Raw genomic sequence first — 144,179 nt, 5'->3', positions numbered from 1 at the left:
GCCGCGACACATGGTCGGGTGTGCCGCGGGGAAAGTTCCCCAAACTATGGTGCCCCCTGTGTTATGATTCCCAGCAATGCGCAGCGATGTAAAATGAGAAATACTATAGTCATGAGGCTGGAGTACTACAAGTACCATCTCATATGAGTATATGAGCTGGCACTTGTACTCTGGCCTCATGGCCATAGTACTTCTCATAGTACCCCTTTATTTTGCAGTATATGAGCCACATAATAATCAGCACCATAAACTAAAAACAGGGAGAAACTGAGAACTGTTGAGGAAGAGGTTTCACACTCACTCACTGAGTGAGTAAAATAAATTTAGAATCTATATTATTAACTATATGTATAATATGACTGTTTTAGTGTCATTTTGTGCTATTTTGGTTGGTGGTGTGCCCCAGGATTTTCTAAGTATAAAAAGTGTGCCGCGGCTCAAAAAAGGTTGAAAACCACTGCTCTAGAGTATTATGTAATCACTGTGTTGTGCCTGTCAGGCAGAAGTAATCAATTGCTGCACCATCCCCCAGCTGCTGTGTATAAATGATCCAGCTCAGGTTGTTCAGATGGCTCCATGTAATGTGTTTATAAATGAAAGGCTGAATGCAATGCAGATTTCCCAAGGTCCTGAATGCTATAATTGTTTTTTTTTCAGCAAAACCACTCAATTCAGGGATTTAAAACAAGATATGTTTCTGCATCAGTGTAGGAACAGCATTCTCAATGTAGGTTTGGTTCATAATGCATGAAATAAAATTGTAGATTTTTTTTAAGGGGAAAGATTTTATTACGTAAAGTAATTAATCAAAATTAGAATGGTCTTAAATATCCTTGAAGACATTGGCCCATCTTTCCAAACTTTATTAACCTATTCAGTCTCTTCACATATTTTGGCTTTTATCATTACATTTCCTCCAAACTTGCTCTTCACTCTAAAATGTCTAGATTTTATATGGTTCGCAAGATGAGTATAAGTTCACCCAGTTGTCATATTAGGTAGATGTTCAATGAAGAGGGGAAGGGGGGAACAGTGAGTCTAACTCAAATACTTAAGACTATTAAGACTTTTCCCACCTCTAAAACTATGCACCTAACGTGGGGCATTTATAAGGGTTTGTTGACCAGTAAGCTTGTACGCCAATTGCGATGATTTACACTAAGTGGGCAGGGAGGGATATGAAGGGGGGCACATCTGGCGGCAGAGTGGGATGAACCAGGGATTTCCTGTCTCATGACTAGCTATAGCCTGTGGCCATTTAGAAACCTGGCACCACGGAGGGATGGTTGGAACATCATGCGCCCCCTGAGCCCCCATTACTACATTCCCTGATCGCACATATAAAGATCTACCAGCAATGAATAAACAGCATGCATAAAAATATCCTGCACAATTAAATATATCTCGATAATAAATATACTGAAAACATAAATATATAGAAGATGAAACAAAAATATCCTAAAATAAATAAAAATATATTTTCAAAATTGAGTTTCTGTAGATATATATATATTTTTGCACTTCTGATTACTAATTCATAAGTAAAAACTATTTCAGAATTTAACTGACAGCGTGGAATCAGTTGAGGAGTAAATGCATTTCTTAATACAAACTATTAGCTCCTCCTGGTGGTTATTATCAGTAAGTATATTTTATGTTTAAGAAACATTAATATTTAAAAACCAGCTAAACATACAGAGAAAAAAAGTAAGATATTTGTTACCTAAGTTGGGCCAAATTATGCCATATTTCTCTCCCTTAAACTTAGCCAATTGATAGGAGGTATAAATATATTTATATTAAGCATTAGACACTTTGAGAAATCTGCGAAGAACAGTGAAAACTGTACTATGTGCAGTTTGCCAGTGTATAGTGCAGAGTGCGCCAGATTCAGGATTTCTGGCGCAAATTCTGCAGGAATCTGGTGCCCTTTGCACTGCCCCGACAAAGTGCACCACTTTTTTTGGTGTAATCAGATGAATGCTTGTTCATGTCCCATGGTGGAACTAATAAAAAAAGTAAAAAAAATGTGTTAAATATGTTTAAAATAAATGTCTTAAATACAAATAAATTAATAAAAATGCCCATAAGCGCCATAAACATACAAAGAGACATATAACGCAAAAAAGTCTAAATCGTAACAAACCCCACATGTGTAGCATCACCGCATCAATAATGACCCATAGATTTAAAAAAGATCATTATTGAACCCACTTGATGAACACCATAGAAAAAAAGCATTAAAAACCCACCAAAAATTATGATTTTTAACTATTTAGTCCCACAAAAAACACTATAAAAAGTGATCAAAAAAACATATGCAAGAATGATACTGTTGCAAAGTCCAACATGTCCTGCAAAAAAACAAGCCATCAACCAGCTCCGTAGCCAGAAAAGTAAAAACGTTATGTCACTTGTAAGATGGAGATGCAAAAATGATAGATTTTCCCCACATTAGGGTTCTACTTGGCAAATTTAGTAAAACATAAGAAAAAATATCTATGCATGGTATCTCCGTTATCATATTGACCCATAGAAAAAAGATCACATGATTATTAGGCTATACGGTGAACACCAAAAAAAAAAAAATAATCCAGGAATTGATCATTTTCTACTGCTTCCATCAAAAAAAAAGTTCATACATTTTCAACAATAAGGGATACCAACCCCAAAATGGTAACACTGGAAAAAGCATCTCCTCCCGCAAAAAAAATAATGAAAAAGCTAAAATTTTATAGCCTACAAAAGGAGCCAATGAGGAAACTAAAATCCTGGCAGCTGCAGGGCGCTCCTTCTCTTCTGCATCTCGCTGTGCGCCCATAAAACGAGTAACGGCCACATGTGGGGGGGGGGAGGGGCTTTGTACTCAGGAATAATTGCATAACAAATTTTAAGATGGGTTTTCTCTTTTTATATTTTGGAAATGTGTAACTTTTAGGGCTAAATGAGCGTATAACCGACAAAATTTGACCATTCTAAATTTCACCTCCATTTTGTTTTCATTACTATGAATATATGAAGGGGTTAACAATCTTCCTAAAAGCTGTTTCTGATAGTTTGAGGGGTGCAGATTTGAAAATGGGTTGATTTCATTAAAAACAGTAATTATCCCCAAAATAGTAAATTCTGAAAATACGGAAAACTGATTTTCGATTTGTAAGCTGCGTGACATAAAAATGAATTAAACAGACATTTCAAGAATTATGAAAATGTAAAGTAGACATATGGGAAATGTTATTCAGAAACTTATTTAGGTGGTAAATCTATCTGCCTGAAAACGCAATGATTTTGAAAATGGCAAATTTTTAAAAAAATTCATCACTTTTTATATTTTTTATAAACACAAAACTTATCAGCCATAATTTATCACAAATGAAATACAACATGTGAGGAAAAAACAGTGTCATAATCTCTTTGATAAGTAACAGTGTACAAAAGTTGTAACCATATACAGCTGCGCATGTCAGAATACTGACATACTGTGTCCTTAAGGGGTTAAATCCCTATTTGTGTGTAAACCTCCGCTTTCATGTGAGTTTTATGTAAAAACATTCACTCACCGGCCACTTTATTAGGTACACCTGTCCAACTGCTCGTTAACACTTCATTTCTAATCAGCCAATCACATGGCGGCAACTCAAACCGAGCATCAGTATGGGGAAGAAAGGTGATTTGAGTGCCTTTGAACGTGGCATGGTTGTTGGTGCCAGAAGGGCTGGTCTGAGTATTTCAGAAACTGCTGATCTACTGGGATTTTCACGCACAACCATCTCTAGGGTTTACAGAGAATGGTCCGAAAAAGAAAAAACATCCAGTGAGCGGCAGTTCTGTGGGCGGAAATGCCTTGTTGATGCCAGAGGTCAGAGAAGAATGGGCAGACTGGTTCGAGCTGATAGAAAGGCAACAGTGACTCAAATCGCCACCCGTTACAACCAAGGTAGGCAGAAGAGCATCTCTGAACGCACAGTACGTCGAACTTTGAGGCAGATGGGCTGCAGCAGGAGAAGACCACACCGGGTGCCACTCCTTTCAGCTAAGAACAGGAAACTGAGGCTACAATTTGCACAAGCTCATCGAAATTGGACAGTAGAAGATTGGAAAAACGTTGCCTGGTCTGATGAGTCTCGATTTCTGCTGCAACATTCGGATGGTAGGGTCAGAATTTGGCGTCAACAACATGAAAGCATGGATCCATCCTGCCTTGTATCAACGGTTCAGGCTGGTGGTGGTGGTGTCATGGTGTGGGGAATATTTTCTTGGCACTCTTTGGGTCCCTTGGTACCAATTGAGCATCGTTGCAACGCCACAGCCTACCTGACTATTGTTGCTGACCATGTCCATCCCTTTATGACCACAATGTATCCAACATCTGATGGCTACTTTCAGCAGGATAATGCGCCATGTCATAAAGCTGGAATCATCTCAGACTGGTTTCTTGAACATGACAATGAGTTCACTGTACTCAAATGGCCTCCACAGTCACCAGATCTCAATCCAATAGAGCATCTTTGGGATGTGGTGGAACGGGAGATTCGCATCATGGATGTGCAGCCAACAAATCTGCGGCAACTGTGTGATGCCATCATGTCACTATGGACCAAAATCTCTGAGGAATGCTTCCAGCACCTTGTTGAATCTATGCCACGAAGAATTGAGGCAGTTCTGAAGGCAAAAGGGGGTCCAACCCGTTACTAGCATGGTGTACCTAATAAAGTGGCCGGTGAGTGTGTGTTTTCATGGCATTTTCAGTGCATTTTTTGTTTAATAATTTGTGTTTGTCACAAAGTTACGTGAGGTTGGTACAGGCTGTCAACTGTTGATCAATGCAAATGCAATCGCCTGGTTGTCTGTTTTCAAAGAATATATAGGGTTTAAGGGTGTCTTTACTTTTTAATCTGTTTTATTGCCGTATTTTGCAGGTTGTGACTTTTCTTTCTGAAGAGCAGATATTTAGTAATTTCAGTTTTGATGATTTATTAATTATGATGATTTATTTATGTCAACATATGATTTTGCATTATCTGTGAACTCTACACATGTTCATCTATTACATTTTGGAGATGTGAAGGCAAATATTTTCTGTTTGGAGCACATTTTTTGGCTTTAAAGTCTAATTTTATTATTTTTTGTAAACTTTGAATCAAAATTGCATGAAGGTGCCTATGTCTATAAACTCTTTAATGCAATTTTGAAATTGGGGCAACTGTCTGCTTTCAGAAAATATATGGTTTATTGGGGTTTACTATAATTCTTTGTGCTGTAAGTTAGGTTTTATTTGTAGACGCCAAATTTTAAAAATTGCTCTGGCCAATGACGCAATAAAATTTCCAGAAATGCCTGGCAGTGAAAGGGTAAATGCAAGACAATGGGGCTCATTTATTAAGGGTCCGTGGTCCGCTTCCGATGTGCGCCGCATTTAGAAAGGCGCCGGCTTTCACGCGACACAAATCAGGGGGCGGGCCGTTGGACGAACCGGTAGATTCAGACTATGTGCGGGCTTTAACAAAGCAATTTGAGTCACAAGCCAAGCACTTACATGCACCGGGAGGAAGAAGGTGAACTCTGGCGGACCTGATCGGGGAAGCGACACATGCAGGTACTCGGGCGTACGATCTTCATGAATCGCAGCAGATGTGGATTCCGGCGGACAATGCACCTCGGGGATCGTGCATGGACCAGGTAAGTAAATGTGCCCCATTGGGTGCTGGTTAGTGATTGCATGCACTTCCATAGAAACGCATATGCAATCGGGCCCAGACCCACCCCGGCTGCTAGTGTTGAATTTGTAGACACAAGGCTAGCGCTAAATGTGACTACACCCTAAACCAGTGATGGCAAACCTTTTTGATACAGAGTGCCAGAACTACAACCAAAACCCACTTTTATGTCGCAAAGTGCCAATATGCCAAAAAGTCTCAATCGTATTGGCGCCCTGAGGTCACAAATACAATAGAAAGCAGGAGACATTTGGACTGCAGCTTCCCTCCAGGGTCCCCTGAAGAGGAAGAATCAGGGCACCCAAAGCAAGAACTCCATCGTTAATCCATCTCTGCCCACCTTTTCACTCCTCCTGTAGTCCTGGCAGCCAAGTAGGTGTCACTTTAAAATAGCCCTGACCGTGGCGTGCCCTGGGCTGTCTTTGACTGCAGGAGGAAGCCTTGAGTTCTCTCTGGTAAATTCTGTGCTGGGTGCCCATTGAAAGGGCTCCGAGTGCCACCTCTGGCACCAGTGGCATAGGTTCGCCACCACTGCCCTAAACATACCAAAGTAATTAACAGCATGCAACACTATTAAATGATGTAGCACAATTTGCACAACATGAGTGCAATGCACAATGCACCCGTTTTCATAGATTTGGGCAAATGTGTTAACATTGAGTAAATATAAATGTTAACACAATGGGGCAGATTTATCAAGCAGTCTGAAAGTCAGAATATTTCCAGTTTCCCATAGCGACCATTCACAGCTCAGCTTTCATTTCACCAGTGCTCATGAATATTTTAAAGGGGAGCTGTGATTGGTTGCCATGGGCAATTGGAAATATTCTGACTTTCAGACACTTCACAAATCTGCCCCAATGTTATTGGGGAAATCTCCCAGCTGTTGTATTGGGTCTCAAAACGAAAGTTTATATATTACATATATTCTCTTTCTGCTGTGTTTTTGGATTTTAGAAACACCATACAAGTGGTCCTAATCTTTTGCCAAAGGGTTAGTGAGCATATTACAGTAAACCCATACATGTTGCTGTAACATCCGAGCCCTGTCTGTCTCTTGTGGAGTTTACTGTGGTTTAAAAAACTGTTAAGTTAGCTGTGATGGGCAGAATCTTCCAAACAAACAAAAAAAAAAGACAGCAACCCATGTACGGTAATTACCAAAAGTAGTTTTGTTTGATGAACACAGCCCAGGGTCCTAGTGTGCAGAATCCATAGTCCAAGACAAAAAAAAGAGAGAAGGCCACAGCATCCAATATGATGAAAAAAGGTTAAACCTTTATTCACACAGGCATAGAAAAAACTGCAGTTTTTTCTATGCCTGTGAGAATAAAGTTTTAACCTTTTTTCATCATTTTGGATGCTGTGGCCTTCTCTCTTTTTTTGGGCAGAATCTTCCTCCACTCACATTTCAGCCCTGTCTAGATGTCTGGGACTGGGACTTTGACATCTCATAAATGGTTTGCTGCCTATTTCCTCATAGGCTCCATTTTGAATAATTGACATTTATCTTGACTTTTGTATTTTGGATTCTTTCACACTTTGCCTGGTTACTGACTATTCATTTGACTATTGATTCTGTCATGCACAAAAATGGGAACTAAAAGCTGAAAAGTTTGGGTACCCCCAATCCCACCCCATTTTAGCACTGTCCCCAGGATCCGTTTTGGTGTCATTTCCATTGGTAATATAAACCTGGGTGTTGCCCAATGTTGTCTTTCGAAGTGTGTTTACGTTCCTTATAATTCCCCTCTATGCCACTGTCTTCTGTACTTGGCGATTTTTAGGAATGCATTGTCACACGGTACAGTATATGAAATAGATATATATATTTACATATAAGGGGTTAATTTTTCGGGGGAGAGATATGTAATTTTCATTGCATTTTGGGGGATCTTTAGCTTATTCATGAGATTTTATTAACTTTTGAGTTTTTAAATTTTTGGGGGTGCTCTTCAGAATACTGTAATATGGAAATACCTAATTTGTTTAGTTTTTTGATAAAAATCTAATTTTTTTTGCATCACTATCTTTTCAGTGGCATAACATTTTTATTTTAACAAACCTGGTTAAGGGCTTACTTTTTTGTGAGCAGAGTATTTTTGTATTTCAAATGGATGATTCAGTGCTAGCATGGCTGCAGACTGGTATTATAGGATTGGGAAAGCCCATAAATTTTAGGCTCTCCCATCCCAGTAATATCAGGCCGCTTAGAGATAAGGAGGGTCCCCAGTATCGGTTTTGTTCAATTATCTATTTAAAAAAAATTAGGTGGGGTCCTTTTTATATAACTTGACATAACTGTGGTGGGCGTACCCATGGTTTTTGGACCTTCCTAGCCCAATACTACCAGCCTGCATCCACATCTGTAGATTGGGGGGCCAATAGACTGTACCTAGCTCTTTTTGGCACCCTTGGTAGCAGTAATTCTGGGGTAATGGTAAGGGGGTTAGCATTAGCATATTTTTACCCTGGCCTTAGAAATTGGTGCCGTCTTTTAGCACCATTAAAAAGGTGAAATTCAAGCTACAAAAACACAGTTAAAGGCAACCTATCATCATCTTAACCTAATCCTATGATACTTTCTAAATTAAGCTAAACTTTATCTACCAAATATGTAAATTTTACAGAGAGGTTACTGGGCCATGGAGTAGCCTTTCCAGAAAGTGGGAGCAAAGGCTACAAAGGCAGCTCTGTAATCCCTCCCTACCTGTGCAATCACTGCATGATCTTCTCTCTCGCTTGTCTCTCACTGTTCTCACTGTTCACTGCTCCATCGTAGCTCTGCGCATGTGCAGTAGATCTGGCAAGAGTGTCAATGCGCACGAGTATAGCAGCGTTCCCATCGGCAATTATGTCAGAGCTACTGTTCACATAATGAAGCCCCTGTAGTATCTAGCCTGCCTCCCCCTCTGGCATATGGCCCATCAACCCCCTCTGGCATATGGCCCGCCAACCCCCTCTGGCATATGGCCCGCCAACCCCCTCTGGCATATGGCCCGCCAACCCCCTCTGGCATATGGCCTGCCAAACCCCTCTGGCATATGGCCTGCCAAATCCCTCTGGCATGAAGTGTCTGTTTAGAGAATCCCCGCCCACACTCAGTAATTTTACACTGACATCACTGTGTTAAAGGCATTAAATCATTAATAAAACTGAATCAAAATGGTAAAGTAAAGGGGTTAAAAATTATCTTTATTGTGTAAACGTCACTAGGGTATTAAAATTTGAGAACTTTCATGGGCAAACCCCTTTAAGTTTGGTCCTTATAGGGTTAATAGTCACAAAAAGCTACCAGCCTTTCTGCAGCCATAATCCTTAACATAATCCAGGTCTGGTGTAAGAGTCTGGTTGGTCTATATATTTTTGTCTATGTGAAAATATCTTATTCTTATCCTATCTTATTCTCCTATACACGTACTCCATGTAATATACAGTAGCCGCTTAATGAGATGCTAACATTAATTCTATATAGTCATTATAATTTTCCTGAGATTGTTAACAATTACAAATTCATAAAACAATTACCTGTGTAACTCATTGGTATAAATAAAAAGGGCATTTTCTTGAAAAAATCAATTAAGAAGATACCTTAAGAATTTAGGTAGAATAATAAACTCATGAGTTACAAAACCAGAAAACAACAGCTATTAATGTATTTTTCCTTCTTGGAACAAAGTCATCGTAGTCTAAAATAATGTGCTGTCATGGCTAATTGCTATGTGGATGAGGATGCTTGTAAATTGCAGTCCACAGTAAAGTGAACTAACCACATAATGTGCTCAATTTGTGGAAATACTGTGATAAAGGAACTTCTAGTCAAGATAATAAACCTAGGAAGCAATAAATGCTACAAACTGTATAATGGCCCCAAAAAGGTTTTTTTTCTTTAACTATGCAAATATATGGAATAACAAAACAAAGGCGTTCACATAAAGCTGATGTATTGTGGTTTTCGTGAAAAAATACATTACTTGTGCAGTAATATTCCTAAAACAACTTCAGCAAAGAATTGTACCTAAACGCAGGGCAGTTAGTTTAAATTTCCTATAAATGATAAAGTTTGAACACGGAGAGAATTCTTTCATGAACCGTGACTATATGAGTTGTAGTCGTGTAGCTGTGTCTACTGTACTTTGAGATAAGTGACTATATTGTATACTTAATGGACTATAATCTGTGCAGCAGTACTTATGTTCCTTAAACAGCCTGTTCAGGTGCTATGTAATTCTTTTGATCCAGCAGGAGGGGGGAATTATCTTGCTAACTGATCACTGCTCATTGTCACAATAACCACCAGTAATTTTTTTTTATTTCTCCTGCTTCCTAGCATGAATAGTTTTGTGTTTTCAGAAAAGCACAGTTTGTTATCTTTGCATTGTTCACATAAAATTTTTTGTAGTATGTGTTTCTAAGGACTATTTGTCTATGCAAATTATGTGAAGCTTAATTAACTTGAGACTCTTTTAATCTTTTAATTTAGATATGACTTCGAAATGACTGAAGTTAAACTATAAGGAGAGTTTGAGTAATACAGTTGAACCTTTAAGCCCTTACATCATCATTACATGTACATCATTGTGCTATTAAGGGTGTAGGACAGTGGTGGCGAACCTATGGCACGGGTGCCAGAGGCGGCCCTCGGAGCCCTTTTTGTGGGACCATTGCCCCAGCACTCCAAATAGGCACACTCAAAGAATCTTCTTGCAGTTCCAAGCAACTTAAAAGATGCTGCTTTCAGTCATATTTTGATACTTACTTCGCTACTTGGGACTGTAGGAAGAGGGAGAATTAGACAGGGTCGAATTATTTTTGGAGGACCTCCTGCTGGACCCATGATTCTCTATGTACAGAGGGGAACTGGAAAGAAGCTAAAATTATGAAACTTTTCCATCTTTCTACTGTGTTGCTGTCCTCAGGAGGCCAATATGATTGAAAGTTGTGGAACAGGGAGCAATAAGTTACTGCTTTAATTTTTGGTTGGCACCTCGCGATAAATAAGCAGGGTTTTGGGTTACAGTTTGGGCACTCGGCTGCTAAAAGGTTCGCCAACACTGGTGTAGGGTGTAGGCCAGCACTAATAACAGCAGTTAATCTCTTGTATGCCGGGGTTGAAATCGACCACGGCACCAATTCATCGGCGGAGCAAGGGTCCTGTCCTACTGGCGCCTCCCCTTGACATCATTGGGGGTGTTGGTTAGTTGTCATGGTAGCCAGGAATCTCTCAGAGGCGCAGAGTCTAGTAGAATCTCAAACTTGTATCATAAATAAAAGCAAAAAAGAAAGTAAAGCTCACCTCTTAATGCACGGAGACCTTTCAGTCAAATATGAACCACGAAAGGTATCCAGCAATCACAGGAGATATTGTTCGAGTACATTATTCCTTTAACCCCCTAAAGGACGAAGCCATTTTGTAGCTTAAGGCTCAGCCCCATTTTTTGTATTCTGACTTGTGTCTCTTGTTGGTTATAACTTTTGAACTCTGTTACTTATCAAAGCAATTCTGAGATTGTTTTTCTTAACATGTTGTACTTCATTTTAGTGGTAAATTTTGGCTGGTAAGTTTTGCATTTATTTACAAAAAAAAGAAAAAATGATGAATTTTTTGAAAAATTTGCCATTTTCGAAATCATTGCTTGTTTAGGCAGATAGATTTACTATGTCTGGATAATTTCTTTTGCTGTCACGCGGCTTACAAATAGATTATCGATTTTCCGTATTTTCAGAATTTACTATTTTGGGTATAAATACAGTTTTAAATGAAATTTTACATATTTAGACATATTTAGCCAGTTCCATAGCCAAATGGAGGAGGTTTTAGGAACAGTACCAGGCCTTTCTGGCGCTGTAGACCTGTGACTCTGAAATATCCTGGCTATTTACATAAATGACATGTACAGGGTTCCCCAATAAACAAGGAGAGGGGAGAATGGAAAAGTGCCCCTTCGGCTTAGGGACATAAATCGCAGGCATGATGTTTATCGTACCACCTCTCCAGCCGGGAAGATTTCTTGGCCTTCAGAGTCCAGTTGTAGGTGTAGTGGCCAGGGTTGCTGTCTCCTTGGGCTTTTGGTCTATGGGGTCCTGCTGTAAAACCTCAAAAAACTGTTCTATGGTAAACAGCTGGCAGTTGCTAAATATCTGCTGGAAGTTAGATAATTCCTGTGCAGATGTCCACTTCTTTTAGAGGGGCCCAGCTGTCAGCAGACTCCCGCTGTAAATTTCTTCTGGTAGGTCTCCGTGGTCAAGTTGTACTGACAGTCTAGAGTCTGCTGGATAGCGTCTTAGTTCAGGGTGGTCTCGCTGGGAAAATATCCAAATATTTCTAATGCTTATACTTTCACAAGGGTCATAGTATCATAGTATATAAGGCTAGAAAAAGACGCAAGTCCATCAAGTCCAACCTTTAAGAATTAAATAAATGTTTTATCCCCATAACCCGTGATATTTTTGCTCTCCAGAAAGGCATCCAGTCCGCCATAACAAGCTCCTGCGGCAGAGAGTTCCATAATCTCACTGCTCTTACAGTAAAGAACCTTTGTCTATGGTGATGGTAGAATCGCCTCTCCTCTAGGCGTAGAGGATGCCCCCTTGTCCTGGTCACAGGCCTAGGTATAAAAAGATCTTTGGAGAGATCCTTGTACTGTCCGTTCAGGTATTTGTACATTGTAATAAGGTCTCCCCTCAGTCGTCTTTTTTCTAAACTGAATAATCCCAAATTTTGTAATCTGTCATTGTATTCTAATCCCCCCATTCCCCTAATAATCCTGGTTGCTCTCCTCTGCACCCATTCCAGCTCTACTATATCCTTTTTATACACTGGTGCCCAAAACTGGACACAATATTCCATGTGTGGTCTGACCAGCGATTTGTATAAGGGCAAAACTATGTCTTTATCATGAGAATCTATTCCTCTCTTGATACATCCCATAATTTTATTTGCTTTGGCAGCAGCTGCCTGGCTCTGGTCACTAAAATTAAGTTTACCATCCACCAATACCCCCAAGTCCTTTTCAGCTCCAGTTTTACCAAGTAATTGACCGTTTAGAACATAATTATACTTTTTGTTTCCATGGCCCAAGTGCATAACTTTACATTTATCTACATTAAATCTCATCAACCATTTCTCTGCCCACTCCTCAAGCTTCCACAAATCCCTCTGTAATGCTAAACTATCGACCTCAGTATTTATTACTTTACACAGCTTAGTATCATCTGCAAATATTGAAACTTGACTGTGTAAACCCACAAAGAAGTGGCCCCAGTCTTGAACTTACCCCCCAAGGTCATCAGGTCTGTGTCACTTGTCCTGTCACCACTACCTGTTGGACTGTGTAAACCCACAAAGAAGTGGCCCCAATACTGACCCCTGTGGCACTCCACTAGTAACCTCAACCCAATCTGAGTCATGCCATTAATGACGACCCTCTGTTTTCTATCACTAAGCCAATTACTTACCCAAATACACATATTTTCTCCTATTCCCAGCAGTCTCATTTTATATACCAACCTTTTATGTGGCACGGTGTCAAATGCCTTTGAAAAGTCCAGATATACAACATCCACAGCGTCCCCAGATCCAGTCTTGAACTTACCTCCTCGTAGAAACCAAACAGATTAGTCTGACAGGACCGATCTCTCATAAACCCATGCTGACGCTGGGTTATAAGGTTGTGCCGAGTGAGATACTCCAGGATAGCATCTCTAACAAACCCCTCAAATATTTTCCCCACCACAGAAGATAGACTCACGGGTCTGTAGTTTCCAGGATCGCTATTCGATCCTTTTTTGTATATTGGTACCACATTTGCTATGCGCCAGTCCTGTGGAACATAACCAGTCCTCAGTGAATCTTCAAATATTAAAAATAACGGTCTGTCTATCACGGTACATAGTTCATGCAGAACCCGAGGTCAAGGTACTGAGCCCACTGGCCTGCAGTCCATTCTCCCGTGTTTGCATAGGTTTCCTCCAGGTTTTCCGGTTACCTCCCACACTCCAAAACATACTGGTAGGTTGATTAAATTGTGAGCCATATTGAGGACAGGACCAATTTGGCAAGCTCTGTGCAGTGCTGTGGAATCTTTGTGCACTATATAATTAAAGGAATTATTATTATACCTTTATCCAGCAAGGAAAAGTCCTCGGTCTGAAGCTTTTGTATTTGGTTCTCAAAAAAGCCTGGACTAACTGGGATAGACTCTCGTAGCTGGAGCATCTACAGCTGGTATTGGGCGTATGTGGTTCTCAGAAAACCCTGGAATAGCTGAGGCAGATTTTAGTAGCTGGAACATCTGCAGCTGTTGTTCACACTACAGTTGCAGTTTTGCTATGGTAGGGAGGCAGTGGGAGGCACTTGTGTCCCAAGTGAGGAGGAGCACAGCCAAGGCTCACCAAGGAGCCAGTAATCAGTGGTCAAACCCACAGTCAGTTTGTTTCGGTGGCCATCTGCCAGTCTGCCTTGACCAGGATCTTCATAGCTGCGGCAGAAGAGTGGGAGCGAGTTGAAGCAGCGGCTGCAGAACTGTAATTGGATTGTGAACACCAGCTGCAGATGCTTCAGCTATGACGGTCCAAGTTTACCTGAAAACCATGTTCCAAAGCTGCAGACTAAGGACTTCATACTGCTGCAAGGTCGGATTGGACAAGCCGTGTGCCTATTTGGGCCCCGACGCCTATTAGCTCTGCCCCCACCGTTTGATGACTCCGCCTCCACCCGTCGTGTCGGGACTTTGACTCCATCTGTGTCCGGAGAGGGCACAGATAGAGTTGAATAACTGGATGGTGCAGAGAGCTAATAGCTCTCTGAATCATCACTGTTCCCCTGTAGCTGTGATGCCGGCAGGCACGGAGTGATAATTACATCATCTGTCGGTATCACAGCACAGAGGAGGATAAGACATGGAGAGCTGCTGGGGAACGGGGACAGGTGAGTATAATATAGATGGATATGAGAGGAGGCCTACATATTTGGGGGGATATGAGAGGGGACCTGCATTATGAGAGGTATATGAGAGGGGGCTCAGATTATGGATGGTATTAATGGGGGCCCAAAATATGGAGCATATATAATGGAGAGATGAGAGGGGCAACAATATGAGGAGGAGATGAGAGGCCACACTATGAGGTGAAGGATGAGAAGAGATTACAATATGAGAGGGGATTAGAGAAGGCCACAATATGAGGGGGATATGAGAGGTGGCCACACTATGAGGGGGTGTGTTCACATTATATGTTTGCATTGCATTTTAAAATACAATGTTTTATTACTATTATTAATATTGATGTGTTTAGGTATTTTACCTCATTGCAATGAAAACGTTTTTTGTACACATGGCCTTAATGTACACATGGAATATAAATGTAATATTTCTATGTAGCAGCAGGTGCGCCCCTAGAATCAATTTGCTGGTCCCTCTGCCCTTCTGTATAAAGGTACAGACTTGGTATTATTGACAAATCTTTTTATAGGCCAGCAAGAAAGAAACCATGTGCCTGAGGAACAGTGGCAAGGCCCTTGTAACCTTTGGATATTTGCCCAGTGGGAACACTGTGACCTGTGGGGTTTTTGAGCAGACTTTGGTCAGTCAGTACCAATTGACCTTTGAAACCTACGGTAAGAAGCTCTGGAGTTTACAGCAGGGGTCTGCTGACAGTTGGGTCAATCACATGATGGCCCTCCTAAGAGCAGTGACCAGTGGACCTCTGGACTGGGACTAATCACATTCCAGCAGCTGAAGATAAAAATGTATAATATTGGAGGGGCCCTTGCATCTGTACCATAATTTGTTATGATGAAAACACCACTTAGGATAAACAGACCACAAATATGGCTCGCAACAGTTAGTTTTCAATGTCTGTCTCAGGACAGAGTGTGCCTGTCTGCCTTGGCGACTGTGTCAGAAGCTCAGAGGAACTGTTACAACGACCATTGCTGTTTTCCCATGCAGTCAGAGCTCTGAGCCATCTTAGAAGGCAACTGATTTCCTCCTTTCCAACCAGCGGCTGTCAAGTTCAATGGAGGCCAGGAGAGATACTGGGTAGAGAAGAGTAGGTTGGTCAAAATTTGGAACACAAGCCCCAATGAAGTTAATAGGGAACAAATTTTAAAATCCAAAAATGTCTTTAAAATGGGACTGGTAAGGGCTAGAGGGCTAAATGGTGTGTATAACAAGGGAAAATACTTAAGAAAAAAAATAACAGCGATTGAAAGAGCTCTTGGTGTTCAGACCAAGTTATTAACACAGAGAAATAAAGAAGCAATGGGTAATCCACATACCCTTCCTCTCACTGTGGTTAAAGGCACTCTGGGTGTTCATATCTAGTTAGTGATTCTCATAGGAGTAAAAGAAAAAAAACACATACCCTTATTCTCACTGCAGTTAAAAGTGCTCTGGGTGTTCAGACCCAGTAATCTGAATTTGAAGTTCCAGGAATGCGGAATAAAAAAATGTGAAATTAAAGTTTTGGTAATGCGGAATTGAAAAATTTCAAGTACAAGTTCCAGGAATGTAGAAATAGGGCAGCACGGTGGCTGAGAGAGTAGCACTTCTGCCTTGCAGCGCTGGGGTCCTGGGTTTGAATTCCCCCAGGTCAACATCCACAAAGACTTTGTATGTTCTTCTCCATGTTTGCGTGGGTTTCCTCCGGGTACTCCAGTTTTCTCCCACACTCCAAAACATACTGTTAGGTTGTTTAGATTGTGAGCCCCATTCCGGGCAGGGACCAATTTGTGCAGCGCTGTGTTATCTGTGTGCAGATAATCCTCCACCTTGTGACATGTCACATTCCACCTCCTGGTACTACGTGCCACATCCAATGGTGGTGGAGGCTAAGCAGAAGTCAACATAGCGTACTCCTTCCTCTCATGGTAGAGGTATGGGAGAATGCACAGGCTGTGGGACGACTCCCTGAGTCCTGGTATGAGGCAGGTATTGCCCTGATTGGGAAAAAGAATAAAGATCTAGTAGAAAGAGAATCCTATCTCCCAATCTCGCCCTTGTATGTCGATGCAAAATTGTTGGCCAAACTGTTGTCTAATAGATTGAAATTGGTGGTCCCATTCTTAGTACATCAAGATCAGTGTGGCTTTATGGGAGGGCGCCACATTGGCACCAATATTAGGCGGCTCTTTATGAGCTTGCAGATGGGTAAAGGGGGGTCCCGCACCATCCTGTCGTTGGATGCTTCTAAGGCCTTCGACAGGGGGGAGTGGGACTTCCTCTGGGAAGTATTAGATAGGTTTAGATTGGGAGATGGATTCATGGAGTGGGTTAAATTGTTTTATGTTGATCCTAGAGCCTGTATTAAGGTAAATAGAGACTTTTCCTCCTTTTTTTCCTTAACAAGGGGCACTAGACAGGGGTGCCCCCTGTCCCCTCTATTATTTGCCATGTTCATTGAACCGCTGGCAGTGAACCGCTGGCAATTAAGATTAGGGCTAGCAGAGAGATTGTAGGGGCAGGGGCTGGAGGCCCAGAAGATAAGATATTCTTCTCTGTCTCAAAGATTCGGGGGAATCAGTTCCGTCTGCATTGAGATTGATCAATGAGTTCGGTAGGTATTCCGGCTTTGAGATCAATGTTCAAAAATCTATATTGACGTTCCTTGATGAGGATTCATTAATTAATTTAGGACAAGTAGACCTGAAGGTTTCTCCAACTTTGGAGTACTTAGGTTTAAAGATCAGCCACAAAGTGGGTGATTACATAGAACTGAATTTGGTTCCCCTATTGACCAAGCTGAAGTGCAAGGTTAATACCTGGAGCTCCCTGTCTCTGAATAGAGCAGAGAGGGTTATCCTAATAAAAAGCATACTATTACCACAACTGTTATATGTGCTGTGTAACTACCCATGTTGGATTGATAAGAAATGGTTTGGCCTTATTCGGGTCATTATTAATAAATTATTATGGGGGAGGAAAAAAGTACGTATCAAACAAGAAAACTTGATGAGGGATAAGAGTAAAGGAGGTCTCTCTCTCCCGTCTTTTTATCACTATTTCTTAGCTGCTCAGATCCTGTTTCTAATTGAAAATAATCATAGTACGTTGTTTGGGTCACTTTCTAGTATGGTGGGGAGGCGATTTAAATCTATTTTTGCCTTGTTGGAGTCAGGACAATTGAAGACGCTCAATAGGAAGGAACTTCCAATTGTAGCATTAATGATAAATACATGGAGAGAGGCGAAGAGGATCCTAGGGATTGAAGGGGGCTTTAATTTTACACCTTTATGGGGTAATCTCAATATGCCAGAGTTTTATAAAATGGAAGAAGTCATATTTTGGGAAAAGAGGAATATTATCTCTTTGGAGCACTTGGGGAGGAATGGGGAACTACCTTGTTTCAATACTGGGTGGATAAGGGTGTCCTTAAAGAAGGGGATTTATTTAGATATTGGCAGTTTGCTCACGCATATAGAAGTGAAAAAAAACCAAGATATATTTAAAGGTCATCAGGTCTGTGTCACTTGTCCTGTCACCACTACCTGTTGGAGCAGCTCACAAGGATCCTATCCCAGCCTTTATCTAGTTATTTCATACATTAATCATTGTAAAATCATCTATTCTTTATTATGTAAATGAGGCTGGTCACATGGTCAGAGGCAGTGATGTCACCCCTGTTACCCCTCCCCTCTCCTCCCCCTGCTCATGTCTGTGTAATGTATAGTAAAGCATGGCTAGTGTGTGCTGCATCTGCTGACATGCTGCATCCCCCTAATACACATGTGAGAGACACAGACACCAGCTACACATGAATCTGACATGTTCTGCTGTAACATGGCTGCCTGGAGCTGTTGTATCTCTCCTAAACACACACACATGCACACACAGGCTGCAGGGGATGTGGCCACCAGCACCAGGAAGCACATCATTATACAGCCTCACATCATTACACAGGCTGTCAGTCATGCACTGGGGGTGTGTCTGTACCTCCCACTCATGAATAAGGTGGACAGCTTGAATATGCTAATGCTTCATTGGACATTTCACAGGTCATTTGCATACAGCTTTAGGACCTCATTGCTTAGGTTTACAGGCATGTAGAGGGACAATGAAGGGATAGAGGCAATGCTCTATAATGGCAGTTTATGAAAACATATTTAGTTTAGGGGGGTTATGTTGCATGACGGGTTCTCTTTAAGGTGGAGGGTAGTAGCAATTTTACATCACTGATAGAGTTAGGAGTAATTCCAAAAAATTTAGCCAGGCTATATCGTTTTTTTCGGAATAATATTGATAAGGTAATGGGTCACACTAGTCAATCTAAGTGGTCCAATCAGATTGGAGTGATCACTGAAACACAATGGGGGGAGATTTATAAGAATGTTATTAGGAGCACTATAAATCTAAATCATAGATGCACACAATTAAATATATTATATAGGACACTTTTTTCTCCACAATTTATGTTTAAGATCGGGTTAAAGGATAACTCTAATTGTATGAGATGTAGGACACATAACGCTGATGTTCTCCATGTCCTTTGGGACTGCCCGAGGATTGGGAAATACTGGAATGAGATCTTTGAGTATGTTGATGCTCGGGCAGTCTGTTCTTTACCACGCATAGCAACCCTCGGTGTCCTGGGACTAATTCCAACTAATATAGGCTCGAGATGTAAGAGAGATCTGGTTTTAAAGGTTTTGTTTTTGGCAAGACTGGTTCTGATTAAACATTGGAAAGACGCTAAGGCTCCAGCAGTAAAGGAATGACATCACATAGTTGAACGTATAAAGATATATGAATGTGCATATGAAAAACGTTATAGAAGGAGAAGAGGTCTTAACGAACTATGGGATCAATGGAATTCATGTTGAAGAAGAGGAATATAGGATTAAGGAATAGAGGAATCCGACCTTTTTTTTTTTTTTTTCCCTCCCCGACTATCTCCATCGTGGGTTACATGGGTGGGAGAGGGCGGTATTGGATAAGTAAAAGAGGAGTTATGACATATATGTGGTTGAATATTTTTTTATATGAATTAAGATCTGATCAGATAATAGATTAGTATTTAAGGGGTAAGGGATGGGTATGAGTTCACAATTTGGCTGGATCACTTGTCTGTCTGATTTTAATGTTTATTAAAAAGCACTATGATGATTGTATAATTAATTAGAAGTGGGGAAGTGGGGGGGGGTTATGTAATAATAATGCTGATTATCAGTGGCGTAACTAGAAGAGGCTGGGCCCCATGACAAACTTCTGCATGGGGCCCCCCTTCCCCTTAGGGCGACGTGTGCACGGCGGGCACACGGGACAGGAGGAGGGGGTGAGCGCTGCTGATGGGCCCAGTCTCAATGGCGACCGCTGCGACCGCGGACGGTACGCCACTGCTGATTATATACTCTATTGCTTTTAAAGAAATGATTGTAGAATGTATTTTTTTATTATGAACTTGGAAAATAAAAACTAAAAAAAAAACAAAAAACAAAAAAAACATAGCGTTCTATATTGTGGCCATGGTGGTCTTTCTTCTACATTTAAAACTTCTTTCTCCTCCTCCTCGGGCTGCCACTGAGCTCTTGTCGTATGGGAACTCTTCAATATGGCCTGCACCAAAGTGCACTTGTACTCCCTCATTTTAGTCTCACACAATGAAGGATGATACGGTGTACTTGTAGCGTCGATCCAGCAGGGGGGCCATCCAGTATTTGGTACTGTTTAGTATCCAGACAACTCGGGTGTCAGTGTGCAGGCACTGGAGCATATATTGGCTTACGTGGCTCAGTGAAGCCCAAGAACTTCTCTGGGTGTCACCCAACTCCTCCGCCTCCTGCTGTGGTCTCTCACCCAGAAGAGATTTAGGTTTTTTTAGAGCGGCCTACTGCCATTTCCCCATACCGTTGCTAAAAGTGGTGCTGTGGTGCCGCGCTGACAGGATGAGAAAGCAGAAGAGGAGGACGTGGAGTAGGAGCAGTATGCAACTAGAGTCAAGGAGTGATGTCCAGTAATCACTTTCTCTCCATGATTTGGGGGATGGAGAGCTAAACATATGGTGTGATGTGGCTTGGTGATGTGGTGGCTAGTGGTGGTAGCGGCGTCTAGGGAGGCAGTGGTAAGGGCTGGGCCAACTGAAGCAACGGGTGTTTCCAGGATTTTTGGTGTCTCAGCCACTGCAGTTCATGTTTACTCTGCAGGTGCTTAGTTATACATAAGGTGTTCAGATTGTTAAGGTTTTGGCCATGGTTTATAGATTGGTGGGACAGGGTGCAAATGTTCTGTCTTCAGCATTCTGTGAGAAAAAAATGGCTTTGTTTCCTGGGTCCCTGGGCATGGGCAGAAGCAGTTAACAACTTGGCTATGGGCTGACCGCCTTCACCCCCTTTTGCTTGTTCTGCTGGCTTCTATTGGCTTCCTGGCTACCACTACCATGGTTATACACAGACAACAGAACTTTTATGATACACTTATAAGTGTGCGCTTTTAAAGTGGATCATAAAAGTTCTGTTGCTTACACTCATACATGGATTATAAAAGACCTGTGGTCTGTGAATAGCAGGCAATGATAAGTGGATCATAAAAGTGCTGTTGTCCGTTAATAATCAAAGGAACCTCTATAGACCTAAGTGCCCTGAATGGGCAATTGCTGATTTTTCCAACCTCTCCATTGCTGTCCGGCGAATCACAGCCATGCTTGTGGTTGTTAAGGGGCTGTTAGTTTCTTCATGAATTTTTCCAAACATGGAACCTGGAATCCCAAATAGCAGCCCTTATTCCATCTCCGGGTTTCGTGGATGCCGGACCCGCCAAGTTCCGTACAGAACTGTGACCCAGGGAAGCTACCCTGTTTCGCCAGGGTGGAGGGATCCACGGATGATATGGAGGCTTGCCATCAGCTCAGCTTTGGGCAAACCTACACCCCTTCTGGGAGCTACTTTGAAACCACCACAGTAGGAACCGTTGGCAGTCCATGATGTGGACCCCGTGATAGAACCTCGTGATAACATGCAGAACTCACGATAGGACTATAAAAAGTGGGTCATGTTTGCTCTGAAATGATCCTGGAGATCTGGATAGGTCAGATGGCACTGGAACTGTAGTCCTATTACCTCCCATAGTTAGAACTCATGCAAAGTCATAAGTCCAGGTAGGAGGTTTTCTAGAACCCACCTAAGTGCGGAAGAGGTGTGTCTACACCACCCATAAAGCAAGTCACCCCCTTGGCCATTGATTTTATCCTTTGGGATTATTATAACAACAAAGCAGGAAGAATCTTCAAGGCCACCCTATCCCCATTGGTTCAGCACAAGCTAATTAACTTTCATTGAATTGCATAGACCAGTACTCCGCTTATAATCTACACTGTGTCAACTGTATATATATTCTTGTGTTTAGTGCATTTTCTTGTGTGCCCATAAGGCAATTAAATATACATATTTAACCTATGTTGTTCTGTTTTCTTAATCCACAAATCCCCAAGTCAGTGTGTGGCTTATATATACGCTACCTGGGATAACGTATCTAACGAGAGCTGGTGGCAGACTATATGCTTGTAAAGCCCTGTTTCCCTGAGGTGAGTGAAAGGAGACTGTCTGCCGTCCAGGATTGCGGACTAGTATTTTGCCATACCGGAGGTGCCAGCCGGAACCCGTGCGTTCAGGGAGTGTCTATCACTGTTGTGTACTGGAGTCATCAGGAGCATAGAACTAATTATGTCACATATACATACACAAACCCCCATTAAGGTGGGCCAATAACTGTCAAGTCTTGCCACATACATACCTTTAATTAGTGTGTGGAATAACTTGCATGGTTGGTAGTTCTGACTATGTAGTTCATCTACAAGGTTACATTATGCTTGGAAAGAGTCCTAAAAACTATAAAGATGTAGGAATTTGTCTGTAAGTAGGGAAGCAGCAGATGGTGAAAAGCTTCGACAGGTAGTGACTGTAACAAGGCCTAGGACAGAGGCTGGATCGGAAACAAATTGCTGAGTAGGTCACCAACACTGAGGTCACAGATACACAGCATCAAACAGAGCAAGCAGAGGTCTGGAGCACACGGAAGAGACCTAATACTGTGATACTCTTATTCACGGTCGCAGGGGGTTACGCCACTGCTTGGTTTTTAATCCTTGATTGTGGTGGTAGATGTCAAAACTATTTCAAATGACGGTTAGACTTTAAAGAGGGAAAGAAAATTTTCTATTTTCTTCTGGCCATCACAAAGTTTGGGATATATGGTGATAGGTACCACTACATTGAGAAAAATAATAATAATATATTACTATTGAATGGCTTGGGTAGCTGCATCATTCTGTTGTTCAGGCAGCAGAAAGGTTAAATTCACTTTCAGAAATAAATGTCATCTATGGGAACACCCCTTTAATCGCTTAGCACCATACTGGTACGGAACTGAGCCAGCGGTAATCTACAGATAACATCCCCGTGTAATACCTGTGGTCGGTGTGAGCTCTGATTACAGGCATTGACCTTTTAAATGCCGCCTTCAGAACCATTGGCACCCCCCCCCCCTCGCAACTGTTTAAGGTTCCGATTGTCGCTATAACTATATACACCGCCTATAACTATATACAAGCCTCCCTATAATAACTATTTACAGTCCCGATATAATAACTTTATACAGTCATCCTCTTATATCTAAATACAGTTCCCTTATAATAACTATATACAGCCCCCTATAACTATATACAGCCCCCCTATAATACTTATACACAGCCTCCCTATAATAACTATATACAGCCTCCCTGTAATAACTATATACAGCCTCCCTGTAATAACTATATAATAACTATATACAGTCCTCCTATAACTATATACACCCCCTATAATAACTATAAACAGCCTCCCTATAATAACTTTATACAGTCCCCATATAAAAACTACATACAGCCCCTCTATAATAACTATATACAGCCCCCTATAACTATATACAGCCTCCCTATAACTATATACAGTCCCCATATAATACCTATATACAGTCCCACTATAATAACTATATACAGCCTTCCTCACGGTGTCATGGTATCGGATATCGGATGTAAACAAAGAAGGCTGTGCCCGGCTACAGGCGGTGCCATGACATTATGGCGCCGTGGCGTCACACGCAGCAACGTCATACGCAGCGCCACCAGCGGCAGGATCGAGCCATCATTGCTTACATCTGATCGTCTATGGCAGAGCAGGGAACTTATTGTTTTCTTACTCTGCCACAGACTAAAGTGAGGCACATCGGCAGGATTTGGCCCGGGGAGCCGGGAGTCGTGCAACTGCCCGCATAGCCCACATTTGGTGGGGGCCCCGGGGTGCACACCCCGGGCGCCCCCCACTATGATCCGGGCCTGATGATACTATGTCCTGTTGTGGGACAAGTAATAAAGTTAAAAAATTTAAAGGGGTATTCCCACAAAGAAGTTTCTTAACATGTACTCAAGATAACAAAATAATAACATTGAATTAGAGAATGTGTTAACAAAAATACAGCATTTCACAGATATATTTTCAGTCCAGGTGTACACAATTTTGGTTGCCCCTAGACCCCACCCTGTATTTTCTGACTTTAGGGTTGGCAGTTATCTTGCTTGAGGCTTCATAATTTATCTCTCCCCCTGCAGGTTCCCCTCCCCCCAGCATTCCAGGACCAGCTTTCACACACTGACACAGACACTGACATCCTGCGGGCATGTACACAGGGTGAGGAGTGTAAAGCTAAAAGCTAAAGGCAGATAAGTTCTTTTTTTATAATTCCGTTTATAAATCGATTTATAGAGATGTGAGTTACATCGAATGGAAACAGCATATATATAGTTGAAGCAATTACATGTCTTCGTGTAAATACAGTACTAAAATTCTGCATATAAGACCAATCTGCATGTCTGTCTTTTTAATATAATGAAAAGAAAAAAAAGAAACAATGCACATAAACAACCAGCCCAGTGGGGCTCAAGGGTAGCTACCTTGGGTTGTGATGGAGAAAAAGGGAAAGAGGGCATCAAAGGAGTAGCAGGGGCATTAAATAGAGGATAGAGAGCCAGGGGAGAGGAAGGGGGAAAGGGAAGGGAATGGAATAGAGTCATGACACGACCAGGAGGGGCGCCCCCCACTTCAGATCTCAAATTAACTCCCTATATTCAGGTGACTGTTTAAATTGGAGCCATGGCAACCATGTTTTGTGGAACCTCTCGTATGTTCCATGAACAGAAGAGGTAAGATCTTCCATGTACATCAGGTCATTCACTTTCGCCACCAACATGGCCATTGTCGACAGTGTCATCTGCTTCCAAAGTATTGCAATGCATGCCCTCGTAACGATGATGAGAAAGCGAATAAGGGATTTTTTGTATCATTGTGTGGACAAGTCGCAATGATGGAGGAGGAAGAGAGAGGGTTCTAATCTAATCGTTTCCCCACATAGCGCAGATATCACTCTACCCAGGTCATCCCAGAACGGAGAAAGTATTCTGCAAGACCAAAATGTCCGTAAAAAAAGAAAACCCTCCTCCTCACCACATCTCCAACATGTATTGGGTGTGTAGTCTGGTTAGGAGACTGTACCACCATGCCATTAATTTGTAGCCCGCCTCTTGGTACCGTGAGCTAATAGTCACATTGTGACAAAGTTCAAAAATCCTATCCTTTTGTTCCGGGGTCAAGGAGATGTTCAGGTCCTCTTCCCATTGTCTGAGGTATAGAAGGCTTGGGTCGTCTGGGATTGACAGGAGACAGCAGTAGGTTAGTGACAGGGTCTCAAGCCATCTATGTTGCCACATAGACATTCAAAAGTATCATAGTATGATAGTTTATACGGTTGAAAAAAGACACCTGTCCATCAAGTTCAACCAAGGAATAGAAGGGATTGCATGAGGAAGGGATTTAGGGGAAACAATTCTATATGACATAACCATCAATGCTATTTAGGTGTAAAAAGGCATCTGGACGCTTCTTGAAGCTCTCTGCTGTCCCTTCTGTGACCAGCGCCTAAGGCAGGCTATTCCACAGATTGACAGTTCTCATAGTAAAAAAGCCCTGTCGTCTCTGGTGATTAAACCTTGATTCCTCCAGACGGAGACAGTGCCCCCTCGTCTTTTGATTTGATTTAATCTGAAACGACTTACTACCATATTTTTGTATGGACTATTCAGATATTTATATAAATTAATCATGTCCCCTTGTAGTCATCTCTTTTCCAGACTAAATAAATTTTGTTGTTTTAATCGAACCTCATAACTAAGATCCTCCATAGCCCTCATCATTTTTGTGGCTCTACATTGAAACCTCTTGAGCTCCAGGACATCCTTTTTATGGACCGGTGCCCAGAACTGGACAGCATATTCCAGGTGAGGCCGAACCAATGCCTTGTACAGTGGTAATATTACATCCCTATCACGAGAGTCCATAGCATTTTTGACACATGACAAGATCCTACAGGCTTTAGAGGCAGCTGATTGACATTGCATGCTGTTATTCAATTTATGATCTACTAGTATTCCCAGGTCCTTCTCAACAAGGGATTCTCCCAGATTTACTCCCCCAAGGACATATTTTGCCTTTCGATTATTAGCCCCCAAGTGCATAACCTTACATTTATTCACATTGAACCTCATTTGCCAAGTGGATGACCAAACATTCAGTTTGTCCAAGTCACCCTGCAGCCTATGAACATCATCCATAGACTGTATTAGACTACACAGCTTGGTGTCATCTGCAAGCCTCAAGTGACCCGTCAGATTTATATTTTTTGAATGCCCTCTTTTTCTCATTAATTGCCCTTTTAACTGTAGCTCTAAGCCACGCGGAGTGTAATCTAGCCCGTCTCTACTTGTTACCTATTGGAATAAATTTAGAAGTATACTCACCCAGGATAGATTGGAATTTCTCCCATTTAACATTAGTATCATCATTTGACAGTATTTGATCCCAGTCTATATCCTGTAGTGCAGCCCTGAATTTCTGGAAATTTGCCTTCTTAAAATTCAAAGTTTTTGATTTTCCCACCTGTTTCTGCTTTTTACAGTTTAAGAGGAAAATAATTATATTATGATCGCTGTTCCCAAGGGTTTCCCGGACACTCAAATTTTGGACTCCGCAATCTCTGCATTGTTAGAAATGACAAGGTCCAACAATGCCTCTTGTGGGATCTTCTACAAGCTGCACCATAAAATTATCCTGCAGAAAGTTGATAAAATGTCTCCACTTCACAGATGAAGAAGAGCTCTGACCCCAATTTATATTTGGAAAGTTAAAGTCTCCCATTATCACTACGGTCCCCTCCTGTGCAGCCCGCTCCTCCTGTTTATATAGGTGACCCTCTATTTCCCCCGCTCTTCTGGCTTTGAATTTCAACCCACTAAGTTTCAGCCTCCTCACACTCTTCTGAGACCACTGTCTCATTCACAATCGCTTTTAAGTCTCTTCTGACATACAGACATACCTCCCCTTCTATTTGCCCTGTCTTTCCGAAAGAGTGTAAAACCTTAAATATTAACACCCCAATCAAGTGATGCATCGAGCAATGTCTCCGCTACACCAACAACATCGAACTGTTCCTCTAATACCAAAGCCTCAAGCTCACCCATTTTGCCTGTGATACTTCTGTGAACATACACTTTAATTTTCCACAGTTATTTATCTCATTTAAAGTAATTTTACTGGCACATATATCCTCACTACTGTTTTGCAACTTGTGGATCTCCTTATCCACCACCTTAGTCCCCCATACACTGCCCACCTCACCACCCACCAGCATAACCCGTCCCCTCTATGACCTGTCTTCCCCTTTAGTGTCTTCCTTTTCCTCCTCCCCCAAACCTAGTTTAAATACTCCTCCACCCCTGCTAGGATCTTCTCCCCCAGCACAGCAGCCCCCTTTCCATTAAGGTGAAAGTTATCTGCGGAAAACAGCTTGTACCCCAATGAAAAGTCAGCCCAGTGCTCTAGGAACCCAAATCCTTCTGCTCTACACCAGGATCTGAGCCATGCATCTAACTCCCTGAGCTCCCGCTGTCTGCTCTGTGTAGCCCATGGCACAGGTAGAATTCCAGAGAATACTACCTTGGAGGTACTTCCCTTAAGCTTTGAACCTAATTCTTTAAAATTATTCTTCAGGCTCCTCCACCTACCATCTATTCTGTCATTGGTACCAACATGAACCATGACAGCTGGGTCATCCCCAGCCCCTCCTAGTAATTTATCCACCCTTTCCACCACATGCCGAACCCTGGCACCAGTGAGACAGCAAACAATTCAGTTGAGGCGGTCTTGGCGACAAATTATTCTATCCGTCTTCCTGATTATAGATTCCCCTACAAACACTAGCTGCCTTGTCTTACCTGCACTCCCATCCCCCCTACTATTAGCTGGGCTGCTCCCCTGTGATAGAAATTTTTATGCAGGGCCCCAACAGCCCTCTTGACTTTTGTAAGGTGAGTCCTAATTAACCCTTTGAGGGAGGATGAGATAGCTGCCGGCAGCGAGATGACGGAGTAAAACAAAGACACAGTCCGGTCTTTAGATGCACTCAAATCACACTGTTTATTTAAAAAAAAGAAGATAAGTGGACTCCAGAATCATAATAAATAATAATAAACAGACTGGCTTCTCATTAAATGTCAAAGGGTATTAGCTGACAGGCGAGCAACCAGGTTACATAAAATGAAGTTTGAATCATGACATTAACTTGACAATGGTCAGGGAACATGGCCGCTGTATCTAAGATGGCGGACAGTAGTCAAGATGGTGTCCAAAACCAGTGCGATCTCCTTAACACCCACTTTTCGGGAGAGCAGGATCCGCTAGGGCTGCCATTTCTGACACTGACGTCCTTACATCATTGCACAATTTTGCTTGAATGTTCAGAGTCGGAATTGGCCTTCCTTTTCTTTGACCCCTTTCTACCCCCACTATTTACAGTAACCCAGCTACCCACCTGGCCCTACTGGCTTACCTACTGGCCACCCTCCACTTCTACCCCACTTATTACTTGCTCAGTGAGCAGCATATTTCTCTCAAGATTGTCAATTGCTCGCAGCCATGCAGTATCTTCCTCCAGATCGTTAACACGCGCTTTCAGTAGAAAAATATGGGCACACCTGTCGCAGCGGTATTCACCCTGGAACTCCTGCTCCAGCAGTGTATACATATGGCAGAGTGTGCACTGGAGAAAACCACCAATCTTGCTAGCCATATCCTAGTTACAAAACTGTGATGAGTATATAAATCAAGAGATATAAAATGTAGATTACTTACAGTTCTGTGGACTTCTCTTTTTCAAACTCTGCTTTTTTTAACTCCACTTATTCTCACAAGCCACTTAAAACCACAAGCCAAAAGTGAGAAAGCAGTCTGTTCCAACGCATATAGCTCACAGGGAAGTCAGATAATGTTGCAGTTTGCTAGTTCTCCAAGCTCCCAGTGGACAGGGCTCAGCCAGTGCTGTCAAGTCTTGGGTCATCATCCAAGTCGTGTTTTTAATAGAGTGTTCTGCTCTGAACCTCCCGGGTCCCAATCACTGCTTGAAGACTAGGTCTTCAAAGCCAAGGGTAAAGTCTGGACTGCCAAGGATCAGGGTGAGGGGGGACTTTACTGGCAGAAGTCTGTCCCGTACTAATTTTGATTGACATATCACCAGTGTAGGGCCGATTGTAGGATGGTGTTTCAAAGGTGACGTCTAAGAGGGCTCCAGCCAGGCAAGGACTTGTAATGGTACCTGTGTGAAGGATTGCTTGAGATAGGTCCATGGTTTAGAAGCTTGGTAACAGCACCAGTCTAGTACTCTCACCATGTGTGCAGCGTTGTAATAATTTCAGAGGTCAGGGAGTCCCAGTCCACCCGACCTTTTAGGTCTGAACAGTGTGGAACGGCTAATTCTTGCTGGTTTGCCTGTCCACACAAATCTATGTTGAAGGGCGCGCAAGGAACGGAAGAAGGCCACAAGCAAATGTATGGGCATAGCCTGAAACAGATATAACAAGCGTAGAAGGGTATTCACTTTGAAAATGGCACATTTTCCAAACAATGAGAAGAGTCCGTTGAACCATTTGGAGCAATCCCTTTGGATATTCTGGAATATAGGTGGAAAGTTCAATACATATAGTTTGGACAGCTCTGCCAGGAGATTAATACAAAGATACTTTATACTTTCTGAGGCCCATTTAAAATTAAAGGAGGCTCGCGGTGTGTCCTAAAGAGAGGCAGGTGTAGAAACGTTAAGGGCTTCAGACTTCGACCAATTAATACGAAAATTGGACAGTGAGGAGAAGAGGCCTAGCTCTTGCATGAGGTTAGGTAAGGTAACCTGCGGATTTGAGATGAAAAAGAGCAGGTCACCTGCACAGGCTGCAATTTTGTGCATGGACCCTCTTGTCCTGACACCCAAAACATCCTGGCTATTGCAAATCCTACGCAGGAAAGGTTCCAGAGTCAGTATGAACAGTAAAGGGGAGAGGGGGCAGCCCTGTCGCGTGCTGTTTTGGATGTGGAAGCTGCTGGATAGTAACCCATTCATACGGGATGGAGAGGAGTACAGGGATGGAGAGGAGTACAGGGACAACACACAAGAGAGCATTCGGCCGAAGTGTCTGAGCGCCTCAGTCATGAAGGACCAATTGACTCTATCAAACCCTTTCTCGGCGTCCGTGGATAGAAGCATAAGAGGAAGTATCTCCTGTTGCGCTTTGTTTATCAGATTTATATGCTTTGAATAACAATGGGGTATACCCCTATATCCCAAGTGTGTACACTAGGGAACACCTATAAGCGGTGTGTGGAAGGCGAGGAAGTAGAGTAGCGGAGCTTGTAGACCAACAGGCATTAAATTATGAAATATCGTACGATGAGGTCCATAAGCGTCGTCCCCCTCCTGCCACAAGAAGCTGAGAAGCAAGATGGAGTGTAGCCCCGCCAGAGGCATGAGGGGGAGGTACAATCTTAGAGAGCTATGGGGTGGGGGGGCTCATTGCCAATGTTACATCTGACAAAAGTGCGTTCCATGGACCCTTAATAAATAAGCCCCAATGTGTCTGCTTAGAGAGCCCCCGCCCACACCCTGCGATTTTCCACTGAGCAGCCTAGGAAGTGATAGGAGCTAAAGCAGCACGAAAACTGAGTAAAATTGTTAAAGGATTAAAATGATCTGCATTGTGTAAAAATCACTAGAGATTGAGAAAACCTACCACTTGAAATGGTAGGTGTAAAGCTACATTCACATGATGTATGCCCGCCGTACCGTAGTACGGCGGACATACATCGGCGCTGCGGAGAAGAGCAGGGGATGAGCGCTGCTCAACCCGCCCCATCCATAGGAAGCTACAGCGCACGGCGCTGTATCACAGGAAAAGATAGGACATGTCCTATCTTTTCCCGGGCTACGGAGCGGTATGGAGCCGCACGTGTGCTGCACCGTACCGCTCCCGTACAGGGCGGTGATATGAAGTGTATGGGGGATGTATATCGGCCATACATACGTCCCCCATACATGTGTGTGAATGTAGCCTAAGATGCAAATACCGGAGCTTATTTTCGTTAGTGTCATAAACCGCTGCGCCGAAGCTGCTTCACATATAAAGACTAAACAGTGTTTAAACTGCGATACAGCGATTTAGGACAATAACGAAAGTAAGCACCGGCACCAGCTCAACCTCAGCTGGTGCTCGGTATTTGCAGCTTACACCGACCACTTCAAGTGGTAAGTTTCCTTTAAGCTTTAACCCCTTAGTGCTACGCTCAGCGCAGTACAGCTACGGCGCAGAGACGATGCCGGTTCAGCGCTGCACAGCAGCCGAACCGGCATCGTTAGCCGCGGGATTTCAGCGGTAATCTACCGCTGACATCCCCGGCTAACACCCGCGGTCGGAGTGGACTCCGATCGCGGGTGTTTAACCCGTTAAATGCCGCGGTCAACGCGACCACAGCATTTAACATGTCTTCTGGGGGTCTTTACCCCACGATCGGCCCCCCCGCACCGTTTTCGGGGGGGGCGATCGCTGTTTTGGCACCTCTGGGGTCCGATCGGGACCCCAGAGAAGTCTGGAGGGATTGCCTTTAAGATGGCGTCTGTGACGTCATCTTAAAGGCAAAGTGTCAGCCTATGCATCTGCATAGGCTGGCACTGCTAATACCCTGCAATACATTAGTATTGCAGAGTATTATCAAGAACAAGCAATCAGATGATTGCTTGTTCATATCCCATGGTGGATCATGTAAAAAAAAATGTTTTTCAATAAAAAATTACTTTATAAATCACTAAAAATGCTCATAAGCCCCAAAACATATAAAGAGACATATAACACTCAAAAAAGTCTCAATCATAACACAAACCCCACATATATAGTATCACCGCGTCCGTAACAATCCATAGAATAAAACTAAATAACTATTGAACCCATATGATGAACGCCGTAAAAAAAAAAAAACGTTAAAAACCCGCCAAAAATTATGATTTTTACCTATTATATCCCACTAAAATGCAATAAAAAGTGATCAACAAAACATATGTACTCCAGAATGATACTGTTGCAAAGAACATGTCCCGCAAAAAACAAGTCATCAACCAGCTCTGTAGCCAAAAAACCTAACAATGTTATGCCACTTGGAAGACGGCGATGCAAAAATGATTGATTTTTCCCCACATTAGGGTTTTATTTGGCAAATTTAGTAAAACATAAGAAAAAATATTCATGTCTGGTATCCCCATAATCGTATCGACCCATAGAATAAAGATAACATGATTATTAGGCTATACGGTGAACACGAAAAAAAAAAAAAGTTAAAAATCCAGTACAGAATTGATGCTTTTCTACTCATGACCTCAAAGTTCCTAAATTTTCAACAATAGGTGATACCAACCCCAAAATGGTAACACTGGAAAAAGCATCTCATCCCGCAAAAAAAATGCCGTCACATGACCCAAATAACGGAAAAGCGAAAATTTTATAGCCTTCAAAAGGGGGCAACGAGAAAACTAAAATCCTGGCAGCTGCAGGGTGCTCCTTCCCTTCTGCGCCTCGCTGTGCCCCCATAACACAAGTAACGGCCACGTGTGGGGGGTCTCTGCACTCAGGAGAAATTGTAGAACAAATTTTATGGTGAGTTTTCTCTTTTTATCTTTTGGAAATGTGTAAATTTTAGGGCTAAATGAACATATAACCGACAAAATTTGACCATTCTAAATTTCACCGCCATTTTGATTCAATTACTATGAAGATCTGAAGGGGTTAACAATCTTTGTAAATGCTGTTTCTGATAGTTTGAGGGGTGCAGATTTGAAAATGGGTTGGTTATATAGGGGGTTTTTGTTGCTAAATATCTAAAATTTGATTTCAAACAGTATTTATCCCCAAAATAGTCAATTCTGAAAATACGGAAAATCGCTATTCGATTTGTAGGCCGCGTGACGTCAAAATAAATTATCCAAACATTTCAAAAATTATGAAAATGTAAAGTAGACAAATGGGAAATGTTATTCTGCAAGTTATTTAGGTGGTAAATCGATCTGCCTGAAAACGCAGTGATTTTGAATTTCGAAAATGGCAAATTTTTCAAAAAATTCATCATTTTTTTCTTTTTTTTGTAAATAAACGCAAAACTTATCAACCAAAATTTACCACTAAAATGAAGTACAACATGTGGGGAAAAAACAATCTCAGAATCGCTTTGATAAGTAACAGTGTTCAGAAGTTATAACCATATAAAGAGACGCAGGTCAGAATCCAAAAAATGGGACTGAGCCCTAAGCTGTAAAATGGCTGCGTCCTTAAGGGGTTAAACTGGCTACGTCCTGAAGGGGTTATGGGTAAACCCCTGACAAAATGGAATGCTTCTGATGGTGTGGTTAGACTCCTCCGATGCAATGGCCACATCTTGGTGATTTTGACAGATTTTCTTGATTAAATGTGTCCTCACGTTTCTTTTTTTTCAGCAAAGAAATTGTAATTGCTTGCTAGGTCACATATTACGGCTTCTTTAAAATGATTGCTAAACTATGTAAAGTATATGTCTAAGAGGCACATGGTGGACGGCGTATAGGTGTGCAGGATTCCGCTGTGCTTCAGGCTCTTCTCTCACAGAAGTTTGCCGCCTGCTTCCTCACACGGAGCCCAGTTACTAAGCAGGAGGAGAGCAACCTCTGGCTGTGCAGTCAGGAGCGCGCCCGCCCGCCGTGACGTCGTGTTCCCTATTCCCCCCTCCACTATCGCTGCTACGTCACGTCCAGAGCGGGAGTGCGCATCCTGAGGAGGAGGAGGAGGGAAGATGGCGACCTCAAACAATCCACGGAAATTCAGTGAGAAAATTGCGCTGCACAACCAGAAACAAGCAGAAGAGACGGCAGCCTTCGAGGAGGTTATGAAGGATTTGAGCATCACCCGAGCAGCACGGGTAAGACAACTGGTGGACATTGGCGAACATGGTAGATGTGGCTGTGGAGGAAGAGACACGACCAACGGGTAGCTCATTACCAGACACCCCCTCCAGGGCAGAGAAGGAGGCGGGGGCGGCCACCTGCACAAGGGTGGAGGGCCTATGAGGAGGGTGCCATGGGCTGGGTATTGGGAGGTGGTGGCCGCGGGGGTGAGAGCGAGTGCAGCAGGCCTGTCATAGAGTGTCACTTAGCATCTCTACACCCCAAGTCCTGCACAGCTTGGCTGCCTGAACAGGGGATGCCACCTTCAGCTACCCCTCCAGGCTGTGCCCAGTGCCAGGCCTGACTAGTGCTGATGGACAGAGCCTAGCTGGCACTGATGGCAGCTGCATCCTGTGTAGGACTGAGCTGTCCTATGTTGTGCTTTGTGACATCTGCTGCCTTTGGATGCATCTCCCATTTGTTGCTGTGAACTTTGCCATGTAGAAGTGTTCTACTTGGGCATCCAGGCATAAGAAGTAGCGGGCAATGGAGATGCTTTATTTTGTGTTTATTTACAACTTTGCACAATACTAAATAATAGAGGCAGACATTTGGATTATTATATTGACTTATGCCATAAATATTATGCAGTATAGTTTGTTTATTAGCCATGGGTTAACATGTGGAAGCTGAATAACAAATAGCCCAAATAGAAAAGATTTTTCAGAGGGAACCAGTAAATGGGCTGTTATCGTTTCACCTCAGAGTGGAGACCAGTAATTTTCTTACTCTTCTCTAAGCTCCTAAAGTTTGTTTGCTAGCCATGTTTCTCCAACTTTATTTTAATACATCTACAAATAAGGTAGGATGTTGTCACTATTAGAAAATTAGATAACAGCTTTTATGCTTTACTCATAAGTGTGTTAATTAGCTGGCGATCAAATTTAGAGAACAATTGTATGTTCACTTGATTTTTTTTTTTCCGAAATAATGTAATCTACATTGATCAACATTTAATGGATTTTTGTAAGAGGTACACCATACCACTAGAACAGTGTTTTACAAAATAATTAATGTATATTATAAGAGACCTTAATTTTGCAAAAAATCTGATGTTCACAATTAGAGAACAGCAATGGCTGTAGTACATTGAAACATTACTAAATTTTCTGAAGGTAACAACAGTCAACAATCAGTAGAAAGTATACAGTCCTTTGCTATGAATGAATTCAGAGCGTCTGCGGGACATCACTAGTCTCTCACACCGCTCTGGTGGGATTTTGATCCACTCTTATTCCAGTCTCTACCTCAGCTCTGTGATTGTTGTGCATTTCTTGGCCATAACTTTGTCACCAAGGATTTTCCAGAGTTTTTCTATTGAGCTGGACATTTGACTGTTTCAAGAAGCTGCTTTACCCAGGGGCATTGTCCTGCATTAAAAATGCTGGCTAAATGAGTGAGGAACGCAAGGATGGTACCTCATGTTATTGTTGTTTTACTCACTTTGGGTTCAGTCTTTTGTCGTTTTGTCGTGGGCGTTCAGTCCTAAAGCTCTTAGAGGCTAACTTGTATGTCGCTGTAGAACCCCTTTATTTGGGGCTAATTTCAGTGATGAGACGGGGGGCCGTCATACACAGAGATGAAGAAAGCAGCTGGTTGTGCATGCACGGGCTGCTACATTCATCTTTATGGCGCTGACGAAGATAGCAAGGCACCATACTCATCTCCATCAGCATCTTCAAGATAAATGTAACAAGCAGCGCATACCCAACTGGCTGCTCTCTTCATCTTGAGGTACTATGAGGGCAAGTTAGCCTCTAGCCTTTGCCACTGGAGAGGGGTACACAACACTTTTCTTTGCCTGATGCCACCAAACACCCCAGACCAGGCTGTGACTGGCAAAGCCAACCAGCGACTCCCTACACCCTGCCCCCGTTAAAAGAGCTTTTAAAAAAAGTTTTTATTAAAAAAAAAAAATTTTGTGCTGGGGTAAAACTCAAAATTTTAATTTTGTAATTTGTAATTTTTATGTGTTTTTAGGCACTGTTCTTTATACATATCCCATGTAACAGTGATCTTATGGCAACATCTCATAGGATCACCGTTATCAGACGTACTCCTAGCTACATACAGAAGATTACTGCCTTTTAAATGAACTGTAGGCCCACTTCCTTATAGTACAATTCTGGCCACCGTGGATGTGGAATCTCTATACACTAACATCCCCCATTAAGATGGAATGGGACATGCCGGGCACACATGGAGAAGCACAACTTACCAACAGAACTAGTCACAGAACTCATACAATTTTTGCTCACCTACAACTGTCATCACACAATTTTTTCATTTAGAGAGGATCTGTACCTACAGAGTAAGGGGACATCAATGGGTTCAAGGTGTACACCGCAATACGACAATCTTTTTATGGCTGAACTGGAAGGTGCTTACTTATCCGCATGCACCACAAAACCCAGGATCTACCGCCGCTGTATAGATGACATTCTGATCATCTGGACTGCAGGATGAGGAGATCCTGCTTCAATTCCATGAGGGCTACAACAACTTTCACCCCACCATCAATCTAAAACTAAGCTATTCAAATAAGGAGATACACTTTCTGGATACCACAACAATATTCCATAAACCAACAGACCGAACAGCCTACCTGAGAAATAACAGCTTTCACCCCAAACATACCAGACAATTAATCATATACAGCCAGGCCATACGCTACAACCGTATATGTTCAGACAAGAAAGATCTGGAAAAACACCTCCTGGAGCTCAGGTCTGAATTTCTCCAGCTGGGCTTTAGACCAAAAGTGACTGACAACCAAATAAGAAAAGCAGCAGCCATCAAAAGAGACCATTTACTCACATATAAGGAGACCCAACAGGAGGCCAGAGTGCCCCCCCCTTCACCCGTAGTCACTTATAGCCCACAAGTGGAGATCCTACGTTATATTGCCAAGGAACTCCAACCGATACTACATAAAGATAAAAGATTAAAAGAAATGGTCCCTCCTATCATGTCCTTCCAGCAATCACCAAACCTGAAACAACTTGTTGTCTGGAGTGCCCTGAGACCCCCATCAGAAAATGGTACCTCACCCTGCCTGCAAAGCAGGTGTAAAACGTGCCAGCTCGTTCGCACTGCTGACCATGTGCCTGTACCTCAATCACAGCAGGTACAAAAGATAAAGGGGTCCTTTTCCTGCAGGTCTTCTAACCTTATTATGTGTCAACATTGTCCAACCGCATGCCTTTATGTTGGGGAAACATGCCAGAGACTCCATCAGTGCATGAACTCGCACCGATCTGATGTTAAAATTTAAAGGAAAGATCTCCCAGTAGTTGCACATTTTTTCAAATAGGGCCACACTATGGAATATTTGCAGATCACTCTTTTAATGAGACATTTTAAGACAGAAAGGGAGAGGAAAGAATGGGACACCTTACAAAGTGGTCTTTACATTCATGCCAGCTTCATGACCTCCTATCTCTGACCTGGAGGTCACAAGCTGATAAGAGCCAGAGTTCTCTGGTCTCTCTTCACAGGCTTTTAGTTTGTTTATTGCCGTCCTGTCATAAATAAGTTCCCTGTATTTATCATTTTTTTTAAGTTTTTTAATATCCTTTGATGATCACTGCCTAGTGTGTATAAAATGCTGTGAATTTTCTGTTTTATGCATAACATCATGTCTCACGAAGAGAACTAGTATTTTCAAAAGCTCACCATCAAATATACTCCGCCTCAAAAAGGTATTGCCTGATTTTTTTTATGTTGAATCAATTTTATTGAACATTATAGAACGAAAACTCACAATACATTAGAAACATCTTACAATAGTCGACACAAAAGATACAATGTATGGTAAACATATATCCAGGACATACACTTAACCTTCAGTGAGGCCCTATATAAGGAGAAAGGCCTTCCGAGTGGGAAGGAAAGCAGACTCCGTGACAAAGCTTTACAGAGAGTATATCCTTTAACCTCCTTATCGCTCCCCCATAGGTGTGTTACCCTCTACCTTACAAGATAGGGCCGGGCTTAGTTCCACAGATCGCGGTAAGTTGTGCCCTTGTAAAGAGAATGCTGATAAAGAGCCAAACAACAAGAAAAAGAAACAAACAAACACATCACAAGACGTAACATAATTTTAGACAGATACAAAAGGGATGGAGTACACCAGGAAGAGGGGGGGGGGGGTCCTAAGGAGTGTGTGCTGAAGGGAGCTAGGAAGGCTTCTGGGTTTCCGCACCTCCCATGACCAGGCAATTCACATCCCTCGAGGAAATGTAAGGACCCCTAACCAGGAGCCTGAACTTCAAAAAGAGCCTTAAAATCTGGGGAATCCCTAAATCTCATCCAAGGAGAAACTTCTCGTGGGCCTCTGGTCTTAATATAGCTAGTTCCTCCATGCGGAACAGGTGAGACATTTCTTTTGCCCACTTGGGCAAGGACGGACATGTGGTGGACCGCCAGTGGCGTGGTATTACCGCCCTAGCTGCAATCAGGCAAAAACGCAGTATGTCCTTCTTTTGAGCTCCTATTTGGCCCGGAAGAACTGAAAGAAGAGCTATGTCTGGACCTGCGGTCACCGTTTTGCCCGAGATTCGCTGATACATGTCGAACACCTGGCTCCAAAAGGGTTTGAGGGCCTCACAGCTCCACCAGACATGCAACATATCCCCTTTCTCGGATCCACAGCGCCAGCAGACGTCCGAAACCGAAGGGAAAGCCAGGTGTAACACTGTCGGCACCCGGTACCACCGTGCCACTATCTTATACCCCTTTTCTTGTGCTGCACAAGCAGAGGACATCTTGTGCGTGAAGAGAAAAGATTTGTCCCACTCCTCCTGTGTCAGCGGGGCACCTAGCTCACGTTCCCAGCTTCTTACGAATGGGAGTTCTGAAGTTTTAGAGTCGTCCGTCAGGATGGTGTAAATTTGGGAAATGGCGTGTGGTGGGGCAGAATCTAGTCGGAATAATCCCTCGAAGGCAGTAAGGGAATCGGCAAAGGCCGCCGCGTCACCCGACCCCCACTATAAAGGATCGTAATTGTGAATACTCAAACCAGGAACTGCCTGTGTATTGCCTGATTTTTTGAAAAAAATTTTTCCCTCTTCTTATGCTCTCCCTGGCTAACATAAATCTACACTATTAAAATGCCATATACAGACAGTCCCCGGGTTACATACAAGATAGGGTCTGTAGGTTTGTTTTTAAGATTAATTTGTATGTAAGTCGGAACTGTATATTTTATCATTGCAACCCCAGCCAGAAGTTTTTTGGTCTCTGTGACAATTGGATTTTAAAAATGTTGGGTTGTCATAAGAATCAGGATTAACAGTAAAACTTAATTGCAGACACCTATGATAACTGTTAGAGCTGTTTATTGTAGTCTAGGACTAAAGTACAGTAAATTACCTATATCCAGAGGTCCGTTTGTAACTAGAGGTCGTATGTAAGTCGAGTGTTCTTAAGTAGGGGATCGCCTTTACATCCATAATGTAGTATGGCAGTACAGGCAGTCCCCTACTTTAAGAAATTACAGCCGACCCCCTACTTAAGCCGGGTCCCGGTGCATGGAGAGTGCTCTCGTGCCGGGGCCTCTCCATAGCCGGTAAGTCTTTGCTGCATATTGCAGCAAAGGCTTACCGGCAACACCCACGATCGGTGCTAGCACCGATCGCGGGTGTTTACCCACCAATCGCTGCCGGCGGCTTCACAAAGATGGCGACACATGGGCGCCGGCATCTTGCCGCGGATCGGCGCTGACCGTGAAGTTGTTTTAACCCATTCATGACCTTGTAAAGAATGAGGAGAAGGAAAATCCCCATTTACTGCCATACTGTAATATGGCAGTATATGATAGGATCGATCAGACAACCTAGGGTTAAAGTACCCTAGGGAGTCTGAAGAATATTAAAAATTAATAAAATATAAAAAAAATTATAATAAAAAACCTAAAAATTCTAATCAACCCCCTTTCCCTTCAACTGATATAAATATTAACCCCTTAACGCTGAAGCCACTTTTCACCTTCCTGACAAGGACCATTTTTTCAAATCTGCCCTGTGTCACTATAAATGGTTATAACTTCGAAACGCTTTAACATATCCAAGTGATTTTAAAATTGTTTTCTCGTGACACTTTGTACTTCATGTTAGTTGAAAAATTTTGGTGGTATGTTTTGCATTTTATTTATGAGAAAATCAGATATTTGGTGAAAATTTGGAAAAATTCTTGATTTTCGAACTTCAAAATGTTCTACTTTTTCCATACATAGTCATAACCGCAAAAAAATGTAATAACTAACATTCACTAAATGTCTAATTTATGTGGACATGGTTTTTTTATGCATACTCTTATTTTTGTAGGATGTTATGGGCCTTTAAACGTTAGGTGCGATTTTTCACATTTTCATAAAAAACGCAAAATCCTGCTATTGAGGGACCTGCTCAGGTTTTAAATCACTTTGAGAGGCCTAAATAAAAGTAAAACCCCAAATATTTACCCCATTATAGAAAATACACCCCTCAACGTACATAACACAACTTTTATGAAGTTTGTTAACCCTTTAATTGTTTTACAGGGGTTAAAACAAAATCGGATACAATTTTGAAAGTAAACTTTTTTGGCTAAATGAATGTGTTTTTCCAAAAATGTACAAATTCTCAGTGGATAAAATACCAAAACGCTCCACAAAATTTGATACCCAATCCCTCCCGTGTATAACAATACCCCATATGTGGTGGTAACCTGCTTGATGGGCACACGCCAGGGCATCAAAGGGAAGCTGCGCCATTCAGAGCATATTATGCACTGTCACTTTTTATTGGCTATACAATCTTTATTTTTTGGGCAATTTGGACATAAAAGGGCTTATTTTTTGGGACATGAGATGCACTTTACAAATAATTCATTTTCGTGGGTCATTAGCTTATTGATGAGATTTTATTAACTCTTGAATGTATGGGTGAAAAGAAAATTGTCAATTTTGGTTTCCTTTTTTCGTATTTTTGGGGGGTCGTACACCGTTCAGTAAAAATACTATATTATCTTTATTCTATAGGTGATTACGGTGATACCTCATTTATACAGTTTTTCATTTATTTTTACAATTTTACTGGATAAAAACTAATATAGAGGAAATCTCATTTGTTTTTGCATCGCCATCTTTTCGGAGACGTAACTTTAATATTTTTAGGTTGACAGAGCTAGTTTTGGGCTTATTTTTTACGAGTTGAGTTGTTCTTTTCAGTGGTACCATTTTTGCGCACATTCGTTTTTTTGATCACTTTTTATATGATCAGATGTATTACACTGTGTAATGTAACACACTGAGCATGTTGCGCATGCTCAGTGTGTTACAGCCAGGTCCTGCCAGAAGGCAGGACCTGGCTCACAGAAGAGGATCGCGCAGCCCCGGGCACCGGCAGTTCCCGGGGCTGCGATCGGAGCAGTGGACACCCCCCCCCCCCCCCCGGTAAGCGCCGCGGGTGTTAGAGGCGGGTGTAGGCTATAATATATAGCCGACACCCGCAGCTTCTGGCGCAGGCTCCGTTCTGGAGCCGGCGCCAGAAGCATGACGTACTATTACTGCATTTTGCGGGAACGCACCTCCCACCATGCAGTAATAGTACGTCAAATGTCGGGAAGGGATTAATAAACAGTAAAAATCATAAACACATTAGGCATTCTCGGACGCGGCAATACCCAATCTATCAAAATAAAATGTTTTTTTCACTGCGTTTAACCCCGTAATGGAAATAGCACCCAAAGTCGAAAATGCCTCTTTTATTGCCATTTTGAAAAATATAAAAAAATCTATTAAAAGTGATCAAAAGGTCGCACATTTAGCAATTTTTACGCCATCAAAAGTCGCAAAAAATTACACCAGTCACAGCTCAGTACACCAAAGTATGATAGTTATTGGCGCCAGAAGATTTTTATTAAAAAAATTTTGTACAGGAGGTTTTAATTTTTGTAAATGTATGAAAACATTATAAAACCTTTCAAATTTGGTATCCCCATGATTGCACTGACCCAAAGAATAAAGTAGACATGTCATTTTGGGCGCTGTAAAATCCAAGCCCACAATAAAAAGTTGCAAATGCATTTTTTTCTCCATTTTCACTGCATTTGGAATTTTATTTCCGCTTTCCAGTACATGGCATGGAATATTAAATACCATCACTGTGAAGTGCAATTTATTACGCAAATAGTAAGCCATCACAGAGCTTTTTATGCGTAAAAATAAAAAGTTATAGATTTTTTTGAAGGTGGTGAGTGAAAAATGGAAGTGAAAAAACTAAAAAGGGCCAGGTCGTTAAGGGGTTAAACAGACCTCTGGTTGTTGATAATTTTAGCCTGGGACTAAAGCACAATAAATTATCAGCTGTAACAGTTATCAAAGGTGTCTGCAATTAAGCTTTTTTCTTGGTTCTTATGACAATCCAGCATGTTTAAAATCCAATAGTCACAGTGAACAAAAAAAATTTTGGCTCGGGTTACAATTATAAAATTTATATTTCTGGCATACAAATTCAAATTGAGAACAAACCTACACAAACTGGGGACTGCCTGTGTATGGATCATTCAGACCACCTAGGGTTTAAGTACCTTAGGGGCTAAAGAAAAAAAAAATATATATGTTAAAGTACAAATCACTTCCACCCCCATTTCCCTACAACTGATACAAAAATAAACTGTAGAAATCATAGACATGTGAGGTATCGCCACTTCCCAAAAGTCCCGTTTTAGCAGTGTATGGAAGCGGTTATTCACGCCAATGAATGACATAACAGAAAATGGTGCTGAAATGTCCAAGACGCCACTTTTTTGTCATTTTGCAACATGTAAAAAGTTGATTAAAAGGGATTTGAAGTGTCGTACAGCCCTTACATTAGCAATGTAACTTTACACAGCTCCATATGCTGTGTAACGTTATTGATGTCTGAATATGACAAAATGAAATTTTTTTTTAATATACAAAAGGTTATTTTTTTTATTAGGTTTAATTTGTTTAAAAAAAAATATGTAAATTTGGTATCCCCGTAAATTGTACCAACCCAGAGAATAAAGGGAAGGTATCATTCAAATTCATTACATTTGCAATTTTTTTCCCCAGTACACGGCATGGAAAATGAAATGCTGCAACTAGGAAGTACAATTTGATACTCAGAAAGCAAGCCCTTGTAAACCTCTGTACACAGGAAAATAAAGTTATGAATATGAAAAAATGGAAACGTAAAAGGACTTAAAGTGGCTTAAGTAGGTTTGGGTGAAATGTTTGTTTTCTTTTTTAACCTTTCCTTTCGATCTTCTTTTTCTGGATACTGGCCAGAGATGGAAATATCATTTGTTGTAGTTGGTGCCAGGATTACCTGTTCAATGCTCCTGCAGTATGAAAACCATGTACTTTTTCTGTGCAGCTTGACAGTTGTATCAAGATACCTATACATACAATGTTTTTGTGAAAACACTTGATGGTTATAGGTTACCAGAGATGAGTTAGTTATATATCTGATCATGAAAGTGAGAATCTGGACCATGTCTGGTACATTTGCTTTGTTTTCTGTTCTTTGAAGGCAGACGGTATTTACTGTATATACTCGAGTATAAGCCAAGACCCCTAATTTCAACACAAACTGGGAAAACATATTGACTTGAGTATAAGCTGAAGGTGGGAAATGCATTGGTCACAGCTTCCCAGTATATAGCCTGCCAGCCCCCTGTACTATATATCCTGCCCAGCCCCTGTAGCATACAGCCTGCCCAGCCCCTGTAGCATACAGCCTGCCCAGCCCCTGTAGCATACAGCCTGCCCAGCCCCTGTAGCATACAGCCTGCCCAGCCCCTGTAGCATACAGCCTGCCCAGCCCCTGTAGCATACAGCCTGCCCAGCCCCTGTAGCATACAGCCTGCCCAGCCCCTGTAGCATACAGCCTGCCCAGCCCCTGTAGCATACAGCCTGCCCAGCCCCTGTAGCATACAGCCTGCCCAGCCCCTGTAGCAGGCACCGGAGACAGAAGAGGACCTACGGGTGATGTCAGAAAGGTGAGTTTTGACTTCATTTTTTTTAGTTGACTCGAGTATAAGCCGCATTAGGGTTTTCGAGCACAAATTTTCTGCAGAAAAACTAGTCTTGTACTCAAGTATATATGGTAATGTTTTTTTTTGCATTTTGACCTAGCTACTGCAGCTAAATAAAAGCTTCTATCTAATCGCAAATACATCAATACATCTCGATAATATCCTAATAGCAGAAGCCCCTTTCCCTACTTGGCCAGATAGCGCATGTATTTCCACTGAAACACATACAAATCAGGAATGAGCACCACATGTTTTGCATGTAAACAGTGCAAAACAAGATCACATGCATTTCAGTTGAAAGGCACATGCGATGGGGCCAAGACCTTCCCCTTTGAACGGAATTGCATTTTAAAGCGCAATTGAAACACAACTGTGAACACAACCTCAAGTCTCAATCTAGCAATTCTGAAAGGAAAGAGAAGGTGACATAAGATGACCATAAATTAGGCCAAAACTTGATTAAAGATTTATTGAAAAATAGGTATACAGGCGGTCCCCTACTTAAGGACACCCGACTTACAGACAACCCATAGTTACAGACGGACCCCTCTGCCCACTGTGACCTCTGGTGAAGCTCTCTGGATGCTTTAAAATAGTCCCAGATTGCAATAATCAGCTTAAAATTGTCTGCAATGAAGCTTTATTGATAATTCTTGGTCAATTACAGCAAAAAAATTTGAAACTCCAATTGTCACTGGGGCAAAAAAAAAAATTGTCGGGAACTACAATTATAAAGTATACAGTTTCGACTTACATACAAATTCAACTTAAGAACAAACCTACAGTCCCTATCTTGTATGTAACCCGGGGACTGCCTGTACTTTAAAGTGCTTGTATTGTGTTTATTTTTACAGTACAAAGCTGTATAGTTCTTTACTGCAGTGTGTAACTGCAAATTTTCCCAAACATTTGTTTTGTTTTTTTTACATTGAGTGGGGAATAAAGGGTTCTATGGACACGTTCAGCATGTGCATCAGAAGCTTTTCTGATCATTTTTATAATGAGAACCTATCCTTAGGATGGTCATCATAACCAGATTAATGATTTTCAACCCAAAGCTCATTCCCAAAGCTGTTGGAGGAAGCTTCTTGCAGTAGAATTACACAGTGGAGGGAACAAGTAGCATATTTCCGTGTCCACTGTCTACTGACCATGCAGAGTTAACAAAGCTTTGCTCTTGATGAGGAGTATGGCCTCTACACGTTGGATAGACTTATTAGATGAGCTGTCTTATGGTCATCAGAATTGAAAATGTCCTGATCCTTTTGAGAAATGAAGCCCTTAAGCGTCTGGGAGAAAAATCTTCTGATTGCTCATGGCAACCAATCAGCGCTAATTTTACATTTTATAAACTTCTGTGAGCAACTAGAAGACTTTTGATAAATTTCCACCTATATGAGGGGAAATTTGGCATTTCTACATTTTCTTGAACCTTGAGGTTGTGTTCACAATTGCGCTTTAAAATGCAATTCAGTTCAAAGGGGAAGGTCTTGGCCTTATCGCATGTGCCTTTCAACCGAAATGCATATGATCGTGTTTTGCAATGTTTACATGCAAAACATGTGGTACGTCAGCAAACTATGAAGGGTGTATGAAGAGGGCTCACGGGCTGAGCCCTCTTCATACAGAGATGGGTTTTACTGCAATTCACCCATCGCTAACGCTCGCGGTCAGTGCTAGCACCGATCACAAGTGTTAAGTCCTTGTTTGCTGCTGACCTACAGGGTCTAAAAAATAGTGAAGGGAAAAAAAGTAAAAAAAAGTAAAAATTAATTAAAATTTCATATCACTTCACCCCCTCTACCCCCGATATAAAACTAAATAAACAGTAAAAATGAAAAACATGCATCCCAAAATGCCCGATCTATCAAAATATAAAAACTTTTATTACCGGCGGTAAACTCTACAACAGAAGTTAGCGCCCAAATGTCCAAAACGTGACTTTTATACCATCTTGCATAACATAAAAAAAATTAATAAAAAGAGCGCATAGTCCTCAAAATAGTAGCAATGAAAATGTCCCTGATCCCTACCCCTGAGGAAGTCACGTTGGTTACGAAACGCGTGGGGTCTGCCTCCCACTACTCCGTGACCTCGGTTACACCATGACGTCAGCTGCTTGCTGACGTTGTAGTGTGTGCCGAAGCTGAAGACCTGCGGGGGGCGTTTCGGAAAGGTGAGTACAGAGTTTTTTTTCATTGACTCGAGTATAAGCAGAGTTCGAGTTTTTCAGCCCTTTTTGTGCTTATAAAAAACTCGGCTTATACTCGAGTATATACGATAATTTGTGAAAATGTATTAAAACACAATAAAACTTGCATAAATTTGGTATCACCACGATCATACCGACCCATTTCATTTTAAGTGCACGGTGAAAGTTGTAAGAAAGTGACGCAAATGCGTTTTTTCACCAATTTCCTCACATTTGGAATTTTTTTCCAGCTACCCTGTACCTGACCTGGAATAATAAATAACACCACTGAAAAGTAAAATATGTTATGCAGAAAAGTTATAGATTTTTAGATTTTTATAGACCTTAAAGGGTTAATCCAGGGCATCCAGATCTGTTAATAAAGGGAGGGTTTCTTTTCAGACATTTGCCCCGTGTTTGGAATGAGTCTGAAACAACATCTATGGTATCTATAATACTATCTAAAAGTAAAAAATAGGCTGCACACCACAATGTAAAAAAGAGTGGGTACTTTATTCACCCAAGTGCTACGTTTCGGATCCTCTTCAGAATCCTTTCTCAAGCCAAGTGCCAAGGATACAAGTTCATTCTTATATACAAGTCTCTTACAATCATGTGACATTATCATGTGATCAAATGCATATATCAACAAAGCAATACATATTCCATGTGATCATAATGTGTACATTCAGTTTTACTTTCCAGCAGTGACATTTATCAAATTCATAAAACATAACTTATATAGTGCAAGTGAAGGATTGTACCTGACACACTACACGGCTCTTAGATCATGCTCCCCGGCGTCCTAATACTCCCACTACGCATGTCTGCTAATGTAGAAACACTTCCTGGTAGAACCAGCCAATCAAATCTCCCTATTCCCATTACACCCCTACTATGCCTGCCGTGCGACACAATCTGGCGCATGTGTGTAGACACTTTCTATCATGAGGACTAACTACAGATTCCGCCATGTTGCTTGTGGGCAATAGTGCCCTAACTCCAAAGCCTTATGTTCAGGATTGTTCCAAGCACCGCTTAGCTGTATAAAACAGTCAAACGTGCTACACCAATTTTCCTTACACTCATTACACGGACACTGCTCTGTTCCTTGTCCTCTTTTGGGTATCCTTTGGGGGCAATCTCCATAGGGGGGATTTCTAAACTACAAAAGTTCACATCAGGAGACATTTTAGATATTTCCGATTAAACTGGTTACACAGGTTTTCATATCCTTCATGGGAGGACACCGTTACGGGAGACGCTATCTTGTTGTCGTTGTGCCGGTACTCTAAGTGAATTTCATTTGTGTACATAAACATCTTTAACCCCTTAAGGACGCAGCCTGTTTGCAGGTTAAGGCTCGCAACTTTTTTTTGAAATTTGACCAGTGTCTCTTCCTGTGGTAATAACTTTTGAACACTGTTACTTATCAAAGCGATTCTGAGATTGTTTTTTCCCCACATGTTGTACTTCATTTTAGTGGTAAATTTTGGCTGATAAGTTTTGCGCTTATTTACAAAAAAAAGAAAAAAATGATGAATTTTTAGAAAAATTTGCCATTTTCGAAATTCTAAATCACCGCGTTTTCAGGCAGATAGATTTACCACCTAAATAACTTGCAGAATAACATTTCCCATTTGTCTACTTTACATTTTCATAATTTTTGAAATGTTTGGATAATTTATTTTGACGTCACGCGGACTACAAATCGAATAGCGATTTTCCGTATTTTCGGAATTGACTATTTTGGGGATAAATACTGTTTGAAATCAAATTTTACATATTTAGCTACAAAACCCCATATATAACCATCCCATTTTCAAATCTGCACCCCACAAACTATCAGAAACAGCACTTACAAAAATTGTTAACCCCTTGAGATCTTCATAGTAATTGAATCAAAATGGCGGTGAAATTTAGAATGGTCAAATTTTGTCGGTTATATGTTCATTTAGCCCTAAAATTTACACATTTCCAAAAGATAAAAAGAGAAAACTCACCATAAAATTTGTTCTACAATTTCTCCTGAGTGCAGCGACCCCCCACATGTGGCCGTGACTTGTGTTATGGGGGCACAGCGAGGCGCAGAAGGAAAGGAGCACCCTGCAGCTGCCAGGATTTTAGTTTTCTCGTTGCCCCCTTTTGAAGGCTATAAAATATTCGCTTTTCCGTTATTTGGGTCATGTGATGGCATTTTTTTTGCGGGACGAGATGCTTTTTCCAGTGTTACCATTTTGGGGTTGGTATCACCTATTGTTGAAAATTTAGGAACTTTTTTTGAGGTCATGAGTAGAAAAGCATCAATTCTGTACTGGATTTTTTACTTTTATTTTTTTTCGTGTTCACCGTATATCCTAATAATCCTGTTATCTTTATTCTATGGGTCGATACGATTACGGGGATACCAGACATGAATATTTTTTCTTATGTTTTACTAAATTTGCCAAATAAAACCCTAATGTGGGGAAAAATCTATCATTTTTGCATCGCCGTCTTCCAAGTGGCATAACATTGTTACGTTTTTGGCTACAGAGCTGGTTGATGGCTTGTTTTTTGCGGGACATGTTGTTCTTTGCAATAATATCATTCTGGAGTACATATGTTTTGTTGATCACTTTTTATTGCATTTTTAGTGAGATATAATAGGTAAAAATCATAATTTTTGGCGGGTTTTTGGCGTTTTTTTTTACGGCGTTCATCATATGGGTTCAATAGTTATTTAGTTTTATTCTATGGATTGTTACGGACGCGGTGATACTATATATGTGGGGTTTGTGTTATGATTTAGACTTTTTTGACCGTTATATGTCTCTTTATATGTTTTGGGGCTTATGGGCATTTTTAGTGATTTATAAAGTAATTTTTTATTGAAAAACATTATTTTGTACATTTTTTACATGATCCACCATGGGATATGAACAAGCAATCATCTGATTGCTTGTTCTTGATAATACTCTGCAATACTAATGTATTGCAGGGTATTATCAGTGCCAGCCTATGCAGATGCATAGGCTGACACTTTGCCTTTAAGATGACGTCACAGACGCCATCTTAAAGGTAAACCCTCCAGGCTTCTCTGGGGTCCCGATCGGACCCCAGAGGAGCCAAAACAGCGATCGCCCCCCCCCCCCCCCGAAAACGGTGCGGGGGGGCCGATCGTGGAGTAAAGACACCCAGAAGGCATGTTAAATGCCGCGGTCGACCCACTCCGACCGCGGGTGTTAGCCGGGGATGTCAGCGGTAAATTACCGCTGAAATCCCGCGGCTAACGGTGCCGGTTCGGCTGCTATACAGCGCTGAACCGGCATCGGCTCTGCGCAGTAGCTGTACTGCGCTGAGCACTAATCGCGGGACTCAGCGCAGTACAGCTACGGCGCAGAGCGCTAAGGGGTTAATGTTGTGTCTGGAATAAATAATAAACAAAGTTTACCACATTGGGCATCCCCACATATTCCAGTGTTGTTTCCCCTACGTAGATAAATTTACATGGGCATTGTAAAACCTATATACTCTGAGTTACAGTTTAGTCGGTGTTTTATCTCAAACTGTTCCCCCGTTTTGGGATGTATGAAATGGGTGACCTTCATCATGTAGCTGCAATTAATGCAGTTTAAGCACGGAAAACTGCCACATCTTTCAGTTGTTAAGTAGCTTTGTTTTGATATCTTTTTTGTGCCTACATCCGCATGTACTAATCTATCTTAGATTTTTAGGTCACCGGTAGGAGAATATTATTAAAAAAACACTGGCCAATACTAAAGAGTAACCTTTTTTTTTTTTTTTGTCTTTTGAAAAGATACCCCATATGTGGGGATGCCCAATGTGGTAAACTTTGTTTATTATTTATTCCAGACACAACATTAAAGATGTTTATGTACACAAATGAAATTCACTTAGAGTACCGGCACAACGACAACAAGATAGCGTCTCCCGTAACGGTGTCCTCCCATGAAGGATATGAAAACTTGTGTAACCAGTTTAATCGGAAATATCTAAAATGTCTCCTGATGTGAACTTTTGTAGTTTAGAAATCCCCCCTATGGAGATTGCCCCCAAAGGATACCCAAAAGAGGACAAGGAACAGAGCAGTGTCCGTGTAATGAGTGTAAGGAAAATTGGTGTAGCACGTTTGACTGTTTTATACAGCTAAGCGGTGCTTGGAACAATCCTGAACATAAGGCTTTGGAGTTAGGGCACTATTGCCCACAAGCAACATGGCGGAATCTGTAGTTAGTCCTCATGATAGAAGGTGTCTACACACATGCGCCAGATTGTGTCGCAGCTGTATGTATGTATGCAGAGGTGGAGAGTCAAACCACTGAGAAGGGCGAGCACCCAAACTAAACTTCTTAAAGTGGTGCAGCTGTGAACTTGATTAATGTATAATACTATCTAAAGAGAACTTTTAAAATTCTTCTCCTGCAATTGTGCATACTGAGGCCTTATGAGTGGCTCACAGCTTTTGTACTCAATCATCAGGCGAGAAGATTTCACCTCTCCATACAAGGTGGGCGTTTGCTGCATGTTGCTGCCACCGATCGCTGGTGCTAACCTTTTAAATGCCTCCGGCAAAGCTCCCGCGGGCATTTCATTCCTGGAGGCATGACATCATTGGGGGTTGGCGATCGGTTGCCATAACAGCCTCGAGACTTGCACATTGTAATGAATGAGGAGGAAAATCCCCATATACAGTCAGTCCCTGGGTTATGTGCAAGATGGGTTCCATTGGTTTGTTCTTAAAGGGGTTATGCCATGACATAACTTTCTTTTTAAAATCACCCCAAAAGCACTACATATTCAGAAAAATATCAATAATGGTTAACTGAAGTAAAAAATAGGTATTTATTTGTTATCTTGGTGCTTGTTCGGCCTCTATTGTGAGTCTCACAGAAACAAATGTGGGAGGGGCCAAGAAGGCACATGCACAGCACTAAGAGGCAGTTTCACCCATAATCCTTTGCAGGTTCTTCTCTCTGTGGCCATCCCCCACCTTGACAACACAGCTTGCAGTCTTCTTCCCCCTGTTGTGTTCAAATAGTCCCTGTACTTACTGATCCCCACTACATCAGGATTACAGTAAATATCATGGAAATGCTGCATGTTCTCTGCCAAAGCCCTGACACTCTTTCCCCTTTCCCTTCTTATCCTTGTCACCATAAGGTGAAGATTTATCCAAGTGTGAGAAGAAAACTGTTCTAGTTGCTCATGGCAACCAAGCAGAGATCAAGTTTTATTTTACAAACTAAGTGAGGAAACTGAAAGCTGAGATCCGATTAGTTGTCATCAGTAACTAGAACAGTTTTGCTCTCTTCTGATAAATCCAATAACTTTTACCTAAAATATATATTTATATGGGCCTCATTAATAACAACCGCTCACAGCTCAACTATCATTTTTTCAAAGCAGTTAAAAAGCTTAAACTGTGACAAGATTTGATTAGCAGCAATAAAAACATGATTACCATAGCATCTGAAATCTCATCATCTTCTATCTACATGAAGAAAGGCAGGCAGCATTCCTAAGGGCGCATTCACACGTTGCGTTTTGGTTGCAGTTTCATTGCATTTAAAACACATTACAACAGCTGAGGAGACGCGATTTGCCTAATTACTGTTTACATTTGTTAATGCTATGGTAAAGCACACGTTAACATGTTTACAATGTGTTTTGTAAATGCCAATGTTAACAGTAATGTAATCAGGCAAATCACCTCTCCTCAGCTATTGTAATGCGTTTTAAAACACAATGAAAACGCAACGTGTGAACACGCCCATAGGAGTGCATGCTGCCTTCATGTATCTACAAGAGGCCAGTGGGTGCTGCACTCGCCTAATTAGAAGCTTGGGCAGATTTTTTAATTTACTTTTATTAGGTTTTTTGACAGTTTATTTTTACTATGGCACTAATATACTAAATAATATGTGTGTGTTCCCTTTTGTTAAATATAGTACACGCAAAACTATGATCTCATGGCAACAGGATCCACTGTTTTCACAGGATCCAGTGACGTCACAGGAATACTTGACAGTCATGGGGTGTGTTCACACGTGGCAATTTCTGGATGCGTTCAAAGAACATTCAAAAAAACGCATTCCTCAACCTGTTAACGCTCAGCGTCTGATATATCGGACGCTGAGCGCGGTGACTTGGCGCTCAGCGTCCGATATTTCGGACGCTGAGCCGATGCCGGTTCAGCTCAAGATCTGAGCTGAACCGGCATCGGGAAACACGGGGTGCCGGCTGTGACTATTAGTCGGCACCCCAGTGTAACACATTAAATGCTGCGGTCAGCACGACCAAGGCATCTAACATACCCCCCCCCCCTCTGTTTTTGGGGCTCACTGATCGTTACTATGGCATCTCTGGGGTCCGATCGGGACTCCAGAGATGCCTGAAGGCAGTGCCTGAAAGTTGGCGTCTGTGCATGTGCATAGGCTGACACTGCTAATACCCTGCAATACATGAGCATTGCAGAGTATTATCATGAACAAGCAATCAGATGATGAACGCTGTTAAAAAAAAACTTAAAAACCCGGCAAAAATTATTATTTTTACCTATTGAATCCCACAAAAAATGTAATAAAAAGTGTTCTAAAAAACATATATACTCCAGAATGATACTGGTGCAAAGTACATCTCCCGCAAAAAACAAGCCATCAACCAGCTCCTTAGTCAAAAAAGTAAAAATGTTATGCCACTTCAAAGATGGCAATGCACATTAGGGTTTTATTTGGCAAATTTAGTAAAACGTAAGAAAAAATATTCATGTCCAGTATCCCCGTAAACGAATCGACCCGTAAAATAAAGATAACATGATTATTAGGCTAAACGGTGAACACGGTGGGGGGGGGGGGGGGGATTAAAAAAAAGGAAAAAATCCAGTACAGAATTGAATATTTTTTACTCCTTCCCTCAAAAAAAAAGTTCTAAATTTTCAACAGTAGGGGATACCAACCCCAAAATGGTAACACTGGAAAAAGCATCTCATCCCGGAAAAAAAATGCCGTCACACGGCCCCAATAACGTAAAAGCGAAAATTGATAGCCTACAAAAGGGGCCAATGAGGAAACTAAAATCCTGGCAGCTTCCCTTCTGCGCCTCGCTGTGCGCCCATAAAACAAGTCATGGCCACATGAGGGGGGTCTCTGCACTCGGGAGAAATTGCAGAACAAATTATATGGTGGATTTTATTTTTTTATCTTTTGGAAATGTGTAAATTTTAGGGCTAAATGAACGTATAACCGGCACAAATTGACCATTCTAAATTTCACCTCCATTTTGATTTGATTACTATGAAGATCTCAAGGGGTTAACAATCTTCGTAAAAGCTGTTTCTGATAGCTTGAGGGGTGCAGATTTAAATATGGGTTGATACATAGGGGGTTTTAATGCTAAATATGTAAAATTTCATTCAAAGTTCATGTGACAAGACTGTGTCTTGAGATCATGTGCTCATGATCTGCTATTGGTGCTACAGCAGTGAAGAAACCTTAAGTCAACATAAATACAAACTTACACACACACATATATGTACTTTATAGTGTATTTAAGTTCATAGATATAAACACACAAACATACAATACATATGCAGAAGCTGGCATTGTGCACCTGTGAGCATGGCACACAAAAGGACACTTGCATTACATGCCCATATCAGCCTCCTATCTGCATCACACAGCACAGAGACACAGTGTAAACAACCTTTCTGGACACTGAGAAGTTCTCTGTATGGAAAGGAAGTTATGGCTGCTCTGCTTTCCCTGCACAGCAGCAGGAACACTAGTGATTGGGGCATCTCTGGATGTGAAGGTAATGGGCATGAGTTATCCCTACACATTACACATAGCTGCACATGTGCATTTACCTTACACATGTTGCAGTGAGGACTGATGGGCGGGGCTTCTGATCGGAGCAGAGGAAGTAATGACATGGAGATGCAGAGAGTCAGAGGATTCTCCCATCTCACATAAGGGGTGAAATACTGATAATGAGCATGAAGCCACTGTAGCTGGTATGTCACACGCTTTCTGCTGAGTTACTGCAGAGACAAGTGATGAGGCAGGCTGGCGGAGGGATCTACTGTATAAGCAACATGCCTGCTAGGACTCCTCTGCGCATGATCGGCCTAAAGAGGAAACCCAGAGGTCGGACAGAGCAACCAGTAGAGGGAGTTGTACACAAGGTTAAAGATTTCATGTACAATAAGGGAGCATCATTTTTAATAGATTCTAATGGCAATAATAACTCTGAAGATCATTAATTTAAAATAAATATATTCAACATGGTGGCATAACCCCTTTAAGTTGAATTTGTATGAAAGTCGAAACTGTATATTTTATACCGTAATTGTCAATCCAGATAAATTTTTTTTGCCCCAGTTACAATAGGAGTTTCACATTTTTTTTGCTGTAATTGCAAAGGATTATCAAAAAAGCTTCATTACAAACACCTTACAGATGATCATTGCAGTCTGGGACTATAGCAAAGCATTCAGAGAGCTTCGCCAGAGGTCACAGTGGGCAGAGGGGTCCGTCTTTAACTAGAGGTCTGTAAGTCAGGTGTCCATAAGTAGGGGACCGCCTGTACTACCATACTGTAGCTATATATATAAATAAACAGTAAAAATCATAGACATGTTAGGTATCGCCATGTCCCAAAATGTCCAATCTATCAAAATATAACAAGTTTTTTTCACGATGTTTAACCTGTAACGGAAAATAGCGCCCACTATTTTGCCATTTTGAAAAATATAAAAAAAATTCAATAAAAAGGCTGTAGCATCTAAAACATCATCGAAAATTGCAAAAAATGACACCACCCACAGCTCCATACACCGAAGTATGAAAAAGTTATCAGTGCCATAATATGGCAAAATTAAGAATTTTTTTGATACAATTTTTGTAAATGTAGGGAAACATTGTAAAACATATACAAATTTGGTATATCCATGATCGCACCAAAGAAAGAAGTATACATGTCATTTGGGGAGCACAGTAGAAGCGGTAAAATCCAAGCCCACAAGAAAACTGTGCAAATTTCTTTTCCCACCAATTTCACAGCATTTTGGATACAGGCAGTCCCCCGGTTACATACAAGATAGCTTCTGTAGGTTTGTTCTTAAGTTGAGTTTGTCGGAACTGTATACTTTATAATTGTAACCCCAAACAAAAATTTTTTGGTCTTTGTGACAATTGGATTTTAAAAATGTTGGATTGTCATAAGAACCAGGATTAACAATAAATCTTTATTACAGACACCTTTGATAACTTTTAAAGCTGTTTATTGTAGCCCAGGGCTAAAGTACAGTACATTACCAAAATCCAGAGGTCCGTTTGTAACTAGGGGTCGTATGTAAGTCAGGTGTTAAGTAGGGGACCGCCGGTATTTTTTTTTCTTGCTTGCCAGTACATGGCATGGAATCACTACTACATATCACTATGAAGTGCAAATTATTAGGCAGAAAACAATACCTCATACAACTCTTTGCATTTATGGAGTTTTGAAGGTGGGGAGTAAACAACGGAAATTCAAAAATGTAAAAGGGCCTCATCGTTAAAGGGTTAAAGTGGTATTCTGGGAATATGAAAGTCCCATAATGCTATAAATGAGTAAAATAGAACTGTCATTAACAACAAAATGGAGCTTTAATAGTTTGCTTTTTGATTCACAAAGTATGGTCTTTCTAAAGTAGACGGCGTTATTTCAAAGATGGTCGCCATCTACAGGTCCAAATCCCATGATTCCGTATTTCTTAGTAACAGCACCTCCCTCTTATGCTCTGCTCCCAGTGATAATATATAACGGCCTGTCTTGCTCTGTTACCATAGTAATGATGTTTGGAACTGCCATCACTGCACATTTCCTCACTGAAATAATTACCCACAACCAGGGGCGTTGCTAGGGTTATAAAAGATTCGGGGCACGAGCCCCAATGCATATGTAGCGTATGTATGTGCATATGTATGTGCTCTTACAGTAATGCCCCCTCCTGTACATTGGCTGTGCCAATAACAACTTTACTGACGGTACTTTATATATAGCTACAGAAACACAGGAGCAATCTCTACTTGTTACATTCAGTGTCTACAGGTGACATGTCCTCCATCTTCTCCATTAGGCATCACCACATCTTATGTTTATCATTGTCCCTACATCTTGGTTCCCTGACAGTGTTCTCCTCCTCCTGCTCCTAACAATCTCCCCCAAATACTGTAAGGCCGCGCTGACACGTTTGCCTTGCATTTAAACAACACCAGGAGCTTGTTACCCATCACATGTTTTTCACTGGAAACGCAAATGAGATCAAACAAGGCCTGTTCTAGTGCCTAGTGTGAACACACCCCAAGAAATGTGTCCCACACATCCCCCAGTAACATGCCCCACACTGTTACCCCCTGTAATGTACCCTACACAACCCCCCACTGATATCCCCCACGCAGTAATGTCCCGCCACACACAGCATGGGTAAGCTGATTCTGCCATTATCTTGTTAGGAAAGGCACATAGCACTTTACCATAATGTTAGAACTCCATGTTAGGTTGGATTATTAACTCTTTTTTTGCACAGGCACTTTATAGGATTTTTTCATTAACCTATACATGTTATGATACCTGGGTTTACATTGCCCAATTGCTGATCTGTGTTGCGTGGATGCAATAGTGGAATCCCGAGGACAATATATTGTAGTCATACTGTTACATTGATGTTTTTAGATGGTATCGATCAATTAAAGAAGTTTCAAATTTTAAACGGTGTAATGAAGTATATATGGACCAGATATCACTCATGTGCTCTTTAAGGTTTTGTGTAGCTAGGAATGGAGTGGGTTCATGTAAAAGAACGTATGGACAAATGTTTTTTCATTATTTGGTGCTAATCTCTTGGTTTAGTAGATTGTCATGGACGCAGCAATACCAAATATGTGGGGGTTTTGTGCATTTTATTCATTTTTACTGAATAAAAACTAATTTGGAGAAAATCTTGTTAATTTTAGCATCACCATTTTTCCTGCTGTTTACCATGCAGGTCCAGTAATAATTGTTTTATTATACAGATTGTTATGGACGCGGCAATGCCAAATATGTGCTGTGTTTTGTTTTTGTTTTTTTGTGTGTTTTTTTTTAATTCTTAAAGGGGTATTCTCGTCTCGGCATTCACATTAAGTTTCATTAATCTGCCATATATAAACATTTCTTCAATTAGATGTCATTAAAAAAAAATGTTCCTGTGTGAAGATAATTTCTCATAAATGTAGTCATATGGTCCCTTTGAAACAAGACTGACTCCTTGGATATGGCCACCTCTGCTGAAGCAATTGCACAAAGAAACAAAAAGTTTTTGTATATGAAATGTTTGGGAGTTACTGCATATCCTACAGCCGTCCTGTGCTAATGAACGCAGGCAGGACTCAATAGCGCATGTCTGGCCACTGCTGCCAAAATGTGAGGTGGTCGTATGCGAGGAAGCTATCTCGTTTCTAAGGGACAACATGGCTACATTTATGAGAAATTATCTTCACTCAGGAACATTTTTTTTTTAATAAAACCCAATTGAAGAAATGTTTACATGTGGCAAATGAATTCAATTAAATTTAAATGCCCCGATGAGAATACCCCTTTAAGTGTTTGCATGGGAAAGTGACATTTTAGAGGCTTATTTTTATTTATTCTGTTTAAACTTTACTGCTTTTAACAATTTTTTATTTATACAAACGTGAACCAGCGATGCTCTGATCGCTGCGCAGGCAGTTTACGTTCAGACCTGGATGGGGTTTGACTGCCAAGAATATCGGGCAGCCCTCTGGCACTTGGCAGACCTCGGTGCTGCCGGAAGGGGATTGGATCCATAGGGGGGAGGACCCTTACAGGCTGCGGTCATGGTAGACTACGCTGATCACAAGTCTTAGAGCGTGGTTACAGCTGACAGTCGCTACTTCTGGTGCCGATCCCGTTCGTGGTGGCTCAGTATGCAATAAGTTTCTTGGCTATATAGAGCAGTCGCTGCACTGCAAGTCTATGACTCTCAGACAACTGCACCTCTGACACACAACCTAAGATACATATAAGAGGATTACGTGTGGTAACTGTAGAGTACGTGTCCTATCAATCAGATCAAGAACCTTCTGCCAATAGCGACGTAACCTGGGGCAGTTCCACATCAGGTGAATAAGATCTACACCAGATCCGTCGCATCTTGGGCAGCAATCATCGCTTCTATAACCCATGTTAAACAGCCTGACAGGGGTAAAGTAGACTCTATGTAGCAGATATAGGTTAGATGATCTCTGCGCCTCGCTAACCGACACTTTGGGTGCAGATTCTAGAACCTCCTGCCACTGATCTTCAGTAATGGTTCCCACATCCTTCTCCCACTTAGACTTTAATTCAGTAGGGAATTTTTTAATATGAGCGTCTCTTAGATACGACTAAATAATTGAGATTATACCCAGCGTATCCCCTGCTTTATTTATCATATCCACTACTATGTTATGGGCTGACTTCTTAACTGGTTGAGAGCGTTCTTGTTGAGTAATTGCATGCCTCACTTGGAGGAATTGATAAAAACATGAGTGTGGAAGGTTAAACTCAGAGTGTAACTGTTTGAAGGACTTCATAGTATTATCCTCATATAGTTGGGTTATAGTTGTGATTCCCCTACTTATCCACTGAGGATACGGAGTGAGCTTACCTAGTTCTGGGTATTGGACATTCGGCCATATGGGAGTATGCAAGATATATCCCTCCATCCCTAGCAGGCTGCGCATCTTCCACCACAGTTTGTCTATGCACTTTATTGTCACTAACTCCCTATCTACAGTTTGGAATAGTCCGCCTTCTAACGCTTCCAATAGATTGTCCTTATTTAGGATATGGCGAAGCACTTTTTGGGAGGACAGTCCCCCAAAGGTAGAACATTTTTAATTTCAAAAGTTAAGAATTTTTCTAAATTTTTCGGAAAATATCTATTTTGTTCATAAACGCAAAACATATCACCAAAATATTTCTAAAATTGAACTAACATGAAGTACAATATGTCATGGAAAAACAGGAATAACAATCAGCTCTGTGTTGAGCCATTCACCTGTGTCACATAACATGACATGACCACGGGCAGAATTCTATCCACTTGAAGTAAACAATGAAGTTTCCAATGGGGTACATTCACATGTGGCGTTCTGGTGCATGCCTTTTGGAGGTATGTGTCAGAACACATGCATTTTTTTTGTTACTTATAGTAACATGAAAACGCATGTGGCAGAACTATGGTTGCACAATGTATTGAATCCTCGAATCTTGTGTGATACTTTCATATTTAGAACTGTTCAATATCGGGGTTCTGTCATTTTTGGTACTGAATGATTTATGCTGTTATACAGACTCCTAGTATCTGTCTGCCGGGGAATCCTCAGAGGAGACATCGGGCGGGGAATCCTTTGTATAGTTGGGTCGGGTTAGCGACAGAGCAGGAGCCACACCATAAGGGAAATAACATACCGTATATACTCGAGTATAAGCCGACCCAAGTATAAGCCGAGGCCCCTAATTTTACCACAAAAACCTGGTAAAACCTATATATTTTTTACTCGAGTATAAGCCGAGTTTGGCTTTTCAGCACATTTTTTTGTGCTGAAAAACTAGGCTTATACTCAAGCATATAAGGTAAACTGTCCATATATGGTGTTTCTACATCTCCAGGGCTTCCCCAGACTCAAGGTCTCTAAATTATTTCCTGTTGTTCAATGAAATAATTTTTTTACTGGTTGTCAATGGGAGGATTTTCTCTGACTAGAGCTTTCACAGAGTGACACAAGCTCAATGCACTGGTATATAGAGATGTATCTTCTCAGAGATCTCTCTATATATTGCTACATTATACTTTTTTTTAAACATATACATTTTTATTAATTCAATTTAACTGTATTAATTATAAGACTCAAAATGAATTATACTTTTTATTTTACCATTACCAGGACAACCTTCACCTCCATTACTGATTGCATGCTTTGTGCTGTGGGTGTGCTAATATATGAGCCAAAATGCATAAAAAGAGCAATCTTTATTTCTATCAAATACAGACAAAAAACAGATGCATATCCGTTCCAAAAACAATTAAAAAATACAAATCTGCACCCAACAAAAACGGAAACAGTGGGTCTGGTAACACCACTGAATCCACCACAGGAAAATATTGTATAGAATGTACTTGTCCCTGGTATGCAACAAAAAGATCACCTTTTAAATAAGCCAGTCTCGAGAGCTATAGCAGTTCAGTCAAGAACCAAACATAACACATGATAACAGATGAAATTCCTTTAAAAGGTGTAACCTATGCAATTACTACGGGACCTGGCCACATATGCCGAATATATATAAACATTTGAATACCAAGGACATAGTGGGTGATCAATAAAATAGACCTGATAAGGCAGGCAACTAATCCAGACCCTGACCAGGGTGGAAGGCTCCTCACGCGTATCATAGCACAAGCGGATTCGGTACCTCATTATTGCACACACAGACATCTAAGCACAATGTAAACGCCCCATGTGACTGCATCCTAGATATTGAATCTGGATGATACTTTTTTTTTCTTTTCTTGAAAGTATCATATCCTGATACTTCTCCGAGTATTGGAGTTGCACTCTTTTCTGCTATCTGTACAACCCTAGTCAGAGTGCCACGTGTGAACGCACACCCAAAGAATTTCCAAACAGTGAGGAATTGATAAGGGAAGTATATTGTTGAAAACTGTTGACTTATTTTACAAATATAAAATCAAGTTGCTCAAACTTAAAAACACCTTTAACCCCTACTGTTTTTTCCTGCACCAGGACGTTCTCTTACGCCCAGCCTCTGGCACCAGTCACGAACGGAGCCGGTACTAGAAGCATCGGGTGTCTGTTGTATAATATTTTGTGACTGTCAACTCCTAACAAGTGTAAGGGTCTTCCCCCTAAGGATCGGACCCGCTTACTGGGGGATCCGGTCCTCTTCTGGGCAGCCTTGAGGTCTGCATAGTGCCCCGGGGCTGCCCTATGTTCCCGACACTAATGGGGTGCATTCTCAGGCCGTTTATACTGCTCTACAACGCAGTATTGTAGGGCAGTGTATTGGACTTGAACCAGCAATGAGAGCATCGCTAGTTCAAGTGTGTATAGAGTAAAAAATGTTAAACTAAGTTTAAAACATTAAAATAAAAAAATAAAATATAAGCCCCTAAAATGTCACCTTCCCACACAAACACTTAATAAAGTATTAAAAAAAGCAGAAATACACAACCCCTCCTCCCCTCTCCCCCCACACACACATACACACACACACATATTTGTTATTGCCGTGTCCATAAAAATCTGTATAATAAAACAGAATCATTATTGGACCTGCATGGTAAATGTGGTAAACAATAAAACCCCAGAAAAAAAGATAATTTATTATTAACTCTTCTTGGTCTGCAGACATCGCTGCCGTCTTCTACTGTTCCCGCACTAGCCTCCCTAGGGAAAAGGATGTTTATTACAGCTTCTCCCTTCTCCGCTCCTCACAGCAACGCGCTCTATGGTCTAAAGAGTTAATCAGGGCTGCTGGGTCTAATTAGACCCAGTACAGTTAGGATCAGAATCCCCAGTAACAGGTGGTCATTTCCCCTGTAACTGAGGCTCTTATAGATGCCCCAGTTACAGGGGAAAACTTGCAAAAGAAAAAGAATAAACTAAAATTTCTTTTAAAAAAAAAGTAAAAATGTGTACACTACAAAAAGCATCGCCATAGTCGCCCTATACATATTTTATATATCAAAACGGCCAGAACAAAATGGGTATTTATTAATAATGTTCATGAGTTTATTTGAAAACTAAAAAAATATGTAACTATAAATTACAAAAATACTTTTTTCGACTTTTAACCCCAAATAATAAAAATGTTTACTTTTATAGCTTTTTTAACTAGCCCTATGTTTCTGAAAAGATGGTGATGCTTAAATTTACAAGATTTTTTCTAAATTCATCTTTAATTCAGTAAAATTGTGAGAAAATAGAAAAATTATATAAATTAGGTATTTCCGTAATCGCGGTGACCCATAGAATAAAAATAACATTTTTATTCAAATGTTTTTTTTTTTTAAATATTCCCAAAAATTGATTGCTTTTCATTTCCTCCATCAACAAAGCGTTCTCATCATCATAAATTCTCATCAGCTACAGATGCCCTAAAATTATGTACCAGAAAAATGAACCTCCTCTGACCAAAAATATAAGCCCCTATATATAAAAATTAAAAAAAAAATTATAGCTTGTGAAATTTGACAATGCAAATCTGCTCTGGATGGCACCTCCTTCCATTCTATGCCCAGCCGTGCACCCATACAGCAGGTTACCACCACATATTGGGTATCAGTGTACTCAGGAGAAATTGGGTATCAAACTTTGTAGAGCCTTTTTCTTCATTTAATTCATTGTAAATGTTTAATTTTCCAGCCAAAATTAATGTACTGTATATACTGGCGTATAAGACTACTTTTTAACCCCTTAAAATAATGGCTACAGTGGGGGGTCGTCTTATACGCCGGATATACGGGGGCCGCACTGTGTGAGGTGTTTTTTTTTCCCCGTCAGCGCGCAGAGAGCCGCTTCCTGGGACCGCCGCGCATGCGCGGCAGTCCGCCTCTCACAGTCATTAGAAGAGGCTTAGTACGCGCTGACGGGGCGGCGCGCTGTATGCTAATGCAGCCGCCCTGTCACAGCGGTCAGCGTCACAGAGCTGGGGGTCACAGGCGGCACTTACAGAAGCATGTCGGATCTTCATTAATATCGCAGCTTACAGTTATGATCACCAGGCACTTGCTCTCTTGTTTGTTTTGCAAAGTTTTAAGCAGACTTTTTTTCATTTGGGAGAGGGGTAGTCTTATACAGTGAGTATATACCAAATTCTATATTTTTAGGGCAGAAGTTGGGGGTCGTCTTATACACCCAGTCGTCTTATACGCCGGCATATACGGTATTGTCCAAAAATATTACAATTTGTAGACTGCACCTCCATTTTGTTTTTACCCTTATAAAACACCTAAAGGGTTTATAAACTTATTAAAAGGGCTTTTTCATATGTTGAGGGGTGTAGTTTCCATAATCGGGTGATTTACAAGTCTTGCTATTATTTAGGCCTCTCACAGTCAATTGAAGGTTGAACAGGTCCATCTAAATACGGTTTTTGGAGATTTTCCAAAAATTTTGAAAAATTGCAACCGAATTCTGAGCCTCATAACAATCTAGTAAAACAATGTCGAAAAACATACAAACATAAAGCAGACATTTAGGAAATGCAAGTTATGAATTTGGGTGCTATGACTATCTGCTTCAAAAGTACAGAATTTAGAACTTTGAAAATGAAGAATTTTTCAAAAATTTTGGCCAAATGTCTGTTTTTTCATAACTTAACACAAAAGATATCATATACATTTTTAAACTAATTTAAGTACAATGTGTCACGAGAAAACAATCTCAAAAAATCCCCTGGATATGTTAAAGCACTCCAAAGCTATAACCAAGGGGTTAAGGTTTTAACATGTTGTTTACAGTGTTGGCCTGTGTGTTTAAAGTATAATTTTCTATGATTTTGGATTTTTTTTCTTGATCTTTACTGACATAATATGTATTTGCTCTAATTTTCTTGACTTTGAAAATGTTATGTTTTTGTTATTATTTTCTTAGCAAAGATCATCTACCTTTTTTGTTTGTGGTTTCTAGGTGTGAAAGTAAGGAACAGTTCACTTTAACTTTCCCACGCCTATGCCTTCTTTTCTGTTTGTTCACTGAACTGAAACCACACTAAAGCTGTGCAGTGCAAAACAAGTTTGAAAATGAGGAATATATATGGAATCATTCAAAGGTTCTCCTTGTCATCCATAAACACCTTGACCAAGCTTCTTTTTAGTGCTAGTGGGAAGAAATCCAAAGAGGGTCATCAGATTTTCTGGAGGTTACAGGCAGGCCTTTGTTAAATGTTTCTGTCCTTTGTCCAACTAAAGTTGAACTTTGGCTTTAATTCTGGGAATACTTGTATTAATGTACGTTTTTATACATATTACATTTTCTACATGGTTTTATTTGCCTTTACTACATATTAGTTTTTTTATTTAGTTTACACAGGTATATATAGTAGGATAGCATTCAATTATGACAAAAGCATTTGATTTAAATGCTCTCTGCACTTTCAAGTGATGAATGTCACTTTTAGTTACAGCTACAGAAGACCCAATATTTGCAGTTGGGACAGAACCGCGGGCAGTACTATGGAGGGTCTTTGCCAAACGTCAATCAGATTGGGAACAGTGCTATTGACCTGCCTTTTCAGGTGAGTATTTTACTCTGTGTCTGTATGTGAAAATTGGTTAGTTTTCCTATTTTGTTTTTCTAATTTGTATTATCAAAAACAAATTTCTTTCCAATGCAATGATAGTGCTTATCGGTTATTTGTTTGAAAAGCTATTCTGAGCACTTTTACTACTAATGATCAGTCCATCATGGGCATTTAGTAGTTGATTGATGGGGGCTTGACAGTCAGCACCCCTACACCATTGTCGGAGAAGGAAGACTACTGCTGCGTACATAGTGTACTGGCTAGACGGCAGAACTGCAGGTGTAGCACTTAAAGAAAATAACAAGCGCTGCTTCTGTGGATCTCTAGTGTTATATCACTGCATTTAGCTGATCAACAAGGGTTCTGACTGTTGTATGTCTTTCAGTCAACTACTAAGCCTTCTATGGAAAGGTCTTTAGTAATATAGGTTTGCAGCAAAAGTCTTTTTATACACCTACACAAAGCAGTCCCTTGAATATGATTGACAGCTTACCTTGTCCTCTGACTTATCCAAGATCCCTCTATGGCAGAAGCTCTATTGACATTTTAAAAAAAAATCATTTTATTTGAAAATACTGAATTCAATTCAAGTAAGTTTTGAATATTTTTGCCCCTCCCATTGTTTGTGTTGAGAGAATAGGAAATATGGCAATGCATCTTGACCCCTCGGGGTCTGGTGTGGGTACATGGAGACGGCTCTCCAAAGCTGGCAAGTCTTTTCTGCATGCTGCAGCAAAGACTCCCCGGTAACACCCTCGATCAGTGTTAGCAAAGCTGCTGGTGGCTTCAAAAAGATGGCAGTGATCGTCATTCCCCGTGACGTTATCGGGGAGCGGCGATCGGTCGCCAAGACAGTCTCGGGTCTTCCGAAGACCCGAGACCATCCCTTTTTTACCCATTCATTACAAGTGCCCAAATTCAAAAATGGCACTTTTTTTGCCATTTGAAAACGTCATCAAAAGTCGCACAAAATGACACCACTCACAGCTCCGTTCACCGAAGTATGAAAAAGTTATTAGTGCCAGAAGATGGCAAAATAAAAAATTTGATCAAAAAATTCTGTGATGGTACTGACCCAAAGAATAAATTAGACATGTCATTTGGGGACGTGTCGGTGAAAGCCGTAAAATCCAAGCCCACAAGAAAATGACGGAAATGGTTGTTTTTTTTCACTGCATTTGATAGTTTCCCGCTTCCCTGTACACGACATGGAATAGTCAATACCAACACTATGAAGTGCAATTTGTTACGCAGAAAACAAGCTGTTGCAGAGCTCTTTACATGGAAAAATTAAAAAAGTTACAGATTTTTGAAGGTGGGGAGTGAAAAATTCTCCCTGCTGCTGCCTACATGTATATTTACCGCTAAATCTTTCCCTGCACTTAGTAAACAATGTATTCTTCATGTGGACTGTCAACTCTGATAGCTGAAATAATCCAGTCGCACACTAGCGATCTGCCGGCAAAGAGGAGAGCCGGACAGTGCATCATCAGAGGTCACTATGTGTCACCTTTAGATGGAAGCTAAAGCTTTACTATGAAATGTCATTATAAATCTAAAGTTTCCCTCTGACCTTAACATCCAGTGACCACTGATGACTTGCTGTCCAGTTCTCCTCTTTCCCACCAGATTTCTAATGCGAGACTTGATGATGTTGGCTTTAAGAGCTGACAGTCTAACTAAATAATAGTTTCCTAAGTGCAGGGAAAGATTTAGCTGTAAATATACATGCAATCGGCTTCTGGATAGCAACTGGCTTTTACAGAGCATGGCAGGGGCAGCTTTCGAGGTAGATTTTAATAAAATCTCTCAAAATCCTCTAATAAACTATATTAGAAAAATGTTTTAAAGCACATCCCCCTACACATATAAGAAAAATAATGTATATATTAGAGTATAAACCGAGGTAATTAATTTAACACAAACTGGGAAAACCTGTTCACGTGAGTATAAGCCCAGGGTATACATTGGTCACAGCCTCCACCCAGTATACAGTATAGCCTGCCCAGCCCCCAGCAGTATATAGCTTGCCCAGAACCTGCCCCGAGTATGCCAAACCTTTAATTAACAAATAAATTAACACTGTACTCGCCTTTGACGCTCCCGCTGGTCCCCTTTTGCTGCGGCACCTCTTCGGTTCCTCTTTGGGTTGTTCAGCTCCTCTTCTGATCCCTGTGCACAGCTGGCAAACATAATGACATCAGCCGCTTCCTGACGGAAAGACGCGGGGAACCAAAGAGCGTCTGAAGCAAGAAGAGGACCTGTGGGGGGTAGGGGGGCCCCTGCACATCTTGTTGCTGCTAGATTACATAGGCAGAGGGAGCAGGGAGATAGCAAGGTGTTGGGTGAGACATGTTCTTTTTATTGTTAACAGCCTGTGAATCTACAGCCCCTCAGACTTATTAGCATAATTTCATGTGTAGGTAACAAATATTAAAAGCTTACCACCTCAGTCATGGTGTCTGGATCTATGAGTAAGTGCCCCCTTTTTATCATGATGGTTTTTGATTGCAGATGTCTTTGAACCTCTTAACAACCAAGCCCTTTTTTATTTTTGCATTTCCATTTTTCACTCCCCATCTTCAAAAGTTTAGAACTTTTTATTATTATTCAAAGTAAAGAGCTGTTTGAGGGCTTGTTGTCTGCTTAACAAATTGCACTTCATAGGGACGTGTTTTTTTTTTTTGTTTTTTTTTTACTACATGCCCTAAAAAAAACAACAAATGCAGTGAGCTTGGTTTTCCAGTTGTCACTGTGCACCCCAACTGACATGTTTCCTATATTCTTTGGTTCGGCATGATCATATTAAATTAATATGGGTTTTAGAATGTTTTGATACATTTACAAAAACCTAAACCACCTGTATAAAAATAATTTTCAGTTTGCCTTCTTCTGGTTCTAATAACTTTTTACGGGGTACTGAACTGTGTGTGGTATAATTTATTTTTGCGAGATAAGATGACTTTTCAATGCTACCATTATAAGAACTGTACGACCTTTTGATCACTTAATAAATTTTTTTTATATGTTGCTTCGTGGCGGAAAAAGTGGCTTTTTCGACATTGGGCTCTATTTTCCGTTAAGGGGTTAAATCCCAGTAATAAACATTCTTATATTTTGATAATTCAGACATTTGTGCCGAATCGATACCCAACATTTTAACTTGTTTATTTTTATATCCATTCTAGGGAAAGGAGGGTGATTTGAATTTTCATGTTTTTATTATTTTTCAGGCCTTTTAGGATACTTTACCCTAGGTTGTCTCATCCTACCATATACTGCCATACTACAATATATCGGACAGAGGGCTGATGCCGCTTCAGCTCATAATCACAGCTGAGCCGGCATCTTAAAACAAGGGGTGTCAGCTGTAACTAACATGTTACACATGTTTTTAAACAAAAGTGTTATTCAATAAAAAAAGAAATGAATAAAAATTTCCAAAATACGGTACCCTTAAACACTTAACACATAAAATGACATAAAATGTGAAAAAGGTCAAAATCCTAACACCATCCCCACACATATTGTATCATTACGTCCATAATGACCCGTAGAATAAAACTAAATCCTTCTTGAACCCGCACGATGAACTCTGTAAAAATAATACATTTGTGATTTTACATATTTCATCCCACATAAATGCAATAAAAAGTGTTCAAAAAAGCATATCTACTTCAGAATGATGCTAGTGCACAGCACTACATGTCCCACAAAAAATAAGCCATCAACCAGCTCCGTAGACAAAAAAAAAATCAAGTTAGACCGATTTGGCAAGCTCTGTGTAGCGGTGAGTAATCTGGTGAGCTATATAAATAAAAGAATTATTATTTATTATTATGCCATTTGGAAGACGGCAATGCAAAAATGATAGATTTTTTTTCCCCATATTAGGTTTTATTCGCCCATACAGCAATTAACGTCTTTATCGATAGTGGGAACATTTTCAGCAAAAGTGTAGCTGGTTTATCATGTAGTTTAATGTCTGTTTAATTTAGAAATGAGATTTAGGACACAAGTCCAATAAGGCCTCAACAGTGGGCACTCCTACCAACACTCACCGGGGCATGAGGGTAAACCCTGTGAAGTTTGGTAGAAGTCCAGTACCAGCATGAGAGTATTTTAAAGCTAGTCTCCTGGGCTTTGCCTGATAACGAGAGTCTATGGCAGGGGTCAGGAACCTTTTTGGCTAAGAGAGCCATAAACGCCACATATTTTAAAATGTTATTCTGTAAGAGCCCTACAATATGCACATGCCTCCCAGTAGATAGGTAGACACTGCACATGCCTCCCAGTAGATAGGTAGACACAGCACATGCCCCCCAGTATATAGGTAGCCACAGCACATGCCCCCCCCCCCCCACAGTTTATAGGTAGCTACAGCACATGCTGTACATAGGTAGTCACAGCAAAAAAAAAAAATTGAATATTCACCTACCTGCGCTCCCTGCAGCCAGCTCCTCATTGCTCCCACGCTCTTCTGTTTGACCCATGTTTAGATGATGGCAGCAATGGCGCCTGGGCCGGACAAAGGACGCAGGCTAAGACTCACACAGCAGCCATCAGTATCTATTAAAGAGCTGTCTGACAGCCAGATGCAGCCAACAAAAGAGCCACATAGGGCTCCCAAGCCATAGGTTCCCTACCCCTGGTCTATCGCATAGTTCAAAATATTTAGACCATTCCTCTTCTGTGAATGTCCTCTCAAGTTCCACCTCCATGTGGTAGTTCTGAAGTGGCCCATCTGTCCTATAACAAGTTATAGATCGCCGAGATCCATTGGAGGATTGAACACATTTGTTCAAAAGGAGATAACGTTCTGTTGTGATTTAATTTGCCTTTGTTAACATAAGCAGTTGTGTGTATTCCCCCCTCACTTTAGCAGAACATGGCTCACCTGCTGTCGCTTCATCCAGAGGTACAAGACCTGAAGCCTGAGAAGTTGTACGAAAGTCAGTGTAGTTTCCCGCCACAATGGCGCTAGAAAGTCACGATGGCAACCCGGAGGGAATTCCTGGTTATCCACTATTGAGGATTTGGGAAGTCATGCAAGGCCCTTTAGCAAAACGATTGTTATGTATTAGGTTTGTAGGTGACCATGGAAGTGTGGTCAAAGGTATGGGAGAGAGTAAGATTTCGAAGCTTACCTTCCTTTTTTTTTTTCTCTTGGCTTGGAACCAATCCAGAACCGCACTAGAACTACTGCCATATAATATTGTCTAAAGTCAGGCAGACCCAATCCCCGTTTGAGCTTTCTGCGTACTGGGGTCAGTCTAGCGATCCTAGGTGGTGAAGATGTCCAAATAAATTGGTTAACAAGTTTCTGTAGTTTAACAAAGAACTGTTCAGGGAAAGCAAGTGGAATCGTTTGGTATAGAAACCTTGATAAAACCGTCATTTTTATGCAGCTCAGTTGCCCCATCCAAGTCAATGTTTCAAGGTCGAATTTTTAACGTCGCCCTGTAGCTTTTGTAGGAACTGCCCTTAATGATGGGAAAAAGTTGTGGTTAGATTGTCGCGAATCTGAATAACCAAGTAAACTATATCTTCTAAAGACCAGTGCAAGGGGCAATTACCTTTTAAAAATGTTTATTGTTGTGGTGTCGAGACCTACTGTAGAAGCCAGACATATTTTCATGAGGGGGGAGAGATATAGAGATATAATTGGATCAGTTAAATACAGGAGGACATCGTCCGTAAATGCTGAACATTTATATGTATGGCTACGCGAATTCTCGAGATGGAGTCGTTTGAGGGTATTCATTCACTAGAGCGTATAATCAAGTGGGGGATAAGGTGAGGGATAAAGAGCCATTGACCCGAACTTGGACTTGTAGGGAATTACGTAGCGCTTTGAATGTAGCTCAGATGGCAGCTCCTATGCCTATTTGAGAAAGGGTCTGCGGGCCTAGACCGGGCCGTGAAACACCTGATCCTAGGATGTGGTCCGGCGGCTGAAGACCGCTTTTATATGAATCTTTCCTCTGGCGCTCCTCTTCACCCCGCGGTTCCAGCGCCTTCTATCCTCCACCTCCCTGCAGTGCCAGCAGGGTCGCGTCTATGCTCTCTGCCGCATGCACCCACTACGATGGTGTTCATTTTCTGGGGGAACCGATGCTGGGGACACTGCTGGGGATAGTTCATTGGGGGGGCGCTTTGATACAGACTTTACATTAATGGTGGGGAGGCTTCTGCTGGACATGTTATTAGTGAGGGGAGGCTTCTGCTGGACCTGTTATTAGTGAGGGGAGGCTTCTGCTGGACCTGTTATTAGTGAGGGGAGGCTTCTGCTGGACCTGTTATTAGTGAGGGGAGTCCGCTGCTGGAACATTTTTTTTAAAGAGTAGCAGTGGGATTACCCACCCTAGGCTTATACATTTGTTTCCAGTTTTTTTGTGGTAAAGTTCGGTACCTCGGTTTACACTCAGGTTGGCGTTTTTTTGTGATATGTATATTTTTTTTCCTCACTGTAAAACTCCCAAAGACAAGGGGACATTATAGGTGTGTGGGGGTTGCTATAGTAAAAGGGATATACAGGCGGTCCCCTACTTAAGAACACTTGACTTGCATATGACCCCTAGTTACAAACGGATATTGGTAATTTATTGTACTTTAGTCCTAGGCTACAGTGATCAGCTATAACAGTTATCAAATGTGTCTGTAATGAAGCTTTAGTGTCAATCCTGATTCTTATGACAACCCAACATTTTTAAAATCCACTTGTCACAGACACCAAAAAAGTTCTGGCTGGGGTTACAATGATAAAATATACAGTTCTGACTTGCATACAAATTCAACTTAAGAACAAACCTACAGACCCTATCTTGTATGTAACCCGGGGACTGCCTGTAATAATGTCCCCTTCTCTGTAGCCTTTTCTTATCAAGACATTAGAAGGATGCTACAGAAAAAAAGGGCAGCTGGAGGAAAGGGGACATTTTAGACCAGGGGCTGCAGGAAAGGGGGCAATATATGGGTTGAGTTTAGATATTGACTGTTTGCAGGGCACACTATTTTATTTTCCAGGGACCATGGTAAGAGGCTTATCCGGCCCGGTCCCTGGTAAAAAAAATTTGGATGCAGCCGGTTCCCAGATACAAAAAGGTTAGGGAACACTGGTCAGTGTCCAAGGAGAGTAACAAAGTGTGGATGAGGTTTTCACATGATGAAGCAGGGAAAAAGTTTGTCCCTTGCTTTTCTTGTAGAAATGAAACCTACATAGTTTGCCATAAGGTAAATGGTGTATATGGTGGGGAAAAGCATTAGAAAAGTTTATTTATAAGGATTGAAAAGAACAGATGGGGATATTGGAGAAAAGATGGGGTGTGAAAATCCCATTAAGTAAATATTGCTATACAAAGAATAAATGTAAGTATGACTAACACAAGGTAAAAGGGTTGGTAACCAGATTGCAAGAAGATCGACATGTGGATTATATGGTTTATATAATATAAGTGCAGCGGCAGTAGAGGACCCGTTAGCAGTGAGGACTTCTCAGCCACCCTCCTACACCAATTAAAGCTTCCATTAGTTATGTTACATCAGTAATGGAAGCGCTCATTGTACTCTGACTGTCGGCAGGGTGTGGGCTGAAACTCATGGCCACCTATGACCTGTCAGCGCGTGGTGTACACCCCTCTTCTTGGTTTTTAGTTGGGATGACTTTGTAAACGAAAAAGTGGAAAAGTTAATGCATGTGAAGGAGCGGAGTGAAAAAAGCAAACTTGGTTTTGAATGTATAGCATACATCAGGCCTTCTACACCTACCTTCCAATTTAGGATCCTATCTATCATTTAGAACAGACATCCAGATGTCTAAATTCAACCATATCTCTAATGTCCCAAACTAACAGCAGTCATCACCTTTGATGATGTTTGTTCCTGCTCCTTTATTATCCACTGTACCCACTACCGTTCTTGAATTTTTTTATAGTAAACTGTTTTGAACAATTGCTTGGCAATAACTTTTTTCTTTTGGAGAGCCAATAAATAAGTCCTCTATCCCAATGCATAGAAAAGGCATGAACATTAGGTTCTTTTCATGTACTGCTAACCTGTTTTAGTTATATACTGGCTGGAGGCTGTGACCATTGCATTTCCAACCCTTGGCCTACACTCGAGTCAATAGGTTTTCCCAGTTTTTTTGTGTTAAAATTAGGTACCTCAGCTTGTCCTTGAGTATATAGTTATTTATAAACCGGTCAAATGAATTTTGCCATCTTCTGACGCTAATAACTTTTACATACTTTGGTGCACGGAGCTGTGTGAGGTGTCATTTTTTGCAAAATGAGCCGACGTTTTCATTGCTACCATTTTGAGGTCTCGGCGACATTTTGATCATTTTTTATTCCATTTTTTTATGTGATGTACAAAGGTGTAAAAGTCGCATTTCGGACATTTACGCGTCATTTCCCGTCTCGGAGGTCACCGCCGGCCGTAACAGTTTTATATTTTGATAGAACGGGTATTTTGGGACGCGGCGATACCTAATGTGTCTGTGATTTTTACTGTTTATTATGTTTTATATCAGTTCTAGAGAAAGGGGGGTGATTTGAATTTTTAATATTTTATTGATTTTTTTTATTTTTTAAACTTTTTTTTTTCACTATTTCTTAGACCATCTAGGGTACATTAACCCTAGATCAGTGGTGGCGAACCTTTTAGCGGCCGAGTGCCCAAACTGCAACCCAAACCCCCCCTTATGTATCGCAAGGTGCCAACTAAAATTTAAAGCAGTAATTGCTCCCTGTTCAACAACTTTCAATCATATTGGCCTCTTGAGGACAGTAACACAGTAGAAAGATGGAAAATTTCCATCATTTTAGCTTCTTTCCAGTGTCCCTCTGTACACAGAGAAAATCGTGGGGCCAGCAGGAGTCCTCCAAAGATAATTCGGCCTTGTCAACTCATTCTCCCTCTTCCTACAGTCCCAAGAAGAGAAGTAAGTATCAAAATATGACTGAAAGCGGCATCTTTTAAGTTGCTTGGAACTGCAGGAAGATTCTTTGAGTCCTGTCTGGTGGGCTGGGGCCATGGCCCGGGTTCCCACAGAAAGGGCTCTGAGTGCCACCTCTGGCACCAGTGCCATAGGTTCGCCACCACTGCCCTAGATGGTCAGATCGCTCCTACCATATACTGCAATACTACTGTATTGCAATATATGGCATTTTTGCAGCACATTCATTGCAATGTAATGAATCTGCAGAAGCTATGTAGCCTCGGGTCAAACGAAGACCCGAGGCTACCATGGCAACCGATTGCCCACGCGCCGTCTTTTAAATGCCGGCGGCGGCAATGAAAGGGCTAATAGCCGCGATCTGTGCAAGCACCGGCCGCGGTTATTAGTGGTGGGGGTTTGCTGCAATATGCAACAACCCCCACCCTTGAGCCCTCTTCATACATTCCCTGTACCTCTGCGCCGTAGAGCTGCGTCGCAGAGCGTTAAGGGTTTAAAGGTTCTACGGTAAAAGCTAAAATATCATCCTGCAAGGCTCAGCTATCTGAGATCACAGGTGTCTGATGGTAAGAACGCACAAGCCTCCTTGGTTAACACAATCTCTGATAATTGAATTTAGACTATATTAAATATACTAGCTATGACTCGACTTACGAATTAACCTAAAAAAACTTTGTATGTAACTTGGGCCACATGTCTATTCAATTTGCTTACACTTTTGTGTGACTCGCTTGTAGTATGGAAAATGAAAAAACTGTAGCAGCAGCGGATGGTTGAAAAATTGCTGTATTTACTTCTGTTATTTTAAAACCAAGTTAAAGCAAAATCATATTTTATCTGTTTCTAAGGAGACAGAGTTGAACCTTGCTTGTTCCTTGTTTATTCCTTTCTATTATACTAGAAAATTAATATGAATCACTGAGTAGAAGTACAGTTTATAAATGCCACATTTTAAAATTATGTAGTTTGTTATTGGGAAGAATATTAAATTGTTACTTTACCCTCTTGTGACTACAGTCATGGCCAAAAGTTTTGAGAATGATACAAATGTTAATTTTTACAAAGTCTTCTGCATCAGGTTTTATAATATCAATTTGCATAAACCCCAGAATGTTATAAAAAATTATCTGCTTAACCGCAATCAATTGCAAAGTCGATATTTGCCTAGAAAATTAACTTTTTCCCCAAAATACATTTCAACTTCATTGCAGGCCTGCCTTAGAAGGAGCAGCTAACATCGTTTCAGTGATTGCTCCATTAACACAGGCGTGGGTGTTGATGAGGACAGGGCTGGAGATCAATCTGTCATGATAAAGTAAGAATCACACCAGTGTACACTTTAAAAGGATCACTGTTTCTCTTCTGTTAACCATGGTTATCTCTAAAGAAACATGTGCAGTCATCGTTGTACTGCACAAAAGTGGCCTAACATGGAAGAGTATCGCAACTAGAAAGATTGCACCTCAGTCAACAATCTATCGCATCATCGAGGAATTCAAGGAGAGAGGTTCCATTGTGGCCAAAAAGGCTCCAAGGCGCCCAAGAAGGACCAGCAAGCACCAGGACCGTCTCTTAAAAGTGTTTCTGCTTTGGGATCGGGCTACCAGCAGTGCAGAGCTTGCTCAGGAATGGCAGCAGGCAGGTGTGAGTGCATCTGAACGCACTGTGAGCCGGAGACTCTTGGATCAGGGCCTGGTGTCTAGGAGGGCAGCAAAGAATCAGGGACAGATAGTCTGCAAAAGGTACAGGGAGTGCACTGCTGACCCCTTTCCGATTGTTTGGAACATCTGTAAAACGGCTTGTTCGGAGAAGACAAGGTGAGCGATACCACCAGTCTTGTCTCATGCCAACTGTAAAGCATCCTGCAACTATTCATGTGTGGTGTTGCTTCTCAGCCAAGGTAATCGGCTATTTCACAGTCTTGCCTAAAAACACATCCATGAATAAAGAATGGTACCAGAATATACTCAAAGAGAAACTTCTCCCAACCGTCCAAGAGCAGTTTGCTTTATGGCAAGGTGCTCCATCATGCTGAAAAAGGCATTGTTGATCAGCAAAGGTGATAACTAAATGGCTCAGGGAACAAAACAGAGAGATTTTGGGTCCATGGCCTGGAAACTCCCCACTTTTGGTCACTCATCAAGAGACGGGTGAACAAACAAAAACCAATTGTGACAAAATGCAAGCATTGATCAAGAATGGACTGCTAGGATTTGGTCCAGTCAGTCAGGATTTGGTCCAGAAGTTGATTGAGAGCATGCCAGGAGAATTGCAGAGGTCCTGAAGAAGAAGGGTCAACACTGCAAAATATTGACTTGCTGCATTAACTCATTCTAACTGTCAATAAAGCTTTTGTTACTGATAATATGATTGCACTTGTATTTCAGTATGTGGATAAAACATCTGACAAACAAACATAGAAACCAGAGGGCAACAGAACATGTGAAAATATAATATTTGTGTCATTCTCAACTTATGGCCATGACTAATAAATGCACGGCACCATGCACGGCTGGCTTCTCCATTCATTTAGGGAAACAACTAGGGGTCCGACTGGGGTTCATCAGACCCCATCAGACTTCCCGTTCACGTAATCTGTCGGGGTCTCGTCACTGAAACACCCTCCAATCAGCAAGTTGGGCCCTTTCCTTTGGGGAAGAATGTGTTTCACACAGATCGCTGGTATCAAAAAGACAATGGATTACACATGCAAAAATAAAAAAACATTTTAAAAATGCAATATACACCAAGATCAAATGGCAAATGCTATCAACCACCTTAACTAACATCTCCTGTTCCACAAAAAATAGTGATTGTAACCCCTGCCTGACTGGTCTGGTCCTCACAACATCAATAAATGGTAATAGAAGTATGTAGCCTTAAAAACATGCCAAGCTGTAGATGCAAATCAATAAATCAGTCCTCAATGAAAGACAAGTAAACAGATCTACAAAGTGTATAACAACTGGTGGATATTAAGTAAATGCCACATGAGTGTAGATACAATACCCATGGCTGGTCAAAAATAATTTGGCAAGCTAGGCCGACAGACCAACAGATGGCAAGACCCAAATAGGGTTGGGAGGCTCCCTACACGTATCGTAGTCAAAGACAAGTTCTTCAGGGGTGTGTAGCCCCCTACTTCTAGACCTCACCTTAAGTAACATCCCTAATGATGTGTCTGTTGCTGGATGATTAATTGGGTGCAGGATAAGAATGTCGAGTCCTGCTTTGCTCCAGAATATTGAATTTTCTGGCATAGTTGCCATTTTAGGTCTGACCATGCCCCCTAGTTACTGAGGACAGCCCCCTTTTTCAACTAATTACATAGTAGCTTATATTTTAAAGACCCATTTGTAAATGAATTACGGTATGCTTATTCCTGGAATACCCCTTACCACCTTTTTTCGCCAAAAAAACCTTAATTCTGCAATCTTCTGACGCTGATATCTTTTTCATACTTTGGTTTATGAAGCTGTGTAAGTGAAATGAGGTGATGTTTACATTTATAGCATTTGTGGGAAACGACAACCTTTTGATCACTTTATTTTTATGAATTTCAAAATAACAAAACGGTGTTTTGTACATTCGGGCGCTTTTGCACTAACATTTCCATATGTCTGCTTTAACTTGGCATCATTTTTCAATCATCCTTTCCTTTTTTTAGGATGTTAGGAGGCTTAAAACTAGGTGCAATTTTTCTGGTTTTCGCAAAAATCATCAAGCTATTTTTGGAGGGCCAATTCAGTTAGAAGGCCTATATGAAAGAAAACCCCCCAAAATATGACACCATTTTAGAAACGGCACTCGTCAAAATTTTCAAACCAATCTTTAGCAAGTTTGTTAACGCTATGAGCGTTTCATGAGGGTGAAAAATAAATGGAAATGAAATTACAGAAATGTATATAGCCTGCCAGTCCCTGCCCCACCAGTATATAGCCTGCCAGCCCCCTGTAGTATATAGCCTGCCAGTTCCTGCCCCACCAGTATATAGCCCCCCAGCCTGCAGAAGGACCTGAAGAGGAGCAGCTATATACTGGGGAGGGTTGGCAAGCAGTATTAAAGTAGGTACTGTATATTCTTGTACATAGAGGGAAGTATAATAGTAGATATATTCTTTTCACCTCAGGCAGCAAAAAGGCAAGAATCTCCCTGGTGCAGCAAATGATAAGAATGAATACCTCGCTGGCTCTGTGCAGCCAGTTATTCACAATTATTACCTGCTGCATGGGTTAAGATGATTTCCATCATACTCATTATTATCTTCTTGTTATTGCTGTATTGTAGTCTGGTCTGGGGTTTATGTTACTTGTTGTACAAATACAGTATTATGCACTAGTGGTTTGGGGTGGGGGGGATCGCTCTGTGCTGTGGTTTTTGGTGCATCAAGGGTTTTGGTTAATAGTGCAGCGCCCTGAAGAGTAGTATTATGACAATGCCGTCCTCGGACCGAAAAAGGTTGTGCACCCCTGCTATACAGTATAAAAAGATTACCAGTCACAGTGCCTGGATCTATGAGTAAGTGTACCTGGTTTATCGTGCTACATTTTGATGGTAGATTTCCTTAAAAGTGTAACTCTAAAGTTTATTAAAAATTTCTATAGCTACAATAACTGAAAACTAACATTTTATTCAATATACAGCCTAGCGTTCTGGTTGCTAAAAAGGATCTGTAGAGGGAAAGAGGATGCAGTTTCTCAGTTTTATAAAGAGTCTATTATCATACATAAGCCTTCTCTGCACATCAAACTTTCTAGGCTTTCATAAGTCTATAGTCGGGTAAGTGAAGAGAAGGGGCTAGAATCAGCACAGCAATCTGATACATACTTGTGTGTGCTATGTCTCCTCCGTTCTCTGTACTCCAATGGGAAGAAGGGTGAGTGGTAGCATCATCGGAACAGCCTGGCTGACGCCTCCATCATAGCAGGTAGTGTGTATAGTAGTCATAGGGTCTGATCTAATACAGCCTTATCTATGATAGGTTTATATGTGTGTACAATAATCTGTGTGCTAGAACTGCCAGTGGTAGAGAGAAGAGCTCAGCTTTATAGGAAGTGAGGGAAAGCTGGTCTAGCCACGATTCCCCTTGGCTGATGTCGCACCAGGAAGTGATGATGAGAGCTTATGGATATATGAGGCCGGACCTCTGGCTAGGAAGAAGCCAGCAGTGTGATACAGGTATCCTTGGAAACGTTGTCAAAAGCTCTCTCCAGTTGTGCTGAAACTATTTTTTGGCCAGGTATTTTCTAAGTTGAGCTTTGAGAAAGCCCCTCTGTTTCATGTCACTGAGTAGGTTTGAAATTCCTGTGCTGTGATGTGCTCTGTCCCGTGATGTGCCTGTAGTTTCGGGGCAAGCATCCTGCTCAGCTCGCCAGGTACACCCCACCAGTAATGTACGCAGCAAAATTTACAGGTATGTGTGAAAGTTTTTAAACTGATTGCAACATGGAATGGAGAGGTTGGGGTCTGTAGCGGCTGTGAGGGGGGAGAGCATGAATGCAGCCAATAATATTTATATCTTCTAAATCGTAGAAGGAATAAAGAAATGTTTTGTGTAAAGGTGCCACAAAGACCCATATTATCAGCAGTGAAATCTGTGAACATGCCTGAATATGGTATTGTTTGAGGTTTATGCAGTTTGTTGATTAGTAGTTCTTTGGTGTTCATGGTTTTGGAACTGCCTGATAAATCCTATTACTTTCCTGTCCATTTCAGCTTGAGTGCAACGGGGAGGACCTTCTCCCTATCGCATGTGCATTTACAGCTAAAGGTTTGCAATAAGAAACAAGCAACAAATTTTTAAAGTGTTTACTAGCAAACCATGTTTAGGTCTAGACATCTGCCATCTGGAGAAGACTCTTCCCGTTGCACTCGAATTGTATTTATTAAAATAATTCAAATGCAGCGTGTGAACATGTCTTCAGAGGTACAAAATATCCAAAAAACTTATCAGAAGTATGTGCCTCCTAACAACACTGTATCCTGATATGGTCAATTGCCAATGTACTTTTCATGATCTAAATGGCCTTTGTGCCAATTTAGTTAAATGTCACACAAAATATTAACAGGAACCTGTCACCACGTTTAAAAAATAAATAAATAAATAGTTGCAGCTTCCTCTTGAGCTCTAGTAAATATCTGACACCTTTCCCTCAGATCCCCATAAAATCGGAGTTGTATCTTGCCTGGTTGCCTGGTATCTATGCATCTTTGGAGCGAGTCAAGGGGGTGTGGCCTAATGGCATTATCAAAGGTCCTCAAGCTACTTAATATTAGCAAACTGTACCCCATGTACATATCTGACCACTTGTAAAACAATCACAACAGCTTCCATGGACTTCTACTTCATGCAGGCTGCTGTGATTTCATGTGATAAAATATGCTGTGATTTCGTGAGATACATGCTTGTTGTACAGTTTCTAATGCTACAAAAACTGGTGTACGGTTTCTAATACTATAAAAGCTATAGAACCTGCGATGATGTCACTCTGGTCACATGACATTATAGCTGCATACAGGGATAATGCGCCCAACTCGACTCGCTATAGTCATGCTTAGATACCTGGTAAAACTATAAAGTTGAATATATGGGAAAATCTCAGGGGAATAATTTTTAGCTAAAATAAAGGTGTCAGACGGGCTCCCTTACATCTATTCACTATATGTACTTATTTTTATTTTACAGACTCCCTTTCAGTCTTCTGGCTTAGATACAAGCAGGACAACTCGACATCATGGCTTAGTGGACAGGGTTTATCGAGATCGGAATCGCCTTGGATCCCCACATAGGAGGCCTTTGTCAATAGATAAACATGGACGTCAAATATCCTTACGAATAATTTAACATCTTGTAAAGGATTGTTATTAATTTGTGCCCAATTTATGCAATCTTTTGTGGTGTTTTATGCATTTGGCTTATCTATAAACCTTAACACATTTGTTCTAAGGTGTTACAGCATTCCTTACGCCATCTAGCTAGTCTCTGTTGCCAATTTCAAGGACTATTGCCTATTTCCTGCAAATACAAGTGGTCGTTTTATCATCACTGCACTGCCAACCATATATACTCGAGTATAAGCCTAGTTTTTCAGCACAAAATTTGTTCTCAAAAACCCTAACTCGGCTTATGCGCGAGTCAAGAAAAAAAAATTGTCAAAACTCACCTTTCCGACGTCACCCGTAGGTCCTATGCTTGTTTCGATGCTCTAGTGCCGCTGCGGGTCCTTTGGGTCCCCTTGTGATGCCGGCAGCTCAAAAACAATGACGTCGGCAAGCGGCTGACGTAATTCTGTGTGGCGGCCGAGCTCGAAGACCCAAAGAGGAGCGGAAGAATCTGAAGAGGACTGAAGGACCCGAGGCAGCACCGGAGCATTGGAGACAGACTGGGCAGGCTGTATACTACAGGGGGCTGGCAGGCTTTATACTACAGGGGTCTTTCTGGTTTTAAACTGTGAGGCTGTGACCAATGCAATTCCCACCCTCGTCCCAGTTTTTTGTGTTAAAATTAGGGGTCTCGGCTTATACTTGGGACGCCTTATACTCAAGTATATACGGTAGCTAACTAATCATGTTTTCTATAGACTCATTTACCCACTCATATTTATTAATTATGCCTTTATTATTTACTAATTATTGCCTATGATTAGTCAATGTCAATGTAGTGTAAAATTATGCTTAACCCCTTCGACCAATGTCATTTTTTGCGTTTTTGCTCTCCTTTAAAAACCCATAACTTTTTTTTTTTACATTTTTCTATGTACTGTATTGATCTTTATAAGGGATTGTTTTCTGTGTAACAAATATGACTTCCTAATACTGGCATTTACTTTTCAGTACCTTGACTTATTTGGCAATCTGTGTGCAGCGCCGCATAATCTGTGTGCGCTATAAAAAATAAAGGAATTTTTATTTATCATTAATGTGCTGGGGGGGGGGGGGAATTAAAACTGTAGCTAAACTGACTGAAAAATGCTTTTTTGCCAATTTCTTGTGAGCTACGTTTTTACAGCTTGCTCCAAATGACGCCTCTGGTTTATTCTTTGGGTCGGTGCATTTATGGGGATACCAAATTTTATATAGGTTTTAATTGGATTTAAAAAATGTTATCCTTTTCTAAAAAAAAATTAAATAAATCATTTTGTTATATTCTGACGCTAATAACCGTTTCATATTTTGCTGTGTAATGTGTCATTTTTTGCAGGATGTGATGTTAACATTGCTACCATTCCATCACTTTTTATTTACATTTTTATGAGTTGCAAAATGGGGATAAAAAAGGTTTCTGACATTTGCACACTATTTTCCTTTACAGGGTTCAACATCGGTAACAACTGTTTTTATATATTGATAAATATATAAATATATTGGGACTTTTTTGGGAGCCAGGTAATGTAAAATAATCGATTAAAAAGCACTGCATTCATTCATATTGCTGCCAGAGGCTTTTTGAAATTAGTGTGCTAGACTATTGAAACCTGTCTTGAGTTTAAAGGTTCCGTTTAAAGAGGACCTATCACCCCCGAAAAATAGCCCTACCAAATATGTTCCCCCTAATCCTGTCCCCAGTCTCTTTATATTAATTAGGTTGGATCGTCGTACAGGTCCCCTAGAAGTCGGCTGTATTCATGAGGGGGCCAGCTGACACACCGCTTTCACACCCCTGTCAGTAAGGGACCTGTAAGAATCGCTGGCAGCAGCGCATGTATTGTGCAATCACTGCCGGCTCTTTGCGATGTGGCGCACTGACATCGGACGCAGAGAGACTTACTCACAGCAACGACCAAACATTCACCGGCGCTGTGAATAAGCTCCTCTGCAGTCGCTGTCAGCACGCCGCATAGTGCCGGAAGTGATTGTGCAATACATGCGCTGCTACCAGCAATTCTTACATGTCCCTGACTGATAGGGGCGTGAAGGGGGTGTGTCGGCCGGCCCCCTCATGAATAAGGCCCACTGCTAGGGGGACCTGTACGATGATCTGACCTCTTATTTGGTCTCTCAAGTTTGCATACACAAATTTTAATAAAAATTTAATAAATATAAAGGGGCTGGGGACAGGACTAGGGCGAACAAATTTGGTAGGGCTATTTTTCGGGGGTGACAGGTCCTCTTTAATGATCCTGGAATGAGCACAAACCAAGATGGTGGTGAACTATGGATCGATCTGTTCAGCATTTCATACTATCTAATATTCCTGCAGACTACATTACATTGTCACTGACAGATTCCCATTAGAGCCATGGTATATTGCATATGTTCAAGACAATACTAAGATAAAATGTGACATTACTTTTGTTTTTGTCAATGTTTAAGCATTATTACTTAACCTATTATACGTAGACAGCTGCCCTTATGGATCTGTGTATTTATCGCCTCCCCCTGATACCAGCTGGAGACGGTAGGTCTTGAATTTATATTGTGTATCTTTCTGCTGTTTTCCTTTTGGTTTTGGTGGGTTTTTTTTTTTTTTTGTATACTAGCAAAATGGTCCATCAGTGAGTATCCGTAGCTATTTGTTGTATTTATTTATGTGGGCATCTTTGTATATTCATATAAAGTTATTAAATCTGAAAATTATTTTCATATAATAGATTGAGAATTAAACTGTAGTTCACATATTAATGTCACAGGTCCAAGATTAACAAAGGCTGACCTAACATTTATCCAAGGGGTATTTCAGCATACCACATTCAAGTCCACAGTCCTCAGTATAGCGTTAATGACTAACTTTTATAGTTTTTCACTACAAAGCAGGTTGATCAGGAATTGCTCCAGAGTAGCTTAGCTAAACGTTAGCATAGACTGTTCTGTTTATTTCAGGTGTTCATTACCAGTACGTTTTGTAAAGTCCAGTCCAATTTTGTGTATTGGGGGTTCTTATTTCTTTATCCCCTATAACCTGCTTTCCATGTAAATGCTCAAGCTATTTCTTAGTTATTTCCGTATTTAGAATGCCCTCTAAAGCTATGTATTTTTTTTAAAATTTCTGTCTATAGCTGTCACTATAGCTGTACTTTAATAAGAAATGTATCCTCTTTGTCAACGCATACACCATTATGAAATTTATAGGTCGTTTTTAGATGAACCTCATTTGCATAAGGAAATCCTTCATTTGCATAAGAATAAAAACATTTTGCATTATCACCTTTGAAATTTTTTCAATGTGGCTGTATATGGGCTCATTTTTGCACAGACCTGTTGTTTTTATTGCTGTACATTAACCCCTATGGGACTCGGTCCCATTCTTCAGATCTCCCTTGTGTCACTATAAGTGGTCATAGCTTTGGAAAGCTCTAATATATCCAGGTGATTTTAAAAGTTTTCTTCTGACACATTGTACTTCAAATTAGTTTAAAAATTTGGATGAAATCTTTTCTGTTCAGTTGGCAAAAATTTTGAAAAATTCTTTATTTTCAAAGTTCTAAATTCTCTACTTTTGATACAGATAGGATAGTCATAGCATCCAAATAAATTCAAAACTTACATTTCCTAAATGTATGCTTTATGTTGGCATGTTTTTTTAAGATTCCACATATTTTACTAGAATGGTATAAGGCTCAGAATTGGGGGGGGCAATTTTTCAAATTTTTTGGAAAATCACCAAAACCGGACATGCTTGACCGCGGTGTGTAAGTGATTAACATTGCATTCGGAGACGGCTCCGATCGCGGGGGTTATTGCGTGGTGTCAGCTGTGATAGACAGCTGACAGCCGCTGCTTCCGGTGCCGGCCCCGTTCGTGAGCCGGTGCCAGAAGCGGGACATTATAGAATGTCCCGATTAGCGTCCTAGTGTGCGTAAGGGTTAATTAAGTTTTTTGATTGCGTTTGATATCATGTTTGTGTGATGATTAAAAGTCGCTCATCTCTAGTAATGATGCCCGAAGTGAACATACTCGTCCGAGCTTGATGCTCGTTCGAGCATTAGCGTACTCGAAACTGCTCGTTGCTCGGACGAATACTTCGCCCGCTCGAGAAAATGGCATCTCCCACCGTTTTGCTTTTTGGCGGCCAGAAACAGAGCCAATCACAAGCCAGGAGACTCTGCACTCCACCCAGCATGACGTGGTACCCTTACACGTCGATAGCAGTGGTTGGCTGGCCAGATCAGGTGACCCTGGAATAGACTAGCCCCTGCCTGCGCTGCTCGGATCATTCTGTGTCTGGATGCCGCTAGGGAGAGAGCTGCTGCTGGTCAGGGAAAGCGTTAGGCTGTTCTATTAGAATAGTGTTAGGCAGGAGTGATTCTACAAGAACCCAACAGCCCTTCTTAGGGCTACAAGTTATACTTTTTTTTTTTTTTTATTTGCAGCTAGTACCATATTGTGAGGAATTTGCAGGGGGACTTGCTACCGTTGTGTTTAGCTCTTAGTGACACACATATCCACCTCAAACACCAAAGTGGGACAATTTATTAGGGGTTTGATTTCAATTAGGCACAGTCTGCCAATTTCTTTTTATTTTACGTTTATTTTTTCATAACTCAGCGTCATCTCATCTGGCATAGCAGTGTGCTTTCATACTTGGCTAGAAAATAGCCATAGGAGAATCCAAACGGCTTACTTAGGCCTACAATAGCGTTATATATTTTATTTCTGGTTGAGCTGCTGGTGGCTGGCCTTGCTGTAGTGCATCTACTACCATATTGTGAGGAATTTGCAGGGAGACTTGCGACCGTTGTGTTTAGCGCTTAGTGACGCACATATCCATCGCAAAGACCGAAGTGGGACAATTTATTAGGGGTTGGATTGAAATTAGGCACAGTCTGCCATTTCCTTTTTATTTTACGTTTATTTTTTCATAACTCAGCGTCATCTCATCTGGCATAGCAGTGTGCTTTCATAGTTGGCTAGAAAATAGCCATATCAATAGGATAGCATCGTTTGGTTTTAAAAACTAAAAAACACAAAAAAAAAGTTAAAAAAAATTAAAGTTATAACTTTCATTTTCAAAATGTTTAACCCGAGGGCTAGGGGTAGAGGACGAGGGCGGGGACGTGGGCGTCCAACTACTGCAGGGGTCAGAGGCCGTGGTCCTGGGCGGGGTGAGACACCACCTGCTGATGAGGGAGCAGGGGAACGCCGCAGAGCTACACTCCCTAGGTTCATGTCTGAAGTTACTGGGACTCGTGGTAGAGCACTGTTGAGGCCAGAACAGTGCGAACAGGTGATGTCGTGGATTGCCGACAATGCTTAGAACAATTTGTCCACCAGTCAGTCTTCCACGCAGTCCACCCATGTCATCGAAATCGGCACTCCTCCAGCTCCTGCACCTCAGCCTCCTCCCCCCCAGTCTGCCCCCTCCCAGGAAAATTTGGCATTTGAACCGGCATACTCTGAGGAACTGTTTTCTGGACCCTTCCCACAGTCACAAACCACTTGTCCAGTTGCTGCTGAGCAATTTTCCGATGCCCAGGTTTTCCACCAGTCGCAGTCTGTGGGTGATGATGACCTTCTTGACGTAGTGGAAGAAGTGTGTAAAGAGGTGTCCGACGATGAGGAGACACGGTTGTCAGACAGTGGGGAAGTTGTTGTCAGGGCAGGAAGTCCGAGGGGGGAGCAGACTGAGGGATCGGAGGATGATGAGGTGACAGATCCAAGCTGGGTTGAGAGGCCGGGTGAACACAGTGCTTCTGAGACGGAGGAGAGTCCTCGACCAGAACAGGTTGGAAGAGGCAGTGGTGGGGCCAGACGGAGAGGCAGGGCCAGAGCTGGTGCATCAGCGCCAAATGTGTCACGTAGTGAAGCTCCCGTGGCAAGGGCTCCCGCGGCGAGGGCTAGATTTTCAGAAGTCTGGAGGTTCTTTAAGGAAACACCGGATGACCGACGGACTGTGGTGTGCAACCTTTGCCAAACCAGGATCAGCAGGGGTTCCACCACTACTAGCTTAACTACCACCAGTATGCGCAGGCATATGAATGCTAAACACCCCACTCAGTGGCACCAAGCCCGTTCACCTCCGGCCGTGCACACCACTGCTCCTTCCCCTGTGTCAGCTGATAGTCAGCCCCCTGCCCACGACCCTGGCACAAAAAACCCATCGTCGCCTCCACGATCCTCCACAGCATCCACCAGCGTTCAGCTCTCCATACCCCAGACGCTGGAGCGGAAAAGGAAATATAGTGAAACCCACCCGCACGCCCAAGCCCTTAATGTCCACATCTCCAGATTGCTTAGCCTGGAGATGCTGCCCTATAGGCTAGTAGAGACCAAGGCCTTTCGCAACCTCATGGCGGCGGCCGCCCCTCGGTATTCGGTCCCCAGCCGCCACTACTTTTCCCGATGTGCCGTCCCAGCACTGCACCAGCACGTGTCAGACAACATCATCCGTGCCCTGACCAACGCCGTTTCTGACAAGGTCCACATGACCACGGACACGTGGACGAGTTCTGCCGGGCAGGGCCACTATATATCGCTGACGGCACATTGGGTTAACTTGGTGGAGGCTGGGACCGAGTCTGACCCTGCGGCTGGTCATATACTGCCGACGCCGAGGATTGCGGGGCCTACCTCGGTCCAGGTCTTTCAGGCCTACTATGCGTCCTCCTCCTCCCACACCTCCTCCTCCGAACTACCATCCGTGGGCATGGCGCCATCAGTCGGTAGCTCTAGGCACAGCAGCAGTGCTGTCGCTAAGCGACAGCAGGCAGTGCTCAAACTGCTGAGCCTAGGCGATAAAAGGCACACCGCCCAAGAACTATTACAGGGCATCACGGCGCAGACTGATCTGTGGCTGGCACCGCTGAACCTGAAGCCAGGCATGGTTGTGTGTGACAACGGCCATAACCTGGTGGCGGCTCTGCAACTCGGCAGACTGACACATGTGCCATGCCTGGCCCATGTGTTAAATCTGATAGTTCAGACATACCCCAATGTGTCTGATTTGCTCACGAAGGCAGCGCAGCGCCGCCTCCAACTGCCCGCTCACCGACTGTTGTGCGACGTGCCCACGAGGTGGAATTCAACATTAACCATGTTATCCAGAGTTTACCAGCAGCGCAGAGCGATTGTAGACTGCCAGATGTCAACTTCCACCAGAACTAGTAGTCAGGTCAGTCAGCTTCCTCAAGTCTACAATGAGGAGTGGACGTGGATGTCTGATATCTGTCAGGTGCTGAGTAACTTTGAGGAGTCAACACAGATGGTCAGTGGCGATGCCGCCATCATCAGCCTCACCATCCCGCTGCTTGGCCTGTTGAAAAACTCTCTGATCAGCATGAAGTCGGAAGCTTTGCGCTCGTCACAAGAGACTGGGGAAGAAGATTCAGACCCTCAGGTCTGTTTCTCAGCGCATATCGGAGGAGGTGGAGGAGGATGAGGAGGAAGAGGAGGAGAATGTTGTCGAGACACAAGAGGGGACCATTGTTCAGTCCTTCACTGTTCAGCGTGTATGGGCAGAAGAAGAGGAGTTGGAGGAGGAGGAAATGGGCAGTCAGGCCAGTGAGGGGAGTGAATTCTTGCGCGTTGGGGGGCGCATATGGCAGATTTCATGCTAGGCTGCCTATCCCGTGACCCTCGCGTTCAAAGAATTTATTCCAGCACCGATTACTGGGTATTCACTCTCCTGGACCCACGGTACAAGCAAACTCTTTCCACTCTCATCCCTGGAGAGGAAAGGAGTGTGAGAATGCATGAATACCAGCAGGCCCTGGTGCACAAGCTGAAACAGTATTTCCCTTCTGACAGCGCTAGCGGCAGAGTGCGTAGTTCTGCAGGACAAGTAGCGAGGGAGAGTAGGCGAGCAGGCAGCTTGTCCAGCACTGGCAAGGGTACGCTTTACAAGGCTTTTGCCAGCTTTATGTCACCCCAGCAAGACACTGTCACCTGTCCCCAGTCTCGGCAGAGTAGGGCTGATCTTTACAGAAAGATGGTGAGGGAGTACGTAGCTGACCATACCATCGTCCTAAATGATCACACAGCTCCCTACAACTACTGGGTTTCAAAACTGGACATGTGGCACGAACTGGCGCTGTACGCCTTGGAGGTTCTTGCCTGCCCTGCCGCTAGCGTGCTGTCCGAGCGGGTTTTCAGTGCAGTTGGTGGCATCATCACCGATAAGCGTACACGCCTGTCGACTGACAGCGCTGACAGGCTGACGCTTATTAAGATGAATAAAGCCTGGATTTCTCATAATTTCCAATCTCCACCAGGTGAAGGAAGCTCAACCTGAATAATTTATGCACTCCTCCTCCTCATTTTCCTCCTTCTCCTCCTCTTTGTACACTAAAGCAGAGGAAACTGGCTATTTTTTGACAGGGCCCACTGGCTCTAGCTATAGTACTTTATGCATTTAATTTTTCTGGAGGGCCACCTACCCGGTCCTCTGTTTTAAACAATTTTTGGGAGTGCCACATACAGGCACTCAATCTATTCATTTTTTCTGGAGGGCCACCTACCTGCTCCTCTGGTTTGAAAACTTTTTTGGACTGCCACATACAGGCACTATCCAAATTAAATTGTCTCCATAGCAGCCTCCACACGTTGTCTCCATTGCTACCTCCAAAAGTCGTCCATATAGCTGCCTCCATACATCGTCCCCTTATCAAACGAGGTGTGTCAGGCAGAAATTTGGGTTGTTTTCATGGATTCCACATCAAAGTTGTTAACTTTGTCGCCACCCTGCTGTGTTATCCACAAAATATACTGGCAAACTTTTATGATTAACCGTTATTATTTCAGCGCTTCTTGCGCATCTGTTTACATTCCACTCACCCGCCATATCCCAAACGCTACTACACTTAACTTGGTGGAGGCTGGGACCGAGTCTGACCCTGGGGCTGGTCATATACTGCCGACGCCGAGGATTGCGGGGCCTACCTCGGTCCAGGTCTCAAAGGCCTACTATACCTCCTCCTCCTCCCACCCCTCCTCCACCTCCTCCTCCTCCGAATTACCATCCGTGGGCATGGCGCCATCAGTCGGTAGCTCTAGGCACAGCAGCAGTGCCGTCGCTAAGCGACAGCAGGCGGTGCTCAAACTGCTGAGCCTAGGCGATAAAAGGCACACCGCCCAAGAGCTATTACAGGGCATTCCACATCAAACTTGTTAACTTTGTCGCCACCCTGCTGTGTAATCCACAAAATATACTGGCAAACTTTTATCATTTACCGATATTATTTCAGCACTTCTTGCGCATCTGTTTACATTCCCCTCACCCGCCATATCCCAAACTTATAAGAACGCTACTACACTTGATCTTATACAAAAGGTTCTTAGAAGTGCTGTTTGGGGAGTAGCCTAGAGACAGGGGCTTGGATTGGCAAAGGTTGGCCTGGCAGCGGAGCGCCAGCTCCATCCCAAGATCCAACTAACATAGTTTTAACTGCAGCACCTTTAATCTACTACTAGTTCACTGCCTCCATACATGGTCCCCTTATCAAACGAGCTGTGTCAGGCAGAATTTTCAGGTGTTTCACCACATACATAGTGGAACTCGGCGCGTCTGTCGCCGCCATGCTGGAGACCTGCAGTTGCAATCATAGAAGCGCAATATGGATGCCCCATACTGTCGCTCTTAATCATGGAAGTCCTCTCCATGGCTGCCTCCAAATGTCGTCCCCTTATCAAACGAGCTGTGTCAGGCTCATTTTTCGGGTGTTTCACCAGATACGTTATGGAACTTGGTCACTATGTCGCCACCATGCTGTGTTATCGACTAAATATACCGTCAACCTTTTGTTCACAGAGGAAATAATTTCAGCGCTTCTTGCTCACCTCCTTTGGTTCCTCTCTGCCACCCATTAGTTTGAAGCCTGAGTCCATTTAGGGTATGTCGCCATGCCACTCTCTAGCCTGCCGCTGCCTCTGCATGCCGTCCCCTATAGTGTCAGGGTCAATTATTGGATGTTTTAGATGCTATCTAGCTTCATTCTGTCACTCTGTCATGGCCATGCTGTTGCCCATAATTTTGGCATAATGGTGCGTTTAAGCAGCCTCAGAGGCATCCATGCATGCTGCCCCTGCTGTTTCCTGTCCATTTCCGTGGTGTTTCCATCCTTTTCTGAGGTTTCCAGGTGTTTGTTTTTTTAAAAAGTATTTATTTTTGCAATTTTGAAATTTTATACAATTAAAATAAACAAAATCGAAGAACAAGATTGTCTGTCACATATTTCTTTCCCCCCATTACAGGATTATTAAGCAACAGCCATGGTAACATTCAGGTTCTTACTGCGTTTCAAAACTAACTGAGGGATATTGCACAGTAAATGACAGCAGATACTGCAGCCAGACATCTTGATACAACACAAATAACTATTGACACAGAGACAATCAGTCACACACACACACACACATACCAGCACGCTCAGTCTCCTTCATCAAGGAGAGGAGTATATATCACGCGTGATTATAAGGCAGTATGGGGAGTCGCGCACCATCTGGACCAGATGCGATCAAACTTCTGGGGACACTTCCTGTTGGCATACAGGGACCGGTAGAGGGGAATGACACTGTTAATGAGTAGTATCCATCTTTTTAATGGAGGGGGCTCCTGGTCCTTCCAGGTCATCACCACCACTTTTCGGGCGTAGTATAATACAAACCTAAAGAAAATTTTGTCATAGTGGCCATTGACAACTTCATTTACGATGCCGAGGAGACACACAGAGGGAGACAGTAAGCGTGGGAAGTTAAAGTGTAGATTTAGGAATTCCAGCACTTCGGACCAGAAGACAAGAACCCTAGGGCAGGACCAGACACAATGCAGGAAGGATCCGACTTCAGCCTGACAGCGAAAGCAAAGGTCATTGGGCATTGCTCCCATGCGGAATAATCTAGCAGGGGTGAAGTATACTCGATGGAGGAATTTAGATTGGATCAGGAAGTCCCTCGCACTCACTACAGATGTGAAGGTTTCCTGGTGTTTGGCCAAGCTTGCCTGTGCAGAGCCTTGGTCCCCTTGAAAAATTCATCTCGAATAACGAGTACCCGAGCATTTTAGTGCTCGCTCATCTCTAATCATTACTCCTTTATTTTTAAAAGGGTTAAAATAAGTTAATTACAAGCAGACAAATAGATTTTTTTTTTATTATCTTTCCTTTTATGGTTCTTTTACCTCTCCTATTTCATTGTCATGCTTTCTAGTTTTTTGGAAACCTTATGTCAAAGGGAACCTGTCAGGATGCTTTGAGACAGTAAACTACCCACAGGTCCTTATGTACCAGAGGGTTAGTGTCCCAAATCGCCCTTTATGATTATTGTAGTGTGCGCGGGTAGTGAAGCTGGTGTAGTACACCCTGGCTTCACCTTTATTTGCCTCCTCACAAGAGGAGGCGCTGGCGTGGGATCTTGAGATATGAGTCCAATGTGTGCCTCATTGGATTCACATTTCGGTGAGTATAGAGGTTTTTTCCTTTTCCTCCAGCCCTTATAAAGATCGATTTGGGAGTCAAAACCACAAGTCCAAGAGGATCTGTAGGCTGTTTAGGGTAGTTTGTTTTTTAAACTTTATTATGCGATTTGTTCATGTTTCTTCTGTTCAGTGTGTTGTAGAATTAGACACAAAATAATTATTGCCTGCAGTTTTTTAGATATTTAGTTGGGTTACTTTGCATTTAAATTAGTAATACTGCTTCATAATTGTAAATAAATGATTATTTTCTAGATTATAAAAGATTGTAACTGAAATTATGTTTTATGGAACATTGCTAATAATGCATTACAAGATAATGATCTGTGTAGCAAACCCCAAAGGTGTATTAATATTGACCATGCCATTAAAAGTAGAATTTAACAGTTTTTGCAACATTTTTGGACCTGATTGGGTTCATGCTAACTTTAACCCATTAAAGAGGACCTTTCACCGCCTAACTGATATGGGGGGCTGCTGCACAGATTGAGGAGCACTTTTCTGAATTTTCTTTCTAGCTCTCACAGTTGCGGAAATATCAGTCCCAGTATCTAACCTTTGTAATCTATGCTGTCAGAGGGGAGGGGCTGGACAATGTGTCATTCTCTCATACTGTCCAATCAGCAGTAGACTGTTTCACTTCATGTCAGTGAAGCTACTGTGAACAGTAGTGGCTGTGATTTCTCTCTATGCATCTAAAGGCTGTGTTCACACACATTCTGCTAATATTCTGCTGACCTTGCATTTACACTGGGTTTACAAAAATGCAATATTACAAATTGCAATATGACCTGGATGCAAACATGAGCGCAGTATAAACAAGCGCATTGTAAAGACACATGCAATGCAAATGCCACACAGATGTGAACACACATGCAATGTGTAAAATGCAAATGTGACTTAGATTTACATAGCATTTGCATTTATGTGTAAAAGAGACATAAACGCAAGCAATTACCACATAAATGTAAGTGTAAATGTGACACAAGTCATAGAAGTGTAAATGCAGTGCACAACATAAACGCAAACTTCACATAAATGTAAGTGTAAACGCATCATAGACTCAAACGCAATGCAAACACCACTTTGGCATAAATGGGATGTAAGTGCAAATGTCACATAAGCATAAACGCGACACAAACCCCACTTAAGGCTAAGGCCGCACTCACACAACCGTGGGGGGTGTATGTACGCCTGCAAGCTTGTAGCTGTACATACGCCCATATCGTGCGGCAATGGCCGCACGGAGAGATACTGTGCCGGACTTAAGTTTTGCACTTATTAAAAAAAAATTTAATTTCGGTGAAAAACTAGCGATTTTCTGATTTCTAAATGTTATGCTCATCATACAGTTGGCATCCAATTTGTGCTTTAAGACTAACGAACATTAAAGGACATTTATTACAAGGATTATAACCCAAAAACACAGACATACTAGTATGTGCCCCTCTGGCAGAATCTGCTGTTCTTTTAGCTTCTTATGCCCTTGTTTTGAAGAAAAAAGTGTTTTATAAATTATGCAAATGAGCCTGTGGAGCCTGGAGCCCCTCAGGCTCATTTGCATAATTCTAAAAGTCTTTAAAAAAAAAACTGGGGCCTAAGAAGCTAAAAGAACAGATCCTGCCAGAGGGGGTGCACACCAGTATGTAGGTGTGCTTGATTTACAATCCTTGAACTGGTCATGGATGTCCTTGTACAAACTGAATGTTTGGTCATCCACTTGGCAAATGAGGTTTAATGTGGATAAATTTAAGGTTATGCACCTGGGGGCCAATAATCCAAAGGCAAAATATGTACTTGGGGGAGTAAATCTGGGAGAGTCCCTTGTTGAGAAGGACCTGGGGGGTTCTAGTAGATCATAAATTGAGTAACAGCATGCAATGTCAAGCAGCTGCCTCTAAAGCCAGCAAGATCTTGTCATGTATCAAAAGTGGTATGGACTCTCGTGATAGGGATGTAATATTACCACTATACAAGCCAGTGGTTCGGCCTCACCTGGAATATGCTGTCCAGTTCTGGGCACCGGTCCATAAAAAGGATGCCCTGGAGCTGGAGAGGGTTCAACGTAGAGCCACAAAAATGATAAGGGGTATGGAGGGTCTTAGTTATGAGGAAAGATTAAAACAACTAGATTTATTTAGTCTGGAAAAGAGACGAGGGGACATGATTAATTTATTTAAATATATGAATGGTCCATACAAAAAATATGGTAGTAAGTCGTTTCAGATTAGATCAAATCAAAAGACAAGAATGCACTGTCTCCGTTTGGAGAAATCAAGGTTTAATCACCGGGGACGACAGGGCTTTTTTACTATGAGAACGGTCAATCTGTGGAATAGCCTGCCTCAGGCGCTGGTCACAGCAGGGACAGTAGAGAGCTTCAAGAAGGGTCTAGATGCCTTTTTACACCTAAATAACATTGATGGGTTTTGTTATATAGAATTATTTCCCCTGAATCCCTTCCTCATCCGATCCCTTCCCTTCCTTGGTTGAACTTGATGGACAAGTGTCTTTTTTCAACCGTATAAACTATGAAACTAGTGTGGCAGTAAAAACCTCCAAAGAGCAGTCCCATTTTAAAAACTAGACCCCTCACTATATTTTGTAACACAATACCCTATTGTATAACCTTTTATGAACTTCTTTATGGGAGGTGCAACAAAACATGTTACTTATGTTCTATTGGTCAGTATGATAACGGTGATATCCCATTTATATAGCTTTTTTATGTTTGACTTGTTCTACAGAATAAAAACTCATTTATAGAGAAAAACCCTTTGATTTTGCATTGCTGTCTACTAAGCGCGACAACGGTTTTATTATTTTGTTGATTGAGCCGTTTTAGGGCTTATTTTTTGCAGGACGTGTTTAACTTTTTATTGGTATACGGGGGTAAATGTGACTTTTTTTTTTATCACTTTTATTGGTGTTTTTTTAATGTTTTCGTTTTTTTGTGTGAATGAAATTTTAGGTTTGATGAATTTTTTTTTAATCGGTGCTGCAGTCATGTCATGTTTGACTGCGGCACCTAAAGGGTTAAACAGTTGGGATTGTGATCCCAGCTTTTCGTGCAGAGATGTAGACATTGGGTTAGAGAAATCATGATGTCCAGCACACTCATTCACACATAAATTTACCGAAATGTGTGTCAAACTATTGGCTCTTACTCAGAAGTGTTTTGTTCTTGATATTTACACCACTCCCTTCTCTGAAATTTAGAACCAATTCGGATTCTGCATTGCATCAAAGTACAATGAATCCAAGTCAGCAAGAAGCCTTCAGTGGAAGCTCTCAGGATATACAGCAGAAGAGAGGTACTCATGAACTGTTTCATGACCAAGGGTCATTGCTACCTGAATGTCCTTGTCATTTTTGCAGTTTTTCCTGCTCTTAAAAGGATCCATCCATCAAAATCAAGCATGATAAACCAGTTTCACTTACTCATAGATCCAGGTATTGTGACTTTAACATTTTTAAACTTTCAAAATTATGCTAATGAGCCTTGGGTGTTTCCGGAGCCCCTTATTGATGTCTTTTCACTGGTTGCTACAATGTGGAGAGCAGGCCTTTCTTCCCCCTGCACTTCTTGCTGCTGCTGCTACATTATACAGGCAGAGGGAGGAGGGAGAGAGAAGGTGCAGGGTGAGGGGGCAATGTTCTGCTCATTGTAACAGTCTTTAAATCTGCACCATTGGTAAAGTTATAAAATTTGATTTTAGAAGGAAGGAGGCCTTGGATAACAAATATAAGAAGATGAGCACAGTTACAGTGCGTGGATCTATTAGTCCCTGATTTATTATGCTTGATTTTGCCGGTAGATTTGTTTTAAATGATATCTTTGGAACAGCTTTACATATCATAACAATTTTGGGAGACATTAATTTGAAAATATTATTTTATTAATTACAAGGGGTATGGTCTCTCGGTATAGGGATGTAATGTTACCACTTTAAAAGCATTGGTTCTGCCTCACCTGGAATATGCTGTCCAGTTCTGGGCTCCGGTCCATGAAAAGGATTCCCTGGAGCTGGAGAGGGTTCAACGTAGAGCCACAAAAATGATAAGGGGAATAGAGGGTCCCAGTTATCAGGAAAGATTAAAACAACTAGATTTATTTTACCCTGGAAAAGAGATGACTACGAGGGGGACATGAGTAATTTATATAAATATATGAATGGTCCATAAAAAAAATATGGTGGCAAGTTGTTTCAAATCAAAATACAGGTGGTCCCCTACTTAAGAACACTCAACTTACATACGACCCGTAGTTACAAACGGACCAATGGATATTGGTAATTTATTGTACTTTAGTCCTAGGCTACAATGAACAGCTGTAACAGTTATCAAATGTGTCTGTAATGAAGCTTTAGTGTTAATATTGATTCTTATGACAACCCAACATTTTTAAAGTCCAATTGTCAATAAAGTTCTGGCTTGGATTACAATGATAAAATATACAGTTCCGACTTACCTACAAACTCAACTTAAGAACAAACCTACAGACCCTATCTTGTATGTAACCCGGGGACTGCCTGTACAAGAGGGGACCATCTCTGTCTAGAGAAAAGAAGGTTTAATCACCAGAGGCGACAGGGCTTTTTTAGTATGAGAACTTTCAATCTGTGGGATGGCCCGCCTCAGGCGCGGGTCACAGCAGGGACAGAAGAGAGCTTCAAGAAGGGTCTAGATTCCTTTTTACACCTAAATAACATTGATGGCTATGTTGCATAGAATTTATTCCAATAAAACTCTTCCTCATTCCCTTCCTTGTTTGAACTTGATGGACATGTGTCCAATTGTATATACTATAATACATCCCAGTGGGTTTGATAATTTTACTATAACTTGGGGCACCCACAAATGAATTCCACTGACACCAGGTGCCATACGTAGAAAATATAGTTGTTTGAAGTGTTCTTCCCTGCCACGACATCTATACACATTCTATCTGTATGGGCTATATGCGATTAGTAAAAAAGCCGCATGACAGTTGTAAAGGGGTTAATATCCATAAATTGCCAGTAGTTTTAGTACAGCCTTTGACATAAACAATATTTTACACCATAAATTAATACATTTATTAGTGTATTATTTTGCACCTCCTTTAACTGATCGTCTTATATTCTGTGTCAATACAGGCAGTCCCCTGGTTACATACAAGATGGGGTCTGTAGGTTTGTTCTTAAGTTGAGTTTGTATGCAAGTCGGAAATGTATATTTTTATTGTAATCCCAGCCAGAACTTTTTTGGTCTCTGTGACAATTGGATTTAAAAAATGTTGGGTTGTCATAAGAATCAATATTAACACTAAAGCTTCATTACAGACACCTGTGATAACTGTTATAGCTGTTTATTGTAGCCTAGGACTAAAGTACAATAAATTACCAATATCCAGAGGTCCGTTTGTAACTAGGGGTCGTATGTAAGTCGAGTGTTCTTAAGTAGGGGACTGCCTGTATATGCTTTTCCAACATGTGAGAATCTGAATACTCTGCTATAAATTAATACAAATACAATTCATGCTGCCATAGGCCCACTGTTTTATTTTAATTCTCTTTATTTTTTAAAAGACAGATGGGCTTCACTTTACATATTAAGAAAGCAGAGTAGAACTTTTAAAAGATGTATATTGGTACATTACCTGATATCTCACTTACACACACATTACAAAAAACATGAGGTAAGGCGACAACCCTTTTAACCCTCATTGGGTCAAAAGATTGCCTATTATTAACCCATTGCCTCTAATGCCCTTTTCTGTTTTTCCATATCCTGTTTTTGCTCCCCTCTTCCCAAAAGCTAGAAATTTTTTATTTTTATTTTTCGCATGAAATATTCACCTCTTGAGTGTTTTGGGAAGCTGGGAAAAAATTCCAGACATCATTTTTTTGCTGCCTATTTTTCCCTTTCATGGACTGGAGTCGATTTTCATCTATATTTACAACTTAACATCTCTTGATTCACATGATATATCTGAAGTAGGTTGACATAAGTAAAATGTAAAGTGGCCTGAAATTCCTCTCCACCCAATCCTTCATGCAATGTAACATCAGTGCTGTCCAGTCTAAAGAAAGTTTTTACTTTTGCTCCTTCTTTCATTATTTTTTTCTATCCTTTTGCTTTTTGTCTTATTCTTTCTTTTGCTGTATTTATTTCACTCTTTTGTATGCTCTATTTCTCATTCTGTCTGTATTTTTTTCTACCCTTGCCGTTAAATCAAAAATATTTTTTTTATGCATAAAAAAATTTTCATTGTTTTCTTTTGAATCTCTATAGTGTTGCTGCTGACCGTGCCAGGAATGGAAGACAGTTCTTCAGAAGCCGATAAACCTCTAAACAAGCAAGGATGGGACAACAAAAAGGTTTATTTAAATATATTTTTGGTTTTGTTGGATTTACATCAAAATATACTAAACAATCAGGGTCTTGTGTTCCATCTGCACTGAACTACCTTATTTACATACATTTTAAAAAAGTTATTTTATTGAAAATAAAGCAACAATAAATAATTAGAGGCAACCTGTCGACAGGAGACCCATTTTTAGCACTTCTGCAGTCCCATCATAGTACATCCTCCAGTCCCAGTTATAGTACATACACTGCCAAAGTGTTTTTGTGTATAAAAAATAAAGTTTCACAGAAAAAAAGATATGTTATATAGTACCTTTCAATGCTATGTACTCTGTGACTAGGCACTCCTCCTCTGGGGGAGGCTAAAGAGGAGCAGTTTTCCCCCCACCCTTGGGAAACCACTCCTCCATGTGTCCTTTTCAAATTTATGAATGGACAAGGCACTCCCTATTCACAGAGAACATTGCAATGAAAGGTACTATATAACATAGCTTTTTTTTCTGTATAACCTATTTTTTTTTATACATAAACTTTTTGGCAGTGTATGTACTATGCTCTGTGAGGACTGGGGAGTGCTAAAAATGAGTCTCCTGGTGACAGTTTTCTTTTAAATATGTGCTTTCCTTCAACGGCATTCCTGATCTCCCTGGCACACCCACCTGTCCTAGCGCTAAGCAGGTGGTTGGAAGTTGTCAGTCCAATGGCATTGGGGTAGAAAAGGAGTGGCAGAGAACTTAAGTACAGGTTTATTTTTTAACAGCCCTCCCCAGCCCACCTCTAAAATTTTTAAGAAAGCTATACAACCCCTTTACAGGAAATCTACCATCAAAATAAAGTACACTTACTCATAGATCCAGGCACGTTATCTGAATGTATCTGTATCTAACCTGTGATCTGTCTCTACAGGCTGTTTACACAGTCTCATCCTCCACCCTGCTTCCTCAGTGCTTGGGCAGTGAGCAATTCCTGCCAGGAGCAATAGTGAGACAGTGTAACAGTCTGTAAAGTCGGATTGCAGAGGGTCTATAGTAGCCTCTCAGGCTTTGTTCTGCATACCAATCATTGGTATCCGGAGAGATGCACACTATTTCCTGTACAACTGCCTTATTATGGAGTCCATGTTCAACATTAAAAAGTTCCAACCAATTCATCTTTAATATTACCAGCCTATAAAATCACCTTGCTCGTGTTTGTGTCAAAATGGAGTGCTGTACCTGGTATGAATCAGTCATGGGTCCACCCATCTCCTCTGTCAAGAGTCACTCTACTCCTATTGGTTTAGAAAACCTTTTGAAAAGTCTTGACATTTGAACTTTCCGGTTTCAGGCTTGCTTACCTTAGTCATGTCTATGAGCACTAATATGACTTTAAAACGTAACTGTAAAGCTATAGTGATTTTACCAAATTATTATATGTGATTTCAGAATGATGCCTACTATGTGCTGTTCGTCCTTTTATTTCCACAGTTAGGGCGTTTTCTGTTCTGAAAGTGTTTGACAAAAATCACCAGCCTGTCATTCTATGCCCTCAGGCTGAGGCCAGTTAACTTGCCCACAGATCTTATGATGCCTTGTGTTCTCTCTCAAAGTAATTTAGCATTAAATCTATTTAGTTTCCCACATATAAATCCACTGAACACTGCGCAATGCATATACAGGTTGTATATGGTGGCTAGCCTGGCAGCTTCCATCACATGGAGGAGTGGGGAACATTTAATAAGTGGAAGAAATCATAAGTAACCCAGGTACATGCAGTCTATAGCCTGTGCTGTGTGAGCACTAAGGATTATAGCTTATCTGCACAGAGCTGATACTGCTGATGACAAGATGGGGGGAGGGAGCAAGGGGAAGAATAGAGGGGAGATCTTGTGCCTCACTATCCTGTGCAGGAGACATCTGCATACACATCCAGCTCTGCTGCATTCACTGAAACATGACCTCTTCCCCTGTAAGCAGTGAGCAGCAGCTCCTCCCGGCAAACCGACAGAATGCGCATTCATAAGGCTTAACATGGAGAGGAGGCAGCCATTACAGCAATAAGGTAATGTGAGGGCTATAGCTAGGAAACTACTGAATATAGGTAATGAAGATAATAGGCAAAGATGTTTTACATCTCAAGAGCTATTGATTTGTGAAAAATAAAAAACCTTTACAGTTACTTTTTAACAATTGTGTTGTTGTTTATTAACCACAACTTGTTGGAAAGTAAGCAAGATGGAGAGTTTGGAGAAAAGCTATTCCGGAATTGTATTCAGAATACAGCCTTTTTACGTCAGGAAAATTGTCAAGTCCTCCTTAAGCAAAAGTAAAACATGGGAACTATTTGTATTCTTTTTAGACTGGATCCTCAAGACCTAAATCATGTGAAGTTCCTGGCATAAAGTAAGTCACAACGCGTTTGGTTTACTACAGAATATGCTGGGATAAAACAAAATGTTTTAGTGAATTTATGCTCAGTTATGCAAAAAAATTGCACTAAGCTCAATTTAAAAAGTTTGGTAATTTCATATAATATGTAGTTTACTAGTAGCATGACAAATTCACATGTGGTGATGGCATTTTCCATGATAAATTAAACTCTTATCGAAATTATTGAATTTCTCATTTTAAAATCTTCACCTCCATTGATTGACACACAAAATGACAACCAACAGACCAATAAATGGCTAACTTACATACATTCCCTAGGTTGCTGTATCACCAAGTACATGAGTTGGCAAAAGCAAAAAATGTATACTGGCTGCAAAAGCTCATGAAAGGGTTAATATGTTCATTACTTGCTTTTTAAATTCAGTGTTTTTGCGGCATAAAAGAATAGTCTTTTCTTTATGCCTAACAGATAGGATTGCATTCTCAATCCTTATAAATCAGTTGATAATCTTTGTTGAAAAGATTGTGTGTGGGCGATTCAGAATGATGAAACACTTGCTAAAGTTGAAACATGTTTTTTTTAACTCCCTACTATCGTCCTCTGTTTGTTTGGTTTTTTTTTTAGATTATTTACATAAGATTAGGGAAAACACAAATTAAATTCCTGTTTGTTCTGGTAAAGAAGGCCGGGTTAATATGCAGTTAAAATAGTACATTTTTACTGTTTCTTAAATATACTCATTGACAAAAAATAACCTAACATATACTCATGTATATAACTGTGACACAAACTATGGTTATAAGTGTTAACTGGGTCATGCATGAGGGCAAAAAATGTCTCTCAGAGGTTACCATTCAGTAGTGTAAATTTTGACACCTTTAGACATTTAGCTCGGTTGAGCGGATTTGGGAGGCATTGCATCATTGTACTTCTAAAAGCAGAATGGCCATTAAAAAAATGGTCATAAAAAAATAGCTTTCTGTGCCAGACCGTTGTGACCTGGTAGTTAGAAGGTTTCTGGTACATTGGGCCCATCGGGGCACACGCGGGCTTTAAAAGTTTTTTTGAATGGCCTAGACTGTATCGAGAATTGTTTTAGCCGCCAACAAGCAGTTTCCTCAGTTTTTTCTTTGAAACCATCCAGACAGCGATGGCACTTCAATTCCTCACCCTGTCTTTGCCAAGACCATTTTAAGTTGCTTGGCGAAAAATTTCTGCCATTGACAACCAGTCTTTTTAAAGGCTCCTGTCTTAAAGCCACCAGTACTGATGGCAGGTTTACCTTTAGATCTTATTGTGGCTAAAGTTTGCTAGTGACACTAGAATTTTGGATATTGTACAGCTTGTGAAACATTTTACCAAATCACTGAAGCTAAAGTTTCTCATTATAAGATCTTTAAGAGTAATAAAAATATGTAACTGTAACCACGTTTGATGTGGTGAATAGATTTGGTTTCTAACCAGTGCCATTTCTAGCCACTGTCTGTTTTGTGTGCTGAAGTATAAGTATATTTCTGGAAGCACATTTCTAAGTAATTATCATAGTGGGGATGATGTTTATTCACAGGGTGGCACAGATTCTTATATATCTACATGGGTGGTTTCATTGTTTGAGTATTTGTTTGTTTATCAGTTAGTTTTTTTACATATTCTTTCTGTTTCTGTAAAATTGCTAATGTGCCATTTCTTTATCATTTAAGCATTTACCCTTCAAATGAACAGGAAAACACTACAAGCCTCATCCCTGCTGCACACAACACAGGAGGTTCATTGCCAGACCTGACAAACATCCACTTCCCTTCACCATTACCAATTCCATTAGATCCTGAGGAGTCCACATTCCCCACTCTGACCAATTCCAACAGTACTGGCAATCTTGCAACAAATCTAACTCATCTGGGTATTAGCACTGCCAGCCCAGGTAGGTAGTCTTTTAGCAGATCTTTATATTCATCTATTTTTGTTGTTTAATGGGAGATACCAGGATCACAATTGCAGGCTAATTCCTGCCTTACTGGCTCCCTACCTTCTGCTAGTGCTGTGGATCACTGAGAAAGCATTTAAAGGAAATCTTCCATTTGCAATCTACTTGCCAAAGTAGATACAAAGTAGATTCCCCATGGCAGTGTCATGTATAAACTGTTAATTATTTGTTCTGGTATGCAGTTTATGTGACTAAAAACACTTTTTTGCTGAAGGGACTACCAGGGCGTGTAATAGCCTCTCTGGGTGCTACATATCAGAAATTGAGCAAACTAATAAGTGAGCTAATTAACAGATAAACCATAACCATAAATATATTATTTTTAATATTCAAAAATTCCTTGAGGACTGGTTCTGTTCCACAGGACTGGCGCTTAGCAAATGTGGTGCCAATATACAAAAAAGGATCAAATTACAGACCTGTGAGTCTAACTTCTGTTGTGGGGAAAGTATTTGAGAGGTTTTAGAAATCCTATCCTGGAGTATCTCGTTGAACATAACCATCTGCATGGGTTTATGAGAGATCGGTCCTCTCAGACTAATCTGTTTAGCGAGGAGGTATATTCCAGATTGGCCCTGGGGGAGGCTGTGGATGTTGGACTTTTCCAAGGCATTTGATACAGTGCCGCATAAAAGATTCGTACATAAAGAGACTGTGGGGACTAGGGTAAAATCTGTGTATTTGGGTTAGTAATTGGCTTAGTGATTGTCATAAATGGCACATTCTCAGATTGGGTGACGTTACCAATGGGGTGCCACAGGGGTCAGTATTGGGGCCACTTCTTTTTAATATTTGTATTAATGACCGTGTTGTGGGCTTAAACAGTGAAGTTTCAATATTTGTAGATGATACTAAGCTGTGTAAAGTAATAAATACTGAGGTCGATAGTTTAGTATTACAAGAGGGATTAGTGGAAGCTTGAGGAGTGGGCAGAGAAATGGTTGATGAGGTTTAATGTAGATAAATGTAAAGTTATGCACTAACATAACTTCTAAACAGTCAATTACGTGGTAAAACTGGAGCTAAAAAGGACTTGGGGGTATTGGTAGATGGTAAACTTAATTTTGGTGACCAGTGCCAGGCGGCTGCTGCCAAAGCAAATAAAATTATGGGATTTATCAAGAGAGGAATAGATTCTCATGATAAGGACAAAGTTTTGCCCTTATGCAAATCCCTGGTCAGACCACACATGGAATATTGTGTACAGTTTTGGGCACAAGTGTATAAAAAGGACATAGTAGAACTGGAACGGGTACAGGGCAGAGCAACCGAGATTATTAGGGGAATGGGGGGCTAGAATACAATGACGGATTACAAACTTTGTGGTTATTCTGTTTAAAAAAAGACGGCCGAGAGGAGACGTCATTACAATGTAAAAATACCTGAACGGGATCTCTCAAAAGATCTTTTTATACCTATGCCTGTGACCAGGACAAGGGGGCATCCTCTACGCCTAGAGAATAGGCGATTCTACCATCAACATACACAATGGTTCTTTACTGTAAGAGCAGTGAGACTATGGAACTCTCTGCCGCTGGAGGTTGTATTGGCGGCCGCATGTTCAAGAGAGGCCTGGATGCCTTTCTGGAGAGAAAAAATATCACGGGTTATGGGGAAAAAACATTTTATTTATTTCTTAAAGTATGGACTTGTGTCTTTTTCCAGCCCAGCCTTATATACTATGATATGGCTAGTATGGTATTAAATCCCCTGTGTGAATTTTGCCAAAGAGTTTTGGTTTCTATCTAACATATAACCTACCAAACTCCATAATTATGAAGTGACATAACAAATAATATATTGCAGTTGTTGGCTTTGTAAAAAACAAAAAAAGGAGTTATCCCAGTAAACACACAGAGGATAATTGTGTAGGGACCAGGTGCGACTGCGCATGCACGGCATTCTCCTGCAGCCGGCGATGCCAGGGTTCACAATTAGAGAGTGAGCTGGTAATTGGCAGAAAAGAATATTGCTGTAGTCCAAGCTGGAGATGGAGAGTGGTATAGACTAGCAATTGTGTATCACTAGGGAGTTGGTGTAAAAGCTTTTTCATTGCCAGCTAAATAAAAAACAGTATACACCTTCCTATAAGCACTGCACTGCAGCCAATTAAATACCCCCATACACCTCAATGTTAACCTCTACACTAACTGCAGTAGTGAAATAAATATAGAAAATATGAAAACCGGACCTCTTAAAGTGCTTGTTGGGTATTTTGTGGCTTATTTATACATACCTTGTGATTTTAATTTCAGGATTGACATCAACACAAGGAACTGTCACGTGTTCCACACAACATCGACAACCCTCGGTAGGGCCTTTGACATTGAATTCGGATTCAAGAAGGCAACAGTCGCAACAGATGTCTCCAACTATTTCTCCTCTTTCACCTCTAACTCAGGTATTAAGATTGCTTGATGTAGTTATTCACATTCATACTGACTCTATGTTCTTACACATAAATGATTATCAATCTGGTTGTATGGAAATGGCTACTGTGCAATTATAAGTTGCATCCAGTAACCACATAATACCTTTTAAAGGCCTTTGACTTTGGGGTAAAAAACCCCATTGGTGGCCAGGAGCCACCGGGGGCGCTGGCATGTCTCCGGTCTGTGCCCCATGTAAACAAACGGGCACGGAAGCTGCACTGCATTCAGTTTCCGGCTGGCTGGCCAGCCACCTCGGCCGACTGGAAGCTGAACGTAGTGTGGGGGCACGGACTGGAGAAATTGCAGCCTGGAATGGTGGGAGGGACCGCAGAGGTAAGTATATGTTTTTTTTAACTAGCCCCCTCCCGGCCACCAATTGAGTTTTTTACCCTCTGGAACAATCCCTTTAACCCCTTAATTGCGGGCTCTCACAATTCACGCTCATTGCAGTACAGACAGTGGTGTCTGCCCTACGATTGTTATGATTTTTACTTATTTAATCCCACAAAAAATGCAATAAAAAGTTATCAAAAAAACATGTACTCCAGAATGATACTGTTGCAAAGTACAACATGTCCTGCAAAAAACAAGCCAACAACTAGCTCCATAGCCAAAAAATTAGGGTTTTATTTGGCAAATTTAGTAAAACATAAAAAAAATATTCAAGTATGGTATCCCCGTAATCGTATTGACTCATAAAATAAAGATATCATGATTATTAAGCTACGGTGACCACCAAAAGAATAAAAAGCTTTTCTACTTCTGCCCTCAAAAATAAATTCCTAAATTTTCAACAATAGGGGATACCAACTCCAAAATGGTAACACTGGAAAAAGCATCTCAACCCAAAAAAATGCCATCACATGACCCCAATAATGAAAAAGCTAAAATTTTATAGCCTACAAAAGGGACCAATGAGGAAACTAAAATCCTGGCAGCTGCAGAGCGCTCCCTCCCTTCTGTGCCTCGCTGTGTGCCCATAAAACAAGTAACAGCCAAACGTGCGGGTCTGTGTACTCAGGAGAAATTGCATAACAATTTGTAAAATGGGTTTTCTCTTTTTATCTTTTGGAAATGTGTAAATTTTAGGGCTAAATGAACGTATAACCGACAAATTTTAAAAAATTCTGAATTTCCCCCCATTTTCATTTAATAACTATGAAGATCTCAAGGGGTTAACAATATTCCTAAAAGCTGTTTCTGATAGTTTGAGGGGTGCAGATTTGAAAATGGGATGATTATATTGGGGGGTTTTAATGCGAAATATTTCAAATATCATTCAAAACAGTATTTATCCCCAAAATAGTCAATTCTGAAAATACAGAAAATTTAATTTTTTATCCAAAATTATGAAAATAGTAAAAAGTAGACATATGGGAAATGTTATCCTGCAACTTATTTAGATAAACGCGATGATTTCAAATTTCAAAAATCTTTTTTAAATTTTTATTTAAATAAACTCAAAACATATCAGTCAAAATTTACCACTAAAATGAAGTACTACATGTGAGGAAGTAACATTCTCATAATTGCTCTTATAAGTAACAGTGTTCAAAAGTTATAACCATATAAATCGATGCAAATCAGAATACAAAAAATGGGGCTGAGCCTTAAAGTTTAACCGTCAATCTGGGCAAAAAAACAAAATTCTGCTCCAGGAGTCCCTGGGAATTAATTCCTAAAAGTATTTTGCATCTTGGTCCTCATTTACGCACTACCTTTTTTAGCCGATAGCAACCACAGTTTCCATCTATCTATCTATATCCTATCTAGCTCATTTCTATCTATATCCTATCTAGCTCATATCTATCTATATCATATTTATCCTATATATATATCTCCTATCTATCTACCTAAGTAAAACTTCAGCACAGTACATGAGGGGACAGCTTGAAGATGTGGAGAGTCTCTCCTGCCACTTCCTGCTGTGGGTGTGTGGTTACTACATTAGTTAGAGCTCCTGTCACACATGACTGAGTGCTGGAACTATCAGCTGTGAGGTAAACGGCTGATTACAGGGAGAGGGGGAGGTGTCTACCTCTGTACTCAGCTCCTCAGTGAAGACTGAATGTGCCTAGCAACAGCAATCTAAGGAGTCACTAACAACCGGGGGAAGGCTGCAGAGTACAAGAGGAAGGAGCAAGATTCGGGCAACTAATCCAATTGCAAAAGGGCTTATAATTGCCTGCCTACAACATATCAAAAAAATACAACATTTTTTTTTTAAATGACAGCTACACTTTAAGCTATAAACTGGCTACAATCTAAAGGGGTTAAAATACAGTACACATAAACAAAAAAAAGATTATGGAAGCTAATGTTTTGGTAACTGGCATGCTAATCTAGATGTATTTGGTTAAAGGAAAGTATTTGAATTGCACAAAACTGAATGATAATTTGTGTTTTTTAAAATTTTGTTATTACTTTTGTAGGCAGTAGCAATGGATGCTTTGTCTCTGGATCAGCAACTACCCCCCTATACTTTTTTTACGCAATCCACTTCACAACAGCAATCCCAAGTGCCAAGTGGTCTTTCCCAAACCTCATTAATGCAGGGCTCTGGTTTACAGAGAGGTACACAGCTCCCTCCTCTCACTGTCACAATCTCAACTACAGTCCCACAGTCACCACCTGGCATTCAGACTCCCTCATCACTGGCTATTGATATCAATTCGGTAAGTTTTTCAGTAAATTATAAACACTTATTACACTTTTTATGATTCGGTCTATTTGAACAGAACTTGTGTACATTTCTTTTTAGTATGGAAGTGCTCAGTATTCAACCAAAATGAATGTTTTATTAAAAATAAGCACAGAAGAAAGTTTTGGTAGAGTCCAACTCCAGAACATTTTACCTATTTTAAACAAAAACTGGTATATTTAAAAACTGCTTCATTTTTTTTTTAAAGAACCATATGAGTTTGATAGGTCAACACATCAGTGAGCATAACTATTTTAAGAAGTACATTTCCTTAATGACCACCTTTTAAGGTACAACTTCTGATGCAACACCCTTTTATGGTGAAGATTGCAGGACATTGCCTCATGACGCCAGTGGTGGTTGTATTATCACAGCCCAGCATTAACACACAGAATATGAAAAACTACAATCCCGATTCTTCCCCCCCTAGTCAAACACAAACCCCTGCGTCGCTGAAATCACTGGCTCTATGGGAGGCTGCCCCCAATTAGATTTCTAGCGGTATGGCCTAATAGACAGCCTGTCAGACTGTTAGTATTATGCACTGCACTACATGAGTTGTGCAGTGCATTATAAGAGATCAAAGTATGTCTTGTTAGTGCCCCCTTGTGGCGCACAGAGGGCTAAAAGTCTTTAAAAGTATTTATCCCGTACGACAAAACAACAGGCTAAGGCTGTAGTGCAATTCTGTCAGGCCCTGTCTGATGTAGAATAGACCAGCAGATTTATCAGGACACCCGATTTATTAGGACACCCTATTTGCTGGGGGAGGGAGGGGGGCGCTGAGGTATATCATACACTCCCGCTCAAAGCGCCAGCGTATGATAAATGTCCCTTTTTATGTTTATTTATGGCGTAAAATAAGCCAACTAATAGGAGGTGCAAAGTATGACTAGACAATGTTTAACTATGACAGATCATACAGTGCGTATCATACAGACTCTTATATAAATATTTTGCAGCATAGACTAATTTTCATAAATCTTCTCCATTGTGTGACAAAGTAATAACAAGAGAAGTTATTCAAAAACTCCCACTAAAACTTGTGTCAAATGATGCTGAAGCACCCCAAGTTTATGTGGAATTAGCAAGCATTGGTGGCCTGTATGTATGTGATTCCCATAGTTCTGCTGACACTCTCAGCTTGGCAAGTTACATAAGTTTACCTTTCTTTATGTAGAGCTGTGTTCCCCAGTCACCTGGGAGTGTGGGAGTGGCCATTGAGTAGTGGTCTCCCCACTGTCGCTTCTCCCCTCAGGATGTCATACTTGTCTGCCTGACTCCTTACTGACCACTGCCAAGGGACTAGGGACACAGCTCTGCATACAGAAAGGTAAATTTTAACTTAACCTTTTTTTTCGGAAAAGGCCAGTTCCAGTAAAGCTGAGAGTGTTTGCAAAGCAGTGGGTGCTATGACACTGGAACTTTGTAAATATGCTTTATGGTGGGTTATGTAATGTTGGAATTCACGCACAATGAGGTTTTTCTTTGCAGTTTTTGCAATTAATTTTAATGGACGAAAAGTTGCCAAACTTCTTTGCTGCTGTTTCATGTGAATGTACATGAAATCAATTTATTAACCATTCTCAGTTCACAACAGTGTCAGGGGTTTCTGTTACACTCTTCATTTAAGAGAGAGTAACAGAAAATGGGACGGAAGATTGCCTGGCTGCTGCACTATTTTTTCCGCTAATCCATAATGGAAGGGGGAATGGAACCTGCTGAATGCAGGTTGTAAACTCAAAGAATTGAAGACAATAAAGGAAGCTATTAAAATCTGTAGACTTCTATGAACAATTTTATGTAACAGTTATTCTTTGATTCTCATCATTTCTGTAACTACAGTTAATAGGGGAACTCCAAAGACCGGTGTGAGCTGGGCCTTAGGAGGTGAAATAACATTTTGTTTTTGTAGTGATTTTTTAAAGCTTCCAGCAGATAAAGCACTTTTTGAATCTGAGACTTTTTTGCAATTTCTTAGCAAAGTAGATCCTCTCAAAGTGGAAAGCTTCAGATGGATCATGAAGAAAGAAAAGACTATTATATTATACTATGTCATTGTGTTGTATGAATTGTATTGCCCTTGTTACAGTGCACCTTCAAGTTTTCTTAAGCGTTAGTGTGCACAATGGCATTGGCCTAAAATGTAGCCGTACAAATGAATAGTGCAGACCAGAGGTCGCATTAACACCTCACCACGCGTCATAGACGCGTGATGAGGCGCCATTACCCCCCAAAATAATTGCCATGCATAAAGTTACGCTTGGCAATTATTCCCTGTAGCGTGCAGGCTGAGCGGTTCAGCGCGCGCTGCAAATGAGTTAAATGTCAGTAGCGCGATCACAGCGCGCGCTGGACCGCTCAGCGGGATACGTGACTAAGGGCGGGCCGGAGTGAGAGCACCCGCCCCAGGGGAGACATGTGGGCAGTGGCATACCGTCCGCGGTCGCCATTGAGACCGGGCCCATCAGAAGGGGGGGCGGGGCTGTCACCAATGCCGCTCTTTCCCCAGCTCTCCGCTCTCCCCTGACCCCCTCCCCCCTCGTCCGCTGCTCGGCTCCTCCGCTCCCCTCGACTCCTCTGCTCCTCCGCTCCCATCGGCTTCTCTGCTTTCCGGCTCCTCCGCCCGAATGCGACAGACAGCCGACTGTAAGTCCCTCTATGTATGTGCTGTGTGTATGTGTTGTGCATGTGCTGTGTTGTGTGTGTGTGTGCTGTGCTGTGGTGTGTGTGTGTGCTGTGTTGTGTATATGGTGTGTGTGCACCCTGTGAGTGTATGTGATGTGTGAGAGTATGGGCTGTTTGTGCATGGTATGTGCAGTTGCACTGTGAGTGTACGGTGTGTGTGCACTGTGAGTGTATGAATATGCTGTGTGAGTGTATGGTGTGTGCGGGTGTGTGTGCACTGTGAGTGTATGAATATGCTGTGTGAGTGTATGGCGTGTGCGGGTGTACTGTGAGTGTATGAATATGCTGTGTGAGTGTATGTGCTGTGTGTGTTTATGCTGTACGTATGCGTATTTGTTTTGTGTATGCAGCGTGTCTGTATATACTGTGTGTGTACATGCTGTATGTATGAAGGGGTAAGCAGCGCTCACCCCCTCCTCCTGTCCCGTGTGCTGACGTGTGCCCGCCGTGCACAAGACGGCGCACACGTCGCCCTAAGGGGAAGGGGGGCCCCATGCAGAAGTTTGTCATGGGGCCCAGCCTCTTCTAGTTACGGCACTGCATGTGGGCCACGAAGCTCCTGCTCCCCGTCCTGCTCCATCTCTACCTGCCCGCAGCTGCCTGCGTTTGTGGTCGACAGGGCCTAAGAGCAGTGCCGGGTGAGTGTAGTGTGTGCTGTGTGTGTTGTGAGTGTAGTGTGTGCAGTGTGTGTGCTGTGAGAGGGGAGTGTGTGCGGAGTTGTGTGCAGTGCTGTGAGTGTGTGCTCTGCTGTGAGTGGGGAGTGTGTGCGGTGTTGTGGTGTGTGGTGTGTGCTGTGAGTTGTGAGTGTGTGTGTTATGTGAGTGTGCTATGTGTATTACCGAAATTTTCATACTCCTCCTCGGGTAAAAATACTCCTCAAAAATGGTGAGAGGAGTATTTTTACCCTTCTGGAAAAATGTTAGTGCGACCTCTGGTGCAGACCCAATTTTAATGAAGTGAATTCAGAATAGGATAAGGATGTCCTTCCCACACCTCCTCCACAAAAGCAGACAATCGCATGTCTACAAAAGTACTGTGATGCAAAATATCTTTATCAAATCATTTGTATACAAAATGACAAAAACTGATACTGTCCATTAGTAGTCTTTCAAAAGTCTTTTAGACTTAACAGCAATCCACTCCAAACATTTAGCAGAGACCTAGCCACATGGAAAAGACTGGCGTGTGCTCACACCTGCTACGTATCAGGTAGTCCTCCCCCTTTCTTAACCATGCTAATGGACCTTGCAGACAGACAGAAACATTGGGGGTTTATTGAAATGTGATGAAAAATTTGGTAAATGGTTTCGGGAATCCCCCGCATAAAAAATGTGACACAGAGGTTTCTCCGGTCCAAATACAAGGATACTTGTATGGGATGTCAATATTGCTCTGCTATTATTAACCCCTTACCGACATGTGACGTAATGCAATGGTTCCTTGCAGATTTTGCACTAGTCCGTCTTTGTGTTGATAATTCTTGGATGGGTACTTTCCCTTTAAGACTTGGAGTTAGGTGTGTACGTAACCCCATAATTTGCACATTGTAATGAATGAGGAGGAAAATCCCCATATACTGCAATACAGTATATGGCAGTATATGGTAGGATCAATCAGAAAACCTAGGGTTAAAGTACCCTAGGGGGTCTGAAAAATAGTAAAAGTAAAAATAAGAAAGTTAAAAAAAACCTAAAAATTCAAACCATGCCCCTTTCCCTAGAACTGATATAAATAAACAGTAAAAATCATAAACACATTGGGTATCGCCGCAACTGAAAATTTCCGATCTATCAAAACAATATCTGACCATCGATATCTGAATTGTCCTCTCAGTAAAGACTTTGTCTACTACTGGCAATAATTTACATCAAAGCCTACACAGAAAAAGCCAGAATTCCATTCTGTGTGCAAAAATATCCAATTTTTATTGAAGTTATTTATTTAAAAACAGTGAGACAAGGCTTATATAGAAATGTCAGTCATGCTGAGAAAGACGACATAAAACATCCGGGGGACGTGATGTATGTGGAGATTACAATAGTATCATCAGTTGATGTAATTTGTGTACTTATTACAAAATGCCAGGCATAGTTCATAGGGACAAAAAACTAACTGTACATGATAGTGATCATGATAGCACCTAGTAATCCTAAGTATAATGAGTACCTTGCACAGAATCCACCCGGGTGACTTACACCCCAACGCTCGTTTCGACACGCTGCCTTCGTCAAGGGATAAAGTCAGTCAGACAGAGGACCTCATATAGTCTAGTAGCCAATAAGAATTTAGAGCTTCACCTGTATGTAGTTAATGCCTGCGTGATATGGACCACGCGGTATAGACGCTATTACCGGTTACAGCTCGAGTGGCAGCCTATTCACGTGATCCGATCATGTGCCTAGATTATTCAATGGCGGAAATCGTGTGTATCATGAGATTACGGGGCCCGGACTACGAAGGTCTGCCGACGTATGCACACTAGTAAGGTGTGGCGTAAGAGGTACAACACTCTATTATTTACATATTATTAGCTTAAAAATAGAATTCATGTAGCAAGACAAAGGTTATACATACAAAAGTACAAAAGCACAGTTATAATTTATGACATTAAATACAAATATCTAAGTTAAGGAACAATCACAAGACCAAAAGTTAATATGCGAGAAACTTGTATTAAAACAATAAAATATGTGTGTGGAGTGTCTCTTGTTAAACGAACATGGGAACATCCCACGGACATAGTACAAGTGCATATATGAATTATCAGTATAACAGGTGTTAGGTGAAGAGAGAATAAAGGTGATAAAAAGTGTATGTATATGGGAGAATATATATACACTCACCGGCCACTTTATTAGGTACACCATGCTAGTAACGGGTTGGACCCCCTTTTGCCTTCAGAACTGCCTCAATTCTCTGTGGCATAGATTCAACAAGGTGCTGGAAGCATTCCTCAGAGATTTTGGTACATATTGACATGATGGCATCACACAGTTGCCGCAGATTTGTCGGCTGCACATCTATGATGTGAATCTCCCATTCCACCACATCCCAAAGATGCTCTATTGGATTGAGATCTGGTGACTGCGGAGGCCATTTGAGTACAGTGAACTCATTGTCATGTTCAAGAAACCAGTCTGAGATGATTCCAGCTTTATGACATGGCGCATTATCCTGCTGAAAGTAGCCATCAGATGTTGGGTACATTGTGGTCATAAAGGGATGGACATGGTCAGCAACAATACTCAGGTAGGCTGTGGCGTTGCAACGATGCTCAATTGGTACCAAGGGGACCAAAGAGTACCAAGAAAATATTCCCCACACCACCACCACCAGCCTGAACCGTTGATACAAGGCAGGATGGATCCATGCTTTCATGTTGTTGACGCCAAATTCTGACCCTACCATCCGAATATCACAACAGAAATCGAGACTCATCAGACCAGGCAACGTTTTTCCAATCTTCTACTGTCCAATTTCGATGAGCTTGTGCAAATATTAGCCTCAGTTTCCTGTTCTTAGCTGAAAGGAGTGGCACCCGGTGTGGTCTTCTGCTGCTGTAGCCCATCTGCCTCAAAGTTCGACGTACTGTGCGTTCAGAGATGCTCTTCTGCCTACCTTGGTTGTAACGGGTGGCGATTTGAGTCACTGTTGCCTTTCTATCAGCTCGAACCAGTCTTCCCATTCTCCTCTGACCTCTGGCATCAACAAGGCATTTCCACCCACAGAACTGCCGCTCACTGGATGTTTTTTCTTTTTCGGACCATTCTCTGTAAACCCTAGAGATGGTTGTGCGTGAAAATCCCAGTAGATCAGCAGTTTCTGAAATACTCAGACCAGCCCTTCTGGCACCAACAACCATGCCACGTTCAAAGGCACTCAAATCACCTTTCTTCCCCATACTGATGATCGGTTTGAACTGCAGGAGATTGTCTTGACCATGTCTACATGCCTAAATGCACTGAGTTGCCGACATGTGATTGGCTGATTAGAAATTAAGTGTTAACAAGCAGTTGGACAGGTGTACCTAATAAAGTGGCCGGTGAGTGTATATAATTACTGTTGGGTATGTTCTAAAGAAAAATACATGTAAAAAAGTATACAGAAATAAGGTCACAATAAATTAAGCCAATCTAATAAAGTAAAATCAGAACATTCTAAAAGGGGTTATATCAAAAGTTGATGGTGTGAGGACGCAACACTATAGAGTATGGAAAATACTCAACCCTGCTGCATCCTTTCAATATATCAAACCTCATTGGGGCAATCTCCTTATTTAGAGGCGCATAAAAACTAATGTCAATCATACATGCATAATAGCATTAAAATTCCAAACATGCAGTGACAGAAGGGAGAGGAAGGGAAGGGGAAGGGAAGCGTGAGGGAAGAACAGTGAAGGAGGTGTGAAAGTACCCTTGTTATACAGGCTACATTGAAAAGATAATATATATTCATCATACAGAATACAGCACTATGGTCAACACAAATTGATCAAGGCACTAGATATGAGAATGACCCCATGTCTTTGCCCATAAATACCAAGAGAGCACCTCAAATCATCAGTTTGTCCGACCAACCGGACATAGCTTCAATCACAAATTCAAATGAATGAGGGATATTACAAGAAGGGAACAATGTCCAATAAGTCGCAACTTATAGACATGGCTGGGTGGTCTCACATGGGTGGTCTCACTTATATGCCCATAGTCTGCAGATGTGCTATTAGTACTTCTTCTGGGTGTCGTGACCCCAGCCTCCCAAAGCATGTCGTCGTTGGTAATATTGTGACATCTTACTCGTTGCTCCAAGGCATTATATGTTTAGCAGTAAAGAAATAAATGATTAATGGATATCACCAAAGCTATAAGATATTACTAAAGCTATGGATATTACCTTATGGCTATAAGAAAACAAAACACAGATACAAATTAAAAAATACTTTGCAGATGTGAAAATAAAAACCATTAAAAACAAAACAGGCAAGAGGCCCAACTGTCTGGGTAGGATCAGAGGAAAGGAGCAAAACTGAGAGATTCATTAAGTCCACGAGGGTTAAGTGTGCCAAGGGTCCATATCCATTTGGCTTCACGGGAAACTCTAGGAAACGGGGCCACCTCTGATGTTGTTATTGATATGGTCGTTGCTCACTGAGCGCCCCAAATGACATGTCTACTTTATTCTTTGGGTCGGTACAATTACGTGGATACCAAATTTGTATAGGTTTTATAATGCTTTCATACATTTACAAAAATTAAAACCTCCTGTACAAAAATAATTTTTTTGATTTTGCCAACTTCTGGCGCTAAAAACTTTTTTATACTTTGGTGTACGGAGCTGTGGGCGGTGTCATTTTTTGCGAAATTTGATAATATTTTCAATGATATCATTTTTAGGACTGTAAGACCTTTTGATCACTTTTTATAAATTTTTTTTATAGTTTTCAAAATGGCAAAAAAGTGCCATTTTCGACTTTGGGCGCTATTTTCCATTACGGGGTTAAACGCATTGAAAAACTGTTATCATATTTTGATAGATCGGGCATTTTCGGATGCGTCGATACCTAATGTGTTTATGATATTTACTGTTTATTTATATTTGTCAGTTCTAGTTAAAGGGGGGTGAATTGAAAAGCACATTGTAATGAAGGGGTTAAAACGAAATAGCCTCGGGTCTTCGGAAGACCCGAGGCTACCATGGATACGAATCGCGGCCCCCCCGATGACGTCCATGCGCCGCTATCTTTTTGAGGCTGTCGGCAGTTTTGCCGGCAGCCGTCGCTGTGAAAATACCCGCAATCGGTGCTTGCACCGATCGCAGGTGTTACCAGTAAGCCTTTGCTGCAATATGCAGCAAAGACTTACCGGCTATGGAGAGGGCTTAGCCCGTGAGCCCTCTCCATGCAGCGCGACCCGACCGCCGCCGTGAATACATGGCGGGCGGTCGCAAACTGGTTAAGGAGTCCACAAACCTATCCATCCTTTATATATTCGGGCATGCCACACAGTTCCCGCAGGGTTTGCAACCCCATCTTGGCCCCCTAGAGCACGAAAATGTGTTATTTACTTTCTTTTCATAGTGACTCCTCACTAGAAAATCTTTTACATTTTCGTCTCTCCGGGCAGTAATGCCCAGGTAGGTACTGTGTTAAGATTATATCTGATTTCAATATTGGCCAGTAACGGGCAAGTATGTCACTCATGCTGCCCCACTAGCAATGATAATTTTAGATGAATCTTACCTCCTGGGTGTCTTGTGTCTTCGGTTTCGGATATAGCAATTCCAGCCTTGGTTTATTTTTAGCTCGAGTATACGCTTTCCTCAGAGACCTCTGGTTGTAACCACGATCACGAAAGAGTCTTCTCAATTCATCAGCCTGTTTTTTTAAATCATCTTCCGAGGAGCATATATCTCCGTGGAGATATTGTCCAATCGGTATCGCATTGATCATCTTAGTCGGGTGTGAGGATGATGCGTGTAATAGTGCAGAGGTTTGTTTTCTATGAACATCTGAACGAAGGAAGCCAAATTCATGGCAGGTTAGTGTAACGTCCAGAAATTAGACTTTTTCTCTTTTGATGTGATGAGTCAATTTTATATTAACATCGCTCGAGTTTAATCTTTGGATGAACGTCTACAACTGTTGAGTCGTACCCCTCCAGACAACCAGGATGTCGTAGATGTAACGCGCCCATAAGATGGCACGATTCATCACGACATCCCGCTCGTCCGTTAGGAGGTCCCTCTTCCACAGCCCCAGGAACAAGTTGGCGTATCAGGGGGCACATGCCGCCCCCATAGCCGTACCCTGGAGCTGCAGGAAGAAGGCCCCCCCCAAACACAAAGTAATACTCGTGTAGAGTGACTCTACGTCTAATGTGTATCATGTCTTCATCTAACTGTATTCCCTCAATTCTCTGGAACAGATCCAATGTATCCCTAATCCCTATGCAAATTTAGTATCCCCATGATCGCGCCGACCCAAAGAATAAAGTAGACATGTCATTTGGGGCGCACAATGAAAGCCATAAAATACAAGCCCACACGAATATGGCGCAAATGCATTTTTCCTCCATTAGTGATATTAACACAATAAAGGTCATTTTAACCCCTTACTTTACAATTTTACTCTGTTTTATTGCTGTTTTAGAGTTATATCTCCCTAGGCTACTCAGTGTCATATTCCAGGGTGTGGATGGGGCCTCTCTAAGCAGACACACTATCACCCATAGATTAGATTATCAGGGTACAGGTGTATATACACTTACATCTGGCTTCTGACATTGTACTAGTATCTTGCACATATAAAGAGATGAGACCGATCAGAGATGCATGAGATTACACAGAGGAATGACAGACAAAGGCTGACAGACTTTTACACTGTTACACTGTGAGCTCTGCTTCATCTCACAGATATGTGCCTGCCTCCCCCATCCTGCGGATCACTTATCTCTTTGTAGTTTGCAGACTCTCTCTCTGCTCATGATCTCCTGGCAGGAAATGATCAGTTAGTGTCTTTGAGCTCCTTGCAGGGGGCGTGGCTACAGACAGACAGAAATCTCAGCTCCACAATCTCACACAGAAGTCCAAGATGGCCGCCCGACAAAGTGAAGAAGTTACAGGGTCGTGTCTAGCAGAAACTGAAATTGTGTACACCAGGACTGATGGAGACGGGTTGAACTTATATCTGTGAAGTGCTGTATTTTTCTTAATAACAGTGACTCAGGAGAACAATTACTAACTTGTAATCCTGAGTGCATTTAAGAAACTTGTCTTTGTGGGAATACCCCTTTAAGTCTGTCTGCAAGACATGCTTAAGAAAGGGGCAGGACCCTGGAAACGTAGCAGGCGTGAGCAGACGCCGGTCACTTCCATGTGGCTGGGTCTCTGCTAAATGTTTTTCCGCTTCAGGAAAATGTGGCAAAAAACTATTCCAAAAACTGCTTTCTAAATTCTGAAGTGCATTATTGCTCTCCAAAATCCTAAAAATGAACATTTTATGGTCCCCTACTACAAATAACAGTAGGAAGGTTCCTACTGCAGCAAGCGGCTTCCAGACATGTTTTATCTGAGATCTATAAATGTAAAAAGAAATTGAAGCCAGACGTTTTATACGTTTTCCAAATCTTTAATTTGTTATGTGGAATTAAACTGACACACGCTAACCTGACCAAGGAGGAAGAACACTCTTTAGCATCTGTGCAGTGTACAGTAGTTGTGGTTAATGAAGCAGACCTGGTGCATATGTCAAATGGCTTGTATTATATAAACTTAGTGGTATTTTGACTAGTCAAGCAGTTATATACTATTAGTACTGCTATTGGGTCAATAATAGAAAATCAAATGAATAGGACAAAGTCCCTAAAATGAATGTGGAGCTAGTATGCAGCTTCCTAATAGATTACTTTTTAATCCATATGAATCCATATTTTACCTAGACTTCTTGGAAGCATTTGGTTGTCTATTAATGTCTAAACATACTTTTCTAATTTGGGACATGCGATTGGGAGACCCAGCTCACAAACTCCAAAATCATCAGATATGTTTTGCAACATTTAAAACTTTTATATTTTTAATATAAGATATATAATGTATATTAGTGTGATATTGTACTTCCAGTAATCGCTGTCCGTGTGTGCACTTTGCTGTTGTAGGCTTGTGCTCATTAATTAAAGTAGACACTCTCTGCCTCTTGTTAAAGCGATATAGTAATAGGATCATCAGCGTGAAACGGCCAAAAATACAATAAATGTTTTGCCTAATCAGGAAGCATGCATGGCCCTTAAGACTCCGTATGTCTGTAAGGCTTGTGCTTTCCATAACGTTTTCTTCCTTACCCATATCACGCCCGTCAGTTTATCCCCTTAACTGCCACAATTAAGCACTATCGCGACAGGGAAGAAGAGAGACTAAGGGGTTGGGGTGGTTGTCAGGACAGCCTGAAGTCTAATGAAGACATCCGTGTCTGCCATGTACGGGGGTCTATGAGTACAGCCTACAGAAGTACTGCAATGTATTGTATAATGGATCAAGGTAGCCCTAGCACAAGTCCCCTAGTGGGACAGTAAAAAAAAAATTAAGTAAAGTTTAAAATAAATACAAAATTAAAAAACAAAGCACAAAAATCACCCATTTTCCTATAATTCATTATATTTTGTGCATTACAATATAATTGTGTGTTATAAGTTACCTTGCACCCTGACAGAATCCTTTGTTTAGTCCCAGTAGTTGGTGTTGGTTTGGCTGCATTTCAAAAACAACACATAGGGGCAGATTTATCAAGCTGTCTGAAAGTCAGAATATTTCTAGTTGCCCATGGCAACCAATCACAGCTCAGCTTTCAGTTTACCAATGCTCATGAATATTTTAAAGGGGAGCTGTGATTGGTTGCCATGGACAACTAGAAATATTCTGACTTTTAGACAGCTTGATAAATCTGCCCCATAGTCTGTGCTGTGTTCTCCTCACTTCTGATCCCCCGCCTTTTATGCTCCTGTACAGCTCCTCCCACCACCACTCATGTCAGCTCACCAGGCTGTGAGCTCTGTGAAGGAGCAGGACGGAGGAGCTGTACAGGAGCACAAAGGTGGTAGCTGAAATCTGTACAGTACACAGCACAGACCAGTGACGTGTTTTTTTTATAAATGCATCCAAACCAAAGCCAACCCCTGCCACTTTGCAGAGGATTCAGGGTGCAAGGTAAGTTATACCACACAATTATATTGTAATACAAATGCTTAGAGAACGCAGAAATACATCTTTGCACTGCAGCTGTAATAGGCTTCTGTAACCTGTTTTTAGTGAAAATGAGGTCCCTGGTTCCCTTTTATTAAAAAAAAAAAAAAAAAAAGTGGTAAATCGGCTGTTTTATTCTGTTTGCTACAGGAAAGAGTTAATAAAGTTGAATCATGCAATTTTTACCATAAAAATGAACCCATTGGAATATGGATTGCGGTATTCATATGCAGTATATCAGATTAAAAATGACTTTGCAGGTCCTGGCGTTTCTCGTCGCTTCACGCTTTTAGTAGGTGGTAAATGAAGGCTGGATGAGTCTCCTGGATTCCGATGTGGGTTCCAACTGGATGGGTGTGTGGATAGCAGGAGAGGAAAAAACAAGGCACTGCCTTCAATGAATGTGCTACAACTTGGGTATGGTAGAATATCTTTATTAAGATGCTAAGAACACAGCACATTTTGGGAATGGACAGCCGCCTTCATCGGGTCCGAAAAGATACTTAAAATCTATGCTGACATCAAATCTTAAAAATATGTATATGACAAATAAATTAAAAAGTCATATATAAAATAGAAGACCAATGAAAAAATAATTTATTTTTAATTCATTCATAAAAATTTTTATTAATTTTTTTTACAAAAACAACATACAAAACTTACATAACAATCACATCTGACATAAGCAAAAACACAATTACAAACAAACCAAAAAAAAAAAAAAGCAACAACAACAAACAAAAAGAAAAAATTCAGTTGGGTACCAGCCCAACTGAATTTTCTTAAGAGTTTCTATGTGGTTGACACAGATGGCTGTCTTACCTAGTGGATACAGGGCTCTCCTCCACTCCTCAATAGAAAATTGCTTGTTAAGATATCCTTCCCATTTTACCATATAGCTTAACTTATATTTAATTTTGGTGGATATTAACTCCGAATAGATAGTAGAGATACCTCTCTTAGCAGTTTTATTATAATGAAGAAAATCACCATATTTACAATTGCTTGTGAGCTTTTTTTTTTTTATTTTTTCAAGTATTTTATTAGTTCTAAAAAAATTCTCTGATTTGAAGGTATTGGAAAAAAAAGTTGACTGGTATACCATATTTATCTGAGAATTTCATTAGTTTACCTTTTTCAGAGATTTCATTTAGTGAAGAGATACCAAAGGATGCCCAAGGTAGTAAGCTAAAGTTCAGAATTTCCCCTACTAAGTATTCAAGTTTAAATTCTGAATAATTAATCTTAATACCATCTCTTAGTTTTATAAATCTAAGCCAAACAAAGGAAATGTTTTTTCCTTTAGTTTCGATTCTGTTTCGATTTTAGTTTAAAGAGAAAATGAAGTAATATGGCTTTAGTTGTTTTGTTGTTATTTAATTGTTTTAATTGTTCTAAATATTCCCAATTCCTGGCTCTTAAAGTTATCCAAGATTCTTTAACGAAGTCCAGCAGGCACGCCATCCAATAGAATTCAAAACATGGCACGCCTAAGCCCCCTTTGGTCAGTGGTGTATATATAACAATTTTTTTGATATTCTTTGTTTACCTTTTTGCCATATAAACTCTAACGTCAACTTTTGTATTACCCCTATTACTTTACTAGAGAAATGTAGTGGTATAGATCTGAAATAAAATAGTGTTATGGGTAAAATATTAATTTTAATTACCATATTTTTCGGACTATAAGACGCACTGGACCATAAGACGCACATAGGTTTTAGAGGAGGAGAAATAAGAAAAAATGTTTTTTTCCCCAAATAGTATGCTAAAATATTTAATAAAGTAACTCCCGGGCACCGCCATCTATCTTTAGATAGAATTATGTTGGCATGTATTCAGGAGGTCTCAAGAGTTACCAGGGCTGCATAGGTATGAGTATATGTGACAATGGTCACAAGAGCTTACAATCTATGAGGAGGAGGACACAGGAGATGACAGTGCTTGTACAATGCTAACAGGAGCTTACAATCTATGAGGAGGAGGAGAGGACACAGGAGATGACAGTGCTTGTACAATGGCCACAAGAGCTTACAATCTATGAGGAGGAGGACACAGGAGATGACAGTCCTTGTACAATGGCCACAAGAGCTTACAATCTATGAGGAGGAGGACACGGGATGACAGTCCTTGTACAATGGCCACAAGAGCTTACAGTCTATGAGGAGGAGGACACAGGAGATGACAGTCCTTGTACAATGGCCACAAGAGCTTACAGTCTATGAGGAGGAGGACACAGGAGATGACAGTCCTTGTACAATGGCCACAAGAGCTTGGTCTGTGGGATAAAGTACCTTTACAAGACAGCAGCCACTACATACCAGGCAACAAGGGGTTAAGAGTGTGAGAGCAGAGACCCGGGGGAAGGGAGCACGTATCACTTATCTGATCCTGTGAGAAGTTACAGGTCAGACACTGCACACAGCTCTGTATAGGTTCCTCTTCTCAAGTTGCCGGCAGCCTTCATGTTCTCTCTTCCCTCTGAGCCTCCCGGGCTACTTACAAGCCGAGCGGGGATTGGCCACAGAGTCCGTGCCTTTCTCCTCCCCCTCTCTCTCCACTGCTGCGCTCCTGCTCTGCCACAAGCAGAGCGCAGGGGTGCTGCCATCCATTCCCTCCAGCAGTGGAGGGCTGAGAGGAGGAGAGGAGCGCAGCGGCACTCAGCACAGCCGCTGCCATTCACTGTGAAGGGCTGCGCTTACTGCCAGCATTAGCTGGCAGAGCGCAGCCGGGTGCCCTCCATTCCCTCCTGCAGCTACATCCGGACTATAAGACGCACCACTGTTTTTTCCCCATCTTCTGGGGAAAAAAAGTGCGTCTTATAGTCCAGAAAATACGGTATATTTATTCTCGCAATCCAAGACAAATTAAATTTCCCCGATTTTTGTATTTCAATTTTGATACGTTTTATTAGATCTCCTGAGTTATATTTTAATGTTTTCTCTAGACTGCTTGCTATAAAAATACCTAAATATGTAAACCCTCTTCTCACTATTTTAAACGAGAACAAAGTTGAAAGATCTCTTTTCATCCTTGGTCCTCCATTAATCACCATTAGCTGACATTTGCTAAGATTAAGTTTATAGTAAGAGATAATCTGTAGCAATTGTTTTAATGATCTTTCAGGGTTTGTGCAAGTACATACTATATCATCTGCATAAAGGGTTATTGCAAAATTGCCTGCTTTTCCGCATAGACTATTAATCGTGGAGTTGTTTCTTATCGCTTGAGCTAAAGGTTCAATAACTAAGTTAAAAATATATGAAAAAATGAAAAAATAATGTCTATTCATGTCATAAAAACGAAAATAGAGGAACCATACTCCATATCTAATTTAATTGTACGAGGAAAAATTATTGATTCCCATAGAATGGGTAAATGAATAAGAATGTATATACTGACCCCATAGTAGATGTTTCTTAAGGACCCCACTTCCCTGACAACAAGCTCAGTTTCTCGCTGATAGTATCAGTTTTATTTTGGAACATGTTGGTGTTTTGAAACAAGCTTCATAATGGGCAACACAAAATATCGACAAAGTATTTTTTTTAAGAGATATTCTTCTGGGAGGGAGATGAGGACCAGGCTTTGGATGTTCTAAAGAACATCAATGAGAATATAGTCATGGCCATAAGTTTTGAGAATGACACAAATATTATTATATTTTCACATGATCTGTTGCCCTCTGGTTTCTATGTGTGTTTGTCAGATGTTTTAATCACATACAGAAATACAAGTACAATCATATTATGAGTAACAAAAGTTTTTGTTGACAGTTAGAATGATTTAATGCAGCAAGTCAATATTTGCAGTGTTCACCCTTCTTCTTCAGGACCTCTGCAATTCTCCCTGGCAGCTCTCAATCAATCTGGACCAAATCCTGACTGATAGCAGTCCATCAGTCAATGCTTGCATTTTGTCACAATTTGTTGGTTTTTGTTTGTCCACCCATCTCTTGATGATTGACCACAAGTTCTCAATGGGATTAAGATCTGGGGAGTTTCTAGGCCATGGACCCAAAATCTCTGTTTTGTTCCCTGGGCCATTTAGTTATCACTTTTGCTTTATGGCAAGGTGCTCCATCATGCTGGAAAAGGCATTGTTGATCACCAAACTGCTCTTATTCATGGGTGTGTTTTTAGGCAAGACTGTGAGTGAGCTGATTCCCTTGGCTGAGAAGCAACTCCACACATGAATGGTTGCAGGATGCTTTACAGTTGGCATGAGGCAAGAGTGGTGGTATCGCTCATCTTGTCTTCTCCGAACAAGCTGTTTTCCAGATGTTCCAAACAATCGGAAAGGGGATTCATCAGAGAAAATGACTTTACCCCAGTCCTCAGCAGTCCACTCCCTGTACCTTTTGCAGAATATCAGTCTGTCCCTGATGTTTGTTCTGGAGAGAAGTGGCTTCTTTGCTGCCCTCCTTGACACCAGGCCTTGCTCCAAGAGTCTCCGCCTCACTTTGCATGCAGATGCACTCACACCTGCCTGCTACCATTCCTGAGCAAGCTCTGCACTGCTGGTAGCCCGATCCTGAAGCGGAAACACTTTTAAGAGACGGTCCTTGCGCTTGCTGGTTCTTCTTGGGCGCCCTGAAGCCTTTTTGGCAACAATGGAACCTCTCTCCTTGAATTCCTTGATGATGCGATAGATTGTTGACTGAGGTGCAATCTTCCTAGCTTCGATACTCTTCCCTGTTTTGTGCAGTGCAATCATGACTGCACACTTTTCTTTAGAGATAACCATGGTTAACAGAATAGAAACAATGATGCCAAGCACCAGCCTCCTTTTAAAGTGTCCAGTAGTGCAATTCATGACAGATTGATTTCCAGCCCTGTCCTACTCAACACCCAGACCTGTGTTACTGGAGCAATCACTGAAACAACGTTAGCTGTTCATTTTTGAGACAAATATTGACTTTGCAATAAATTGCTTTTAAGCTGATCACTTTTTATAACATTCTGGAGTATGTGCAAATTGCCATTATAAAACCTGATGCAGTAGACTCTGTAAAAATTAACATTTGTATCATTCTCAAAACTTTTTTGCCATGACTGTACATGGGCCATAAAGCCGACCCTGAATATCTCCCCCCAACAAGCTGAATTCCTGGACCTCCTAATTTCCATGAACACATCAGTTTCTACTCTATAATTACTCAGACATATTTTTAAAGTCTGTAAATTAATAGCTTCATAGAATTCTCAAGTGCTCACCACAAAAAAAGCATATTGAATGTCCCATATAGCCATATATGCCTCAAACCAAGGGCAAAGAAAACCTACATAGAAACTGAAAGAAATCTACAGTTAATCACAACATTCACCTCAGACCAGTAATTAGGTCCATATTGAAAACAATGGCAATTTTTTTAACCCCTTTCTGAAATTTTCTTTACAGTTTTTACAGTTTTTTTGTAACACAAGGCACAGTGTAAAAAAATTGACACAATATTTCCCATCTGTACATAGAGCTTTATATGTCTGTAGTTGAATATTAACAGACGGTCCATAAGTACAAGGAGGCATAGCAGTGATTTGAAGAGACACAGAGCTGTCAGTCAAAATAATGGAGTGTGGCTCTCTGCCAGCCTAGGCATAGGAGAAAAGTCACAAACACCAGACATGAGTCACAAAAGCCAATTTGCATATCAGAATCACCTGTAATTAAGGTACAGTGCCCCACTGGCAGCTAACTTTAGGTGATATGGGTAGGACTTGTAAACCTTTATCAGCAGGCATTGTTAGTCAATGTGGTCAAAATCTGATGACAGGTCCTCTTTAATAAAGACATTGAACTATACCCAGCTGTTGAAGCACCTGTTCAAGGCAGTGCGTCGATTTACTTGTTTTGTTTTTTTTCTCTCCCGCTATCCTTATTTAAGGTAGCACTGGAGGCATAGAATACCGCCAGGAATTGTGACTATTTATCCCCTTTATGCCACTTTACACCAAGTGGGTATGCAGGGATGTGAATGGGGCGGATGACTAATGGACCTGGCATATCAGCAGGCCAGAACCTCCTGATGTATGCCTGGCCCTAAAGTGGAGCAGTTTTATTGTTCGTCAGCATATGATAAAGCCCCCCCCAATGGTAAACTCATTTGTATTTTTCCTACTGAGAATCCGTAGCAGAGGAAGCCTGCCCTTTAATAATCGGTACACCTGTAAAGGCAGTCACCATAAGGAGAATTATTTTCTTCCTTATCTAATCAGCCCCTGTGTATACAGAAACAACTTTTACTAGTAAGAAGTGGTGATGTGGGCTGCTGCGACAAGATATCTTGCTGCATATGGAGGGAGATGATCCATGCTACGCATCTCATATATGATGGGAGTACACTAGAGAAGGGCACTGTATTTGTTGCAGATTTTGGATGTTTTATTAAAACAATCAATCAATAGTGGAATACTTCAAACCAATAAAGTATAAACTGATGTATAAAAACAGTGCTTGCCCACCTTTTATATGTACATAACTGGGTTCCAGAGGAGGTTGCTTACCCAGAGGATATTTATCAACTACAGACTGTAACCTGCCAGTGGTATTTAATTCTGTGTTGTTCTGTAGGCTTCTCTCCAGCAGTATCGCAGTAATGCTGGGTCCCCAGCCAACCAGTCTCCCACTTCTCCTGTCTCCAATCAAGGTTTCTCTCCAGGCAGCTCCCCTCAAGTAAGGGAATCTGTGCCTCAACTCTGTTATAGGCTTTAAGTCTCACCATCGCTGCCCATGGTCTCACTGTTTCCTGTTGTGTTTTCCATGATACTCTGATCTCCCATCATGTTGCATATTGTGTATTGTTGAGGTGTCAACAGATGCTTTAATGCATGGTCTTCAATCAGTCCTTTGGGAGAGCTAGTCAAATCATTTTATAAAATAAAAAATATGTACCCATAAAAGGAGTTCTTTTTAACCAAGATTAAGGATAATAATTAGGCTGACAATTTTGTAGGGGTTTCCTATGCAGCAATCATCTCATTTACTTCATAGTCACAATTACAATAGAAGCAAACTGTTCTAAAAGTAGGTGTTATCATGGCCTATTAACACATCCATTATATGCAGAGCATGCATAAGCTCTCCACAGATAAAGGGTAGAAACGAATAGTGCAAACTATATAAGTAAATGTTTTTAATATAGCTTAGGCAAGATGGCAGCCCCCATGGTCATAGGTACATCAGAAAATTCAGGCAAAGCTCCTTTCTCATTCGCAATACGTAGAGAAAAGCTTGTAGAGCTGTAATTGTTTTCTAATACAAGGATGACCTATATTTTCTTAGCTGCTAGTAAAGGGGTGTAAAAGCTGGTGACATTCCATTTAACTTCTGAAAACTTTAGTTAAGACCAGCTGCTACCCATGTAAATTTGGGGAGAGAAAAGCAGAAACATGAAGTGATAGAAATAGAAACAGGATAGAGATATAAGAGCTATAAGATAACATTGTTTGACAATACAAAGTTTTTAATATTTGGTTTTACTGATACAAAAGTAGATGTATGCTATTCTTTAAAGGGAACCTGTCACCAAGGCACTATTTTCTATCTATCACCGGTTTCAAAAGCCCATAACATGACAAAAGCATATGTGCTTTTGTCAGGTTTGTGGGATGTGTACATCATCTAATATCGGCATTATAGTACTATATCTGGCTCCCTTCAAACGTCTCCCTAAAGTCTCAGGGCCCTGGGTTCAAATTCAAATGCTTGTCTCCTCCAGATTCATACCACAGCCGAAACACCTTATTCCTAGTGGCTGCCCCTCCATGACATCACAGAGGAAGGAAATACAGCGCGAGGGCAGTACTTTAAATCCGAAGGAGAGCGTCTGAATTTGAATCCCAGCCCCCTGGGAATGCCGATACTAGATGATGTACACGTCTCACAAACATAACAAAAGCACATAAGCTTTTATCGTGTTATAGGCATTTGGAAAGCCTATAAGAAAAATAGTGCCTTGGTAACAGGTTCCCTTAAAGTCTAGATTTTTTACAGTCTTCTCTACATTTTGGAAATGCCTGTGAGTGATGCTGGAAATAAATTAGATAAATCAGATAATCATTATTGGTTAAAAAATACAAAAAAAGCGTATTAAGTTGTTGCCTGCAGCATCCAGCTTTACTCATCCTAAGGCCCCTGAACACAAAGGGCCTCATTTATCAAAACTGAGAGCAGAACTGTTTTAGTTGCTTATAGCAAACAATCAGACCAACAATTCCTGCCCCAGATTGTTGCTCGGACAATCTTTTCACACTCTTCTGTGCATGAGCAGACCTCACACGACGATGACAAATGAGCCCCAAAATTTGTGTGCAAGTAAGGTTACAGATTGTAGCTGATTGCACTTTGATTGGTACTATTTTGACTTCAGTGATGGAAATCATGCAGTCGTAAACTTACTTACACTTGACCTGAACAGAACTAGGAGGCTCGTGTAGTTAGTGGCCATTAGATACTCTGAAGACCATGCCACTGCTGCAGTGATGAAGAATACTTGGAGACACATATATATAAGACTGTACAGATGCAAAAGAGAGAAGTGTCAGCTGTAAGGCATTCAGTTCATTGGAACTTTTCCTACCTTTTTCACAAAGTGAAGCATTTTTGTTTCACACCAAAAATTAACAGAGTGAGTTAACATTGCATTTACATAGATTTATGTTAATGAGATGTGAACATAAAGACAATGTTAACATAATGCATTTGGGCCAAGCTCTTTCCTGCAGGCTTTGCATTAGGTTTCAAAGCACAACTCAAATGCTGCATGTGAACATGGCCTTAACCAGGAAAAACACTAGCATGTTGAAAAGTTTTATGGGGGTTTACATTTTAATTTCCTACATTAAATTCTGCTCAGGATGGATTTCAGCTTTTTTTTTTTTTTTTTTTTTTTACAATAACCAAAAGGAAAACTGTAGTAAAAAGAAATTACTTTTGTGTTAAAATGTACTTGTAATTTTTACATAATTTGAGGCAGAAAAAGTGTTGTTCTATTTTACATTTAAATAATTGAAGGGGTAGCAGAAGACACTAGTGAAAGCCATTAGAATCCCATTGATATCAGTGGACATGTTAACAGATCTGTGGTTTAACGGAACCGATAAAAGGGATGCAGGTGTGAACTGGGCCTTATGACATTGCCCTTGGTTCACCTAGAAGCTAAGCTGCATCATTATTGAAACGTGGAGAGACCATTTTAGTTCCAATCCCTAGATGCTCCTAGCCCTGTCTTTCAAGCAGTGTTATCACACTTTAATAGGGAAACGGCAAAATAAAAATGTAATGCAATATATTTCAATATCATTTATTGGTCATCAGACCATCTAGAATGTTAAAACACATAGTTATTTTTTATTTAGTTTGAGAAAGGCATATAAACATAACCTAACATTGACCACACTGGGTGAGATGTATTAATGTGAAAAATGTGGTACCTTTCCCAAAATGTTGTCACTTAAAACTTCAGCTGGTCCCAAAGAAAAATTACTCCAGTGTAAGTATTAAGTTACAGATGTTAAAATGTGGTGTGCAATAAATTAAATAACCTGAGGGAGGGAAATACATTGATCACAGCCCTATCCTGCAGTATACAGCCTGCCAGCCCCCTGCAGTATTATTAAACCACAAAAAGAATCATTCAGGTCCAATTAAATCAATACTTTATTAAGAAAAAAGACATAATGATAAATATGAATAACACACACTAAAAAACATCCAGGGATGGTACTCCAAAATAGACTATATTGTCATCTAGCCCGATTGAAACTCAGGAAATATATTGCAGAAAAAGGTGCAAGTGAAAAATATATATAAATACTAATGGGTAAACATATTACTCTTTCATCATAAAAATCATTACAGCACCATGGCCATGTTGAAATCGTGCTCAGTATACATCAACATATAGAGATCAGTTACCCATTCAAGAAAGTCTCCTGGGCTGTGGTCAATATCTCCCCAACGCGCTTTTCGCGTTGTTGTTGCTTCCTCAGGGGGCATATGTTTAAGTACTAAAGGTTTACAGTTCCCTGCTATGAAGGTGTCCTGAGTGAAGGGTTTATGATACACAATGTTATACAGAATCACAGACTGGAATGGAGGATTTATGGGTAACAATAGACATTCTGTCCACCTATGCTTTGCAGAAGACTTTCATTCACAGAGCTCCACACACAACAGGGTGGAGAGCAGATTTATTTAACACTGACAGGTCTGATGTGCAGATTTTTGCGCCAGAAAACGTCCATAATTACACCATTTTTATTTTTTACTTATTCTTGCCCCTATAATGTCCTATCTATAAAAATCCCAGATAACCACTACAATTTGTACTTTTGTGTCCTGAGGTCATAGGTGTTTAGTCTCCTTTGCTTCAGTTTCCCTTGCAAGAGGCAAAGGGAAATAATAGAAATGTGGTGGAAAAGTCTAGGAGGTTAAAAAAAAGTGTAATAGAAAAGAATTAGAAGATACGTCTCTATTAGGACGAGTGTACTTGTACTGGTGATCACTGACACTATGCATACATATTCATTCTTACAAGTTACATACAATGTAATGCAATGGAGAAGTGGAGGGATGCTGTACATACCCTACTCTAAATTATCAATAATATAATAAGCATAACTGATACAACAGGCCAAGCAGCCGCAGGAACCAACCAAGCAAGTCACGTATTTTAAGCACACAATATGAGCACTAAGTATTAAAATTTCTAGGTTCTGCATATTCATAGACTACATCAAGAGGCTTAGGCCTCCTAATGTATCCAGCTGGGTGGCTGTGAAGCATATATTTCTATGACGGGTCCTGTCTGACAGAAATGCCCACTCCCCCACTGGCCATGCCCTTTTATTTTTCCTTGGCGTGGACATGGCATAAAAGGAATAGTGAACACAATTATTGGCTGTTCGCTAGCAATTGCGATTATTTCTGGGCTTCTACGCCACTTTTCTGGCATAGAAACCTTGATTAATCTCCGTCTATGACTAAGGTATATTCTTATAAATTATCTTTCTTTCAGGAGTGTAGTGGTGTGGTTGCAACAAATTTACCTACATTCTTATAGCTTTATGATTCATTATATGTGCACTTTTAATTGTTGCCATTTAAGTAAGGTGTACACCCCGAGAATATAGGAAAGACAAGATAACTATAAAAGGTTAAAAAGGTTATCCAGTCCCTGTTTCCTGTGCTGGTGGTCACACATGCTCAGCCATCTGTCCTCTTGAAGAGATGCTTTTTTATTGTTCAGCCTAGCCAAAGAGTACATTAAAAGGGGCTATCTTCTATACTTGAAGGGGTTTTGTGAGAATAAATGAGATGAGTACCAAGTATTTAATGGGGTTGTCCGAGATCAGACAAAAATCTTCTGGTGGTGGGGTTTCGAATGGGCAAAATAATAAACCTTTACTTAACACCTCTGGTGTCCCGTCCCTAGGTGCTGTGCTCCTGTTTTTTGAAAGGGGCATGGCACCTTGGCACAGATACTTTCCAGTCGCGTGGCAATCTCACAATGAAAAAAGTTAAATCCTAAAGCATCCATAGCATGTTCTAAACTATTAAATAATGGAGACTTTTAAATGTGACATTTTGTAAATTTCCTTGGTATCTGTCCCTGTTTGATTGCAAACTACTATCTCAGCGTTGTACAAGAAATTATTTTAATTCTTGCAAAGGACTGTTGAGATCACAAATAACATGTAGCAATCTGTGTATATATAGTGTCCTGCAACTTGTTTCCTTGTTTCCATCTGTTTTTGTTGGTTTTGTGTTTCATTGTTTGCTATGAAAAATAAAATTTGTATCTACAGAAAGCTAGCTCTAATTATGTAATGATTTATTAAAATGATCCATTTCATGTTATTTGTGGATTATTTATGGTATAAAGTGGTAATCCGTGTAGTATATAGTCTTATATAAAGGGGTGGTCCCATTTTCACAAATATAATTGGGAGAGGTATTAACCCCTTTGCGCACCAGGATGTACTATAAAATCCTGGTGCTGCAGGGGTGTAGGGAGAGAGCTCACGGACTGAGCTCTCCATAAACAGCGGTTGTCGGCTGTATAATACAGCTGACACCTGCCTTTTACTGACCTGACCACGGCACCTAACTTATCATTTCATGGGCGATCGGTTGCCATCACAGCCTACAGTCTCCATCTGTCCCTAATGCATCTCTGTAAACGTAAAAATAAAAGTGTTCTTGCTTTTGGAATGAGGGGAGTGAAAAAGGGCTGAGTTCTGTAAGGGTTGAGATCAACTTATCATAGATTTCAGCTGCAATTAAAACCGGCTTAAATAAATTAAGTGGGCTGGGGCAACCTGACCTTTGCTGTTTCATCCCATGCCCACTACCTTAAAAACAGTGTGATGGGTGTGAAAGGGGAACCAAGTCGCAATTTCTTATCCATGTATTTTCTGTCATTTTAAGGGAAGCTTCATTGTTTACATCCAGTGGATAAAAATCAGTCCATGGTGAGGTGATGTCACACAGGTGCACAGCTCCTTAGTATCACAGTGTAATCGGCGATGTGTGACATAATGAACCTGTGTGATATCACATGATCATCGACAGATTTCTATACACTGGAAGTAAACAATGAAGTTTCCTATACAATGACCTCAAGCGGAGATCTAGAAAACTGAATTGATACAGAAAGTATATTGGAGAATTGTAATTTTTCCAATTGTTTGCTGAAATTGGTTAACCCCTTTCAAACATTGGCACACAGGAATTCAAGCAGCAGTTCACTCAATATGATACTTGTTTTCAAATTTTGAATGCTGTGGGTGTAACATAGTGAATCAAACTACCCTCTGCCACTGCCCACCAATTTTTATCCAATTGTATAAAAAAAATTATTTACCAGTGCAACATTATTTCAAGTTTTTTTACGCATGTCTTTATTGGAGTTAAAAACGCCCATATCATATGGATACTTGGTACGTGGATTTAATCTCTGTCTTCTTTGTCTTTGTTAAAAATGAGGGGGCTTAATTGTACTTTCATAGTGTAACCTTTGCGGAAATGGTTTTACTTTATTGTGCTTCCAGGTTACCACTGTTTTAAATATAGTTGTACAGGCAGTTCCGTACAAGATAGGTACTTTAGGTTTGTTTAAATTAATTTGTATGTAAGTCAGAACTCTATATATTTTATAATTGTAACCCCAGCTAAAAAATTTTTGGTCTTGACAATTGTATATAATGTGTGTATATATGAGGGTGGTTCAATAAGTACCCGTGTAAGAAATGAAGACCCCATTTAAAAAAAAAAATATTTTTCAACATAGTCCCCTTTTAGAAATATTCACTTTTCCCAACGTTCCTGCCATTTTTTAACCCCTCCAAAAAATAGGATTTGTCAAACTCTCCAAAATAGGCCTCTGTCTTGGCGATGACTTCCTCGTTTGAGCTAAATTTTTTCCGGCCAGCCAATTCTTCACGTTAGGGATCAAGAAAAAGTTGCAGGGAGCCAGATCAGTTAAATAGTGGGGGGTTTGGAAACAATTCATAACGCAATTCATGAATTCGGCCGTGTCTCCTTAAATTTTTTGTCAAAGCGGTCCAATAACTCACTGTAATATTGTCCAGTGATTGTTCTTCCTTTTTCTTAAAAATCCATGAGGATGACGCTGTTCGCATCCCAAAAAATTGTCGGCATAACCTTTCCGGCCGATGGGACCGTCTTCCCCTTCTTTGGAGCAGATTCACAAGGAGAAATCCATTGTTTTGATTGGTGCTTAGTTTCTGGTGTGTAATGATGAATCCAGGTTTCATCAACGGTGACAACTTGACACAAAAACACCTTCGGATCTCGCTTAAATTGCTCCAAACACTGCTTTGAAGTTAACAGCCGCATCTGCTTGTTGTCCACCGTGAGCAATCGCCGCACCCATCAGGTCAACAATTTTTACATCGCCAACTTATCATGAAAACGATTAAATTGCCGTTCCGGTCAACACACCTACAGCCTCTGCCACTTTGCGCACTTTCATTTGTCGATCAGCGATTATCATGTCGTGGACTATTTGAATGATTTCCTCGGTAACTCCTCATCAAAAATGGATGTTCGCTCACGTTTAAATTTGTTGAACCAATTTCTAACTGTGGTCATAGATGGCGAAATGTCCCCATAAACAGCATCCAACTTTGCTTTTATCTCCTCGCATTTTTCCCCATCCAAAAACAAAAAGCGAATTACCGAACGATACTGCTCTTTTTCTATCTTAGCGATAATCATGAAACACATCTTACTCAAATGGCTGCCAAATCCAAACTAACCTATCAATCAGTCTGCAATTTGTTTTGCCGTCGTTTGATAGATGGCAGCACATGATAATAACACCAACTTCCCTCAGAAACGCCCTCTACCGTCAAATACAGGTACTTATTGAACCGCCCTTGTATGTATGTATATAATAAACATATATATTATATTATAATACACACTAAATAAGAGGTTATATTCCTATTTAGCATTGTGTAAAGACATACTTGAATGCTCCAGCAAATTTGGCCTACAGGATGCCAGGCCGACAGCAGAGCGTTTTGTACATCTTTATTATGTGTGTATATGTATATATATGTATGTGTGTATTTAATTACTCCAAGGTGGACCTGCTGGTGGAAAGGTAGACCATATTTAAATTTTTGTATTCCTTTCCTAAAATAGTGATAGCTCACATTTTAGGTCTACTAGCTTTGTAAACTGCAGTGTATATTTATTTTTAATTTTTTTGGGGGGTGGCTAGACTTATCAGGACTCTGAAGAGAAGAGTCTGATGTGCCCGTTTTTGCATTTTAAAAAATTGCATGTCTGTAAATGTGTACGCAATACAAACGTTTCAGACTTTCTATGGAATGGTGTGGGGCTAATGAGAGGTTACTTCTCATCGACATCGTTCAAATCAAAATCCCTAGGACACACTACTTCTTTTTCATGCTCATATTCTTGTGCAAAATGCAATACAAAATTTATTAAAAAGTCCCATTATTTGAGGTTACGGCACACATTGAATTGTGAGACACCCAATGGGGATTAAATGAAGTGGAAAGTTAGAGATTTAAATCGAGACACATGCTTGAGAAAAGGGCAGAGCCCTGAAACGTTTCTGCAAGCATTTAGCGCGCTAAGTCCTCCTAGGTATTATTGCAGTGTGTGCTGCAATGGAATCCTGTATAAAGAACTTCACCTCAAATATTGTTATTTTTTTTTTTTTAAGAAAGAGACAACAGATAACACACAAAGTTCTACCTGTTGAATTTTGTATAAGAATATTAGCAAGAAAAAGAAGTGTCATATGGTTTATGATTTGCAAATGGGTACATTAACCATTTTTGTGTGAAAAATTGGCCAACTAATGCACATGCAACTTTTTGCACAAAAACACATACATCAGACCTGTTGAGTCGTGTTAAATACCTCCATCGAGGTATTTTAATGAATACACACACACACCTTACCAACTCATTCTTCTCTTTTCATAGCATTCGATTTTAAGCAGTGTGTTTGGAGATTCCTTTTATGACCAGCAGATGACTGCACGGCAAACAAATGCCTTGTCTCACCAGGTATGTTAAAGCAATCAATGCATTGGTAACAGCCAACTTTTAAAATCAACTGCTACTTGTGGTCTTATAGGTTAGTTGTCAGAATGACAAAGGCTGACAAAGTATAGTATTGCATGAAGTTGTAGGATGCGTGCTGTACCTACTGCTTTATTCAATTACTGAGAATAGGACCTCTGTTATTATGAACAGAGGGGGTTCCAGCAGGTTGAACGCCTGATATTGTGCAAAAATCTCACTCTTAGGCTACATTCACACTGCCGTTGCCCGCCCGTACCGTACCGTAGCGGGCAACGGCAGTGCACGGGGAGAGGAGGAGGTGGTGAGCGCAGCTCACCCCCGCCCCTCTCCATAGAGATACATGGCGCACGGCACCGTATTACGGGAAAAGATAGGACAGGTCCTATCTGCGCCCATTGCCGTCTATGGAGGACGTATATCGGCCATATATACGGCCTATCTTTTCCCGTAATACGGCGCCGGGCGCCATGTATCTCTATGGAGAGGGGCGGCACTGCACTACCGGTATGGTACGGGCGGGCAACGGCAGTGTGAATGTAGCCTTAAACAAACGCAATTATAAATAAAATAGTTGAATATGATCTATCACTATATTATTACTGCAAGCTCGCATGAAAAGTCTGTTTTCAAAAAGGATTTATGAAACATTCTAAAAGAAAAACTTTCACAACACAGCTTTTATTTCTCAGGACATAAGGAATAAATGCTGCTCTTAAATGGGTCTCAATGTTCCTATGCTTCTCTAGCCAATGCAGAATAGAATTAAAGATGAGATGCCAAACTTTGGATAAATATTTATGATTTAACTCCATTTTTTTTAATGTAAAAATGGTGCAAAGTATGTGGAACCTGTTTCTTTTCACATTCACAGAGAAATTGAAAACTCTTACAGTTTTTCCTGTTTGGTACTTAAATCACCAGGTGGGTGGGGTAAACAAAACTCTTAGGTTCTCTTTAATCATCAATGTAGAAAGGTGTGAGCGTATAAATCAGTTAGCACGAAACCCCTCCTCAACAAACCACATACAATACCTTTAAGATGTCTTTAAACATTTTCCACTGCTGCTCCTATCCATAGGATTAGAGCCGCCGTTCTAAAAAAAAAAAACTTTTATTGATTGTATATGTTCCAGTCATGGAGGCGGGTAGCTACAGTATAAAGCTAGCGCACCCTCCTCGCTGACACACTGCTAACCCAGCCCCCCTCGTAAAAGAGAGAGACATGTAAAGCCATGTAAAGGGGAGAATGTCCCCTTTCATATAATATCAGGATTGTGTTTCTAGGTTTTACTGTTAGGCTACATGCACACTGCCGTTGCCCGCCGTAACATAGCACGATGCTCACCCCCTCCCCTCTCCATAGGAATATATGGCGCACGGCAACGTATTCTGGAGAAAGATAGGACATTTCCTATCTTTCTACAGGGTGCGGTGCCGCATGTGTGCTGCACCGTACTGCTCACGTTAGTTGCCGTGAGGCCATTGCGATGTATGGGGGACGTATATCGGCCGTCATCCATACATTCTCCTATTTAATAGCATATCAGAATTGTGTTTCTAGGTGCCAGGGTTCAGGAGATATGAGCATTTGAAGTGAGCCCCCCTCCAGCCTGCCAGCTAAAAGGAGAAAGTATAAGGAACTGCAGAAGACACGTTGCAAAAGTACATGTGCCCTCTGTCTCTGAAATGGTGATGATTGACGCTGTATATATAACTTATTTTGGTAAAGGTTTAGACGATTTTACCACTTATTAAAAACATTTTGCTGGGAAAAATTACAAAAATGCATATATTTACACTATTTTATTTGTCTATTAATTCTATTAGAATAATTTTATTAAGATTTTTCATCAAGTCTCTCATGAAAAAATTATGATGTGTAAAGCGGGTCAAAAGATATCGCTTGAAAAAAACAGAACTACAAAAATTGACTAGGACATTCAGGCACCAAGTGGTCATTTGACACACATAAGATGAGTTGTATATAAGTTTGCAAACTGATTTTTTTTTTAACATTGCAGCCATGGAAATGAACCATGTAGGGATAAGGGCAATGCTTTTCAATCATACTTTTCCCCTATTTTTTGTTGGTGATTTATCACCTCATTGAGGTGAGTTTTGTTGACTAAAAATAATACTTATGTAATACTTACTTTTTTGGGGCAGTTCACCGCATCTTAAAAATATATTTATTCTAGTGATCACTATGAATATGACTATACCACATTTATATAGTTTTTTTTAATTTGTTCAATTTAAAAGATGAAAAACTAGAATATGGAAAATCTCATGTGCTTTAGTATTTTTTGTCATATTTTAAGAGGCATAACGTGGGCACTTTTCTTAAGGCAGAGCTGGTTGAGGGCTTATTTTTTGCCTGATGAGTTGTTCTTTTCAGTGGTATCATTTTGGGGCACATAACTTTTTTGATCATTTTTTTGAAGGGTTTCCAAGGGTGTTCAATAATGTTTGAGATTTATTGGACGCAGCAATACTAATTATGTGGGCTTTTTGGTGAAATGTATTCACTATTTTAACTTTTTAATATTTTGCATCCAATTCCCTGATAACTTGTTTAAGCTCATATACAGCTCAAAGAGTGCAATACAAAAGTATTGCAGTGTGTTATGTAACTCACTGAGCATGCTAACGGTTTTTCCAAGCCGTTTGGGAAAGGGGCATGTCCTCACATAAAAAGGGGCGTGGCTGCGCAGAAAACAGCCCGTGCACCAGAAAATTCAATGTTCTGGTACAGCAAACTAGACCAACTAATAGAAGGTTTATAGTACAACTCACCAGTCTAATAATGCACCAGATTAATCATCCAGCTTCAGACACCGTGATTAATCTGGTGCAGCAGAGAACTGTCTTATTCTACTTTGCACTGATCTAATACATCTCCCTCAATATGATTATTTCCATATATGTATAGTCTATTTAATATTTTCTATTGTATTTTCTTCTGCAGCTTGAACAATTTAACATGATTGAAAATGCAATTAGCTCCAACAGCCTTTACAGTCCCTGCTCGACCCTCAACTATTCTCAGGCCGCTATGATGGGACTTACGAGTAGTCACAGCAGCTTACCAGATTCTCAGCAGCTTAATTATTCCAGCCACAGCAACATACCAAACATTATCCTCACAGGTGAGGCATTTCTATTGTACTTAAATATTGCTTGTAGTCTGAGCCGGATTAAGGTTTGGGCGCAAAATCAGACAGAGGGCCCACCGACGTAAACAATTTTTAGAATTCCTATTTGTCTCTTTAGGAAATAAAGTACAAACTGTAGCAGGTGAACAGTTAACATTCCTTTTTTTAAATGATTTGTGTGGCTGGTTTCCAGCAACGAAAAAAATTCACATATCACATCATCAGGCAGAGCCCATATTTTACATCGCTATCAGGCAGAACCCATTTATTACATCACTATCAAGAAGAAAGAGAAAACAAAAAAGACAACAAGAGAGAACGGCGCCTCGTGTGATAACGTCAGGGTAGTTGGTTGCCAGGTAAGTATTGAGAGTTGCTCACCTGGTGGCAACTTGCAAAGTTGTGGAAAACAAATGTAGGGGTATCGATTACACTTGGTAGAAACTTCTCATTACGGTTACCTAAGCAGCTCCCAAACGCTCCAATAACCGGTATCCAACGGAACCGTAAGCATATGGGTAAGACGGAAGAAAGAATTTGGTACTACAGATGGGTGCGCTTGTAACCAGGAATAAATTACCAAAGCACGGTTTGGTATAGGATTGATTCGTCTTTATTATCAACGATTAAAAGTGTTAAGGTTCTGAACCGGGCTTTGGTCATTTATTCCGGGTTACAAGCGCACCCATCCGTAGTACCAAATTCTTTCTTCCGCCTTACCCTTACATCACTATGAGGCACAGCACGTATATAACTTTTTGACTGAAAGTATTACAGACAATAAAAAAGTGACTAAAATGTGTAGTGCTAAATCTGCAAAATAATCTACACTTCCTATTAAATGTATTTACCTTATATACTCGAGTATAAGCCTAGTTTTTCAGCACAAAAAAATGTGCTGAAAACCCAAACTCGGCTTATACTCGAGTAAAAAATATATAGGTTTTACCAGGTTTTTGTGGTAAAATTAGGGGCCTTGGCTTATACTTGGGTCGGCTTATACTCGAGTATATACGGTAGTAATTTTAACACTCCTTCCTTACTCGCAACTCACCCTCCCCCCCCCCCTCTCCTTCCCAAATGACAACACACACTCCACACTGAAAAGCACTGCACCTTTTCACAAATACACACAAACGCCCTCTTTCTCACTGGCATTATACACACACTCCCTATCACTTTACTGACACCCCACACTTACCACAGCAATGTTATCTCTCCTCCATCCTGCTTACCTTACAGCTGCAGAAGGACGTGCTGCAAAACGACCAAACTCTCGCCCCCAACCCCTCCGGTAAGCAGAGCAGAGGTGGCACCCTAGTCAGGAGCCCACCGCTGCATACCCCTTGTCTGGCAGCCAGCTGCAACACAGCATTTCACTGATATAGATGCTGGTGGTGGGGGCCTACATTAGAGCAAATATAATCCGACCATGCTTGTAGTAGGATGCATAGCTGTTGTCTTTTATCTAATCCTTATGTTTATAATTTGCAGTAACTGGAGAATCTCCCCCAAGTTTATCAAAAGAACTTACCAGTTCATTGGCTGGGGTTGGAGATGTGAGTTTTGACTCTGATTCACAGTTTCCCTTGGATGAACTGAAAATTGATCCCTTGACATTGGATGGACTGCATATGCTTAACGATCCAGACATGGTCTTGACTGATCCTGCAACAGAAGATACTTTCAGAATGGACCGACTGTAGAAACAACATTTGCAAATGAAAAAATCTGCTGCCCCCTTCCCCAGCTGAGCATAAAAGTTTAGCAGGTCAGCCGCCACGTTCACGGCAACTGCTGAAAGGTGTCGCTGTGTGATGTACAATGAGTAAAACCTTGTTGTTCCAAGCTTGCAATGCTACAAATCCTTCATTGTGCAACATGTTTTAGATCTTGTAATTCACTCATTGCAGCCTGATGAAGGACCACACTTGCCACCAAAGCTGTCCTTGGTGAACTGACATAAGAACCTGCGTGGGATTTAGGAATGGAAACTAGCACTATACAGCAAGGCTGTGTAATTTGCAAGATATCTCCAATAATGCTGCATACAGAATTTTAACAGTGATGAATGAATTGCCAGAACATAAGTTGCAATTATTATCTTATAAAAGATAGTTCAATTTATGTTTAATGGGAATGTTGCTGCATGCTTCATTTAACCCTTCTCATATAGTCAGAAAGGAATCTGTTCTTTTCAGGGAAGGAGTTCTGTAGAGCAGTGCTGTGGAAGTGATCTTCAGTGGAGATTTTCCTGTAGCTAAATCCATCTGATGCAAGCTTCTTCCTATTCTGGTCTTTTAAATGGTGTATTTTGTTAACTGTTTGGTTTCTTGGTCTTTTGACCTAGTTGCTGCAGAAAAAGGCCAGCAACAATCAAGTACTGCTATTTAATTTTCTATGATATTTAAGTGTTTAAGGTATGGAGTGTTGTGATGCTTCATAATGCCAATTTCTTTTCCTTATGCAAACTGGAAATTAATTTCTGTGGAATACTGAAAAGGGAATGCTATGTAAATCTTCCCAGCAAGCTCACTTGTTTAAGAAAGGATGGGATGGACAAAGCATGATGTAATTTGCTTAATCTTAATAGCCCCCTCTACCCCCCCCCCCCCCCCCACTGTGTAATTGGTAATTACATGGTGACACAGAATTTACTGATTAATTTCCAAGTCAGTCTGATTTTATTGCTGCTGGAAAGTAGCAGCTTAATACCTATGATTTTCTCCCTTTTGTATGCTAATGACACCAACAAAGCATGCCCATGCATGTTATTTCATTGAATAAAGAAACGAATACCTGACATTGAGAAGGTGTCTTAGTTGCCCACATGTAATAGTAAGACTGAAATAGCACTCTTTGTAACAGTGCACAGTGACACAGGTTCTGTGATTTATGTACAATTTTACAATATATAGTGGTCTTGAATGTGTTCTACAAAGTAAACCATTATCTACATTCCTAAGAACTAATGCCAGGGAAGGTTGCCGATTGTAGACTATGGCAGGAGTGTGCAGTTCTTACCAGTATGTATGGATGTGTGTGCAAAACCAAAACGATAAAATTAGCATTAGAACAAAAGCTATGTTGGCCGTTACTCTAAACCCTACAGCATTATTATCACATTTGCCTTATTCGTTTTGGTCCCTTATAGCAAAGCATGAAGTGATCTCTACAGAAGTTTTGGCTAAGAAAAAGGGTGGATGAATTAAATTTAATCATTTTAACTAGAAATGCTAATGGAACCATTATATACAATGTTGAAAGTTAGAAATTAAGACATTTGTTTACAGTATTTGATCATTTTACATTTGTTTGACACTAGTCTGTCATTTTGGAGTTACTTGCAAGGTTTTATTTGTGCTCTTCACAGTTGGGAAATATTGATTATTGTGAGCAAATAGAGGTGTCCTCTTTCAAAACCATGTGGACAATTCTACATGCAGTTCATAAATCCGTTCTGGTCAGATTCTCCTTCACAGCCTGCCGATTTCTGGTTTTACCTGTTTACAAGCTTATGCATCTGTATGATGCCAAGTTGTTTTTTTGTTTGGACATATTTTCAAAAAACACTTTTTTTTTTCTCGGTTTTTAGATCTGATAATTATCCTACACAACCACCAATGTTTCTAAATGTGTAATGTAAAGTTTTTATTATGAATACACTAAACACAAACACAAATACAAATGTAATGTTTATGGGACAGCATTTTTTGTTGTTTCTTCACTTTTCGGGAAAAAAGGACCACCCACAAGTTCTACTCGGAATACTTACACTGGTTTGGCCTGTGTACTGTTGCTGGGTTGGCCATTATTGCAAATCACAAGATATGACTAAATCATGTCAAGTATTGCAATGGCTAGCCATGGCTAGTTTTCATCTTTTTAGATCCACAGCACCATATAAATGAACTGTAGTTAAAAGTAGAGTATGTATCTTGTATGTTATTGACATATTTATGCAAATGTTAATACCTTTTATTGTGGTATGACCACACAATGGATGCTGGAGATGATTATTACTGTACATAGAATATAAACGCCTGCCACGTATTGTGCACCAGCGTTCCAAGACTTTACTCTGTTGGCCATGTATTATCCTTTTTGGCACCACATAGTAACCCTGTTCCCGGTTGTGCAATTCTTTTTGCACACATGCAGTTTCAACGCATCTGTTAACTTTTAAACAGTATGTTTGATTAAGCACCTTGTTACATATCAATTGTACAGTATGACATTGCTTTCTAAATGCCTAGATTTGATGTATTGGAAATACTTTAGAACTATGCAGCTATTAGCTATAGTACTACACATCTTTTCAAGTAAATCTTTTTTTTGTGTTTGGTCAGAGATTAGAGGATAATGAAGCCAAAAGTTTCTACGTTTCCCCCCATTATGTTATTGGAAATCTAGTACATAGTATAATTTCCTATTTAAATGTAAGGGTTCACTGCCTGCTTATAGACATTAAGCAGTTTTTGTTTACAATCATTTTGCTTGCACTAAATAAAAATATTTTTATCAGTAGCGTCTTTACTAAAAAACTACTATACAAGTTCTTATTTAGACAAGCCTCTCTTTTATGGGGGTCCTTGTTCCATTCTTTGCTATCGTTCTTTTAATGTATTTTTAATATAACCTTTTGTGTAGTCCAATAAAAAAAAAATTGAGGGCATGCCCTTTATTGCCCTGGCCATACCTCACTGTTTTGCAGCCCTCTTCAATGTCTCCCAGCAGCAGATTTATAAAACTACAAATAATTTCTATATATAGAATGCATTCATTTCTTCTGTAACACAAACCAAATGAGAATGGTACAAGCTGCAATTAAGTAACACATGTATGTGTAACACTCCCCATTGCCTATTACAGATTCAAGGGCATTCTCTTTGACACTCAATACATGGATGTGGAGTACGCTTGTCTGAATAAGACCTTATATACTGTACATAGCCTTCCTCATCCCGCAGTAAAATGATTAGTGTAGAAAGTGAAACGTACAAGTGGTTTCTCTAGTTGATACGCATAATTGTAGTCTTGACAGACTAGTAGCGGAACGAACACTACTAACTTGCCCAGCATTTGTATCTCAGTGAAGTTTCATTTCAAAAAGTGAAAATAAGTGTTAAAAATATTTCATGCTCTTCTGTAGTATAAAAGAACTGATCACATCACATTTTGTACATTTTATGCCATACTTGCTACTTATGAAT

General features: G+C 40.9%; 1 protein-coding gene across 3 annotated transcripts; it reads left to right on the top strand.

The window, feature by feature from the left end:
* Positions 1 to 33,759: 33,759 nt before the first annotated feature.
* Positions 33,760 to 141,571, top strand: CRTC1 (CREB regulated transcription coactivator 1). Of its 3 annotated transcripts, XM_072112373.1 has the most exons (14): positions 33,776 to 34,050; positions 64,542 to 64,658; positions 80,306 to 80,443; positions 82,956 to 83,017; positions 95,183 to 95,277; positions 98,240 to 98,325; positions 100,652 to 100,695; positions 102,385 to 102,605; positions 104,924 to 105,069; positions 107,533 to 107,775; positions 126,792 to 126,893; positions 135,710 to 135,793; positions 138,780 to 138,960; positions 140,461 to 141,571. In XM_072112373.1, exons 1-14 carry the CDS (start codon positions 33,925 to 33,927, stop codon positions 140,670 to 140,672), a joined length of 1,857 nt encoding a protein of 618 aa, XP_071968474.1. In that variant the 5' UTR covers positions 33,776 to 33,924; the 3' UTR covers positions 140,673 to 141,571. The 3 variants fall into 3 exon arrangements, with proteins under 3 accessions (XP_071968488.1, XP_071968474.1, XP_071968479.1); XM_072112387.1 differs by lacking the exon at positions 64,542 to 64,658 and having other exon boundaries at positions 33,760 to 34,050; XM_072112378.1 differs by lacking the exon at positions 126,792 to 126,893 and having other exon boundaries at positions 33,788 to 34,050.
* Positions 141,572 to 144,179: the final 2,608 nt, after the last annotated feature.

Source organism: Engystomops pustulosus, chromosome 1, assembly GCF_040894005.1.
Source record: "Engystomops pustulosus chromosome 1, aEngPut4.maternal, whole genome shotgun sequence".
Classification (NCBI taxonomy): domain Eukaryota; kingdom Metazoa; phylum Chordata; class Amphibia; order Anura; family Leptodactylidae; genus Engystomops; species Engystomops pustulosus.
Note: the sequence above shows the minus strand (reverse complement) of the source record. Positions and strands in the feature narration are given on the sequence as shown.

What these genes read in the sequence shown, in the direction of transcription:
- CRTC1 (XM_072112373.1), top strand. Translation starts at nt 33,925, where the DNA reads ATGGCGACCTCAAACAATCCACGGAAATTCAGTGAGAAAATTGCGCTG. An exon ending in TAGATAAACATGGACGTCAA is followed by an intron (nt 80,444 to 82,955) that starts ATATCCTTACGA and finishes AACCTATTATAC; the next exon opens with GTAGACAGCTGCCCTTATGG. An exon ending in ACCAAACATTATCCTCACAG is followed by an intron (nt 138,961 to 140,460) that starts GTGAGGCATTTC and finishes TATAATTTGCAG; the next exon opens with TAACTGGAGAATCTCCCCCA.